The sequence below is a fragment of the Pseudopipra pipra genome, chromosome 14 (assembly GCF_036250125.1).
Source record: "Pseudopipra pipra isolate bDixPip1 chromosome 14, bDixPip1.hap1, whole genome shotgun sequence".
In the NCBI taxonomy this organism is placed as follows: Eukaryota; Metazoa; Chordata; class Aves; order Passeriformes; family Pipridae; genus Pseudopipra; species Pseudopipra pipra.
The window spans coordinates 20461527-20605705 of NC_087562.1; the positions used below are offsets into that span (position 1 = coordinate 20461527).

General features: G+C 40.5%; 1 protein-coding gene across 2 annotated transcripts; it reads left to right on the forward strand.

Moving 5' to 3' along the window:
* Window positions 1-26142: 26142 nt before the first annotated feature.
* Window positions 26143-108321, forward strand: CDH11 (cadherin 11). Of its 2 annotated transcripts, none has more exons than XM_064671357.1 (13): window positions 26143-26354; window positions 67160-67288; window positions 88013-88406; window positions 90300-90594; window positions 91383-91502; window positions 91837-92004; window positions 95037-95224; window positions 96601-96854; window positions 98020-98156; window positions 98352-98473; window positions 99390-99507; window positions 105440-105691; window positions 107014-108321. In XM_064671357.1, the coding sequence occupies exons 3-13, from the start codon at window positions 88179-88181 to the stop codon at window positions 107508-107510; spliced, it is 2379 nt and encodes a 792-aa protein (XP_064527427.1). In that variant the 5' UTR covers window positions 26143-26354; window positions 67160-67288; window positions 88013-88178; the 3' UTR covers window positions 107511-108321. The 2 variants fall into 2 exon arrangements, with proteins under 2 accessions (XP_064527427.1, XP_064527428.1); XM_064671358.1 differs by lacking the exon at window positions 26143-26354 and adding an exon at window positions 37888-38194.
* Window positions 108322-144179: the final 35858 nt, after the last annotated feature.

Genomic DNA, 144179 nt, shown 5'->3' on the forward strand with positions numbered 1-144179 from the left:
GGACTGTGTCTGAAAAGCACCTTCCTGAGCTGCAGACTGGGAAAAGGTTTTTTCATCTTGAAGTAGTTCTCTGTTCCTGCCTGCTCCTGTCAGTCCCCATTATCAGTGCCAGGTGTTCCTCGGTCCCGGTCGCTCTGGGATCTGACTGACACGGGCCCCCTGTGAAAGGGTTTAGATAACACAGCTCTGTGGTCTAACTGACAGACTGCAGTGTCTTCAGATGGGAATTCACTTGGGAGAATGAGTACATCCCACAGCATTTAACTACTAATACATAAACTCAATTGTAAATATTTATACTCTACAGTACAGCACAGAGCTTTGGCACATTGTCCATAAAATCTTGATATTTTGAGACTAGTAGAATTTAATTTTCATATATTTCATGCAACTATATTTTTAATCAGTTTTCCACAGAACTATGTGCTGAACTGCAGCAGAAGTAAAGTAAATATTAATGGAAATACATTTGAAATAGTATTTTAATAATTAAGATATGCTGGCTAACACCAGAATATTATATATATAGAAATATTCACGGCTAAATTTTGAAGTAATACTGCAAGATGAGTTTCCAGAGCCTCAATTAGCAGATGACCAAAGGAGGACTGATAGGTTTGGGGCAGTATATGTTTTCCTATAGGTATGAAGGATGATTGGTAGAAGCATTTTGCAGAATGTTGCTTGGGTATCACTAAAATGTTACTTTCTGCAACAGTAAAGAATCAACATTAGAATTCTGTTGCTCTTTTGCACTTAGCTTGAATTACAGGGAGAAGTATTTCAGTTTACCTCTAATTAAATAGCTGAAAATCATTTTAGTGGAAATCAGAACTATTCAGAAAACAGAGGTTGCTTTAAGAGGAATATGGTATTGGCAGGGGTAAATTAAAGATCTCTTAACACATTCTAGTGAAATTGCTTAAAAACCATCTAAATATGTGTGTTTTAACAAGAGGATCTGGCTCACAGCCCTCAATTGTACTCAAAGCTATTGTTCCCAGAGATGTTGAACTCTGGATTGATGTATCTGTATGGAATATAAATTAAGAACTAGATACAATTTATTTAGTTAAAATCTAGGAATTAAGGGAAGGGAAAACAAGTTAGAAATTACCTGGGTTTGCTGTTATTAGGAAAGAAAAAGTTTTGGAGCCGGGGGGAGGTTTTTGTTGTTTACACTGAATCCATTTCACATGTTCAGGTGTTCTGCAGGTAAAAACACTACGAGTCTCTGAGAGAGTTTCCATTTATCTCATCTCATGAGCTTTAAATCTGAAAAGGTGACAAAAATGGCTGTTTCAAAGAGTTCTTTCACAGTGTCACGCCAGACCTAAAACCTAGAGCATCTATAACACATGCACCATGCTTCAAGCAAGTAGGAACCGTGTCCTGTTCCTAAAAAAAGTTCAATATTTTTCATCTGGAGTTGGTTTTCTGCTGTCAGTTAAAAAAAAAAAAAAAAAGACCATGGATGCAGTTGTGTATTTATGAGCAAGTTTTATCTCTAAACAGATTTGTAACTAAAAACAGAAATATCTTTTTATGGGAGACAGCTGGTTGGGAGATTAAAGAAACACAGCAAGGGAGGGGAGTTCAAATTAACAAACATTCCTAGACAAGGAATGCCTGTAAGCATTAGCAAGCTTTTAGCTTGCGACCTAAAAACATATCTAATCTCATCCATGGTCTGCACTGATGGGTTTCACTTGGTTATTTGCTGACAAAGAAATCTTTGTAAAGCCCAGCATGGAACCGTAACTCTGGGATGTCTCTAAGTATCAGACAGACCTTATAAATCTGGGTTGGCCTAAAAATTTCCAATTATGCCATGGGTGTCAAGCAGTTAAATCTAAGAAGCCTTGTGCTGGTAGAGCTTTTTGGGACACACTGTTCTGGGCCTTCAGCAGCTTCCTGGGAAGCTTCAGGATCTTGGATGGTCTTGTGGAGAGTTTTCACCACAGTAGATGTTTTGTTCTAGAGAAAGTAAAATTTGCTCCCTGAAGAGCAAAATATCTGATGATGGACAGGAAGGAACCAGCTTGTCCACAGCCTGTGGAAAGTCATAGTGTTACATCAGTCATCTAAACCCCTTTTTGTCCCAAGAAACTGTGCAGGAAAATGCGTGTGATGTTCTGCCAGTACCAAGATGGGAACCCTCAGAGTGGAGCGTCTCAGCACATTCTAATGAAATACAGGAAGGGAGCTCTCAAAAATTGAGGCAATTGTTCTGTGCAGTGAGGATTTGAACAACCAGACCTTGAGTTATTTGACAAATCTTGTTGAACTTTTCTCATAAAGTGTACAGTTATATGTCAGTTAAAAATAGTTGGACTATGCCTGTGCATATTGTATTCTGGCTTTGCTTCTTTAAATATTATTATTGGGAATGCTGCCAATTTCTAACAGAACTATTGTTTGTTTTTGAATGAGTATAGTTACATTTGGAATTGTGTTCATCTCTCAGACTGTGTTCATTTTTATATGATTTTTCAAGTTTGTCTTATAAGGGCACATCTTCTGCTGGAGGAAGCCAGCTCAGATTTACTGTCTTTCAATTGCCCCAGAACAGAATCTTATCTACACTAGAAAATTCCCAGAAATATTTAGGCCAAGGAGAGAAAAATAAAAATAGCAGCATTCTTAATATCAGTTGCTTTGAAACCATTTTTTTCTTCTTTTTAAGCTTTACCCAATGCATGATTGTGTTTTTGTGCTATGTCTTATTCATATCCCCTAAAAAATTGAAGGGTGGAAAATCCTGTCCTCAGTGGAATTACTTAAATCCAAGTTTCCCAGTATCCATATTTTCACCACTTCTGCTTTACTTGTTTAATAATCCCAGGTTTGCTCTGGAAGAAGAAAGGGAATAAGGGAGATTAAAATTATTTGTTCTGATAATTAATATACGCATGAAAGGAGAAGAATGGTGAGGATGTGACTTTCTTTATGTCACGGGGGAGAACTTGGAGAAAGATTTGGAGGAAGTTTGTTTGGTAGAAAGCAAGTGCTTGCACATCTTTGTGCTTGACCCCACCTGCCCCAAGGAGCTCCTGAACGCTGATATTTGGCCATAAAATATGGCTTAAAGGACAGGATGTAAGTGGATATGAACTTGAGATATTTTGGTTCCCTGATTTTTTGTCTCTATTTCACTTCCGTGACATTGTTTGTCCTGTTCCACTCAGATTCCAGGTACTACTGGAAGATAATTTATCCCGCCTGTGTCTGACATGGAGATTTCTTGGAAAACTTGCAAAATCAAACCTTCCTGAAAAATATCAGAGCTAATTTGGATGTTGTACCCACCACAAACAGGTTCTGGGAAGTTTCTGATTACTGACTTTTAGATAGAAAAACAAAGTACCTCATTGGTGAAAAGCATGCAAATTAAATTTTTAAAGGGAAGAATTATAAAATCTTTCAACTGTGTTTTATAGCATCAGAGGTTCAATGAAGATTTTTTTGTGTGTGCGTTTGGCTTTTGATTTTTTGCATTCTTTCTTAAGCAAGATATTAAAAATTATTTAGCTGCTTAGATATATATTAAGGATATTTTTTTCCTGAAGGGAACTTAAACATTCTAGGGGTTAAATATGGAATTTTAGATCTGTTCTATTTGCTTTTTAAAGTGGATTGAGTACAGGTGCCTGTAGCAATTTATGCTTTCACCTTCGGAGTTGCAGTTATGTACATACATTACAAAATCAGAATCCTGCCTCTGAAAAATCTGTTTCTTTCATTGCTCTGAGAGAGCATCACCAGTTCAGATCTTTCTCACACATGTTCTTGATTATGTTCTACCAAGGAAATATTTTTCAAATTCATGAGTTAAAAAAAAAGGGAAACTGTATCTGATTCCTCAACCCAAGAAAGTAACATGAGATTGGCTTTATTTTGACTGGAATTCTTTCTCCATTATGTGCAATTCTAATCTAGATCACATTTTTATTGCCCTCAAATTGACATTCTTTCAGCTTGTGCTTGGATGGGGAGCTACAAAAAGGCTGAAATACATTGTGGAAGCACAAGTTATTGACTATAAAAATAGTATTGGTGATTATCTATTCAGTGCATTTGTGCCTGGAATATTGCCCTTCTCCTGCTCCTTTCTGTCAGTTTTGCAGTCATAAAAATTGGGGTGGAAGGGATACATACATATACACCATACATTGGTGTATATTCACTAGATACTTCAAAATGAGATTTATTGTTTGCTAGTGGTTTGTTGGTTTGTTTTTTGGTTTTGGTTTGGTGGGTGGGGTTTTTTCAAAATTAATTAATTAAATAAATTTTCCTCTTCCATTTCCAGTTATGCCACACTAACTAATCTTGTCAAGTCACATCTTAGAGATTTCTGTAGACAGCACTTAAACCCTAGTTTTATTCATTCTGAGAACTTATCTTGAATGTATCCTGTTAAATTCTTTTGTTCAGAAATAAATAGGATTTGTATGTAAAAAAGTCAAAATGGGGTATCTTCCATAAAAAGATATAAACTGGACTTTTCATTTGAGCAGTGTTCCCTTTTTCAGTGTGAATAACCCTTGAGTCCTGTAGAACATTCACACCTGTTGTTGGTGAGGAATGCTAATATTAAAAATTTCAGCCATAAAACCATAAGGGAACCTGTATACATAATAATTTTTTTAAAAAGTGAATAGACCTTTTGCTGCCCTGTTTCGTCTCAATTAAAAAAAAAAAGAAAACAATGTGGAGAAAAATAACAAAAATAACAACAGCAAGTAAAGGAGCACATGAAGGAAATTCCTTTATAAAGATGTGCCAGTGTATAGAGCTTAGAGAGCATGTAATCAAAAATGGTTTTAATTTCAGGATCGAATGGAACTATTAGATTATCTGGTTTGACCTTTCTGTGCAATAAATCTTGCCCTTTTACTTCCCTGTTCTGGGCCCCTCGATGCAAACGAGGCAACAGCATTTGAACAAGGGCAGCACCTGGATGGGAAAAGATGGAGGAGCCATTCCCTAATTATTGCTGAGTTCAATTGTCCATCACAGCTCTATGCCCAGTTTGGATCTGTCTGATCTCAACATGGTTTATGCCAGGCATGTTTCGGATTCCCCCCGGTAAGTTTTATGTCTGTTAAAGTCACTGTAATTCATCAGAGAATTTAATACTCTTCTCCTGTAAAAAGTAGCTTTGGGTCTGGCGCATCCCCCATTTGTCCCTGGAAGTTCCCATTGTCACTGTGACATTACTGATACGAAGTAACAGTTTGTTGGTGCAGTTCAAGCTACAAATCAAGTCCTTAAATTCTGGTCTTGCTTCTGTGTTTCTCTATCTTCGAAGTGGTGAAAATAAAGTTTCCTAAGTCACCTCCTTGTACTGTCCCCTCTTCTGGAGCACACACCATTTTCAGCATGCACAGTTAGCTGAAATTAATTTCCTAATAGCATTTCTGTGAGAAAAATTTATGTATTTCCTTAAAATGAAGAGCCAGCAGAAAGATTCTTATTTAATTTCACAGTTTCATTTATATGCAGCTTGTTTTAAATGCTAACGTTAATATCTTTAATGCTTTACAGCATTTTTGCAAGTACTTTCTTAGCAGCCATAATACTTATTAATTCTTTTAAGATGATGTTTATACTCTGCAGAACTGTCCCTGGTAATAGGTAATACAATAGGATATCCAGAGGTACAACAAAACTGAAAATAGGTGTGTTACTTTTTAATTTTAGCTTGTACTTGTTCCCCTCGTTGTCAGAGCTGCATCAGCACCAGAACCTTCCTGTCACCTAATCTGTGAGAAGTCCAGGGAATTTTAAGCAATTCTTATTTATATGTTGAAGGATACAATGGACTGAAGAGCTGCTGTCATGAAATCGGGTCCAATGTTCTGCACAATCCAAAATAAGTCATTGGCAAGAAGATGGGATTAAGCTGAGGGTCTTAGTGCCTGGCAATGAAGCCTTTTTCAAATTTTGGAAAATAATAAGTACAGTTGCAGTAACAATTGAAAGCACTGCAAGCAGCAGAAAATACATTCTTATCATACTGGAGACATTAAATAGAGTGATATTAAAAAGAAGAAAACCTCCTGGCATCAATGCAAAAAGCAAGATTATAGACCACACTATAAAATTATTACTGCGGCTCAATGGTTACTTTAATGGTTGGCTGAAGGTCAAATAAGAGTAGTAGTACAGTAGAAAGAAAGAAGAAAAAGAAGTAGAGGGAGAGACAAAAAGATAGAGTGGAATTATTGATGGCATGGATCAATTATTTTTTTCCCAGGAGACTTTATGTGGTGTCCTGTCATTGTCCATAATTATCTCCTGCTACTGCAAGAGCTTTTTCTCTCTTCTCACAGCCAGGCAGTTCTGCATCTACAATGTAGAATCCAATTTATTTCTATGTTGTATTCTTCGTTCAAACCATAAAGAAATGTTTTTCAAACAGAGGAAGTGTGATATTTTTTGATAGCATTTCCCTCGCTGTTTCCCCCAGTGAGTTTTCCCAGGTGGAAGCACTGCTAGTCCAGCAGTGTGCAAGGTGTGTAACCTATAGGTGGGTTTGGGTTGGGTTAGTCAATACTTATGTATTGTAGTGAGCAAATCAATACCAACAGGTCAGAGATGGAGTTCAGACTATCAGGAGATTTCCTAAACCAAACATTTCTTCACTGGATGTTTTAGTATGTTCTAGCGGATATTTTTGTCCATATAAATCCCTTAGTACTGTCAAAGTTTGAGTTCTTTGGCTTCTTCTAGGGAATCTGTAAGTGCTAAGATTTTTATGACTATCAACCCTCAAGATGATATAGAAGGTTTTACACATGACTTGTGGGGCATGTGGGGCTGTTTATTCTCATACTAACAAATGAGTGATTTTATACAAGAGAATTCAGAGGAAGAAATTGGCCATGGCACAATTTTTCTAGTTCCACAAGCTGAGTAAAACTCAGGCCCTGGCATGGCCTGTGCCAAAAGGATTGAGGGAAAATGCAGTTCAGTAACCCTGGGTAAGTGACTAAAGCTGAAATAAATATTTCAAGTGACATGGATTGAGATTTTGAGGTGAAGACAAGTTCCTTCAGTATCCCTGAACAGGAAGATTTCATGTAAATCATGAAATCATGTAGGTCATGAAAGCAAGACAGAGCCAGGTTTCCCCCCCCCATTTTTTTGCAACAGAGAGCACAGTGAAAGTTGGAAAATGAAGGTTGGAAACAGGAGGAGTAATGGCTCTGTAAGAATTTATCCCAAAATCCTGTGAAAAACTGACCAAGAAAATATGATAGAGGGTGATGCTGTTTATTTCTGCATTCCATACCACATTATTTTTATTCTCTTCATAGAGGAAAAAAACCACAGACATGCTTCTGTGATTTACTACCTTGACCTATTGGAATGTTCTCCTTTAAACATTACCTTAATGGATATGTTGCCATGGTCAAAGTGGTAGAACACAGAGACAGGTCTCCTGGCAGAAGACATGGAGTGTGTGAACATCCTGAAGAGTGTTGTGGGCTGAAGGCCCTCCCCCATGTAGAGTCTGAGTGTCTATCAAAAACTTCCCCAAGGAGCCACCAAGAAAGAGCTCTAGCCAGTGTTTTCTGAGACTAAGAAGTAATTTCAGCCACTCAGTTATGGCTTGAGGGGTGCAGAAAGAGCTCTAAGGCTTCCCTATGCTCCATATTTCCATGGTTGGAACCCATACAGCTGACAGTATATTCTCCTGCAACCTCCTGCTGAGTAAGAATGATATACAAAAATCAAGAAGAAAGTGCATTCTTATGTGTTCACTTAACAGCAAATACAAAAAGTAGATAAAATCAAACTTTTCTGTTTTAAAGTGAGAGTTTAAGCTGAATCATGACAGGCATTATAATAGAACAGGCCCAAGGACTCCTAAAATAATATTTTGTGTACCTCCAAAAGGTTGTGCTAATGATATAAATAGTCACATTAACCTACTCACTAAGTCATGATTAAAGACTGAACAAAGTTCTTGTGGTTTGCTTTTACAAATCCAATGAGTTTTAGTGCGATTTACTTTGAATATGCTGGGGTGATTATTTTCCTACTTGAAATGTGGGGAGCTTTTTTTGCCTTTGTATTTGAAGAGTTCTCTACCTGAAATATTATTCTTCCATACTAGCAGGAAGACTGTGGCTGGTTACAGTGCCTTGGAAAATTGCCTACTTTTAAAATGAATGGCAATTAGCACCTTTTTATTTTAGGATTTTTGTAATATCTCTCTTCTTTCACCTTTGTGCATTGCCTTGTAGCTATTATCCTCTACTGTTTTCTACTCTATTTGATGTCTTACCTAGTTTTTTCTCTGTCTTGTGATTCAAAACATCAAGTGTTTATGATTTCTGTAGGTCACTTCAATGTTATATTAACACTGGATTCTTTCAGGCAGTCTGTGCTTTGAACAGAAGCTGCAGTTTCCTTTTATACCTTTCCCTTCACTTTATATTGTTTTCTTGGGCTTCCTGAACAGAGTTTCAGATGTGTCTAAGTTTTATTGGAGGATCAGCACTTAACATTTTATAATCATGTTGTGAACTGGAGAGGGACAAGGATCAACATGTAAAGAAACAGAATATTACTCTTTGCCAGTGGCAAAAAATGTAAATTAGTTGAGTGGTGACTTGAAGAATAGCAGCACGAGAAGAGAAATTGTGTTCTGAATCAGAGGAATGATCCAAATAAGTAGTCAGGGAGAGTAAATCGTGTCCTCTGTGGCCTTTCCACAGAGACCTGTTGGTCTGTAAGCCAGGAGCCAGAGGACTCACTGGATCCCTCCCAAAGGGATGGGAACTACAAGCAGTTGTCAAGTTGGCACCTCAGTCAGAGCTTCCCAAAAGTGGTATTTTGGTCTCCTCTGGCTCCTGAGCTGTTGAGTATGTCCCAGTGTTGTGCACTGCTCTTGTGGATGGGCAGTAGATTTTGTGTGGCTGAAGGGTGGGGGGATTTGTCTGTTCCCTTATTTGTCCTGATTTGAGGAAGGCAGAGCATAAATTGATTTGACAAGTTTTTAAATTTGTGAGTTGTCTTTGGAAATCACATTTTAGAAAGCATTCATCTGATGCTTTTCTGTACTTTAGGAAGCAAACAGGTGGAGGCCAGGCTGTGGCAGACAGGCAGATGCACGTCTGTGGGGTGGAGATGTGATACTGGACGACCCCGGGAACAAATCCTTGATTTCCTCAGTCTTCAGGATTTAGCACTGTGATCACCACTTAGCAGACAGGATTAGCACTATGCTAATCATTCCACTGAACCAGGAGCATCTCTGTCCAGTTTGCTCTGGTGGCTGGGCAGGGTCAGGATGAACAGCAGTGTCATCTGCTGTCACCCTTTGTGCAGGGCTTATGTGTCCTTTAATTACCCCAAAGCGTTTTGTACTAACAGCTCAAAACTCTGATAATTATTTTCCAAGCCAACACGAAAAAGCAAAAGTAAAAGAAACTGCTCCTAAACTAATCTATTATTCTATTAAAAGCAGCAAACATGTTAGTTCCCAGTGTACTTTAATCGAAGCCTTCTCTGTATATCTGACATGATGCTTCCACAAGGAATTACTGCCACCTTGAACATTATCAAGGCAAAATGAACCTATCATTCCTTAGAGGAATTTACATAAAAATAAAGCTATTCCACCCCCATATTGTAAGTAGTACAGTAATCTACTCTTTATACTCCCTTGGCTTTTCTAAAGTGTTGCACAATGCAATACACTTGATTTAAATAAACTGTTTCTTGATAAAAACAAGGAGTCTGGTAGAGCCGTTCTGTAATGGTATGACGTTAGAAATAATGGGCAGGATGTTCTGTACATGAAAACTGGCAGAGCTCCATTGACTTCAAAAGAGTTTTGTGAATTAATACCAGAATTTAAGAGCTGCAGGTGTAAGTTGGGACGGGCTCAGTATGTGACTGGTCAGCACTGTTGAAATTCAGACTAGTTTAGGTTTAACTGGAGAAAGACAGCAAGAGCTTGATCCTCCCCAAGCAGGAACAGATTTCTTCAGGTGCAATTAATAAAAGTTACTTTTTCCCAGGAGAAGATGTTCAAAATCTTTAATAGACATACTTCTCTCTGCTCCAGAACTGTAACAAAAAAATGCAAAACAATTCAAAAGAGAAACTAAACAGAAAGAGGTAGTTAATTATGATTTATAAATGTATTCACTTGCTGAATATTCTAATGAACCAAAGCAGGAATTTACTTTCAGTGCTATTCAGCTGAGGTGTGTTGGCAAAAACAGCACCTATGGAAAGCAAGTAACCCCTGTCAGATCATGGTTTAAGATCAATAAAAAATGTAACCTTTTAAACAGTAATGCCATTTGTTTACTGATGGATAGATGAGTAAAAGTGACAGATCAGCAGCATGGTATAGCTGAACTTTGTACAGAATCATTGATACTTAGTAGGAAACAAAAGGCACAAGTTTTGTGGCCCAAGGAGTTTGTCAGAGCTCTGAGGTTGCTGGGGGCACTTTCAAGGCCTCCCACAAAATTCCTCTGCATATGTAGATGCTGATTGTAGCAATTCTGCTGCTGTATCACGGTGGATGAGTTGGTGTTGACATTTGGAATCAGAATGACACAGTCCTGTTGTTTTAATGACAAAGTGCTCAAACTCTGTGTTGCTGCCTAGAATGGCAAAAAGCTTCTCAATTTTCAGCTGATACTGTTGAAATTTTGGAGGTATTCAGTGTATCTGGGAAGTTGAACTTCTTGCCATATTTGGGGGGATGTCAACATACAGAGGAAAAGACTAATTTCTAAAAACTCTATTTTCCCCTTTATTATGTACATCCACATATATTTTTGCTTTGGCACTCCCTGTGTAAAATTCTTTAGAGGAGCAGTTGCAGGAGCTCAAAAGAGACAATCTACCCTGAGTCCTGGCAAAGAGAAGCTCTGGAGCTGCAGCTGCTACTCGTAGAGGGGATGCTGAACTGACAGCCACGGGCTCCGTGTGGCTGCTCCATCCTCAGCTGCAGTTCAGCTGCAGTTCTCTGTATGGCAATGACATCTTGGGGCTGGAAGGGCAAGAAAATAGTTATAAATCCTGATAGTCTCACTCCCTGGATCCAGGTTTGGCTCTGATAGTAACAGAAGCTTCACGTGTGAATAAGTGAGCTATTAAAATCACAAATGAATTCCTGAGCAGAAGTGCCCTTTCCTAAGGCACTGTGTTTGATGACAATGATAACACCACCTTGTGTAGTGATGGTAATACTTTGCATGTCTTTGCCATCTTTCATCTCAGGATTTCAAAGCTCTTTGCAAATGTAATGAGTCATTCCTCAGACACCCTGGTGAAGGGGATGAGTGACAGGTCTCATTATAATTGCCTTGTTATGGAGGCAGATTTTTAACATTTATGTTTATGGGAGTTATGGTATTTTGTTGTTGAGGAGGTAGTGCATAGATTTTTGATGTATTGGAAAGTCTCCTTGACGTGGTTCATCTTTCTGTGGATTAACATGGTTGGGAATCTGATTAGATTTGCAAGATTTCTTTCCACTTGCCATTGCTAATATTTCAAAATATTTCAGAAAATGCTTGGGAAACACATCTTTCTTCAGACAAAAGGTCTTCATCTTTGGCAAAAAGTCACGTGTGATTCTTAAAATCACAGAATGGTTTGGGTTGGAAGGGACCTTAAAGCTCAACTTCTAACCCCCTGCCATGGGCAGGGACACCTTCCACTAGCCCAGGTTGCTCCAAGCCCCGTCCAACCTGGCCTTGGACACTTCCAGGGATGGGGCAGCCACAGCTTCTCTGGGCAACCTGGGCCAGGGCCTCCCCACCCTCACAGGGAAGGATTTTTTCTGCATATCTCATCTAAATTTTCCCTCTTTCAGTTTCTCTTCCATGCCCTGGGATGAAGTCTCTTCCCAGATCTCAGCCACCATCAGCCAGCACTGCTCATCAGTGTATTCAATGGCTTTCCTGGGTTTTTCCCAGGGAAATTTTGTCAGGGCAAAGGCCTATTTTTGACATATGGATCAAATATTTGCTTTTTTTTTCTGAATACACCTCATCAGTACTACAAACCTCATCAATATTACAAAATGCTTTTGGTTTCCTTGCAAGAACTATATTATATAGCTGTGAACAACATTTAATACATAAATTTTCCTCCTATTTGTATACATTTCTATAATTTTCTTGTTATATAGCAGTTAATAATAATGGATTATCTAATCCTCTCTCTGCCAATTGGGTACACAGGTTCAAAGCCTTTGACTGCAACACAATATTTTGACCATCAATGGGGCTTTGCTGTTAGTTTCATCCAGAAAGTGCCTAATGGTGTGATAACCTTGTTATCTTGAACATGGCACTGCTTTTAATAGAACTTCACTGTCTTCATCAATCACGAGATGTCATGAAACTGCACCATGAGGAGGTTGACATTTGTGCTCCAACTAGATTATATCATTATAAATGTTTGTTTTTACACATTTTTACTGCTGCCTTTTCACATTTCATTGCCTTTTACTTATCTAATATGTATGGAGATTGGTAAAAATAGGCCATTCTTTTTTTTTTTTCCTGAGAATGTGCAAATTATAAAAACATATTTATACTGGATGCATCACTATGAGAACCATCAGATCCCAGGGAACAAGGTCATTGCAGTACTTTATTATCAACCCAGTGAACTTCATACTTTGAAAGTTCAGCAGAATGTTTCTGTGCATGTCCTTATCATATTACTTGATACAAACTCTCATAGGTGTTCTCATAAACCTTATTTAAACTGAGAATTGATTGTTTCCTATTTGTTAGCTGAATGAAACATCTTAAACACCTTTTCTGCTTGAAATGAAATTCCCAGAATATATCTACAATGGAATAAATGCTGTATTCTGCTCAAGAGTTTAGATTTGAAAAAATTAGTTTTACTTACATTGCATTTTGGTTTACATTTATAATTAATATTTTCACATGTTTTGTTTAAAATACATGAAAACAATGTATTGTTTCTACAACATTTCTACAATGTTTCCCATCTCTATTCCTCTCAGTCAAATCTGCACTCTGAATTTAATGTCAATTTACCAATAGTTTGCTGTTAAAACTTCAGTTTAATATTTTGACTAGTAACAAATAAAACTTCAAGTAAATCTATTATGGAGATGAACATTATAAACAGTAGCTGATAAAAAGACATGCAAATTCAGGCCCAAATTACACAAGGCACTGAATATTTTGTGCTGAAAAGAAATATTCTTGTTGTTAATTGGAGTTTTAATTGGAAAAGCTGAAGTGCCAAATGCTTTGAAAGGTGAGGAATCGAGTGCCATGAGGGATCTCTGATTTAGGACAGGGAAGTGAAATGCTTGGAGGCCAAGGATGGAACTACAAGTAATGCAGAAATTATCTTATTTAATGAACTAGTCAGGAGTGTCATGTGGGACATGCTTCAGTACCTGGTATACACTTGACGGGATTTCTATTATTATTATTAAAAAATACCAGTTTGTATTTCCTATGGCAGATTTGTTTCTAGAGAATGAAGTTGTATTGATATTTGAATATTTTCTTAGGTCTTCTATAGAAAGCTCTGCAGCCTTTATGTCTGATTTCAGGATATAATTGCTCTGGGCAATAAAATTCAACTGTTTTACTTGTATGTGCATTTTGGTTCCATTTCATTTCAAAAAAGTGCTACATAATTGTATAAAATGTGAACTAGATCATTGTTCCATCATAACACCCAGACAATAAAAAAATCACTTTGAATTAGAGAAGTGATTTCCTTCAGGATTTTCCTCAGCCAGATTTAAGGGCATTTGAAGCCTTCTTCAAATTAGCCTATTATATAATGTTTCATGTTTAATGTATGAAGTCTGGATGTAGTTTAGATTATTTAAAATTATTCTCTTGATATCTTTAAAATCTGCATACTTTAGTTACTACAGCACATCCCTGAAGAGGCTGATTTACACTGCTTGATTTTCAGGGTTAAAGGTACAAAAAAATTTGTATGTCTGCTTTGTGTGTGTTTTATTCAATTCTTTGGTGTACAGAAGAATTTTAGTTGTGCTCAAAAAGCAGCTGTAGATCTGCCCAGCTTCAGGGCTAGTCAGTTTGGACCTCTGTGAATAAGCAAATTAAAAGGACACAATACTCAAAATTACACAAGTGGGTTGTAGCAATAATCTCTTCTCAATATCTCCTACCCATAGATCAGCACCAAACCAGAATTCACTATTTGTTTATCAGTTCTTTGGAATCCTCATTTATTCAGGAAAATTTATCAACTGAGCCTACGACTTTCAGAGCATCAGAAGATGGATATTGTGTCCTCTTATGCCAGATGAGAAATAATTTGAATGAAATGAAAGTCATCCCGTGTTTCAAGAATTACAGGTCAGATTGCTGCACTCACCTCGCTGATGCTCTGAGAGCATCCTGCAAACAGCAGCTGCAGAGATCCAAGAGCACAGGCCTCTTGATAAAGCCAAGTTTTTCCATTAAATTCAGTAGAAATACTGTTTAATGAATGAAGCAAAGCTAGCTGAGGCATTCACATTGGAATCAATACTCAGATGTGGAAACGCTGAATATTAGTCTTGTGTCTGGGAAAAAGCAAAATAAATCAGACCAAGATATTAAAAAGACTTCTGAGTTGATCTGAGCGTGAGCCTACCATGAACTGCAGTTTGGTAGCCAAATGTGGATCTTGATATCAAAATACACATATCTGTACTTTAAGCCCAGACTGAAAGTTTTACTGAATGAGTGACTGGAGTATCAGAAACCCACCCAATATCTGAAATGAGTCCAGTAATGCCCTTGTGCTCCCAGAAATGCTCTCAGAGCTCCTGCCAGTTGCTCACTGCCTTGCCTGTTCTGTGACACTCTTCCATGATGTTCCCTTTCACTGCCAACTTCCAGGTCCTTAAAACAGGTTCTTTTGGCAGCTGCAAATGCTCTTATCAGACCCTGCATTTGAAATTTATCCAACTCGCAGACAGTTGTAAAATCTTTCAAATTGAAAATCCTTGGATCTCCTGGGAAATTGCTGTTTAAGATCATGTTTAATCTCCTTTTAATATCCTCTCAGCAGTTTGATCCTGATCCTACAGTGATGTAAATTCAAAGTAACTCTCCTGAACTTAATGTAAAATCTAAGTAAGCCAATGGTGTTATTTTGGATTTATGGCATGAGAACAGAATCTGGCATGGCATCCTCATGTGTTAGCTCATTGAAATAGCAAGTGTGACAGTTTCTGAATCATGGACTCTTTCTGCTTCTTCCTTACTAGCCAAAAGGTTTGTTTGCTTTATTTGAGCTTGATCTGAAGACTCACGACATTAATGATTAATTAATTATGTTCTGTAACTTCCTTTCCTCCTTTATCTGCCTCTTCATTTTGCAATTCTCCTATAGAGCCTTTGTCAGTTAACTTTTCAACAGAACAGGTACTGACATGGTACAGGAACAGTATTAATTTAATTGCCTGAATCCCTACAATGAATGAAAAAACCCTCTCATTTCTCTGTGTGATCAGGAGCTTCAAATATTTGGGCATATTTTTTTAATCTTGGTTTTGTTGGACTCTCGTGATCATCACTACTATTAATTTTAATATTACAATTAAAAGTCTAAAAGGTCCTCGTATCCAGTCTTTAAATGTATAGGCATATGTAACTCTTGAGGACACAAGGGGATTATTTAAAAATATTGTTATTAAATTCTCTGTTTCTGATATTCTTGAAACAAAGTCTTCAAATACCATAATCTACCACAAGCAAACTAAAATTTCAAAATAATGCCAAGCTGCATTATCAATCCAAACCAAGAAAACATCTAGACCTATAATACTTTATTATATAGGGCACCATAAAAAAAGATGGAATCACAGAATGATTTGGGTTGTAAGGGACTGGAAGGGACCTTAAAGATCATCCTGTTCAAACACTCTGCCATGGGCAGGGACACATCCCACTAGCCCAGGTTGCTCCAAGCCCTGTCCAACCTGGCCTTGGACACTTCCAGGGATCCAGGGGCAGCCACAGCTTCTCTGGGCAACCTGGGCCAGGGCCCTCCCACACACTCACAGGGAACAATTCCTTCCCCATATCCCATCTAACCCTGCCCTCTGTCCATGGGAAGCCATTCCCCCTGTCCTGTCACTCCAGCCCTTGTCAATAGTCTCTCTCCATCTTTCCTGTAGCCCCTTCAGGCCCTGCAAGACCACAGTCAGGTCACCCCAAAGCTTCTCTTCTCCAGGCTGCACAATCCCAACCCTCCCAGCCTTTCCTCCCAGCAGAGCTGCTCCATCCCTCTGCTCGTCTTGGTGCCTCCTCTGGATTTTGCTCCAGCAGCTCCATGTCCTTGCTGTGCTGTTCCCCAGGGCTGGAGCAGCTCTGCAGGGGGGTCTCACCTGAGGGGCAGAGGGGCAGAATCCCCCCTCCTACTGCCCACAGTGGGGGATCTGCCCAGGGCACATTGCCAGATCCATGACTGTATTTGCAGAGATCTAGGTGAGACTCCATTGAAATAACTGACTTTTACAATCTGAGGAAATGATGAGCTGGCTCACTGTAACATGGTGTGGGTGTGCTCTTGGAATTGAGATCAGTACTTTGGTCCATTCAGGTCAAGTCTCGGTGCCTGGTGTGGAAAACAGAGCAGCAAGAGGTGGAAAGGAGTATCCACTTTACTCTGAAATCCTGCAGAAGGCAACCCCTTTCCAAGAAGATGCTTAGAAAAGCTAAGGAGAGTCAGAGTAATAAATACATCCCTTAAAGCAGAAAGCAACTACAGAGAACCTCTCAGAGGTTACTACACAGGAGAGCATTGCAGGTACTGCTTTACATGGAAATGAGTTCATCTAGATGCTAAACAGTTTAGTGAGGGCTCCTTGCACATTCCTACACTACAGCAGTGGAAAATGGAGAAAGATGAGGCTTTCTCTGAGTAGGTCTTATGGAAATGAAAGCATTTTCCATGGATTAAGGGCTCTGCAGATCCAGAACATATGTAATTTTCTTCAATGCTCCCAGGAAAGAGCCATTCAGCTGTGTTAAATTGTATGAAATGCCTCTGTGAAGCACTGCTTTGTGTTGTATAACCTGAGCAGAGGCTGAGGAGGCCTAGTCCACGTGGAAACCCACATTCCATTATTTTTTAAATATGTACGTTTTCTTCGTTTGTTGATTGAATTAAGGGGAATAGTGCAATTGGATTTACAGATGGAATGTTTTCCTCTCAGTTGTATCTGACAGTGTGGCAGCACAATTTGAGCATGTTTTTCATGACATTTTAGAACCCACAATATTTCGCTCGGAAAAAACCTGACGTGGTTTGATGCATTAAGCATCTGTGGTAATCTACCCCTTGATTTTGAGAAATCGAGGGCAAACAGTAACACATCTCTGTGGAATCGACATAAGATTTGTGGGGGGGTTTTGTCTCAAAAACTAAAAGACATCACCAAATATAAGAACAAATAACCAAAAGTATCAAATGACCAAGGAACAGAAATGAATTTTGAAAAGCTGTATTTCTCACCAGTGTCATATAATACAGTGGGGACAGAAATTGTTTTTTTTTAAAAAAGGAAATGTAAAAAATTAAACAGGCATCCAAAATATAAGTCAAAATAAGAATTGTTTACATTAGTTTCCATGATTGTTGCTGTGACATTATGCTTGTAACAGTGGTGGTGTTTTTAGCTTGTTAGATTATTTAACTAGAAGCAAATTAAAGATAAATATACACCTGATCTTCCTGAGGTAAAGCCTATCATTTTCGGGCATCACTTCTCTGAGTGGGATTTATAACCCTCGACCTGCTTGTATGTCAATACGAAAAATTCTCATATACATAGAAAAATATCATCAGACTCTTTAAATAATTATCTTGACTAAACCAAAATGATACCGTATTATACATAGGATTTAAAAAAAACTGTACATAGTGATCACTGACATTTTAAACCCTGTGACAGATTTATAGTAAAGAGGTGCCATTTCAATTTTTTCAACAAGTCTAATAACTGAGATTGTTTTCGTGCTTTGTGATTGATTATTGTGTGAATCATCTAATGTTTTTTGTTGTGACTCATCTGACAAACTCTAAAGTCTATTATATTTTTATCTTCTGATAAAAGCAAAGGAATTATAATCTTGTGGACTTTAAATAGTGAACATATTTCTTTTCATAACTTTTTTTACTTCAGCTCATTAGAGTCACTTAGTGTTTTTTTCAGTAGCAGATAGATGTGAATGCAGCAACATAATATCACTTGATTCAGTGTTATGTAATTTATGCCTAAAGATGTATAATTTGATCATTATTTTGCTAGTCTATCTACAACAGCTCAATTTATAACTGTTTAGCAAACTTGTGGAATCATGATAGTGGTTGATGTCCTGGATGTGTGTGACACGGCTCTTCACATCCTGATGTAAAACTGCCTTTGATTAGGGCCTTGTATGGATAGATAAGTAGCTACCAACTCCTAGTACCTGGAATGGCACAGGGACATACACTAAAATCACAAATAACAATCTGAAATACTTGAGGCACATGCTGGGCAAGATTGACTATCTCAAGCTGTGGGCATTAAATGAAGAAAGATCTTTGTGCTAGATAAGCATGACTGCCTGGTGTTCATCAGCACAGGAGGGTTAGCAGCTGAGATTACAGGAACATCATTCTCCTTTAAATCTTCTTGGGCACAGTCAGGGCTATTCACAGACTGATGGGAGATGTACCCAATATACACGTCAAGAATATTCCTGCAGAAGTACAGTTTAACAAATCAAATGTTATTTCTTTAAACAAAACATGGGAAAATGGAATAAAAAATGAAAAATTGTTAAGATGATGCAGTATATCTTAGATTTGGAAGTATAAACATTAATTGTACAGCACATCCTGCACAAAATAACTGACATTCAGAAATGGAATTAAAGACATAATTATTACCAGCTCTTTAGCTCTGCTATATCTTACTGTCAAATAATGTGTACAAGCTGTGCATGATCTTTAGTAAGATGCTGTGATTCTTTTTGATCTTGTTTTCTAATCAAATAAATTAATAAGCTATCAGTTGAATACATTAGAGGAATATATTTGGAAGTGCCATCCTGCTTGGTAGCCTATGCAAACAGTGCTCTACACAGTTAGACCACAGAATCACAGAATATCCTCAGCTGGAAGGGACCCACAACGTTCATCGAGTCCAACCCCTGGCCCTGCACAGGTCCATCCCCAGGAGTCACCCCCTGTGCCCAGAGCATCATCCAAACCCTCCTGGAGCTCTGGCAGCCTTGGGGCTGTGCCCACTGCCCTGGGGAGCCTGGGCAGTGCCCAACCAGCCTCTGGGGGAAGAACCTTTGGCTGAGATCCAACCTGAGCCTGCCCTGACACAGCTCCAGCCATTCCCTGGCTGCTGTCCCTGGTCCCCCCAGAGCAGAGCTCAGTCCCTGCCCCTCCTCTGCCCCTGCCCAGGAATTGGAACTGCACTGAGGTCTCCCCTCAGTCTCCTCTGCTCCAGCTGAACACACCAAGTGCCCTCAGTGTCCTCACACACCTTCAAATCAAGGCCCTTCCCCATCTCCGTGTCCCTCCTTTGGACACTCTCCAATGGTTCCATCCCTTCCCTCCATTGTGTCCCCCCAAACTGCCCCAATGTCGAGGTGAGGCCGCCCCAGGGCAGAGCAGGGTGGGTCAATCCCCTCCCTGGCCACAGACCCGGACCCCCGGGGCCCTCTCCATGGTGCTGCTCTCCAGCCCCTCGCTCCCACTGTGCCCATTGCTGCATGTCCATACACATATATACAAACATGCATTTCCTTCTTTTGATGCACAGCGGCACAAATAAATGAGCCTCATGTTCCAAACTAAATAATACCTTGTCTAGATGAGAAATTTAATTTTCTGATCTGCATTTCTAAAAAACCATTAGTAAAAGACATTGATACATTATAAAGTTTATGAGGTCTCTCTAACTCACCCATTTAGGCCTTTTTTTTTCCCTGAATCCTTCATGCTGTAATTTTGGGATACTAGGTTCAAGCTATAAATAGAGAAGTCTATAGCTGTGAATCTACATTGGTCAGCAGACCCTACATATACAGTATTTTTCAATCAATGTCCTTATGAATAATGTTCTCTGTGACAATCTACTTCAGTGTTCTAAAAACCTCTCAGCTGGGGCTTGATCCTTGATTGGGCCAAGTGTGTAACTCGAGGCAACCAAAAGTCTGTCTCAGTGCTTCTGGAGAGTTTCCAGGCTTGAGAGAACCCTTCAGGACATAAAATCTGCCTAGTCCAGTCCTGCCTGGTCTTCAGTGCATCACAGTTGAGCTGTTGAAATGGGATGATGACCAGAATGCTGCTGCATTACAACAGTTTTTAAAACTGAATAAAATAGACCCAAAATATTCTGAGAACTGTAGAAGGGTAAGATGGTCTCAAAGCTCAGTGACAGAAATGCCTAAATGTCCATACTCAATACATGCCAAACCTCCTCAGATTTTATAACACAAGGTGATGAGGGAAGCTCCCTCATCAAAGTCTGAATGAAACTAACTTTAAAAGATCTCTGAAAACTGGAGAAAAATAAGCTTCTCTTCTACTGTAGCCTAAATGAAACCGTACTACATTCAGGTGTGTTTTATGAGTAGGAAGGTGTTTGTTCTGTGGCCTGAGTCTGGATGCCTGGGTTTGACTGAAGATGAGGATTTTCATCTTCATCATGAAATCGAGGTAAAATATGAAATGTCCTCGTGGCCAGGGTCCCTCAGCAGGTGAATGAGAAGAGCTTTGTTACATTCTGGGATAGGAATGAGACCTTTTTTTTGTAGTGAACAGGAAAAAGACATAACCAAGCCAAAAATATGTGTTCCTCCTTGATACATCAGGCATATCAGCCCTGAACTTGAAGGTACCATCCTGGGGACCACCTGGAAGAGGTGATTCAAACTGATGATTTATCGGTGTAGTTACTCTCCTTACAAAAACTCCATATGCATATCTGAAACTTAAAACCCAACCTCCAAGAATAGCCACCCCAAACCCCTGTTTATGATTGTAGTACTTCCACAGTTCAGTTTGGTTTTTACTGTAAATCCTCTTCCCACTTCAAAATTTCCTTTTCTCTCCAGGTTTCAATGTGTAACTCCAGGAAAATTTTTGCATTGATACCTTTGTGGAGATAGCTTCTGTATCAATTGTTTTTTGTATATTTTTTTTACCTTTGTGGTTTTGCCTTTGTCTTAACCTTTCTCAAGTAAACACAGGTTGTTATGTTCTTGTATTTCTACAAGGAAGACATTTGTTATTTGAAAAAATGGTTTAGATACCAGCTGCTTTGAGCTGTTCATTCTTTATTGTGCAAAAGCCTTACTTCCTTGCCACAAGATAAACATTTTTGTTAGTTATACTCTTCTGACACACTTGTTTCCTCACTGAGCTGGCATTGTGGCTTTAATTAGTTTTCTTACTTTTTTTTTAAGTCATTAAGAAAAACTTTTTTACTCTCCTTCAATCCTGCTCACCCTTCATATTTTTACACAGGAATCAAATTTTGCTTTGATTCATCAGCAAAATGACACTGGAATTGAAGGGTGTTTTGGACAAAAAACTTTGTTCTGACTATGTGGAATATCCTTTTACCACAAATCTCTGCTTCTCTTTCACTCTTTGTTTCTTCCTGAACTCCTAGCTCCTGCAGACAGCAATATGCTATTCATGTGCCTTTTAAATCTCTAATGTTTTCCAGGTGAGAAGAAAAGTGCAGGAAATTGCAGGTCTGCAGTATCTGAGAGGGAAGGTGTCTGTTGGAAGCCACGTGTGAAAAGGGCTGGTGGGGCCTGCAGAAAACACGGTCAAAAGATGGAAAGGAATTTCTTCTTTCATACTTATTGTGCAGATGTTCCCAAGCTACTGAGTAAATGGGATATTGATAAATTCTTTTGAATTCCTAAAGATTTTTTGGAGTTCAGTTTCTGAAGTTCTCAGGTCAAGGTTTTTCATGCACCTTGCAACAAAAGCCCCACTTCAACTTGTAATATACTTTCTTATCCTTATTTCATGAACTCAGCTGCAATGTTTCCTAGAACAATGATTCAATTAAGTGCATGTACCCCTTCAGATGCTTAGAAAACAAATCAGCCATCTGATTTTCAAATGACAAATGGGTTAACTTACTCAGCAATGAGCAGAATTTTTAAAACCTTCAGATTCTGTTAAGCCCACAGTAGAAAACAAACTTTTTTTTAGGTTCCACAGATTTGTTGTCACAGATGTTCTTAGCCTAAATATATGGGTATGCAAAAACAAATACAAAATATGTATAAACTTCCTTTATTTATGTCTGACACTGATTTCATTCTGAGTCCAGGTTTCAAGCAGCTGTAAATGCTAAATCCAGAGCTCAATGTCCTCCCCTGCTGCTCTTCATGGCAACAGAATAATGAGGGCCTGGTTTTTTGGTGTGCATCTAACACTGTGTGGAGAGATCTGGCAACTGTATTTAGAAAGATTTCCCACTGGTGAATCTGACACTGTTCCCATTGAATTTACATCAGCTTCAACCATTCATAAAGTTATCACCAGCTCAAGGCTTCAGAGGGGAAGAGTCACCAACCAGTAGACAAAGGCAGAAATTTGCAGTAGCTTTTCCTCTTTTCCTTGTCTTTATGTGTGGTGGGAATAGCCAGGTGTGATGTGGGCAAGCTGTGCAAATGTCCCTCTGTTGTGCTGTGAACCCCCTGAGCACTGGCTGAGTCAGTGGAGCAGCTCTGCAGCCACCCCAGGGGACCCTCCTCCCTGCTTACATCTCTTCTACGTGACCCACTGCCATTTCCTGTGCCAAGACTGTGCAAAAGCTCTCCTGAAATAGTGGAGGATGGTTTGGAACTGCTGGAATGTGAACTGTAATGGCTAAAGGGAATGTAGCAAATGTCGCCATTTATCAGCATCACACCCTGGGGTTGGTTTGATCACTTCTTTTTCCTATGCCTAACATAAAAAAATAGGTCTTGTCTCATCTCATCCAACTTGCAGATGGTTGTAGTAGATTTCTGCTGTGAGCAAGTTGTCTTTGGGATATAGAGAGGCATTTCTAGCTAGTGACCTGTCCCATTTAGAGTGACGTTTTTATTGACATTAAATAAAGTTTTACCAGAGACAGCCTGTTAGATAATCAATTTTAAAATGGCTTAAGGTAGGTGAAATTAATTCTATGGTGGTTATTAAGATAATCAGACTTGAGACTTAGCCAGAGGTGCAAACACACAGATTCCAGCAGTTTTGCTTCAATTTTGTTTTTAGATAAGGACCATCTATCTGTAGATTCTATGGGAAGATGAACAAATGAGAGAAAAAGAATAATAGAATCTGATTAGTTTACACAGAGATTTCAATGCAGAAGGAAGGGAGGAAACAAGACACTCACCAGATCAGATGTTACTGCACCCATTTGTTAATGTGCGTCCTTGAATGGAATTAATGAAACCTTTCATTATAGATCAATATGCTCTTTGACTAGAGAATATTATGGGTACCTATTGTATATGCTTAATTAGATTGAAATTGCTTTCACATTTCCTTTATATTCAAAAAAATCTGACCTCAGCAGTTTAAAAAAGGGAATTACAAAAGTCATGATCTCCACTGTGCTGCTAAAGTCAGCAAGAGAAGGAAAAAAAGGAACAAATCCTCAGCCACTGCCCAGCTCTGGGTCTCAGCTCGGTGGCAGTTTTGGCAGAGCTGCACTAGTAGTCACTGCAGTGTATCCAGGACAAAGACAAATGGTAAATCTTTTACTATTGTCACAGGAGATTGGCAAGTGTACATTAAGGGCAATAGGTCTGGGTCTATGTGAACTATTTTGAGGCATATTTGCCTTTCTTATTTTCTGCCAAAACCTGATTGCTTGACGAAAGTGTTCCAAATTAACATGCATCACTCTCCTTCCTCATCCTTGTTTCCCCAAAAATCATTTTCAAGTGATCCTTTGCATGTTTGATTTTTTGACAGCCTTTATCATTCCTTGAATTCCCTATCAAAAACCACACCTTAGCACCACAGCCCTATTCTTATGAAAATACAGCCCCTAGTACTTCAATACCAATCAGTCGTCTTGTTGCCTCATGCTTGCAGCTCAGTCCCCAGTGTGTTTCTGGGTTTGTTCCCCTGTCTGTCCCACAGCTGCTGCCCTTGTTTGTCACCAGCACCATGTTCAGTCCCCTGGGTGCCCAAGTGTGGCCCTGGGTGCTGTGTTTGTGCTCAGGCAGCCTCAAACCCTCCCTCCTGGCACACACAGGGCTGGCCCTGCTGTGCTTCTGAACTGAAATGGGAACTCTCAACAGCTCTCTGAAGCCATTTTTATCCTCAGTTCTCCAAGCCCCAGCTCTGCAGCCAGGAGGCTCCTGCTCTTTCCCTGGGGCTGACATAGGGCAGGATCAGGATTGTTTAGCCTGGAGAAAAGGAGGCTCAGGGGCAGCAAATCGTTCTTTACAGTTACCTGGAAGGAAGTCGTAGCCAGGACAGGGTCAGTGTCTTCTCCCAAGTAACAAGTGACAGGACAAAGGAAAATGGCCTCAGGTTGCACCAGGGGAGGTTTACACTGGACATGTGGGAAAATTTCTTCACTTAAAGGGTTGTCAAGGGCTTGTCCAGGGAAGTGGTGACTCAATCACTCAAAGACATGTGGATGTGGCACTTGGAGACATGGGCTAGTGGTGGATTTGGCAGTGCCGGAGAAATGGTACTCGATGATCTTAGAGGACTTTTTCAACCTAAACAATTCCATGGCTTGCTGCTCCATTGTGTTATGCTCAGTGTCCCTCAGCCTCCTTAGGATGCATTGTTTATCATCTTTCTTCCTTTCAAAGTCTTTGTTTGTACAGTGACAGCTTTTGTGCCAATTTTTTCCTTTGCCTGGAGTTATTGGCAGAGCTAATTAAGCACAGAATATAAAAGCCTCATTCTCTGGGGTTGAGTGGTGTGGTCAGAGCAGTGTGAGTGCAGCCTGGGGGGCTGGGTTTGCCAGGGGATGGGCAGATTAACTTCACAAAGTGGTACCAGGGTACCAACAGCGAATACAATCCTTATTCTGGAGGGGCCACGTGTTCTATCCTTCCTTGCCCTGCTCTGTGCTGCTCCACAGCCGCACAGATGGCACTGGGTGCGTTCACAGCCCTCCGGGAGCACACAGGTCCTGGGCACTGTGGGGGAAGCTGATGGGTGAGAGGGGATTTGCAGGCTCACCTGTGTCTGTGCGGGATGGCAGGAGGGACTGCGTGCTGCCTCTGGGTTTGAATGGGTGCATCAGCTCAGGGTGCTTCCCCCGGGGCTCACAGCCCCTGGGTCAGGAAAGTGCTCCCCTCCGTCTCCAGCGGGAGGGCAGAGGCCTGACCTCACCTCTAGCTGTGAGCTGTAACAGACCGAGATTCATCCACAGTCAGAAATGCTCGGGGAACTTTGTCTTTTGGGGTTTTTTTCCCTTTTATTTTCCCACTTCTTTTTTTTATTCCTGGACAAATGTCTGTTCCTGACAGGAAACACGACTGGATTCCGTATAAAATGCTGTCTGTCCAGCCCAGACTACTCTCTGGGTGCCATGAGGCGGGGGTAGCCCCCGTGCAGGTATTTCCACGGGGCTCTGCCGGGGGCTCAGCCCACCTGCGGCGTCCCCGCCGCCCTGGGGTGGTCCTGGGCATCTGCAGAGAGGCGACGGGGCAGGGACAGGGCAGGGACAGTGCATCCCTCCTGGAACCCGCCGGCACAGGATGGGGGTCCCCGGCCCCCCGCAGCCGTGCCCGTGGGTGTCTGGGTGACTGAGAGAGGGCAGAACCGACCCCTGGGGAGGGGACACCCTGCCCCTGACTGGGCATAGGGAGAGGGTGCCCTGGGCTCCTTCCACCCCTTACTTTGCCCCTTCAACCCCAACTTGTCCCTGCGGGCACCAGAGGAGCCCCAGAAGCGGGGCCCGGGGGGCAGGGGCTGCCCGGGAGGGCAGGGCCGGGGGGCTGCGCTCCCCGTGGGCTGGGGGGAAGGGAGACGAAAATCGAGACGAAGCAACAGCCTCTAGCTTTTCCCTTCCTCTAATCTCGCTTCACTCCCCTTGCTCCCTCTCCCTCCCTCTCCCCTTTCCCCTCCCTCCCTCTTTCTAATTCCTGCCACTAGCTCGGAGCCTCATTCAGCCGCCGCTGCCGCTGGAGCGTAATAGGCTGAAGATGCCGCCGTGCCCGCTCCGCGGCGAGTTGTGAATGGGACCCGCTCCTCTCCCTGCTCCGAGGGGCCAAGGGACGCCGCCAGCCCCGCTGGACCCGCAGGCGAGCGGGGGGAGCCCGGGGGGAGCCGCGACCGGACCGCTCTGGGTGAGTGGGGAGCGCTGCGGGCGCGGGCAGAGGAGCCGGGAAGGGAAGGGAAGGAGCGGGGGATGAGCGGCTCCGGCGGCTCGGCAAGGGAGGATGCGACGGGGGGATGCGGGCGGGGACACCCGAAACTTGCCAGCTGCGGAGCCAGGCAGGTGTGTGGGGAGCGGGATGCGGGGAGCGGGATGCGGGGAGCGGGATGCGGGGCCGCGCGGTGCGGGCTCTGCGGCGGCGGCCGCGGGTCCCCGAGGGCGCGATCATCTCTCCAAAGGGAGAAAGGAAACGCTGTGGCAGACGGCGGTTTTTATTTTTTTTCCCCTCAGTTCTTGCCCGGGGGCGGGGAGGGGGAGGGCGAGCGTTTGGCCGATTTGAAATGTTCCTCCCGAGAAGCAGATGCCGAAAGCCCCGAACTGAAAATCTTTTACTTGCTCTGTAGCTCCCAGGCACGAAATGGATATGCAGAAATTAGGAGTGCATGAGATGAAGGATACTCTATCCAGAATGAAAAAGGGGAAGGTTTTGATTTACATCCTTCCTTTCCTTCTTCTTTTTATTTTTTTTTTAATGTATTTTTGCTGGCTTTCAAATGCATTACTATTCTTAAGGTACCAAAATGGTATCTGTCTCTAACACGGGCTAGTCCAACAAGCATTATGTTCCTGGGTGATGCATGCATAAGCACATACTCAAGACAGGTAAAATAGATCAGGCTGTGGGTCCCCATAAATACCATTAACTTTTATTCTAAAAGTGCTTCCTGTGAAGCCCTGTGGGAGCACATATAGCAGTCTGACATCATGGTACAAATGCCTTTACCTCCTGTAGAAGCCCCCTTTATTGTCTACTCTTTTAAATATTCATTTGGTGAGGAGAGAACCAGTATATGCTGGGAGACCTTCTTTGTACCATTGCTACAAAGGACAGAGTGGCTGTGTAACACAGTATTTACCTACCAAGATATCTGTGACAAAGAAACCTCTTTAGCAAATGAGGTCACTAATTCAGAAATTGGCCCTTTATAAGGAGAATGTTCATTTCTTTTTCATGTTCCAGTTACTAGGAACTCTTCGGGAAAGACTTTCTTCCTGTTGATTTGTGATACAATAAGATTTTCACAGACTCCATGCTCTCTATTAAGGAATTAAATGTTTTTAATTATTTAATAATGGAACTGTTGAATGGAAGCTCTATCAAGGAAGCATGAACCCAGGCACTACTGAATATCTATCCCTTTTCCCCCTCCCTTGCTTTTCCATCTGCTTCAATGTTTCCAAAGTCTGGGTGATTCTCCAGGTAAATACTTTGTTCTCTTTTTCTGCATTGGTTAAAGGATACCCATAAATAAATAGGCTTTCAGTGCAGAAGTTCTGCAATAATTAATCTGACATGTGCCTCAGCCAGGTCTGTCTGCTGAGATTTGGAGCACAAATCGATGCCTGTGCTCAGTCCTTTGGATGATTTTATAAGGAGACATATTACAAGTCTGTGGAAGTGGAATTGCAGATGTTTGCTCATGAGCAGTAGTTTCATGGCAGAGCAGCTCAGTTCGTGTCTGAGAGATGGGCAGCAAGAACGGGGGGAAATTGGGAGCAGAAGGTCTGGTTTGAGCTTCATACCTTAACACACAAGTCATTCTTTCAGCACATTTCTCAGTCTACTATGCTCTAGAAACAGAAGTTTCTCTCTGTACTTCAAAGGCAGTTCTCCTTCCTCTTGGAGGAGAACAAAATAAAGTTATAGAACTAAGAACGAGAGCTTCAATAAAATAATTAGCAATTCTTTTGGAAAATTTTACCTAAGGAATGTCTTTCTTCTGCTGTTCTTGGGCCCTGGAATAGAATATTTAATTTTTCAATTTTTTTTTCCACCTCAGCCCTGCACTAGAGCATCAGAAAATGAGCATGAACAGAGAATGCTATTTATAGGCTTCTCTACATCAGCTTTAACTTTGCTACAATTGTAAGTGTTGCCTGTCCAAAAAAATCAGTAGGAACTAGATTACTTCATTACCAGAAACACTCCTGCAATAGGACATGTCAGGAGATAAGTCACTGTGATTTAGCAGTAGCAGTTTCAGAAGAAAATATGTATGGAAATGGTTGATTGAGAGATAGAACAGCTAAATTAATTTTTCTTTTGCATAACAATATGGGAAAACTACAAAGATTGGAATGATTTCAGTGATTCGTCAGATAAAATTCTTCAAAGTATACAATGTGATTTCAGCTTCAATTAATAAGCTATTCTGACAACATCTGACATACTTAATTTAGTGTAAGAAACATATGTGAAATTCAGAGTTACAGTAGACTAACATTTTTGTTTTCTGTAAATGCTATAACCCAACAAAGCATAACTTGACAAACGAATGTTTTATTGCTGGAATTCCACAATAGAAGCTATTTCTAGCTCAGACATCATAGAAATTTAAAAGTAATTTCAAACTTAAAACCAGCGTCTCTTCTTTTTGGTGAACTCCTTAAACCAATCCTGAATTCATTTTGTGAGCTGGATGTTTAGTCAAATATCTTCAGTGTGTGAGGAACAGAGGTCTCATCTGGAATCAATTAATGTGGAACAGTTTAGCAACATTCTTCCTAGACTTCTTTTTTTGTGTGTGTCTGAGTTTTCCTAGCAGCATTTTAAGCTAAAAATCTGTGTATAATTTCCTATGCCATACCCATTTGTATTTTTTAATGGCACTTCAGTTTTCATTGTTTCTTTGTTGGGGCCAACCTAAAGCTTAGGGAAAGAAATTACAAGATGGCCATTGATTTAAATGGAGATTGGATCGGGTGCTTTGTCTGTGTGAATTAGGAGGACTTTACACTTCACTGTGGTCATTTTATGCCATATATATTTTTTGTCATTTATATTTTTGTCATATATATCAGTTAAGGAACGTTGTAGTCATATGCTTCGGTAAATACTAGACATAAACTCTTACAGTATTTTGGGAGAAAATGCAGCAGAGCCGTGTTTGAGTTTTGACGCTGAGGGCTCTTAGACTGGGAAATTATCGATCCCTCGGAGTGCACGTGCCGAACAATCAAACCCCTTCATTTGCGGGAGGAGGGACTCTGGGCCATTTCGTTCCTGCGGGAGGGGAGCGGATCTGCCCTTGGGGCTCTGCGGGGCGGGGACGTTGCGGGACAGGGGCGGTGCGGGGCCGAGGGGATGTGGAGCCGGAGCGATGCGGGCCCGGGGGCGGTGCGGGACAGGGGCGGTGCGGGGCCGAGGGGATGTGGAGCCGGAGCGATGCGGGCCCGGGGGCGGTGCGGGGCCTGGAGACATGCGGAGCTGTGGCGGTGCGGGCCCGGGGCTGTGCGGAGCGCTGCTGGCGGTGCGGGGCCGCGGGGCCGTGCGGGGCTGCGGGGCAGCGGGCGGGCACTAGAGGGCAGCGCTGCTCCGCGCCGCCGGCCCGGGAACGCCGGGTTGTTCCCGGCGTAGCATCCCGGGGGATGCGGGACCAGCCCCGCCGCGTTCCGGGCCGATGCTCCGGCACTCGGCCGGGATTAGCAGCTCTCGAGCCGCTGGATCGCGTTACCGCCTTGCGAAGTTTTGAGATCCTTGTCTGGAGACAAGCTGACTCCACAGCCGGAGCGTGGGTGTAAAATAGCAGCTCTTTAAGGGGTTGGCTCTCCCTTTCTTCCCTTTTCAAAGGCAATGTCGTGTTTCCTGCGATGCCAAGGGTTTAAAGCCGAAAAAAAATGATACGGTGAAACAAAATATATCTCTTTCAAAGAGGTTATCATGTTTGAGAGATCTTATAAAGACATCCTTGATAGGAAAAGAAAAATTATAAATTAGGTCATATTGGTCTAATTTTATCTGTACACAACCAGGTCAGTGGAGCTTAGAGCTGAAGAACTGAGAAAAGGAGACTGGGCCAAATCATTTCTGCATATCCTACAGCACCTTGGGATATAAAACGTGTTGTTACAACTCACTATTGCAAATCATAGAATCACAGAATTGTTTGGGTTGGAAGGTTCCAACTTCTGTCTGGTCTTCTTTCGCTAGACCAGGTTGCTCCAAACCCCGTCCAACCTGGCCTGGATCCTGATGAACAAGGACATACATGATAATAAAGGTTTTGAGAGGTTGCAGGCATGGAAGCAGGTTCATTCCACTTGCACTCTTCTGATGTTCTTCCCTTGACATCACTTGGAGTGTTGCTAAAGGCAGAATTTTGGGCTACATAGCTCTTTGATTTGACTCACAGACCAACCAAACTCCTGTGTATAAGAACTCTATGCCATGACTAACGAGTGCAGAACTTTATAAATTGCATTATTATGAGCAGAGATGCAGCCAGATAAACCAATGCAACTAATCAAAATCCTTGCCTACAGCTTTGATGCCCAAACCAGGCAAGACAGTGCCACAACAGCTGTACAGCTGTCTGATATAAGATATTAATTAAGAATTAGAGTAACAACACCTGGTGAGAGTTAGTAGCTACTGCACAGGGAAAGTGGCTCGGCACTGTGTTGCAAAGAGACCCAATAACTGTCCATCCTCTGCTGCAAGGCAGGGAATGTGCCTTCAGCCATCCCATGTGCTCAAGGTGGGTGTAGAGTTAGAGTTGCCAGCGCTGTTCAGAGCCCTCCAGAGAACATCCCTCATGGCTGGGACATCAGCAGTGCCTTGCAAGCCACCAGGAATCCAGAGACAAATCTGTGGAGCAGCCAGTGCTGCTGCTGAGCAGTGCCCTGGGGATGGTGATGTCATGGCTCATTTTGCCTGACAAAGGCTCAAGGTCTCCTTCCATAACTGCTGGGGTGCTGTGGTGGCTCTCATGGATCCTAGTCCCACTGAATCTGCTGGCTCCGTGAGCCATAATTTAGCTCCTCAATTTTAAAGTGCTGCCTTAAGCAAATTCTAAGTGGGTCTTGTGTGGCTTTTTTTTCTTCCAAAATCTGGCAGTGAGTAAGAGCCCTCTCCCTTCTGAATCAGCAAGAGTTCATCAGAATTCTTAATTGTAATGCAACGGCAGGCAGAGTTGGAGTAGTAGAAATCAATGTAAATGGATTAAAAGAAAAAGACCAAGTAACTGAATGTAAAAGAGGAACCAGGATTTTCTGAAGTGATTGGTGAACTGTGCAGCAATAGGTTTCCAAATATAATTCATTATTATAATGGCTATTTAATACTTCATCAACAGGTAGACTGTAGCCACATTACAGATACACTGACATCAAATGCAGTTGTGGGTCCTGGAGTTTTCTAAAGCAGACAAAACTGAACAGAGCTTTGGTGCATGACTGCCAGCTGTAGGAAATGCCCATCTAGGCAGTAATTACAATTAAGGTCTCATTTGATGATGTTGATACAGTCTGACACTGCTCCAGTAAGCCCCCACAGGTGAAAACCAGAGTGATGAGCAGAAGGAATTATATTCCATAACCCTTTAAGAATTATATTCAATAACCCTTTAAAACACAATACACACAATCTCTGAGTTTGTGAGCTACACATTTAGCTTCTTACCTTTGCATGGTGCACTAGACATTACATTTCTGGTGTGCTCTCTTGCACCCACCATCTCTTTTCACGTGAGCTCCTAATCGCACACAGTCTGTGCCAGCTTGGGAAGCTAAAAAATGCCTTAACTTGATGCCAATCCCACAAGAGCTGCTTCTTCTGCCCCACATTTTAGCGCTCTTCATTTTATACAGTGCAATCATGAGACAGTCCAAGTGAAAGAGTTAAAGTTAAACTGCTGCCATATAAACTCTGGTTCAACATAATTTTTATCCCAGTGAGGCTGCTGATATATATTTTTAAATAAAATAAAACTTCAGAAACATATTAATTGGTCTCAGTGGTTAAGTTAAATAGTTAAATACATTCATACATATCATTCTGCCAAGGATAAGTCATTAGTTCAGTATAAAGCAGAAATGATGGCTCTATTTGAGTCAGGAGACTAAACCCTATTTCCATTAATGCTAACTGTTTTATTAATACATGCATGTGTCGGCATTAAGTCATAAATTTAAATGGTCTGTCCCTTCTTGATTTAAAGTAATTATCTCAAAGATCTTGGTTGCTGAGTGAATGACTGTGTTACTGCTTTCATCTTTTATCAACTAAGTTTTTATTATTTGTTTTTTGTATGTAGACATTTTAAGGCAAACAAAAGAAATAGAGTTTGTGCAGAGTTGACTGGTATTTGAACCAAAAATAAATGTGTTTTCAAAAATACCTGTAACTATACCAGCCTCTAGATGAGGATTCTCAGACATTTTTAGAAATAACATTACGTACCTGCCTACAACTTATGTGGACTTTGTGAACATTTATGTATATTTTCATTCATATTATGGGAAAATTTTAATTGAAATTGCAACCTTTAAACTGTTGGGAAAAAAAAGGCATTCAAAAATTTATCCCCAATTTTTGGGAATAATTTACTTTTTTCTGAGAGATATCCTGAGGTAAATACAGGATTTGAATAGCATTTACAAAACAAAAGACTGGTCTCATTGGAACTAGAAAACACATCTAAAGTTTTAGGATCCAATTTTAGGATCCAACATTGTCCTTTTCAGAGCAGGGCCCCCAACAGTCCATCCTCCCTGCAGCAGACTTGGCCACACACTGATGTTGGGATTTCTGAGCATCACTCACTTCGTGTTGATCTTCAGGACGTGCTGATCATCAGCACAAGGTTCTAGTGCCTTTCTTCCTCTCAGGGTGCTTTGTGTCCAGGGCAGAGATGACTGTGAGCTCTTCCCAGGCCTGAGCAATATTAAAGCAGTTCAGTGCTGCCAGGTTAATCCGGTCTGTACAGAGCAGAGAACAACTCCCCCATTCCACTTTGCATGAACCACAGAGATCACCAGGCTGGTGGGACTGAGATCACTCCAACATTTATCCCGTGCACACACTACAAAGCTATTTTTCATTTTAACATCCCCTTCCTGTGCTCTTTCAGTATATTTTTCTTGCAATTGAAATTCCAGTGAAGATCTTCAATATTTCACATTAGTGAAAGCCACTGTTCATTCACAGTTTCAAATCCAATTTCTCCAGACATAGGGGGCTCCAAAATTTTGAAAAGTAATTAAATAATAATTTTATTTGGGGCTTTGATTCAAACAGAAAATTTTGTCCAGTGCTGATTTTTGCCTTTTTATTTGTTACTGTTCCAATTATAGATGGTATAGCTGGGAGAATATGGCTGATTAGTATGCATTTCAATTCTTTTAGCACGGTGGCAATTTCCATAGCATTTCTTTTTTCTACAGCGAGAAGAAAACATAGCAGGCAGCAGCATTTGAATGCAAACAATTTACCATCTACATGCAAAAGGGCTGATTAGGTACCAACATATGTGACTGTGGGTCAGACAAAGAGGTCACAATAGTTCTTTCTGTCCTTAAAATTGTGAATTTTGCAATATTATATTTATAGGAAAAAAATCTGTTCATAGATTAATTATGCTCATGTTTCAAGTACCAAGTTTAAAAATCCTCTGAGATCTCCAGTAAATGGTTTTCTGTGGTGCTTATACCCCTGTAAGTGAAACTAGTTTGAGATGATCCCTTCCTCAGTGATTCCCAATCCTGCCCTGCAGTTCACAGCCCACTGCCCCGCACAAACAAAGCTGATTTGAAAACTTCGGAGTTAACTGGGGAATCTGCAGGATCCGGGTTAGAATAACCCAGGGACAATAGTTAAGGCTGCTGTCTCTGTGCCCTTGGAGCCTTTCCTGTGCCCTAGACTTGGTCCTTGGCCTTTCAGGTTCCTGCATCGTCATCTGGAGTTCACACTTGCCTGTGTGTGATGATCTTTCCTGCCCCTCAGTTCGATGGATCCTCCTCTCCCTCTATAGCACAAAATCTGATATTTAGTGCCTTCTCCTTTGACCTGATTTAAACAAGGGTTTCCCATTCCCAGCCTGCAGTATAATCATACCCCTCACTACAAGCTTGTCCAGTGACCTTCTACACACATTAATTAGTTTTCTGGATTAGCAAGAGCCTTATTTTTCTGTGTATTTGTCTTGGTACATGTCAAGGTGCTGGGAGCAGTTAAATATGTTAAAATTAATTCTCAGTAGGTTCAATGACTTCAATAATTCTTCATAACAAAGAAAACTCCACATTTATATAAGGCAGCAGTGGTGTGATCTGAGAAATACTTGAGCACTCTCATGACAGGAGAAATGGAAACCAGCCTTACAGCCTCACTAGACTATTTACACACAATATGCCGATGTCATATGGAACTAGGACATGATGAACTCCGTAAAAAAAGGTAGCACAAGGATTCACCCTGGGCCGCAGTGATGTGCTGTCGTTCTAGAGCATCACAGATTAGTAAGTGGTTGCTGGTTTGAGCTTTAAAGGAGCAGTCAGAAGACACGAGGAAAATCAAAATTCAAAAGTCAAATTGTTAATTCATTTTGCATGACAGGGACTTGACATTGAATTCCATCTTATTGTGCCCTTCAGTGTGTATTTGTACTTTGGGAAGGCCAGGGCAATGTCCACTTTATTTAATATAAGCTCAGAACTTTATTATTGTCCTTAGCAGTCTTTTTTAATGAGTTCTATGAGCAGGCGAGTTTAAACAGCTTCTCTGATGTTTGCTCTTTACTGGGTAAAATTCAGACTAGTGAACCTGATATAAAACAGAGAAACTGTATTGGAGTCCAGGGGGTTGTTCACTGACATTGGGATTTTTGGTCAGCATCCTTGATGTGGGCATTCCAAGCAGTGTTGGTGGTTCCACCAATGCACGTGTGCAGCTGGAGTTTAGCTGGAGCTGTGTATTCCAGGGCTCAGCCAGGTTTTGGTCCTACTAGAGTCAGGAATGCTCTCAATGCACCATCATATGTACAAAATTGCACTAATATTTGTTTAATTATCCGGTCAAATTGAACAAGAAATGAGCTGGGCTGAAATAATGAAGTCTAGAGAGAAAGTGCCAGCTCTGATCTTACCAGCATTTGACAGTTGCTCATTGTTGTGACCTTGGCTTTTTTCTGATGAGCTGGAGGTCAGGAAGTGAGCTCCTGTAATTGCTGCCTTCATGAGGTTCTGAGGGCCATCCTCTGCTGCAGACTCAGATCGGATTGTCCACATGTGTCAGATTACTGACAGACTGGGTGCAATTCTGTATTTTGGTCATGTAGCTGTAAAATCCTGCTCCTTCCTTTATGATATTTCCCTTCAAAAACAAAGGACCAACAAGTTAGCTCTTGAAAGTCATACACAATGTGAGAGCTACCAAACATGGCACTTTCAACTTCTATTTACTTTTAATTTGTAAAAAAGTTACAGAAGGTCATTGATACTTTATTAAGAAAATAATGTAAATTAAATTAATAATGTGTACAAAAGACTTTTCCATTGGTATTAAATCATTTTGCCCACTGGAGGAGAGAAGTTTGTTTTGCCTAGAGGTGTATCCCATCTAGAAATTACATCCATTTTTACTAGAAATGAAATCATTCAAAATGACTGCAGAAAAGCTTGTGTTTTAAGTGTTCTGTGTGCTTTAAAGTAGACTATGTTTAACCCATAAATGCCTTGGGCAGTTTATTGCTTTGAGTTAATGAATGCTAATTGCTTCTTGAATTTGAGATCAGCAGTTCATCCTTTAACACGTTTCAGGAATGTTACAAGGCGTGTTTACTCAAATGTGAAGGCTTCTTGTTTCACGTGTTAGTTGTATGTGCAGCTCCTGTGACTTAATGGAAAAAGCACATTAACTTCATTTCTCATTTTTACTGATTCGTTATACACATTTGCCCCTTGGGCTTCATAAAAGGCACCAAGTTTTATTTTCCAATGGATCAGAAACAAACCAACTTTTTAATAACATATCAAGCATTTTAAATGTAAATACGTGAATTTCTCTGTGCATCCTCATGCCCCAAAATAATTTCTCTGTTATCTAGGGGAATCCAAGCATATTCATTATGCTTTTTCAAGCCTGTATCCTTGTGAATTGAGACATCAGTGCATGACAGGAATCCTTTGCACAGCTGTGCCTTGAAGGACAGATGCCTTTCTGCCGTGAATGATGCCAGAAAAAGTCCTGTTGCAAAACTGCTTTTCCCACTTCTCAGTAGTCTAGTGAGGTCATTTCCATAATCCATGGAACTGCTAAAATTAGGGGTACCTATATGCCTGTGTTGTTGGGGCTGTGTAGGGAACTGAGTAAGATATTGCTATATATTAATTATGTGTTCTAATTATGTCCTTTTAGTAACCTCCTCGTGTCCCAAAAGAATCCTAGAATGAATGAAGAGGAGCATAATTCCTCATTTATGGAGAGGAATTCTTTCAGTAATGATATCCAGAATGGCAAATCAGCTGAGAGTAGAGTGTTTCCTAGTTTGTGTACCATCCTGCAGGCTTTGGCTGGTCAGGCAAGAATGACTTCACCAGGTGCTTGCATTTGATGGGAGAGGGAAGGCTTTTGTTCTTCCTATTTTAAGAGTGTTCTTTCAGATGACTAGAGGAGAATGTGCCCACTCACATCTCTTTGGGGGGAAATAGTTGGAAAGCATAGACGTGATGGAAATTCTTGTATTGTGAGGACAAACCCCTTTGCTTCTCAGAAGTATTTTAACACATCTCAGTGTCATGTCATCTAAAGAGCGGCTTCCAAAGAATGGTTTTAAAACAAGTTAAGTTGACTGGAAAATAATTTCAGTTTGTTTGGGAGGGAGAGTTTCAGCCTTTCAATAAACATCCCATCAAGTCTGTGGTATAGGGATCCTATTGGATCTACTATGCCTACTGTGCTCCTATTGGAGCAGCATTCCCAAAGGTTTGCTGTGGTGCTCCCTTTGGAATGCCAGAACTGCTCCCTTTGGAATGCCAGAACATGGCAGGAAGTCTGCTACTAGTGACAAAAGGGTTAAAACCCATATGGGCTAGTTATCTGTCTGGAGCTTCAAACAGCCACATTCTACATCAAAAAGGGACTGCAGCGACTCCTTGATCAAAGCTCAGGTAATTTAATTATTTGCCTTCGTGAATCAAGGGGTCCTTGAACAAACTCGGGATGCCTGGATATTAGAATATGGGAAATTCATTGTTTCACTCCTACTATTCCAACATCAAAGAGAGCCTTTTCCTATAAACAAAGCAGTCTGAAGCCAAAGAATTCAAGCAAAAGGTGGTGTGGAGAGATTCAGTTTTCTAGGAGTTTTGCGAGCTGGAAATTAAGCTGACTCCTGTGGGGTGAGATATTTACCACTGTGATTCTTTATGTCTGTTTTATGTACGAAAACATCTGTACCAAATCCTGCAAACTGAAATGCTTAACTCCTGCTCTTTTGCGTTCTCTTAGTTAACATTGGTTTTCCTGTTTCTCGGTTTTAGGTGATGTTTTCTATTTTGGTTTGCAAATCTCTGTTTGCCAAGCCCTAAGTGGCTCTTTGACCACGTCATGCTTTGAGATTCTAATTAGCGTAGTACAATTAGTCTGTGCCCCCTTTGCGGGGGAGGGAGCCCAGCGCTCATTCCTCCAGCAGCCCCTGCCAAGAGCCGGGATAAATTCGGGCAGCCCGTGGTCACTCCCACTCTGTGCCATCGGCAGCAGCCCCGTTAGTTCAGAATTAATGACCCAAAAATGGATTGGCATTTTTAAAACCACAGCAGAGGAGAGTGCACTGATGCCAGAATGGATCCTCAGCCTGCAAAAGTACATGTTCCTTTATTTCTAGGAAAGATGAATTCCTTTGCATCTTTCCCTTTTATTTTTATTCTAGCATTTTCTTTTTTCGGGCTGTCAAATTTTCTCTCACAGCTGGGGCCTGACCCTTCTTCTTTCCTTGTTCATGGATCAAACGTAGTATACTAAAATTTCTTGTGGTAAGTGCCAGTCTCGATGTGTGTGTTGTACGTTTATCTGCGACGTCATTTCTGCATGAAAGCTCTCATTGCCTGCGCTGTCCCGATTTTGTGTGTTGTGTTCACAACCCGCACCAGTCCTGGGTGTGCAGCTGCTACTGAAGGCAGTGAGATGTCTCTGTGCTGAGTGCTTCCTCATTTCTTAGCAGGAACTAAAATAAATTAGCGGGAGACAAGTCAGGAGAGACAGGAAACAAATGCAGTCACTACATGTGACGACAAATGTTTCCGAGAATGATATAAAAATTATGTAAATAAAAAGAAAATAAAGTAGGTTGGCTCATCCCACCTGCTCAGATTTGCCTGGGAAATAAGTGTCACAAATTTCTGATGCTGCAGATCCTTTTGCAAATGAAAATTTTTCTTTAAAAATGGGATGGAAATTCTTACAGAATAAATGGGCTGCAAAATGCAAAATTGGGACAAAAAATTATTTTATATAACAGTAAATAGTTAAGAGTGTGGTATTTTGCAACTCACTGGTGAGTGTATTGTGTTTCAAATGGTGGTAGGATGCTTGGAGAAACATGTTCCTCTGCTTTGTATAAAGAAGGTATACTGTTCATATATTAATTGACTGTAGAATTCTATCAGCTCTGTGCACTGAAGTTGCTTACAGTAAGGTTACAGAATTAAATCAACTAGACTCAATTTTAAAGACATTCCATATTCCTGCCATGAAAGCCAGGTAACTGTTACTGGAAGAACACATTGTTCATGTGAAACTTTTGAAACCGCTGGGTCTGATTTTTCAGTTTCTTTAATTTGGACATGAAACTTTTAAGCTTGAGAGACCTTGTTTTTAATATCAATGAACTAAACAGGGTCAGTTTATTACCACGGGACAAACTCATTCTGGGTTTTCCAACAAGTCAGGCAGCACAAAGGGGATTATTTAACTCAAAGGGAAGTTTCTGGGTATTTACAGCAGCATTCAAGGCAGACAGGTAGTATTGTCAAAAAGTTTTCTAGATGTGTGTGTGTATATATATATATATATAAAAATATATATATACATAACAACACACAGGTTGTCTGTGTGTGTATATATAGAGAGATTAGATATGTGGAAGAAATTCCTCCCTGTGAGGGTGGGGAGGCCCTGGCCCAGGTTGCCCAGAGAAGCTGTGGCTGCCCCTGGATCCCTGGAAGTGTCCAAGGCCAGGTTGGATGGGGCTTGGAGCAACCTGGGCCAGTGGAAGGTGTCCCTGCCCATGGCAGGGGGTGGCACTGGGTGAGCTTTTAATTCCCTTCCTACCCAACCCATTCTGTCATTCTACGATTCTATATGAGCTATGATTCCATATGAATCCTTCCTTCCTGAAGGTGTATCCCAGTTTTCCTGTGAGTTCTCTGATGTGAGCAGGAGTTTCTGGAAGCCTTACCTGGAGCCATCCCGGCTCTGTGGCTGTGCTGGTTCCATGGGCAGGGGGTGATGCAGTGACAGTGCCCGGGCCATTACCAGAGGAGGAGGCATTGATTAGCAATAACACACTTCATTAACACTGCACTTTTTCAATCATTGTAATTGTGGCTCTTCCCCTAAAACATCAAGTGGAACAGGTTTTGTTTCAACCAAATCAATCTAATGTGTTAAAATTTACATAATTTCCTCTAATTTCGTTTATAGAGCAGCAGGAATTTTAATTTGCATTGTCTGTATAGTCTATAATCAAAGTGTTAAGAGCACAAGGTTTATTCATTATGTATGGCATGTGGTGACAAATTTACATAATGGGCTGCATCTTGCTGAAATATTCCTTCTTTCCACACACCCACCTTTGCAATTTTGGCTATAACTGATTTTCTATAAACCTGTTAATTCAATTACACAAGCCTTTGGGTTCCACAGAACACTTACTAGGAGAACTATCCTTATAAAAATTAAAAAGTGGATAAAATGTCATATGGAAAGAGGAGAAGGGCTGAGGGAAAGCATTGATAACTGGACTGTGTTTCCTGATTTCAGGAGAGAACTGATGTAAACCCACTGAGGTGTGTGCTGTTGCTGTATAGTGAGAGATTGGATGAAAAGGTGCCTTATGTTTGTTTAGTGGCAATTAATATATAGAGTCTATTCTATTAAAAATTTCACAATTAAGTTAGGGACTGAAAAGCCATTAAGCAGTTGAGATGCTGTAAATGTAAACCTCCATCATTCACTGTTGTCTGTCAAGGCCAGCCTTTCTTTATGAAAATAAAGTACTTAGCATGATTCTTTTTTTATAGAAGATTATTATATTTTAGTAAATGGAGAAAAAAATTAGAATTTTGATAACATTCATAGGAGATAAAATTTTATCTAAGTGAGGAATGTAAAGCATCCATTGGTTTAGATACATAAGTCATATGGAGCATCCCAGAACATCAGATTTATCATTTAGATCTTTGATTGCTGAATTTCAGATATAGCACATAACAGACAGTTTCCCTCTCCCTTTTGCTGCCTAGGTAAGGATATTCAGACTAAAATGTAGGAATGTACATTTATTTTTGTTATATCAAGCTATCTTGTAATCCAACTGTATAAACAACAGTATTCCATGTACTGGCATGTACAGAAATTCAGGTAGTGCAAGATTTACTTACCTTTGATCAGAGAAAAGCTCGTGACAGAAATACAGAATATATTTAGCTGTTGACAGCAACTCTCTTTGTAAGAGATTATGTGGACAGATGTTTCAGTCCTCTACAGAAACATTCATACAAATAAATTTATTAAAACATACTTAAATCTCTAATCTGATGTTAAGAGTTTAAAACTGTCAAAGTGTATTGTATTTAAATTGTCTTTTAGCCCATGCCAAGAGAAGGGGGTGTGGGTGTATTACAGGCATGATGACTTCCGTTTTCAAGTTATATAAGTACAAGAGCAAACACAAATCTGACATTTGTGAACATTTCAATCTCTGTATAGAACTGAAATGAAACCTGTTTATACAGTAACTGTTGACATCCACCGTGTGCCAAAAGGCTTGTAAACAGTGTTATGTCCATGTAGATACAACAACTGCATCTCAAAAATGAGAGTGAACACTATGATTGAGTTCACACTGCCAAAGTTTTAAGATTAATACCTAGGGAAAAGGATGCTCAGTTGGTTTAGAAGTGCAAAAGACAAATGTAAAGCCACTTAACCTTTGAGAGAGAGAAAATCCCAGGAAAGGGGAGACTCATTTGAGCCCACCACTAAAAGGGCCTATTAAAGTGCTAATGAGGCGCTCACACCGACCACTTTTGTCCCCAGCTTTTCAGAGCAGTTGCTGTATGAGCTGCACAGTCCTTGGAAATGCCACCTCGTTCTGCTCTCCAGCTCCCCTGGCAAGAACTCTCCTGCCTGCCTTCCCTCTTTTTTCTTCCTTACCTATTTTCCTATCGTTTCTCCACATCCACTAAATCTTGTTTGAAAATCTGCAAGGAACTACCAAGGTTTACAGAGAGAAGTGACATGTAGCAAGGGCAGGTCACGTAATCACGGCTGGCTGTTTGCCCAGCCATGTTCTCAGAGATAAACAATCCATGTTCTTCTAGTGGTGCCATTCCAGTTGTAGGAGCTGTGGAGTAGGAGGTGAGAGAATGGGCTCCAGTTTTTAATTACTTCCCTTCTATACAGAACTGTATGAACCCCGAACTGACCTTGTGAGCTTTGCAGGATATTCTTGGTACATTGAAATCTCACTTGAACCACACCTGGGTTTGGATTCTGATCAAGCATCAGCACATCTTGCTGTTGATTAAACATCAGCTGAACAAATGCCAGTGGGAAATGTCCCCACAGCTCTTTGTAGAGCTCCTCCTGGCCATCTGCAGGGAGCCAACCTGGCTGTGAAAAAAACCCGGAAGAAACAGGGAAAGGTGAAAATATATGAAGCTATATCAGGTTCAGTGCCAGTTTGTACCCTCTGAGGTTGTACCCTCTCTGGGGAATTATACCTGGAGGTTGGGTGAACCACAAAAAGCTCTGCATTTTCTTCTAACACGGGTGAATTAAACCAGTGAGTTAAGTTTGGGAAATCTCTCTTTCTGCAGCAGCACCTCCAAGTGGCTTTGTCCTGCTGCTCTGAGCTTTTGAGGGTAGTAAAACCTGCTGGAGTCTAAAGAGTCCACTCAATCTGCTATTGCCATGAGAATAAAATCCAATAGGCAGGGCAATATATCTTAACCAGAGTCGCTGAGCAGTGCACTGACTGCTGCAGGTGCCATCGCTCATATCCCACTTCGTGCAATCTGAGATACACATTTCTTGTCACTGGATTCAGCAGCTGTCATGTAGATCAGGCTTCAGCCCAAATCTGTGTTTGTGGCACTCTCCGTGAATAAGAAGAATGTGGCTTTCAGCTCAATGTGAGAGATGAAAGAGAAATCAGATAAAGTTAGAATGTTTTACAAGTTTAGAAAGTTGTCTCTTGAAATGGCTACAGAAACTTGGGCAGCCAGGAAAAATGAAATGTACGTTAATCAGTTGAAATAGCAGATATTTATGGTAAATGCTATTATGTACAATTAAACAAGAACATTTTTATTCTTGTGAAAGGTTAGAGCTAATCGAATTAGAGAACTGCCTAAGATTACAGTAATTAAAAGACCAACCGCACCTCCTTTCCAACCTCCAGAGGGGTAGTTTGGCATCCAGTCAGGAGAACAAGGCAATGGTTCGTCTTTGTCTCAGATGTCGTGACTTGGGCTGGCTTGGGTCACTCATTGGGATTGTTTTTCGATTTTACTTCTGCAATATGAAATGTGATTTTTTTCCTAGTATCATCTGGGGCTTTTCTATTGCAAACCTGTTCCTCTTCCAGGACCTGGCTGGATTTCTCAAGCTCTCTTCTTACTGCATCTTATACCTTTAGGTTTTTTGTCTTGTATTGCGTGTCTGAAGTCTCCTATAGCATGCACTCAACCCTAGATGCTGCATCCATGTGATGGTGCTTTAGTGGCTGCACCTTTCTAATATGCCTCTACTTTTCCTGCCCGAGGTCCTGGAATTGGACCATAAAAGTTGGTGCTCCTCATTTATTTAGAAGTACAACACCATGTGCATAGAGGCAATTTCTTTGATAATTTACATGACAACACAGAAGTGAGAGCAGAGATCCCTTGTTTGAAACGCTAATATTTACAAGGTGCTTTAAAAGTGCTAAAAATGTTGACAGCTTTCAAAGGAAATAGATCTGCTGCAAATAGACAAAATAGTCCACTAATTTAGTGGTTCTTTCCTTCCTTAATCCTGTTTCAGTTCAAGGACTATACAAAAATTCTGTAGATTTAGACCTATTAAAACCTATTTAATAGTTCTTTTGGAAACTTCATTTTAAATCAGGGAAAGATCAGCAATATGACATTGCTGGCTCGAGAGGAAAAATGAAATGTCATGTAACTGAAAGAAGTGCTACAACTCTTTGTGAGGTAATGGCTGTAGGTTTTTTCCCCGCATGATTAGATTTTATAAATCCCCTGCCGTGTTCAGGTATGTTCTCATCTGCCCATCCTCACTCGGGATGACGAGCAGCAGTTAATGACAGCGCTGGGATTTTTGGCACCTTTTTTCCACTGCACTGACTCGGTGCTCACAGGATAATTATCTCCCAGCTCTGCTCTGTGGCTCTGAGTACAGGATGTGCATCACTGCTCCTTCGAGAAATTTCCCAGGAATCCATCAGTGAAACTAGGATTTCTAAGTTGTTTTGGGAAAAGTAACCTTGAGTCCAAATCTGATTCCTGCAGGGGAATCACCAACACCAGGTTCTTCTTTCTCTTTTCTGGTTCGCTTGCAGTGAATTCTGGGCAGGTTAGAGCCTTGTGATAGGGGATGATCAGCAACGTCGTATATTCTTGGACAGGAAAGGAATCAGGGTACACATCAGTGTGGAGGGCATCAAAGCTTTTGGGGTTTGGTTAATGTGCTTCAATGCAACGGGAAAAATCATGGAGGTGCTGGATTTATAATCCTTGTTCCATGTTAAGTTTTATGCTGCAGGAAGCTGTTTGTGGGCTCCATCAGGAGAGCTGAAATAAAAGATAGAATAAGCAGTGCCAGAGATGGAAAGAACACAGATCTTTACTCCATATGCACTCTGTGGAATAAAATTTCTTCTTATTCCTCTTATGTTAAAGAAGAAAAATATAAAATTAATTCTTATTCAGGAATTGTCACCCTAATATTGCTTAGCCTTTCATCTTTTTAGTGCCTGGATCCCTCTTTTAACCTATGCCTCTGTTGCCTATTTTTAAATATACTAATATCACAGATCACTTTTCTACATTCTTGATCTCCTTCAACTCCATGAGATTTTACTGCTGAGCTTTAATGGGTCAGGTGTAAGAATGCCACAGAAATGCCACAGAATGCCACAGAAAGTGGATTCCCAAACTCGGCTCAAGTTTTCCAGACACTTACTACAGGAATCTACAGGATCCCCCTTTTTCTCTCCTTTTGTTTTTAGTTTTGGGTTTGTTTTCCTTTTTCCTTTTTTTTTTCTTTTTTTTTTAAACTGTAATTATAATTATTTCAAGCATAATTACATACTTGAAAATTTTGAGAGTACTAAATGTTGTATAAAACACTAGACCAGGCAGCTAATATGCATCTTCTCATCCTCAGAAGCAAATAGTGTTGGAAGGCTTCTGAAGAGGCCGTAGATTGCTGCAAGGCAGCTGAGTGAAGAGGATTGGATTACTTCTGCCACAATATTCACGTGGCGCTGAGCCTAAATGGCTGTCAGAAGAGTTTGTCCTGTTGAATGATCAAGATAAAGCTGCTGCAGCCCTTCCAGCTCTTCAGCTGCACCAGCTTTAATTACCTAAACCTGGACTAACCCCTCTGACTCGGTCTGGCTCTCGTGAACTGCAGTCCTGAAATACCGCACCCCGAAGAACATCCTGGGGTGAATAGTTACTTCCAAAGGCAGTTGGAAGAAACGCTGTTGGAATAGGGATTTTTGAGCAAGGGAATACCAACACATCTCTTAAAAGATTCTGATAATAAGAAAGTAAAGAGTGGAATTTGTTACAATTACCTTCTTCAGATTTATTTGCCATCTTTTGGCTCAGAGAAGACAAACTCTATTTTCAGTGGGTTTTCTCTATAAAATATCTCTCATGATCTTTCAAATTAAATATTATGTGTTTGTTGTATTCCCACAGGGCCTGAGAAAACCAAGGGGTGTATATTGGATTAATGGGCCTCTATTGAAATCCATACTTTTATCTTTACTATTGGAAAATAAATTTTGTGAAAATTTCCTAAAGTGTATCAGATCACAAGATATCCAGTGTATTTAATGTGCTCTTTTCCAACCAGTTCAGTATGACTATTTCAGTTCCAATTATTTGTTTCCTTAGGTTTAAAATTGAGGAAATGTAAGTATTTTATTTCAGCAGTAAACTGTTCCTCGAGGAGATGTGAGAGCACATCAGAATTAGACAAAATTCAGATAAAACTAGCTGTAATAATATCCCAAGGAACTGTTAAGGTTTTCAAAAGAAAGAATATTAAATTAATACAGGGTAGTAATTTCTTTCAAGTATTTTCTCCAGATACTATTGTTTAGAATTTCAATTTTTTTTTCTTATTCTTGAACTGTTACTATTTTCTCCAGCTTCTTTTAGAATAATGTTGCCAAGTATCTATTTCACTCCTAAATCAAACTGTTGCAATTCTTTATGTAGAAAAGAAAGATCATTTTCTACCTTGAAGTCATGGTTTGTCAGCTGCTAAAATAGGCAAAAATCATAAAGCGACAGACTTGCTGTAATTTTAGATACTTATTTCCTGGAAGAAAAAAATCTTGAATTTTTAATTCAGAAGAAAATTAATCCCATCCCTTAGTATTCTTAGGAAATGACTCATGGAACAGTTTTCACTCACTAGCAAATCTTTCTGTGGGTGAGATGTAAGACTGAACTGAGGAGGAACCACTCACGCCCACATCGTGGCACTTGGACTCAACTGACTCTGCTTTCCAGATTTATTTCTTTGTCTGCCTCTTCTTTCCCTACGGGACAGAATATAGGGATGTACTGGAAGTCATATGGGAACATGGGAATGTAGGTACAGTTGGTGGGAGGCTTTCACTTTGTGTAGCATCAGTAGTAGCTGTTTCTGTTCAGCACGATGGGAACAGGGAAGATCGACTAGATGAGACTCGTAGAGCTACGGGATATAGAGGGAGCCTCTCCAGGGAAGGGGGCTGAAATTACTCCTTTTTTTGTATTACTTTATTCACATTTGTGATCAGTTTTAAGGCAGGATAGTAGCAGAATACAAAATTTGCTTCAAAGTAGATATTACCTCTTGAAGGAATGTGTTCTCTCCAAACCTTCTGCTCCAAGTTTGAAGGGTTTCTTCTGTGGTTCAAAATTTAAAAAGAAAAAAAAAAGTCTCGTGAAGGAGATGGTTTTGGTCTTGTTCTGCAGTAGGAAGTGTTGCTAATATAGTTATGCCAGGATATCTGTATCAGCAAGGATCCTTATTTTAAGCACAGTATGTGTTGGCAAAGGAATGCTTTTATCAGTTCGTGGATAAAACCCATATAGCAGAAATGACTTGTTTTTTGCCAGCTGAAAAACTTGTCATGTTTTTGTCTTACTCTGTTTTCAGTGAGGAGGGGCTGAAACATCTCTGATGTGGGCTGGACCCATATTTTCAGGGAGCCAGAGAAAGCGAGAGATTGCTAATTTAGACAACTCTGAAGTTTCTGTTATTCTTTTAAAAATAATTTCTAGAGTCACAATTTTAAAGGAACACTGATACCACCAATAGAAAATGTGTCAGTGAAAAGGGATTTAAGGTCTTGCAAAAATTGACAGAAATGATTGATAGAGTTTGTGGGCTAATGTCACATTTTCTAATCCAGAGAGATCTTAGTAAAAAAAGTGAGTTCTCCTGCCATTGCGGATTTTTTTAATGGCTTGTTTTATGGCCTTAACCAGGTCGTTCATCTCTTTACACCTTCCCAGATGACTGTGCCCATCTCTTATAATATGTTTGGACATGGTTTTAGAAATCAGAAACCTGTAGGAAAATAGGTCCTACTGTCAAACCAGGAATAGTTCCCAATGTAAGTGATCTAAAATGGATGAGGACTTTTCTTATATAAAAACCTTGTGCAGGAAACTAAACACCCATGGATGTAACAGGCACCAACAGTGACCTTTAGTTCAGAACCTGCAGGAGTTACAGTTTTCTATGTGCATCAACATTAAATTAGCAAAATGAAGCACTTCTTATCTTGGAATGTCACTGGCAGATCAGTGGTGGATCAGTGTGTCATCCATAGGCAGCATGATAAAATCCTTAGTGCAAAGCACCATTTCCATTGGTCTCTGTATAAACTTGTAAATGCAAATGTATTTACTCCATCCTGGAGTGTTTTCCGTGTCTGAAGGTAGAACTGTTTAAGGAGAGATAGGACAAAAAATAAATAAAAAAAGTTCTCAAATGCCTGTCACAGATCAGTCCTTGGATATGCCAAGAGCAGTCACAGGGGATAAAACCACAGCTCTTTTGCTTCTTGCCCACTCAGAAATGTTAGTGCAGCACAAGGGGCTCTCCAGCTTTTTCCAACTGTGTAAGAAGCACTTCATTATTGCTGATAATTGAGAAACTGCCAGTGCCAAGTTCTTGTTCTGTCCGAATCAGCTGCCTGGGGTGTCCTCAGGGCAGGGCTGGGATGGGTGTCATGGGCTGAGATGGGCTGAGCCGCTGAGCAGAGCTGGGACACTGAGGGGCATGTTCAAGGAGAGAGAAGATGCACACATGGCAGGAGAATTCCTTTCCATAGAAGTCTTTCTGGGGCTATTTCCTCCTCAGCATTATTTGTTTCTGTGCAATGCTTCTGTGAGTCTATTCTGCGGGGATTTAGTACAAATACAGACTGAGAATGAGCTGACACGGGATCTTTATGTTGTTGGTAGGTTGAAAAAAGTGCTTAATAAACATATACTTTTTTGGTAGTATTGTCCTGTACCATGATTCTCTGTTCTGTTTGTTTGTCTTTTTTTCTTTCTCTAAAAATTAGATCTATTGAAAATGGCATGCAGTTTTGGTTTCTTCTTTGTGAGAAAGAAGAGAGAGAGAACTATCAAATGAGAGAGTTTCTGACAATGTTTTATGCTCCATAGTTATTTACTCCTCTGTATTTCATAGACTGCTTTGCATTTTATTAGTGTTTTCATTATTTCTACATACAAAAATCATCTGAATTAGGAAAAAATATGTTCTTTACTTTAGAGATTCAGGAATAAGAAGGGGAGTTAGGCCAAAAAAGGAAAAGAGTTACCAATGCAAATGCCAGAAAGATACTTAAGGTTGTTAAAATGACAAATTAAAAGAACATGTAAATTTTAAGGCGTGTAAAACTTGCTCTGCTTGGGGTGAAAGGCAGGTGACACATTGCTAGGATCTCTACAGTCCAGCAGCTGTGACAATGATATTTTGGCTGTCCAGAAAAAGCTGTGCTATTCCTAAAGACACTGTCAGCTTCATCCTGCCTTCCTCCCAGCTGCAGCTGGTGAATCCTTAGCTCTTGTTAAACAGACAGGACTTACAAGATGTTTTATCTCCAGCTAAAAACTACCTGAGAAAAATCTGACCTGAAACTGGTACTGAAAACATGTGAGTATATAATGCAAGAGAGTGAAAAGGTTAATATGGGTTTATTGAATTGGAGTTCTTCCTTCCCAAGAACAGGAAGAATTTACTCTTGAACTATAGCAGTTTATTTAGGGTGATACCAAAGGGTGATGAAAGAGGATGAAGTGTCTGCTAAATACAGCAGAGATGCTCCAAATGTTCTTTGCCTCTGCTCAGATCTTACCAGGGTTATGGAGTAATAATACACCAGGATGGCTTATCTCTTAAAAACTCTACTATTCAGCTGAACCCGTGCTTGGCTTATCTATTTTTTTTCTAATGTGTGGGATTACAAACTGAATATAAATCAGATGTCACCTGATTCACTCATGATGTTTGTTGTCAGTGCAGCAAAGTCATTTATATCATTGGTAATAAAAATAGTAGTTGCTTGAGCTGATGTATTTTATTAGGCTTCCTATCAATGGAAATTATCCTGACCAAATCTGTATTTCAGCCCAAGTGGTGGGAATTACAAAACCTCACTGTGATGTTTTTGATTGAGGGAGCCATCAAGTTTGGTAATTGTAGCTAATTATTGCTGAAAATTGGACTGCAGTTTGTTTGGATTTGACAGCAGAAGTGTCGGGCATTCACTGGACGTAGCTTATGAGAAATTCTAACTGTGATTATGAGGGCTTATCTGAACAGGTGCTTGCCATAAAGTCATGGTCTTGTATTCTCCTTTCCTCAGAATTTATGTTAAAATTAAACAAATAGATGTAACATTTGACCTCACATGCAGTGGAACTGTATGTTTTGGGGTTTTTTTTGATTATGGTATTTCTCAGTAGCTGCATATCTGCACAGTGTCTGGCTCTGAGCATGTACCAGCCAAGGAATGAAAGGTTGAAACAAGTGAGAACATATTGTGCCACCAAGAGTCTGACTTAAAAAAACTCTTGGGATGCTTATTACAAATAGTTGAAATGAAACCAGTCAGCTAAGGAGGCTTTACAAAGTCTCACACCAGCCAGGTCTGTGTAATCTCCTGAGGTTTAAGAGGGCCAAGTGATTGTGCTGCCCCTGGGCCAGGGCAGCCCCCAGGATCAATTCAGGCTGGGGATGAGCAGATGGAGCAGCCCTGGGAGAAGGACCTGGGGGGCTGGTGGGGGACAGGCTGGACATGAACCAGCCCAGAACCCCCCGTGCCCTGGGCTGATCCCCCAGTGTGGGCAGCAGGGCAGGGGGGGATTCTGCCCCTCTGCCCCTCAGGTGAGACCCCCCTGCAGAGCTGCTCCAGCCCTGGGGAACAGCACAGCGAGGACATGGAGCTGCTGGAGCAAAATCCAGAGGAGGCACCAAGATGAGCAGAGGGATGGAGCAGCTCTGCTGGGAGGAAAGGCTGGGAGAGTTGGGATTGTTCAGCCTGGAGAGGAGAAGCTTTGGGGTGACCTGACTGTGGCCTTGCAGGGCCTGAAGGGGCTACAGGGAAGATGGAGAGAGACTATTGACAAGGGCTGGGGTGACAGGACAGGGGGAATGGCTTCCCACGGACAGAGGGCAGGGTTAGATGGGATGTGGGGAAGGAATTCTTGGCTGTGAGGGTGTTGCCCTGGCCCAGGTTTCCCAGAGAAGCTGTGGCTGCCCCTGGATCCCTGGAAGTGTCCAAGGCCAGGTTGGACGGGGCTTGGAGAAACCTGGGATGGTGGAAGGTGATCTTTAAGGTCCTTTCCAACCCAAACCATTTTATGATTCTATGAAAATGTGTTGATTTGTTGCAATGAAGAATTTACAGTCAATATTTTCTGCCTCTGTGTTTGTGCAGAAGACAGTATACATTTTATGACTTTCAGAAACAGCTACAATGTTTTAAAAGTGAAAAAAATCATTACTAAATATTGATTTCATCAAAAGAATGGCTAATATGTTAAGGCACAAGCAAGTAGCTGCCAATGGAATTTATTCAACAGTCTTGCATTGACTTCAGCTGGAGACACATCAGGTCTGTATTAAACCGCATCAACTTAATTTCCAGTAATTTATTTTAGAATTGTATCTTTTAATAACACACTATGGATATGTTTAATATAAAAGTAATTTTGTATATATATATATACTTGATTTTTAAGGTATTTTTTAATAGAATTAGTTAACTTTTTTACAAGGATTCATTCAGTGAGAGTCATCCTGATTTTGCATTTGCAGTATGTTCATGTGACAGTTAAACACTAATATATTAATTGAAAATTAGTTAATTTCGCCAAAATACTCATCAAACACCTGTGTATGTCATCAGCTTTCCTCACCTCAGTAGCTTGCACAAGGTCACTAACTTGCATTGTTAGTGCAATTGTGTTTTTTCTGAGTTTTTCTGGGAGCCATTCAATGTATTTTGAGTTGTGTTGATGTGATGCACAAGTAATGTGATAACCTTCCGTTTCCTAAATGGATGTGCAATTCTTTGAGGAGCTTTCTGACAGGAATATTAGCAATGATGAGTTGAAAGTCTGCTGTGAATAGTTACACAAAATATGCCGTTTCAGCAAATGCAAAGGATAATCTGAATTCAAGGAAATATTTGCAGATATAGCATCTGAAAAGTGCATGAATGTGATAGAAATGTTTTAATATGAAATGAATATTTAAAGATACATTGGCAATATTTGCATAGGTTTTATAATTGCTCACGGGTGTATCAGGCTATCTTCAATATCTTGTCATGTGAAAGAGGAATGAATTAGTTAGGAGGAAGTAGATAAATGTAGAAACAAACTCCTGTTCTTTCAGAGGATTGGAGTTAAGTTTCCCTCATGCAACCAATTGTTGGAGTTGCATCCCACAGTCCAAGGCACAGCTGCTCATCTCTTGTCAGACAGGCAGCAGTGAAATCCTCTATTCTGCAGCACAATCACAGGGTCATTAGGGGTGGAAAAGATCTCTGAGACAATCCATTCCAACCCTCCCCCCAGCACCACCACCATGTTCCCCAGTTTCCCACCTGGCACACTGCTCTGAGCTGAGACCTTTCAGAAAACCCTCAGACCCCACAGGGAATTGTAGGATTCCCTCACAAATAGAGCCTCGCTGTTCCATACTCCTACTGTTATCTTTTCAGTTGTTTATACTCTCCAGATCCAGAACTGAATTCATCATTTCTTTGTTCTACTTGAGAAATTGATTTGTAGACTCAAGAGTTGAACGGGCTTTTTTTATTCACACTGGGGTACTTGAAATATTTGCACTGTTTGCCCTACTCAAAGATAAAAATGGACTTGTGTGTCTTGCCCTCTATCAAGAATATGAATTTCATTATAAAATTTCTTTACAATTCCCAGCTTTAATCCCTGTCCACCCTTGCCATTGAAGGCACCAGAAAGTTTGCAGCTGAGTCTTCCTGGCGCTCTTTGAATACACAGAACTTATTTTTAACCTTTTAGTTATTGTTACAAGCTGATGGCTTCAGCTCTCTAATTGCATTTCCTTACTGACATCTGGATGAGTCACACAGTCCCTTTTATTCATTGTTTTGTTATTTTTCCTGCACTGCTGATATATCTTTTGATCCACCCGGCTCACATATTTTTAAGCTTGGAATTCAGCTTCAAAGTTGGGCACTACTGCATTAGACTGTTTGTTTTCAGCTTCTAATTTTTATTTGCTGCATCATATGAGCATCTGACCAATATCTTTGCAGCTATTTCCATCAAGGACACAAAATTCTTTATACTGTGCAATGTGTCTTCTATAGTCAGGACCTTTCATCATTGTCTAATTCAGCTTTTAAGCACAAATCTTCCTGTTCCTAAGTGCTAAGATTTATTATGTGGAAGCTGAAAGTCAGTGTGTTTTTTGACTAGGTTTTCTCTGAAGTCACTGGTACTTTCTCATAGAGATCTGTGTTTGCCTGGTTGTGATCATTGCTGAGAACTGGATTCTGAAATTCAGATTTTACCTTCCCTGAATGCCTCGTGCATTTTATTATCAAAGAGTTTAGAATAAAAGGTAATTTTGGATAAAGGTTAAACATAAGTGGGTAACTTTCAGGAAATGTCAACTTAATTTCAGCAAAATTATAGAAACTTTTTTTGCAAAGCTTTGTAGGATGGAACGTGCTCTGTTTCTTAAGGGCTACACAGTTTGCAACATTTTGGCCAGTGACCTCTAACCAAATTTGGATGTCATTTTGGTTGAGAGTATGAAAGTTGGATAAAAGTAACTTGACCTTGAAGTTTTATTCGCATCTTTTATGTGTCCACAAAATTTGTAATGACAAAAGTTTGTCCTCTGATTCTTTTCAAATTTCAGAATATTCAATGCTTTTCCAGTCTATAATTGGGTTAAAATAAGACATATAAACAACTTTTATTCATCTGGTTGAGGGCACAGGCAATGACCTAACCTTGTCTGCTACCAGCTGATGAACCCCTAAGGAGGTGCATGTTGAAGTGTGCTGCCTCTTTTAAACTTCTTCATCCAGATGTTGTGTTTATTTGTGCAATACACTTGTTAAATTTAGATGTCTTTGGTTTTCCTCAGAATTTCTATAAAATTTCTCTATCCATCTCAATCATTCATACATGAATTTCATACAAATATTTTCAGTAAAATACGCTTGGGTTCCTTCTGAGGCTTCCCAATGTTGTTCAAAAGCAGAGGGATAGCTTGTCTGACCACTCCTAGTTCATACTGGTTCATGTGTTAGATTAGATATTAGTTAACAGAATGTTGTAGGAATGGTGTAATTTCTGGATTAGGTCTTCCTTTTAAAAACATGCTTGTTCTATATTTTGGGGGAAAAATATTTTTAACGAAGAATGGCTCTTGTATCTTTGTTTTTTGTGCAAGATCTTCCATTTCAGCTGCTTAAATTACTCATTTTAAATACTCTGCTATACAACTAATAGACAAGATTGTGATGTGTTTAATAGCATGGAAGGGGAAAGAGGGGCAGAAGCTCCTATGTTTGTGGGCTGTAATCACAGAATCCCAAAATGGTTTGGGTTGGAAGGGACCTTAAAGCCCATCCAGTGCCACCCCCTGCCATGGGCAGGGACACCTCCCACCAGCCCAGGTTGCTCCAAGCCCCATCCAACCTGGTCTTGGACACTTCCAGGGATCCAGGGGCAGCCACAGCTTCTCTGGGCAACCTGTACCAGGGCCTCCCTCACAGGGAAAGATTTCTTCCTTATACCCCACCTAAACCTGCTCTCCTTCAGTTGACACTGGAGGAAACAGGCAGTGAAGAAAAAGGGGCTGCACAGGCCTTACCTCCATCCCTGCTGCAGCTCAGTCCAGCTGGATCAGGGGTGTTCCCAGAGAGGTTTCGGGGAAGTTGAACATTGTACTGCCCTTTGTTCATGGCTTGAGACAAACCTCAGCTCAGCTCTCAGTGTGCAATGTATTTTTTTCTAACAGTGAGACATAAAGAGTGCCAGTAAGTATTGTGCCTTTGTTGGGAGCTGACTAGAACAGTGTTAGCTGAATAACAAGGCAAAGCCTTGGAAATCCCATTTTTCTGCTTTGCAAATGCACATGTACTGCTATTGAAACATGTGAGAACCCAATTAATCTCGTGGTTCAAAATGCCAAAGGTTCTGTGTCCTTTAGCAAGTTTGAGAAATAATCTTCATTTCATTACTCAAATGATCTCTTCTTTGTTGTCCCCTTTTCACATCTAAACACGCATCAAATCTGTTGGATCTGCAACCCCAGATCAGGGTATTATTTGTGTGGAGGACGGTAGAAAACATTGTGAAGTATTTCCCACAACCAGCTCAGTGGATAAGCTTCTGTTGCTTTAAAAATATAATGTGAAAACTATAATGAGAAAAGTTTGGACTTGGGCCAAAAAATTTAAAACCTTTATGATGGATTAAACTGTTTTGCAACTAAATACCACTTTTCTCTGAAACAACCCATTCCCTCATGCAACTAAATACTGCCATATGCTTAAATTCTTGCAGGCCTCCTAAGGCTGACCCAGAAGAAATGTCAACAAATGTTTGTGAGTCCTTGTGGCCTTGTAACATTTTCTTTAAAAAGTGAAGAATGGAACAGCAGGAGCTGTAACACTCCCACAGAACAGACATATGAAGGCATATGGCTAACATGGGAGCCTGCTGGCTCTTCAAAGCTTCCTGGTTTCATTCTTAAGGCTCCTTTTCCTTTTTTTTTTTCCCTCAAGACAGCTAAAGTTGTATTTCTGTTTCACAAGTTGCTCTGTTCTACTCAGAGCTGAGTTAGGAAGCCTGGGGTCCCACAGGGCCCCTGCTGGGCCATGGGAGAGGTGGCAGAGGGTTCTTAAAGGTGGCAGGGGGGAAATCCGGGTACAGTGGGATGAGGTGGCCCCTGGGACTGCTCCTGAGTCGGGATGTCCCTCCAGCATCTTTAGACTGTCACTCACCCGAGCTGGGCACGTCCCTGAGGGGTGTGCAGGCAGCCTTTCACCCCGGACACACAGGAGCCTGGAGAGCAGCCTCCTCCCTGCCTGCATAGTTCCTAGGAAAGTTTTCTGTATAGCATAACTCTAATGCTGACTCTATTTTTTAAAATTGCAATAAATTATATTTGCTGAAATGAACCAAGCAGTTGCACTTAAGTTTCATTGCAGATGTGGATTTACTACATTTAACTATGAGGTTTGAGTTTGCTGGTATGGGGGAAGGTCTTCAAATGCACAGGATGACAAGTTTTTTCAAAGTCAATGTGATTTAATCACAAAAACTTCAGAATTCTGATAGAATTTATGCTCCCAAATACCTTTGATGTTTTGGATTATTTTTCATCCTCCCTGTAAGTGTCCTTTCCTTCCATTATTATTTTTAATTGACTCAGTTACTCAGTGCTTACGATTGAAAGACATCCTACAGTGCCTGGTTTGCCCTGGTGCTGCGCAGATGTCTGGGCTTCCCTGCTCCCATCTACATTTATTCCTTTGATGCAGCTCCAGATCTTGCTCTGAAACTTGTGACTTTTGCTCATTTTTGTTTCAGTCCGTTGTACAGTGCTTTAAAGCACGAAATCTTGCCTTCTTGAATTACAACCATGTGTATTTCTCAATACCACAAGATATTTCTCCACAAAATATTCGGAAGATAATTTATGTAACTGCTCATAAAATTATACTATCTTGATGTGGGGGATTGTTGAGGTTTATTTTCTCATATGTGGCTGGGGAAGTTCCTGTGCCCTGAAAAATAAAAACATAAAACCAGGACTTGAATAAAATACAAAATATAAAAGGAAGAATCCAACATTTAGTGTGGTTTCTGTGGTTTATTCCTCATGCTCTTTCTCTGGGCACTGTAGTTACAGTAAAAGGAAAACAATAATGTAAAAACAATGAACATTTTGCATGAGATTGACAGAATGAATAATTAGATTTCTTTTTTTAAAAGGGAGTGGGAAAGCTTGTTATTGCCATTTGAAATGTCTCAAATGAATTTTCTGAAGTGTTCAGCCATAATTTAGCATGCAGAATGCTGTCTGTTAGAAAGGGCTTCATTATAATTACCATTGTTGTGAATACTGACTGGAGAATCAGCAAGGTGTTGAAGCCAAGTTGTCCACACTCTCAGGTAAACTCCTTTGGTGGCTTGTTTCCATAGAACTCAGGCTGACACTTTCTGAAAACAAAATAACAGGTTTGTTTAGGTATGTCGAGTTGTCAAGTGCTCACAAGTCTCATGAACTTGAAGATGAATCCAAAGACATGCATATCTATTTTTGTTGTACAAATAGAGAGCTCAGCAACTGCACATTAAATGTGTAACAGCCTTATTGTGGCTCATTTCCATGGCATACATATGGAAAAAGGCTGTTTCCCTGAAGTAATAACTCTATGGCTACATCAGTCCAGTTTTAGGGCGTCCAAAGGAGGGACACGGAGATGGGGAAGGGCCTTGATTTGAAATTGTGTGAGGACACTGAGGGCACTTGGTGTGTTCAGCTGGAGCAGAGGAGACTGAGGGGAGACCTCAGTGCAGTTCCAATTCCTGGGCAGGGGCAGAGGAGGGGCAGGGACTGAGCTCTGCTCTGGGGGGACCAGGGACAGCAGCCAGGGAATGGCTGGAGCTGTGTCAGGGCAGGCTCAGGTTGGATCTCAGCCAAAGGTTCTTCCCCCAGAGGCTGGTTGGGCACTGCCCAGGCTCCCCAGGGCAGTGGGCACAGCCCCAAGGCTGCCAGAGCTCCAGGAGGGTTTGGCTGATCCTCTGGGGCACAGGGGGTGACTCCTGGGGCTGGGCCTGTGCAGGGCCAGGGGTTGGACTGGATGGTTCTTGTGGGTCCCTTCCAGCTCAGGAGATTCTGTGATTCTGGGATTGTGAGAGTAAATTACTTACCTTCCCAGTGCCATTTTCAGATGCAGGCGTTAATTATTCTCTCCAGCTCAGTGGTGGAGCTGAGGGGCAGAGGTCACGTCCACAAAGCCTATTGTTGGCAGATGGAATCTCAGCCCACCAGAGCTACACAAACATGTTTATCATTGTGCCAAATCTGAATTAGCAGCTCTGATCACAAGCTCCTATGCCTCTGCTCACAGGAGGACGTGGTGGGTTGGGCACAGTGTGCTCTTCTAACCACATTTATTCAGCTTCAACTCAACTTGGAAAAAGCTCACATCTGCCAGAAATACACTGTGTAGATATTCCCAGCAAATCTGCCCGAGGCCACCCAGGAGGCTTAAGTTATGACCTAGAATATTCTTCCATCCCTGTCCAATTCACTTGAAAAGGAAAAATGTTACTGCTGTATGAAAATTATCCCCCTTATATTTTTTAGATAAGCTATTGGCAAACAGACTTTTCCATGCTTCTGTGGAGAGCCACAGTTCTGCACAATCATGGCTCCTTTCATGATTATAAAGTTATCTTTGATTTTTACTAGGCATTAGAATCATGGCATCATAGAAGCATTAATGTTGGAAAAGCCCTCCCAGCCCATGGATCCCCCCTGTGCCCGATGCCCCCCTTGTCCCCCAGCCCAGAGCACTCGGTGCCACGGCCAGGCCTTCCTGGGACACCTCCAGGGCTGGGGACTCCAAACCTCCCTGGGCAGCCCTTGCCAAGGCCTCACCACCCTTTCCAGGAGGAAATTCCTCCTCCTGTCCAACCTGACCCTCCCCTGGCACAGCTGGAGGCCGTTCCCTCTCCTTCTGTCCCTTGTTCCCTGGGAGCAGAGTCCGACCCCCCCCGGCTCCCCCCTCCTGTCAGGGGGTTGCAGAGCCAGAAGGTCCCCCCTGAGCCTCCTTTTCTCCAGGCTGAGTCGTCCCGTCCCCCCCCCCCCCCCTCCCATTTAGGTTATTGCCATATGCAATCTCCCTTTTTGACTGGATATATAAACACTGGGCATTCCTGGCTGAGTCACAAAAGAAAAACACTGAAACTTAGAGAGTAGCTGCATTTTTGAAATATTTTAAATAGTGGAGAGAGGTTCTCAGCTTTCAGCCAATGTGGGCTTGTTTGTTTATTTGGGGTGGGTTTTTTTTTACTTTCATATCATCCTCATATTTTTGTAGATATAGCCTTTTTGTTGGTTGAATATGAGTTTGCTAGATGATTGCTAGTGGTATTCTGGAGCTCTCTGTTATTTAAAGCCACTGTATAGCACCTAGGACTGTCTCCATCAGGCAAAACCCATCGATATAGTAATCTTTTCCTAATTATGCAGTTTTTCCAGAAGATGCAGAGCATTTGCTCTGTTATTATTTGGTTATGTGTATTTCTACTTCACAATCGTTGTTTTGAAGAAACCTCATAATGCACTCGCTCATAGCTCATAATAATTACACTACAGAAAATTAAAGCCTTGGTGGTATTTGGGAGGCATAATGAAGAGCATAAACATGTTAAATATTAATATCATTGACTATTCTGGTTAATTTGGACTGTGAAGTTCAGTGTTACAAGCACTTCATTACCTGATGCAGCTGAAATATGTATCTGTGTTTATGTTTCAGTTCTCAAGAACAAATTGTGAGGCTTGTTACCAAAAACAAATAACTCCATAAAAAAATAGAAATAAATTGTAATTTCTGGAGTGGAATACCCTGAAATGTAGGTAGTAGAAAATCATATCATTCTTGCTAAAAATATTGCTGAAATTCTGGAAATCTGTATGGGTTGTGAGTAGAAAATGCACACCAGGTATCGTCAGATGCTCCTGGTCTTTCCAAGTTCTTTGCTTACTCCATGATATTTAGATGTATCTCTAATTACCATTTCTTAAAAATTACATACTCTTGAGGATTGTATCCAAACACCAGTTGGTCAGTGTTGTTCAGTCCTGAAAACTGAAATGTACCACTTAAAAGGCTTTTTTTTTTGAATCATCAACGTTTAGCTTGTCTCTCTGCATTTTTAAGCTTTCTTTGGTCAACACCTAGAGACTGTTTCGTGGACAAATTAATGTGTTTGGCATTGCCTTGTCCTTTATTGAGAAGCCAAGTGTAATGTCATTTGAGGAAACACAAAAGAAAATGACAACTAGGAAAGACTGAAACAGGATGCCTTTTGGTTGACCTAAAATGAATTTACTATCCATTTTCCCTTCCTTCCACCCTCCCTAGAGCTAGACAAGCCATGACTTCTGCGAGTCTGGGAGGAGAATGGAGTAGGAATAGGCAAAGAGATGTATTTGGTCCAGAAATAAAACTGAATTAAAACTTTTTTTAAAAGCTTTACAAATGTTTGAAGAGTCATTGCTGCATTTGCAATAGGCTCCCCAGAATGAATCATGTATCTTCCTGGGATCACAGGGATATTCAGAGAGTTGAATGAGGCACACGGAAATTCAGAAACGTCAGATCTCTGTGGTGACTTTGAACAACTCTTCTTTTCTTTATTTATTAATAAAAGGAAGGAGGTAGGGAAAAAATGTCCCTGAGACCAAAGAGTTCTGTCTCTCTTGAGTCTCTTGGACAGATTCTGAACTATTCTTCTTTATGGTATCTCTGATGTCTCAGAATTGTTCTTTCTTGGGTGTCTCCAGTGGACTTGGAACCAGCAGGATGATTTTTTAGAACATTTATATAAAGATTTTTCGAAAGGTTAGTTGAATTTATTTTCTGTGCTGAGTGTCCCCTACAGCTTGACTAATGGGGGCATTCAGCTTATACTTGAGTGGCTCTCAATTTTTACATTTCTTTTTAGGTCACTAGAAGAGATTGATAAAAGAGAGCAGAAGAAAACCAGAGGAAAGAAATAGAGAACAACCTACTGAAATTGGTAGCAGAGAAAGATAATATAAATAGAGCCCCAAATGCTAGTGAAGACAGTCTGCTCTGGAGGAAGGATCTGGCCACTCGTGTTTACAGAATCACAGGATATGCTGAGTTGGAAGAGACCCACAGGGATCGTTGAGTTTAGTGGAAGAAAAGCACCAAAGAATAGTAAAATGGCAAGGGGAGGAAACAAACTAGAAGAAAAAAAGCAACTGTAAGGAAAATTTGCCATAAAAATCTTTCTCTGGTGACAAGCTCCAATCCACAGTGTCTGACATCTGCTGCTGGTGGAAGCTGAGTTCCAGTACGACTTAGAAGGCTTTGGAGCAACTCTGTTTTCCTCTTGCAAAGGGACTAACTGATCTGGGTTGCTTTGCATGCATAACATTTTTCCAGGAGAGGACTTATATGTACCTTTTACTGGTGGTGGTTCAAGAACACATTTGAGATTATCTGCTAGACAACAAATATGAAAAGTCAGGTTTTGGAGTACAAATGAAGTACTTTTCCCACATGTAAGGAATTCAAATTACATATAGCGTGGTACACAGAAATATTTGTTTATGCATGACAAAATGGTATATATATCAATTTTTGTGCATATATATCTATATAGGCATATATGTACAAAAAATATGTAGCTACTTGCTGTGGGTCCTCTTCTTCTAAATTTAGTATTTAGAAGAAACTCAGAGAAGTTGGAAACATTGAAACAGAGGGCTTGATTTATGATATTTAAAATGACAGAACATACCTGCCTCCAGGCCTCCCAATCCACTTGTATTCTTAGTACCTGGATAGGATGGGACTGGAGCAGCATGAAGCTAATTAATACAGACTTTATCCTCAAGGGCCTGGTGTTTGCCTCCAGGCCCTTGTGACCCAAAAGCAAGAAAAGGTTGATAAAGTCATATTGTACTGGGGGAGCACAGGATCTGGGTGCTCATGTGACTTGCAGGGGCTAATTTGTTCCTTGTGAGCCCACACAAACCTTTTCTGTACTGATGTTTAATTTGGCCTCAGATGGATGAGATTTGGGCTCTAGTGTGCAGTCTGTTAACATTCTGCAAAGCATTTAGATGTATTTTTATTTCTCATGAGAGCTCACAGCTACTCTGTTTTTAGTTTCATTTCTGCCATGATTTGTGGCCTTCAGCTCTCAATGTTCAGGATGCTCGATGACTTTTCCACGCACCGTGTTTGGCACCGGCCAGTGCCTCCTCTCCCTGCTTGTGGCTCTGCAACCTGCTCAGTGTTAGTCAGCACTCAACAGCGTGGAGAAGGGATGGGAATATCAAGGGGGAATGTTTGGGAAGAGTATAATGTAAAATCAGAATAGTTCATAAGAAAGAGAAGCAGGCTGTTCAAAACCTATTTGAACAGAACCTCGTTTGTGTGAAACCTTCTCTGCAGCTCTTGTGTTTTGTCCTTTTCTTGTGTGTCCTGCCTTCCACAAGTCGTCATTCTGAGTGGCAAGGTCCTTTCCTTCTGGAGGAAGGGACAAGATAGTACAATTCTTTGATTCAAAACCTGTTTTCAAGCCTCATTTTATGTCAGGTTTCTTATGTAAATTGTGTTGAAAACTTCGCTTCTCCAGGACTGAACTCAGAGCTGTGGGATACAGACATTAACACCTTCCTGCCTCAGAACCAGGAGGGGATAAAAATCATGTCAAGCATTCAAGTACTGAGGTGGTGAAAAGCAGAAAGAGGAACTCTTGCCTTGTCCCCGCATGAGGGACACCTTTGGCAGCTGCAGGTGCTGGGGGTGCTCCAGAGAGAACACAGCACAGCGCAAACACCCCCCAGGCTCTGAAGGGTGGTCAGTCAGAGTTATTTACCCCAGCCTGCTAGAAGACCCTGTAATTGCATGGGTATTTATAAGGCAGATTATACAAGATTACCTTTTTTTTCTTTCTGATGCAATTCTTGCTCTTTGTTTTGTTCTCTTCCTTTGCACCATCTTTCAGCATTACATGGTCATCCTCAAAGTGTCCGTAGAGATCCTGGTCATGCTCTAATTTCAGCTATGGACATTAATGAAGTGACAGCCTTAATAACCTAAGTTAACATTGAATTTGGTGCTGCTTTCAGTGGTGGAGTTGGACCAGGCGACCTCCAGAGGTCCCTTCCCGCCTAAATTATTCTAGGCTGCTGTGTTGGTTGCTGCATGTGGGATTCACATTCCTTGGTTTAGCTGACTCTATAAGTAGAAAAAGATTCTCCCGGAAGGTGATTCCCAGCATAAGCTTATTTAGATGCCAAGATAATAACTTGCAGGAGCAAATTATATACACCAAGGACACCGTTCTCCTGGTCAAGGCCCCCAGATCCATGTTCTCTAGCAGGACTAAATGCCTATTGTGCACTAAGAGACTTAAACTTCAGTGCAGACCCATTTTTTTATACCTGAACAGAGACTACCCACTATATAAAAATAGGGTGTGCTTGTGTGCCATGTAGTAGGAACTAGAATAAAACTGAGAGCTGGCAGGAAACAGATTTTGTTGAAGCTGTGTTCCTGAATTGCAAATTGCCAAAATGATCAGAATAACTTCATGTAAATTATATTTATACAGATGATACAGCTTCAGGAGAGAGGGGAGTTTGGGCACTGCACAGCACAGAATAGCAAACATCAAAAATGACATATGGGAAGTCAAGTTTAAACTTCATGTTAAATCAGAACTTGTGCATACATCTTTAGAACAGATAATTATTCACTGAGGAGAGAAGGTGACAGAAAAAATGGGGAAGCTCTGCACCCAAACAGTAGAGATCCTCAGCTGGCACATGGGAGCTCTGAATTCGGGTCTCTTTCCTCTGATTTTTACACTGATTAGTACATTTTTCATGTGTGGAATGTTTTACAGTGGGTCTTTGCTTACTTTTAGAAATGGCTCCAAGGTTAAGTGATGTGTGGCAGGGTCAGACTGCAAATTCATGGTAGAACCATGGAAAGCTCACATATTCCTAAATCTTGGGTTCGCCTTGTGAGCTTAAACCTGCATTATTTGTATTTTTAATTGTGTTAGGTGCTTTCTTTTTGCATTTTACCAGTATTGTTGTTGTTTATTGTGTACATTCTGAATATTTTAGTATCTGTTTAATATGCAGGTTATAAATACCTGTATTTTTGTAGTCTGGGGAAAAAAACCTCATTCAGCCACTCAGTCCATTTACCTGGGCTGTGTAAAAATGTTGTTTCCATATTGGATTTGAATAAGTTTGAATCTCTTCAGGTTTTAATTCAGCTGTACAAATGACTCTGGGACTTCGAATATGGTCAAGTACCCTTTGCTTGAGCAATAATTTAGATTGATGACGTTTTCCTTCAGTAATACTTGGGCATGGTGTCAGTTGTCTTTCCAAAAGCACTTCTCTAGCAAACTATAATTAAATAACTTTGTGTGGAAACTTGAGGCAATGAAATTCTGACTATGTTAGAAATGCTTTTGGAAGTGTCATATATACAAGATATTTTAGGGTCATTTCTGTGATAGCTACCAGAATTTTCATTGGGCTTGAACAAAGTTGCAATAATCTGGCACTTTTTCTTTGCAACAACTGATCCCTGATGCTTTTGTATCTCTCAGTAACTGGGACCTCAACGTACATAGTTATAAATCCACAGTTTAAATCCTTTGATGACTATGAGTAATTTGTCTCTATTTCATTAAACTCTCACATATGTTCCCAAGTTTATTTCTGTAATTGCTCTTCTGGAAACATTTAATTTTAGGAGCACATTGGATACAATTTTGCTCCAATCTGAGATCTTTGCAGATTTCTAATATTTTTCCTCTCTTTTAGTGATAATGTACCTGGGTCTTTTTTATAGAGACAAATGTGTCAGCAGCATAATTCCCTGCAATCAGGAAAAGGGAAAATGAAAATAAATAGAGGTTCAGGGTTGTTTTGGGTTTCCTTGATATAAATCTCATATTTTGCATGCTCTGTGATTGTATTAGTTTATTCACTTTGCCAAACAGCCCACAAAGCTGTGAATATTTATTTAGTGCTGTTCCTAATAGTTTTTCTAATAGGGAATTATTTTGCTACAAAGAAAGACATTTGTAAATGAAGCAGATAAGCCCTTTGGCAGACAAGGAGTGTTTTGTTCAACACAAGAATTCTATTGTCCACTGCTTTAGTTGTCAAGTGCCTGGGGAGCCCAGGATTTATGATGATGTTACAATGGCCCTTTCAGAGGGGACTCTAAGAAGCTGTGAGATTCCGTTCCTCTGCTTTTCAGACTTTCAAATCTTTTTATCATGTGAGAACAATGCAGGATTCAGCTGCTGCTTGGGCCCAGCACTGCCCATTTCACATCAGGCATTGTGCAGTAATTACCATAGTGACAATGCCTGGGGGGCCTTTTCCCCTCCAACCAGCAACATTTCCAAATTGTTGGAGTTGTCACTTTGCATAAACCAGCTCTGCAGCCACGGCTTCTTTTACCCCCCCAAAAATCTTGTTGGGCTTGGTTTGATTTAAAGTGCCACTGTGGCAAATCTATTTGGGGTATTGGAACAGTTTAATTGAGGGGTTTTTGAGTTTTCTTGTAATTATAGTTGGGCTTTGAAACAGCCTTCTGTAAATACAGAACTTGGGGCTTTTTTGGCTTTTCTCCCTTTTGTAAAGGTTATAGAGTAATTAGAACTACATTATTGAAGGCATATTCAGCTGTGGCAGAAAATAAGAAAATAAAACCATATTATACAGTAAATAATAGGCATCCGATAAATAAAATAACGATAGTAAATAAATAGGTATCTGATACATAAATATCAATTAATCAGCTAAACTGTTTTGCCTGCTATAGTAATCATTCAGCCGTCTTAAACCACGTTTTTCATGAAAATTGATATCTGGAGGAGTTTCTCCTTGCTTGATGTTAATATGAAGATTTACCTACTTCAAATAATGGTTAGTGCTACAAAAAATATTGATTTGTAAGCCCTGATATCTGTTGAAATGCAGTGTAACTGAAGAATGGAGCCTGTACTTGAGAGTAAAATTATTATTTGTTATTTGAAGCTTGGAACAAGATGATCTTTAAGGCCCCTTCCAACCCAACCCATTGTGTGATTTACGTGGTCACTTCACTGGTGGTCAGGTGTTTGCACAGGGAAAAGCTTCACAGTGTAGCAGGCCAGGTTGAGGACTGGCAGGATTTTTATCAACCATTTGCTGCTTTTAAGAGCAAAACCAGAGCTCATAAAATTAGACCACAGGGATATGTAAGAGATATTTTAGAAATACTTATCCAAGCAACTTCAAATGCCTTGAGCATAAAGGAATCTTGAGCTGCAAAGTCATCCATAAAGATGTTGTTGTCTGTAAAGACACTGAACAAATTATCAAAATGAGAGAGTTTATTCAGTTTTAGTCTTTCTTTTCATTAATTCATCTGAATTGTGAATTAGTTACAAAGGGTCCTTTTTGGAAAAAAACAAACAAACTTGCTTGCAAAATGAGCATAGTTTAAAATGCCATAGGTACTTCATAGCAAATTGCATAAATGTGTTGCATGTGTGGAGTATTTTTATAAACCAAGGGATTTTATATTAGTGACTCAGTCATCACACAAATGATTATTTCATAGAGCAAAATTCACTTTCTAGGAATGTGATTTTTTATAGAACATGAGCCCAAATTTTTAAAACAGTAAGTCAGCATATCTGCAGCCACGAGTGGCCAGAGAAGCCACATGATTTTATTTCTTTCCTTGGTGGAATAAGTGTGAAATATGGTTTTGCAATATTGAATATTACCTATTCAACCAATGCCTGCCTATTTTGTTTCTCTACACTTTTGCTGGGAACTTTGAAATTTGGCCTGTGCTGCTGAACTGGTTTTTTGCAATTAAAACTTGATTGCTTTAACGGGGGTGAAAAGTGGGTATAAAACGGAGGATTGCTATAGACCAGACAACAGTTAAACACTGAAGAAAATTACTGACTTCGGTGTATCGACTCAAGTTGCAGAGACTATTTTTCAATAATTTGTCCTAGAAATTTTCAGTTATTAAATCTGAAAGTACTGGGGAATCCACCCTGGTTTCCTTGGTGAGAATGAATCTTAGTCCTAGAATTCATTTAGTGCTGTTTAAGAATCTATCAAGGTCTCAAATGGGCATCATAAATACAGTGTCTACACCAGAACTTAACAATAGATCACACTGAGTATTTCCATGGCATTCAGTCACATTAAATATATTTTATTTATATTTTACTTGTAGAGGAACATGTTCTCAGAAACACACGGGGTGATGAAAGACTGCTCTGTGAACTGAGCATTCTTAACTTACTCATTTAAATTCGAGAAAAGACTTGCCTTACCTCCTAAGAAATGACTCAGCAGGTTTCCTTTTGTTTCTGCACACTTTTTACAGCATGGCTGAAATTCTTGACCCTTTTGGGGAAGAATTTTAACCACCAAAACAAGTATAGATGAACTTCTTACAGGCAGAACCATCTCTTGCTTGTTTCCTTGCTTAAAATGCTTTAGCCTAGATATTTTTTTTTCCTACTGTAGTACAGTTCTACTTCCTACAATAATTGACTCCCTTCTCCATCATAATGGTAAAAACACTAATTTTCTAATATGCCTTCAGAGCACTTAGAAATGTTCAAAGCACATTTTGTTGGTTGATGGCATCTGCAGCTGTTACTTTTCTTCACTACAGTGTGTCTTGTGTTGGATAATGTTCCCAGAACAGACTTTTTCCCTAGAACTCAGTTTTTTAGGATTTTTTTCAGGAGATAAAAAATATGTGAAAGACTTTTGATATGACCTCAAGCATTTTAGTTATGGGAACATTCTGGCAATAGTTTGTTAAATGTCCAAGGCCAGGTTGGACAGGGCTTGGAGCAACCTGTAGTAGAAGGTGTTCCTGACCATGGCAGGGCAGGATTTGCTTTAAGGTCCCTTTCAACCCAAACCATTCTGTGACTCTAAGGTGAAGACTATTTACTAATTTTCTCCTTGAAATTACAAGAAGCATTTAGTTGCTTGTCTTTAGGCTCTTTTTAGGCTGCTATGATAGTTTATAGGGTAGACTTTAGTTTCCTTTTATTATGGTACCACCACTGCATTGGATTTCTAATGGACTTTCTCCTTGTCTGCAGCCAGCGTTGAAGTAGTGGGTCCGTGGCAGCAGAGACCTGACACCTGCAGTGGCTCCCAGTCTCACTGGGTGGATTTCAGATGTGTGGAATATGCTACGTCAACTGGCAACAAGTTTCCAGTGGGTGAAGGTAAGTCCTGCGTCCACCTTTTAAGCCCTCCATCTTTGAGGGAGGTCAGATATCCGTGGCTGTCTCATTCCTGTGCTGGCTGCAGTATTTGTACAGGGGAGGGAACGCTGAACCTCGCTCAGGGTGTGCTGCCAGGTAGGTTTCTCGTGCCTCAGAGGGTTTCTCCAGTGCTCTCTGTGTCACTCAGGAGAGCTGATGCTGCAGGACACTGACCACGCTGTGCATGGAAAGCACAGTTTGAGAAAGTGCGTTTTTGGGATCATGTTGGTTCAATTTCTTGTTTAAAGCACTGAAGAACAGAAATGTCAGAATTTTTCTAATATTTAGGTTTACAGCTAGAATTTATCAGTCAAAAAGATTCATACTTTTCTTATTCTAGCGAGATTAATTCCATATTTGGGTTATTTCTCTGACATTTTGTGCAATACCACTGAGCTGAATCTAACTGCTCAGGAAAAGAATGTAGTGGGTGAAAGCTTCAGAGAAGGTGGAAAGTGTGGAAATAGAGCAGTACAAGAAACTCTAGACTTAACAATAGTTGTATCTCCTGCTCTGATACCTTTAATTTTTCAAATCCTCTGTGACTTTCAGTCGTGCTATTAGTGTGATTCCACAGAGGTGAGAATTGCCCACTTACAGAAATGCCCATGGTATTCTTTTTTTAAATTAACACAGAAACAGATTAACTGAAATAGATAGTAAATATAGAAACAGTACCATTTTTATGGAATCAAAGGCATGATCCCATCTGAATTGTCGAGGATAAGAAGTGCAAAGCCAGGTTGTTAAAAGTCTCTCTGTAGCTGACTCAGGTTTTGCATTCAATGCACTCAAGTCCTGCTTGACAGACACTGTATTTCTGTGGACATGCCCTTGAATGACAATAATCTTGTTTCCAGCAGCCGAGCAGGCCCGTGCACTTAAACACCCTGTGAGCGGCTCTGTAGGTTTGTGTTTGCGGCACCTCTGACTCGTTAATGGGCAGCAATGAGGCTGAACGTGACAGTGACACCAACAGCAGCCAGGTTCATGCAGCCCCTGGGCTCCTGAGGAAGAGCTCAGCTTGGAAGATTCTGAGCCTGTCTGAACACAAAGGCCACGTTTTGCAAGCAGTGCTCAGCTCTTGTTCGGATACAGCTTTTCAGCAGAAGAATTCTAAAGAGAGTGTGGTTTGAAGGCTTCCTGACTAAGTTTCAAATTCATTTATGGGTATCAGGAAGACAGCAAAAATACCTGAAATGAGTTCTGCATTCAGGTTCTCTGGTCTCTGCTCCATGCACAGTTACATGCATTTTCTCACCACTGTTTCAGTTTGCCTCTTTTGGCGTTTTCTTATGTCTCAGTTCATGGTTTAGTTCAGGCCTCTTTCTGCTCTACTTCGGAGCTACACTTCCAACTAAACTAAATTTTTACAAATTAAAGGACTGTGATGGATAAGCTTAAAGGAAAACATGAAGGTCCATCCCTGTCACTAGTGTATGAGATAAGTGAATTCAACAATCTGGGTCCCTACTCCAGTTTTTTTCATGCCTTATCTGCAAACCTGTTGTGTCTTTTCTCATAGACTTTTTTACACATCAGGGTTAAAGTAAATAATTTCTGAAAGAAAGCTTCCTGCAGAGTAACTGTGGGATGTTCCCTCTGCTTGGGGTGTGAAGTGTCTCCCTGCAAAAGAGGAGGAACGAGAGCTGCTTTTGTTGATTATCATGTAAACCTGTGCATCCATATGCTTCCTAAATTCTCCTCCCTTCTTTTGAAGGATCTTTCTTAAATTACTCCCAGCTGTGCCTGTTCAGGAATGCAAATTTCCTGTTACAGTAGCTGGATAATCAAACAGTTGAGAAGGTAAAATATTCATGTTTAGCTATTGTTCTGGGACAAGGAGCAGCAGGACAGACAGCAAGGCCCTGCTGAGCTCTCTGGGAGCTGGAACACAGGCCAGTAGCCTCAGGAAGTGGGAATATCCTGACTAGAGGTTTCCTTCCTGTATAGCTTGGATTTTTTATACAGAAGTTCAAGAGAGACTGGTAGTAGGCAACACCAGATACATTTCCCTTCAGTTATGTTACTCTGAAAGCATTCTTTATGAATGAAGGGTCTGCAGGACCCAAAACAGAACAGTCTTATAGAAACATGAAATGGTTTGGGTTGGAAGGGATCCTAAAGCTCAACTCATTCCACCCCTGCCATGGGCAGGGACACCCTTTCACTAGCCCAGGTGACTCCAAACCCCCTCCAACCTGGCCTTGGACACTTCCAGGGATGGGGCAGCCACAGCTTCTCTGGGCAATCTGTGCCAGGGCCTCCCCACCCTCACAGGGAGGAATTCCTTCCATATATCTCCCTTGAATTTCTCTCTGTCAGTGTGAAGCTGTTCCCCTTTGTCCTGTCACTGCAATTCCTGAACAGTCCCTCTCCAGCTTCTCTGTAGCCCCTTCAGGTACTGGAAGGCTGTGATGAGTTCACCATATAGGAAGAAAAACTGAAGTTCACTTACCGGCCATAAAAATCAGTGTTGTCTGAAAGAAGGTTGATTTCCGCCCGCAGAACTACAGCACAGAGCAGACACCTCATGTACCTGCAGGATCAGCTTATTACATGTTTTTTAGGATGGATATTAGTAATCTCAATGAAATAGGCTCATATATGAGGGCAAAAGCTTTGATTTTAGTAAGATGACACTCCAAAGTAAATCGAATCCTGAAGTGGTTCTTAAAGAAGGGTCTGAGAGTGAACTGTTAAGAGTAAGACAGTCTCATTTCACACAGTCTGTGTAACAAGATGCAGTCTGAATTTATTACTTTTGCTCTTTGGTGATCTTCAAGACTTGCTTGAGCTAAAACACCTTTGGACATATTGTTAGAATAATTATAAAACAGATATCCTGGTCAAATAGATACCAAAGAAGAATGATTATTTTGTTAGAAATTACAAAGACTTCAAAGACATCAAGTGGGAAATATGTTCACAGTCCTGTCTCTTCTGGTCTCAATACCTCCTAACATGGTCATTTTAGATTTTCCTATCTGCTTTTAATAGAAAATTATTTCCATGAAGTACTATTGCCTTGAAAGAGTCTTGACTTCGTTGAAATGTGTAATTTGTTTTTGGAAGTAATTAACTTGTACCTGAACTGAAATTCAGGTCTTGGTGGCAAAAGGTTTGTCCAGCTCAAATGCTGAAACCACTGAGTCATCAAACTCTCATCTCTGCATTTTCCCAGCTCTCTGGGAAATCCCAGCCCTGTTTGGGCTGGGTGTGCTCTGCTCTGGAGCATTAAAAGGTTGATACATTGACTAAAAAACTCGCCAGAACTCCAATCACTTGTGAGTCAAAATAACCTCAAATACTTGTGAGATCTGTGTTGTGATAAAATTAATTTCTAACAAAATGCCCATAATTACTTTAAAGGTGAGAAATGTGAACCAAAAGCTAAATCAAAGTCTTCCAGAAACAATTTTGATCAGAAATTATTAAGAAAACTTGCCAACCTAAACTATAAATCCTCTGTATAGTTGCTCACTTTGGGCTTCAATAATGATGATGATGATAGTAATAGAAAATTTAACACATTCACCATAGGGTCTCCAAGAAAAAAATACACACATCCAGGGCTAGAAAAAATAAACACAAGAGAAATTAAATAGTGCGTCTTGCACATTTATATTACATACAAAAATTGATTGCTGTGTACTCAGTCATTCAAGTTTCATATGCAACAAAAACTGTCTTGAATTCTACTCAATTGTTAGTTTGCTGTTTCAAAAATGAACATATTCTGTATGCTATTAAATAAATCAAAATTTAGTGTATTTAATTCTTTTGAGGTATTTAACCAAGCCAATTCGTGCACTCTTAGTCACAGCTGAAGAAAAACTTCTTGTAAATTGCTTCAGTATCTTTCAGGAATACTTGGAGATATAACCATGCTACATATGCAATTTATAGACTCTACTCGTCTGTATAAACAGTAATAAAGTCACACAAGTTGTGATTGCTAAAATCTAATATAATGCAATGGTTTTCCCCCCTCTATTCCTGACAACCTGCATTTGCAAACGCTCAGTTACTGTATTTTAAAATGGCTTTTCAATTACATTCTACCGCTCTAGGGGAAAGCCTTTTGACAAAGGCATGACATAAACCATTTCTATTGCAGCTCCATCACAGTTCCCATAGCTAAACTAGACTGGACAGTTCATTAAAAAGAAAAATTAATAGTCCAAGGTTGTAGGGAAACAATAACAGATTATGACTGGCCTGTGGCAGCCCACTGAATTCATGTAGTGGAATAAAAATGTTTCCCTTGTCTCATAAATGAAGGTTTGTTTCAAGGTTTTGGGTGAAGTCACTACCTCTGTCCCTTTACAGGAGAAAAGCTGTGCAGTTTCTTGTCTATAAAAGCAATACTTGTAATTCCTGCAGAAGATTAATATGTACTCTTTGGGATATAAAGCCCATGTTGGATAATCATTGACTAAACAATAGAATAGAATAGAATTAGAATTAGAATTAGAATTAGAATAGAATAGAATAGAATAGAATAGAATAGAATAGAATAGAATAGAATAGAATAGAATAGAATAGAATAGAATAGAATAGGATGACTAAACAGCTACATCAAAGCAAAAACTAACCTTCTCAGGGCAGGGCAGAGGCATGGAGGGGCAAAGTGAGGATGGAGTTAGGACTAAATCCTATCTTATCTAAGGTAGGAACTGTTCTAGACCAGGCTAAGTTTGCTATACTGAGTGTGCCAAAGCCAAAGTATTTGTGATTCAATGGCAGTTCTTTTAGGTCTGCTTCTGCTACCTGTGTAACACCATATGTGATTTATCTCTTGCTTAAGGCTGTTCTTAAAGGTGTAACCAAGTCCTAATGGCCTCTTTCTAGATGTTGCTGCATATTTTTCTGAATTTCCTCAGGGTTTCATGGTTCAAATTTCCTGTATAATTCTGGTATGTGTGGCAAGCACACAGACTTACACTTTACTGTCGAAATCTGAGTTTTATTATATCAATGCTATAAATTCCTGTCTCAGAAGATATTTCAAAGCATATGGGCTCTGGGACGCATTAACTGTTTCTTTTGGCCAGTAGCCACAACCTTCTAATGAATTCAATGGGATAACAGGAGAGGCCAGAAAAGGGGAAGTCTGAGCCAATATAACTTTTGGAATCAAATGCAGGACTGACCCTTCAGGGTATTTTCTGGTTCTGTTTATGAACACAATCTTCTTTCAGAAACAGCAGCCTAAAGTACTGAAAATTCCTGGTTCTGGTGTCTGATCCCCTGTACTTTTACAGGTTTATACCTACTTTTACAAAAGAACTTGGACATCTGGCCTCCAACTCTCCCTTTTCTCCCTCCAAAATAGGAAAGCAGATTATGTAATCTCTAGTCTAGCCACTCAGAGAGGCCTCCTGGCTCTCTTGGCTTGGTTTCATGCTCTAAGCTATATTTTGTGAACCGAGGCTGCACTGAAAGAAAAATAACCAACCAACCAAAAGACTCTCCTTGACCTCCCAAGCTGTTTTCATGCTCACACTGCAGGCGACGTGTGAGCTGCAGCGTGTTGGAGGGAGGGTATTTCTCTGCATTTTTCCAGGGAATGTGCTCACACAAACATTGAGCCCTCACTAATGAGCTGTTCACTCCAAGGCTGGGGACTGACTGCAGACTTCACTGCCGTGTTGTGTTTACGGGTCCAAAGGTACCACTTGTGCCCTCTCTCCCTCTCTGCCGGGTCTCAGGCCCAGGAGAGAACAGTCCCAGCGCAGGGAACAGCCTTTCAGTGAGTCACAATGACTCACTCCAGGGACAGCTCAACAAAGACCATGTTGTGCTGCCTCACAGGAAATCCAGTGACCCACTGGTTGCTGCTGCTCTGCTGCTCACAGGATCAACAGAATAACACAATGGTTGTGTATTCAAGAAATGGAATGGCTGCTTCTCTCCTTGTAGGTCTGTAGAGATTTGATTTGCTTTATATTTAACAAATAAAAAGATCAATTAACTGTTTAAGTGGGAAAACTTCCCAGCAAAGAATAGAATGGCAATGGCTTTTTTGCTAATTGTCAAAACTACTCTCCTAAGCAGAAGCTGGTGCTCTGTTGGCCCAGTCATTATCCAGGTTCCTTCTGCTCCCCACGTGCCGTTCTCTCCTTTCAGCAAGATCTGTGTCCTTTAACCAGAGCTCACACATGGCTGGCATATTATCTTTAGTGCAGCTGAACTTCTTTGCCTGTGTTACATTGAGCTTTCAGACCAGATTTCTTGAATCCTCCATCAGTTTATTATGCTACAGCTTGTCAAGATCATTTAGACCGAAGGAACAGAAGTTAAAAGCTAAGAATGTACTTTTAACCTAAAGTTTTAACAGTTAATCAAAGAATTGTTAGTTCAACTATGTTGAGCTTTTATACAAGTTATGTACAGTTAACAGTGATGCCCACAACCTTCCCTTTCTCTGGTGTTATACTCCCCATCAGCTGCCTCTCAGGCATATGTCTTGAGGTGGGGATGGGGATGGAAGGTCCTTGTGTTCCAGAACAATACAGGGATGGATCCTTCTTCCTCCACCCAGAGTGATTTTTGTTTCCTAACATGTTCCATACCCTTGCTTGCTCTGTAGCTCCACATTACCTCCTGGTTTGCTGTGAAAGGTGTATTTTCTGTACATTGAATAATGCCCTTTGTTCCCTGTGTTATCCAAGACTGGCTCTGTGCAGCTCCCAAGGCTGTATCTGTTCCGTGGCCAGCAGCTGACCCCTGGTGAGCAGTTTACAGCCTGGAGACCTCCACTGTCATCTTGTACCTGGACTTTCAAATCTCCTCATATTATCCCATGCCTGTCTCTGCTGCATTTTATTTGGGGGTCATGGATAGTTTGTTCTACAAGGAAAAGTGGGTTGTTATTTTTATCTGTTCGTTTCCAACATGTGCACAAACCAACTGTGTGACAGCACACACTCATCTTGAGCTAAACCAAAAGCCTCCTGGTCCTTAGAGAACCTGTTACAGCCAAATAAGTTAACCAAAACCAGGTTTTGGCCAGGCAGGCCAAAACAAGTCCTGATGATGTCTAAAGGTCCAAATGGGTCCTGCTGCCTGTGCTGACAGCCTCATACATGGCCCCTGGCAAGTCACAGCCAATGGGAACACCTGGGCTTACAAGACTCTGAAATATTAACAAGTTCATGTTAACACATGGAAAATTATTTTTTACACTATTTATTTAAACCCCATTATGAAATAGGCATTTAGTAAACATTCATTTTAGTAATCTTATTCTTATATAGTCATTTCTGTCACGTATTATAGTTGGGTTCAGTTAAAGCTGTGTTTCCAAACACAGTATATGTGGCTGTGTGTGTCCTTCATAATGGTTCTTCCTGCTTATAATATATATTTACCATTCCTTGGGTCTGATTCTAAGCTCACTTACTGAAGCTTGAGCCAGAAGGGGTTCACAAAATTTGCACAAAGAGCTTTAGAAAATAAAGATCATGTTAAGTTTTTTATAGCAATGTTTACCCTGTCAACCATTACATTGGAACAAGAAATATGTCTGTCTGTTCAGAAAGATGTTCCCTGTTCTTGGATGAATCCCCAGATCCAGTTTCTCCAGCTGGTGCCCGTCTGGTGCTTTATTCTCTCTGACCACTGGATTTCCAGGAAGCTGTTTTTTACTGTCCTCCTGCAAGTTTTGCAGTTGAAACCCCTGTCTTTCAGTCTTCAAAGTGGTGAGAAAAGAGAGGGTTAGCTATGTCACTACCCTTGGATGTGACATTGTGAAGGTTCCGTAAAGAAATTCAGATACTAATCCGTATGGGTTACCCTTATGCAGCCTTTTCTTATTTACTAAAGAGATTTAGAGGAAAAGGAGGATGGGAGTGTTCAGCATCATACACAAAGATACACACCTGCTGAATGAAAATGCTTTTAAATGAACAACTCCAGATTCCTTGTGATGTGAACAAAACCAGCAAATGTCAGTACTTGAATCCTGGGAAGTCTGAGATAGCAGGCTGCACCAAAGAACAGGGCACAGGGTCTGCTCAGCCTGTTCTGAAGGTTAAACCATTGGGTGCTGCAGGTTGCTTCTCAGGTATATGTCAAATTTCCACAAATAATAGGGGAATCCTTAGCAAGGTTAAAACAAAATCTGGGAAAAAACCTGAACAAAACTCATAGGACACTCAACACACTGCAACTAACAATTTTATCCTGGCTTGGAAACCAGAGGGAAAGTACAGATGAAACATAAAGTTACAGATTTGGAAATGACTTGGAACTGTGAAAGCCTTGTTTCCCTCTGTCAGGTGTGATAAAATGCACAACCAGAGATGGGAGGCATTTGATTTGATGCATTGCCATGCACAGACCCTTCTCAGTTCCAGTAACCCAGTCTCCACCGCCTCATGCTCTTGCAAACATGATGTATTTATGGAGAGCTCCATTTTGTACAATACACTTGATCATTAGTCTTGGGCTTTCAGTCACCTTCATCTTGTCCACCAGCTACTTGCTTCTAACACTGTAATTTGGGCTTCTAGCTCACACCGGCTCTCTTGGGCTTAATACATGGTCTTTAAAAGCTTTTTATTGACACAGCCTCCATTTTCCTTCTCTATGCACTCTCAAGACTGTCAGCAGTCATTTCAGTTTGTTTCTTATTTCAGCTGTGAAGTTGACATTTCCTTTTAAAAAGCTAAAAAGGTCCAAAGTTTCTAAGTGTTCCATCCTTCTTCCAATAAATGTAACAAGTACCAATGTATTTAGAAAGATTATGTTTGGTGACAGACTCTCTCATCTCTCTTTAACCTAGTAGTTCCTTTTCCAGAAAAAAACATAATTACTCCAAGAGCAATTTATTTAATTACTGTTATGGGAGACTTCAAAGGAAATTGGTTGGATTGAAATAGTGATATCACCCTGGCAACATTTTGAAAAGAACATTTTGGTAGAAAAATATGCTGAATGCAAGGGCATATTTAATGTGGGGAAAAAATGCCTAATCCTGTTCTTTTGAATGGAACTTTCAGTCTTATATAGGTATATGTGTGTGTGTGTGTATGTACATATATGGGGGGTTATTATGGGGGTTTGGATCTATTTTTCTGCTATGAATATAAATTCTTTCCCCTCTACTTGTCTCATTTTAAGGTCATTCAGTCAAAAAAATGTAACTGTTCTCAGTGCAGCTATTCTACCAAATGTTGGGTTGTTTTCCTCTTTCTTTTTCACAAACTCATTTTCAAGTAACACTTCCCTGGTCTTCGTTAGGGAGAAAACTGTTATTGGTTTGGAAGTTAAAGCTGTACCTGACTGGACATTCATACTCAAGTACTTTTATAACTGCACTGTTGGCTAAAAAAGGCATTGGGGATCCGAAATGCAGAGCTCTGGTTGGTGATCTATGGTTGGTTAACTCTGATTGGATGCAGATGTATCTCACAAGACCTGATTATTGCACTCTTAAGGTCAAGACTTGCCCTTGGCATCAAAGAAATGGTGGCAAAAGGTATTTATATCCTCCAGACACATAATGCTCTTCCAAAATACAGCTGATTGTAGTTGATTCATAGCTTCAGCTACAAATAATACTAATCTAATTTTAAAATGCCCATTTTTGGCCAATTTTCCATGACCAACTCACTGTGGAACATCAGTTTCTGAAATTTTTATGTAAGAACTGGTTCGAGGTATTTCAATTTTGCCTCTTCTGGATGATAGCCTGATAGCAAACAACCTTCCAACTGTAGCAAGGCACTGCCTTAAAACTGTTGTTGTTAGTGACTCTGTCAGAAGAATAGAAATGAAATGTTTTGTTGCAATCTCCTGTGATTACAGGTCAGAAATAGTGCCAAGCTATAGTCTCTGGGATGTGTTAGTGTTCATGTGATCAGCTAGAAATATGTGATGAACAGCTTTAACTCAAAGCAAGTTCTAACCATGAAAGATATCCTGAATAATTTGCCCTTTTTAAAAATGCATCATTTAAATGAAAAACAAATTTTAATTGCAAGCTGACACGAGCCTGTCTTTGTGCTATTTATATGCTTAGCATCTAATTGTATCACTTTAACACCTCTTGCTGCATTTTTAGTTTTGTAACATAATGTTGGGAATTATGTCTTAGTCCTTATAGCTTTCAAACACTGAAAATACAGATAATTCCTCTGATTTGTGCTCAGAGCAGGTCAGAAGGCCAAAGGGAAAGTTGTGGGAATGGAGGTGGTGTTTTCTTTGCATTTGTGTATTTGTTTTTTAGGTTAAATGGAAATATTCTATGGTGACTAATTACAACAAGATATCTCAGAAGATAATTATGCAATTATTGTTTGAATGATAATCTTATGATTTAATGGTTTGCAAATAATATAAATCCGCACATTTGGTCTTTTCAGGTGGAGCCTCCCCTCAGGTATTTAAACAGTGATGGTCTCTGTTATTGGTGCTATTGAGGCTGTTTCAGGAATGTGTTAGAATATTCCTGGTGTTGTTATCTCATGCTATCAAGCCAAAATAGGTCTCTTTACAGTCTCTGCCTCGGCAAAAATTAATTACTGATTCACTTTTTCATTCAGAATTCTCAAAGTGGCTTTATGGAAGAAATTTGCACTAAAGTAGAATAGTTTAGCAAACTATCAAAAAGAGAACCTTCATGTGCACGACTGAAAGATCTGAGCTCTTCCTTCTGCAGCTCCAAGAAAGCTGAGAAAAGAAGAAGGCTCTTTGATGAGTAATTTAGCTCTCACCTTTCTCTCTTTAGCAAATGTATTTGTAAAAGGGACTCACAGTAATTCACTAACTTGTCAGGTTTTATAAAGATAAATGTTCCAGAGAATGTAATTTGAGACTCTGAACAGGGAGTCAAAATGGTTGGTAGACTTAGGGTGCTGCTGGGGTGGTTTCCATGTCCTTCCACAGGGGAAGCCTTTTATCAGGAACTCCTAATTGAGGGATACCAAATCGAAGGGCAGCAGGGGATGGAGGAGTCTTGGAGAATTTTATCCAAAGTAGAAAGTTTCATAGAGGAACACGCTGGTCATAGAAAGCCCTCACAGGATGCTTTAACAGTCTGGCATTTCAGCAGCACTGCTGAAGCTGCCTCGAGAAAGGAGGTTGTGAGTGCAGTACCACAGACTGACTTTGGATTTCTGATTGTGTGGAGTCTGTCAGCCCTTCAGCAAGAGATTAGAGATCACCGCAGAAGTGGATTGCTTGGTGCAGTTCTTTCTGGCTTGATTTGGTAGCTGAATGGACCTGCCTGCAGTCATTAGTTTTTGATGGGTTTTCACTCTTTAATCTTGACTTTCTGCCTCATTTCTGGCATAAACCAAAAGGCCCGTCAGTCACAGCACAAGTGTTATTTAGACATTCATACTTATACGTTCTTAGGGAAAAAATATTCAGGGTTGGCTTAGCATGTAAGTACACCATTAGTAGCTGGAATTTAGTTATCATTTATTTCCTCCTCAGGGGGTCATTTATAGCCACTTCCATTGAACTGAACTGAAACAAGGATGGACTAGGATGGAGCTGTATTGGCCTTGGACTACACAGGAAATTAGGAGAATTCCAGTTTGTCTGAGATGCACAAGAACACAATTACTATTTAAAATAAACTCTACCAAGAGCTTAGTCATTACTTGAAATGACTCTATCAATCACCATGTTGCTTAATAAGACTACCTTTCTTACGCTGGTTGTTTTGCTGTAGAGTTTATGCTTAAAACCAGTCAGCCTCTGTCACATTTATCTTAAGTGGATCTCCCTAGGGCAGCAAATAAATGTAAAACTCTATTTACAGCCATTTTTCACTTCCCAAGCCATTTAATATCACTCTTTCAGGCTTATTTCTGTGTCATTCACTTCATAATATACTAAGTTGTCTTCCTGCTCCCTCCTGCTTTGCATGAGGTACACCAGTGGTAACCTCACTCTCCTCGAATGGGTACAAAGTAAATCAAAGCTTGGTGGAAGTGCTTTCCTTCCATGATGAATTCAGAGTTGGATACTCAGACACTTCACATCATACCATTCAGGAGGTTATTTTTCTTCCTCTTCCCCGCACTATGACTTCTGTTTTCAAAGAGCCATCATTTTCTGTGTTTGTCTATGGTTTCGTAATACTGAGTCCCAAAGCTGCTCCAGGAAAACATGGCTACATTTCAAAAACTGTTCTTTGAAGCAGCTGGGGATTATTGGCTTTAAACATCTCAGTAATCCAATATAGTGCTATAAAACATAATTTAAAATTGCAGAGGATTAAGATTTCCTTTCATAGGATTCTACAGACTCAGAATAGGATTCTACAAAACTTACTTAGCATTTTTAAAGGAACTTCTTTTGTAAAGATGGAAATCAGCAGTTCTGTAAAGATTTTATTTCTGTATTTAGTACATACAAATCTTGCCATGACCTAGAATCCCTCTGTAGTAGGATACCTCTGGAGTCTTGGCTTTTTGCACACCATATATAAAGTTCTATATAAAGTTATATATGTAGTTAACTCTGCAGAACTGCAACTTCAGGTTCTAATCCCTTCCATTGCATCATGCTCCTGTGCAGAACAGCAGAACATGAACTGGAGGAGTGTGAGGTTCTTCTTCTTCAGAGGAATAACTAAGAGAATTTTTTTCCCAAGTATCTTTAAATATGAAAAATATCTTTTCCCAGTCTAAATACTTTTGTCTCATAAGACTAATTATATTTTGTGAATGACACAGAAGACTTCATATCAATTTGCATTCAGATGAGGGTTATTTGCTGTTGGCTCCAGTGAGACCTGGAATATGTTTCAGCAAGAAGAGGGATTCAGTGGTACAGAAGGGCCCACAGGGAGTTAGTTGCTGGTGGTCTGTTCTAGAATCACACATTGGAAAAAAATGAGATTTACCAGTTATATATACAGCAGGAAAATCTTTTCCTGTGTCAGAAATTGTCATTTAAGCAAAACATTTTGCATGAGACTAATGCAAATTGGCCTTTAATCATAAAACAACAGAATGATTTGGGTGGGAAGGGACCTTAAAGCCCATCCAGTGCCACCCTGGCCATGGGCAGGGACACCTTCCACTAGACCAGCTTGCTCCAAACCCTATCCAACCTGGCCTTGGACACTTCGAGGGATGGGGCAGCCACAGCTTCTCTGGGCAACCTTCCCCATATCCAATCTAAAGCTGCTCTGTCAGTTGTCCCGTCACTCTGTGCTCCTGCTGCTTGATTCCCAGCAGATCCATGACCAGTCTCTGGGGTTAGTCCTAAAGTCAGTGTGCTGGGTGTGGAGTCCTGCAGCTTTTAATTTCCTATTTTGTATGTGATGAGTAAGGGCCATGTCCTGGCACTTGGAGAGGGAACTCTGCTGGTGTATGAACAAAACTCTGTGTCCTGGGGGAAAGGGTTCATGTGAGGAAGCAAAAATCCATCTCCTAACAGGCTGATTTCCTGACTGGAAACACGTTTAAAGCCCTTTCCTTCTGGGGTCACTGAAAGTTAAAAAGCTGATATTGTCTCACCCTCCAGTTCAGCTCATTCCATTTAATGTAGACCTTGTGAATGATGACACACCAGTGTCGCACCTTTGTTAATTCTGCATATCATAGGGGTAGCTCTATCCAGGACAAATCAGTCTTAGTCTATTTCCAGTGGAAAAACAAGATAATCCTAATTCAAGTCTTTAGAGTACCTAGAATCTCAAAGTTTGGCATTCTCCAGGACTTTGTTACATGTGTCATGCAAACTACATATGTAGGACTTGATATGTCGCATAACATTATTTCATGTAAATAAAAGGAGAGGTCTTATTTCCATGTGAAGTCTAAGCTAAAAACTATTCAAAGATTGGTCTGATAATGCAGAACATTTTAAAATCAAAAAGTAACCAGGAGAATTAAACTAAAGGTGCAAGGTACTGATCCCTGGTGTTTTATTTTGTTTCACAAACCAAAGGGAACAGGCTATTTGTTTACTTTTTTATGCATAATTTTCTTGAAGTGAGTCAAGGAAAAGAACAATGTTTTCTAATACAGAGAAAAATCAAATCAAACCCAACTGTTGGGTTACCAAGATGTGTGAAACTGGGTGGTTAGGGCTGAATAGCTTTCTGCACCAAGAACTAATATCCTTCAAAAATATTTTCGTATTAATTTCTTGACAATAGGTAGGCATCAGGTGTTTGAATGCAGCAATGTACAAGAGTATGAAGATACATGCCAGGCTGAACTGCTCACACATTCATCAGTGCACACAAGTGATGGAATAGTTGTGCACAAAGCTCTTCCACATAATTCTGTTTGAGTAAAAACTCCCAAAGCAGGTAAATTCATGATATACCCTAAAGATTTACCAGTAAGGGCTCAGTGGGACTCGTCTGATTATTTGATCTGGTAATATGATTCCTACCTTCTTTCCATGGGAACTGCTCATTTTCATGACCCCGATTGCCCAAAACTCAGACACTCTCAACTCCAGAACTAATATGATCCAATATTTATTATGTCATTAAAAAACTATTCATTTCTTTGTCTGATGATAAAATTACTGTAAAATTAATCATTCATCTTCTCAGTTAATTCTAATTGCAGCGAAAATCGCATTTGGACTGGGAGTTTGCTATATTTACTTGATACTTGTGCAACACATTTCAAAACATAATCATCCATTATTATATCGCTACACTGTGGTCTTGGCTGCTTTCTGCCAAGTGTATTCCTGAGAACAATTGCTATTTTAATGTATCATCCAGAAGTTACAGCCTAGACAAATCAGAAAAATTGTTTAGTCTATTATAACTTGGCATATGGTCATTTAATAGCATGCAGGAAATCATCAGGAACGTGTGGGATTATTTTTGCTGTAAGTATAATGAAAGGCATTTAAAATTGGCTAGACTTCACTTCCGCCACTGGTCTTGTCATTAAAATAATCTTTGCTGGCTCTTTAGTTTTTGCTGTTAGTCATCTCTGAGCAGTCATTCACATTAGTGTGAAGCTGTGTAGAGCAGACTGACTTTTTAGAGTATGTTTTCTGTGTGGACTTGGATATATTATTTTTCAGGTTTATGATAGATGTGTTCTTAATTGAATTCTTACATGAACAGTGTATTTCCAGTAGGAATATCAGTGGATATTATTCTCTGAGAGTAGAAGAACAGACTTTTCTTATGTTAAAATTGAAACTTATGAGCTCTGCATTTCCAAGACTAAGTAATAACTACAAGTACACAGCACAGACATACTGTTTGTGTATCTAGAAATGCCCAGACAGCATGTTCTCTCAAGGATTTAGGGACATATTTTATTTCCATGCAAACATTTCTGTATGCATCCCATGGTGTATGTTGTTTTTCAGAGTGTGGACTAGATTTTTTTGGACATTTCTCAGTCCTGGATAGCTCAACTGATCAACTTACATGGGCAGCATTTGGGAATTTCACTGCTCTCCTGTGCCCCGCTGAAGTAACTGGATCTTGTTAACTCTTGTTCTCCCTTTATCCTCGATAAAGCTATTATTCAATACCAAAACTGCCAACACTTGTTTGTATGCAATTAAAATATGTTAACGGAATTCTTCCTTTTGAGAACAGTCTATCTTAGTGCAAGGATAGTTTGTAGCTTCTCATGAGGGGCAGAGGAGGGGCAGGGACTGAGCTCTGCTCTGGGGGGACCAGGGACAGCAGCCAGGGAATGGCTGGAGCTGTGTCAGGGCAGGCTCAGGTTGGATCTCAGCCAAAGGTTCTTCCCCCAGAGGCTGGTTGGGCACTGCCCAGGCTCCCCAGGGCAGTGGGCACAGCCCCAAGGCTGCCAGAGCTCCAGGAGGGTTTGGACAATGCCCTCAGGAACACAGTGGGATTGTTGGGGTGCCTGTGCAGGGCCAGGAGTTCGACTCCATGGTCCTAATGAGTCCCATCCAACTCAGCTTATTCTATGATTCCGTGAAACCTGGCATCCACTATGCTTAAGGAAGTGGGAAGCAGCTTTTTTACAGATTTCTTAGGAAAACTTGGATTTTCAAAATTACGTGTTGTGCAATTCCAAATGGATGTCTGCTGTGGATTAACCCCAGCCAGCAACTCAGCACCACACAGGCACTTGCTCACTCCCCTGCTCCTCCCCTGGGATGGGGGAGAGTCTTGGAAGAGTAAAAGTGAGAAAACTCATCACTTGAGATAAAGATGCTTTATAGGGACAGAAAAGGAAGAAAAGAATGATAATAAGGATGAAAGAATTAGAACGTACAAAACAGTCGGTGCACAATGCAATTTTTCACCAGTCACAGACTTATGCCCAGCCAGTTCCTGAGCAGTGGTTCCCAGTTTATGTGCTGAGCCTGATGTTGTAATGATTTGGAAGGTCCTTTTGGCCAGTTTGGGTCAGTTGTCCAACTGTGTCCACTCCCAGCTTTTTGTGCTTCCCCTCCAGCCTCCTGGAGGGAGGACATGAGAAGCTGAAAGGTCCTTGACTCAGTATAAACATTAGTCAGGAACAACTAAAACATCAGTGTGTTATCAACATTATTCTCTTACTAAATCCAAAACACAGCACTGGACCAGCTACCAGGAAGAAAATTAACTCTATCCCAGCCCAAACCAGCACAATGTTGTAGCTGGGTCAACTGCCCATTGAGATTTGTTTGCTGTTGTTGAGGAATATAATCTATGAGCAGAAATAACAGTAATTTTCAGGACATGTAAATGCTGTGATTTTTTAAATAAAATATTACAAACATTCACAGCAAATAAGTCTGACAGGTCACTATCTGTGCAGTGCCTGATTACAAATGCTGCACACAGAATTTTGGGACATTCACTCAAGCAGCAGCCCAGACAGCTGCAGCAATTGCCATCCTCACATCTCTATTCCATGCTTGCAGGATTATGAGGTATTTTTCCACAAGAGAAAACGACCCGCTTTATAAATTTTAGCTCTAACCTGAGAGCATCTTGTGCACCTTGACTTTTAGAATAAAATGCAATTTATAAAAGGACAAACTGCAACTGTTTTGAATTTGAGTAATTTCGTAGACTTCAGTGGAACCTGTGGATTTATTCTCTCAGCTTTTCTGCTGTGGGAGTCAGAGGGCTCTCAGAGGGCTCCCTGCTGGGGCAACACAGCGTGAGTGAGCAGAGCAGGACCTTCAGGAGGGGCATGAGGAGGCCAGGGAGACCTTATTGCCTGCAGCTCCAGCTTGAATTGCAGCCTGACGTCCTGTAGGTCACTTACTAAAGAACTAGCTCGGCATTGCTACTAAAATAGAGTCCTTTGACTTTATAACTCAAAACAGAAGCACTTACTATAAACAGTCTTAGGGATTTTTTTTTAGCCCAAGTTGGACGTGCCCTGGAGGTGTGTGCTGGAAGCCAGAACCCCCCGTGCCCTGGGCTGATCCCCCAGTGTGGGCAGCAGGGCAGGGGGGGATTCTGCCCCTCTGCCCCTCAGGTGAGACCCCCCTGCAGAGCTGCTCCAGCCCTGGGGAACAGCACAGCAAGGACATGGAGCTGCTGGAGCAAAATCCAGAGGAGGCACCAAGATGAGCAGAGGGATGGAGCAGCTCTGCTGGGAGGAAAGGTTGGGAGAGTTGGGATTGTTCAGCCTGGAGAAGAGAAGCTTTGGGGTGACCTGATTGTTGCCTTGCAGGGCCTGAAGGGGCCTGCAAGAAACATGGAGAGAGACTATTGACAAGGGCTGGAGTGACAGGATAGGGGGAATGGTTTCCCACGGACAGAGGGCAGGGTTAGATCGGATGTGAGGAAGGAATTCTTGGCTGTGAGGGTGTTGAGGCCCTGGCCCAGGTTTCCCAGAGAAGCTGTGGCTGCCCCTGGATCCCTGGAAGTGTCCAAGGCCAGTTTGGAGGGGCTTGGAGCAACCTGGGCTAGTGGAAGGTGTCCCTGGTCACTTCCAACCCAAACCAGTCTGTGATTCTGTGAAGTAGTGGATGAGAGATAATAGTTTTCTTTAGCTTGAAGATATGTTTCTATACATGTACATGCAGAGGATAAAACAAAAGATAGCAAATAATTTTTGCTTTAATCCTTATTAATATATTAGGCATGGATCTGGGATTACCAGTTTGTTTCCAGCACTTCGCACTTGAATAGCTGATATTAAACACATATGTATCAGCTTGGCTTTTCCATTATTGGTAAGCAGCTTTACAAAGTGTTTACTGGTTTACATAAAAGTATTGAGAACTTTTGGAGTAGTGGGGGTATTTGTTTACTTATTTGCACAGTTGAGATCATTATGGGATGTTAATGGTGAATGATTGTCAGTGAGTTTAATTTTCAAATGCATCCAAAGTCTATTAACATAAGCAGTTTACCTACAGGGGTTTTTCACATCAGGTTTAAAAATGCACAGCTGTCCAGGAATATGTTCCTATTCCAGTTCTGTCTGGAGCATGTAGGCTCCTTTTAGCATTCCAGGAGCCCAAGCCCCTCTATCTGCTGCACGAGTGATCCCTGTAGTACAGATCCCTGTAGCAGTGTCCCTGCCCAGGGTAATCACCTGGACTGGGCCTTGCACTAAGGACTGTTTCACTAGAAGGACACTCCAGAGCAAACTTTGTCTGAAATAGCAACATCACTGATTAGCTGGATGCAATTATGAAGCAGACTGACCTGGCCTTAAGGTGCAGGATTTGGTTACATAAATAAATTTCTGTAGATGAAGAGGCCAAAGGAGGTTACCTCAGGTGCTGGAGATTACATTTCCACAAGGATGTAAAACAAGAGGTATTTATGCACAGGACAGAGTAACTCAGTCTACACCTGTGGGATGAGCAGAGAATTTGATGGGTTGTGTTTATAAAGATGTACTATGTTTAATAAAGTTCAATGCTGGGGAAGCTTGGTAAGTAAATGCTGCATACCTAGGGCTTCAATTTCATTTTTTCTGTGCAAATCTGGGTGGAAAAAGGAGTGTCCTTTCCTCTCAGAATTAACCATTATCATTGAAAGCCACTATAATCTAGTGTTGAAAGACTTTTCATCTTTAAGCCACCTCCGAAATAGGTGAAATCTCAGTTTCTCAGGCCCTTTAAGTCTTAAATTGTTTTTACCTCTCAACAAAATGGAGATACAAAATAAAACTCACAGACCTAATGCTCCAAACTGCACACACATATATCATGTGAAAATAAAAACATTTTCCTGGGCAAAATAATAGAGATTGTTTTCTTTTTCATGTCTTCCATGCTGGTATGAGTAATCTGTAATGCGTCATCATATAACAATAGTAAAAAATTAAATGGATACAACGAATACGCTTAGTAAATATGCTTATGAAAGCCTGAGTGTGTTCACACAGCTCTGGGTGAATTTCATGGAATTCATTATGCTGGAGCCATTGTGGACTTGTAATTGAGGTTATTTCCGTTTTCAATTACATAAAATTAAGAACTTATCTTTTTTGAGCAAATAAATCCAGATATTTAATCTCTTACTTCTGCCCCCCTTTTTGCCAATGTATTTTTATGTACCTGTGCAAAGGGATGTGGACAGGAGGGCACGACTGCTCAGGAGGTGAGATAGACGTCCCCACATGAGTGGGTTTGGTACCAGTGAGATGTTTTTCTGTTGCTGGAGTTATAGATTGGAGTGTAGGTTCAAGCTTTTCTCTCTATTCACATTTTGCCTGCTGCAAATACCAAGTGTAAGATCTTATTTCTCATTAAAAAATTGTTCTTTTTTAAAGCTGATGGTAGCACGTTTATACATACGCCTGTATGAATATAACATCAAATGTTTTGTTAGTATTTTGCAGAAGAGCAAAGTGAATTACACTGAAAACTGAAAGAAACATCATAGGGAGCTTGTAAAATTGGTTGTTCTATAAAGATTCAAGAAGAATATATTGGAAACCCCAGGGATTAGTCAAAGTGGCCTTTGTGATGGATTGGGAGCTGCTGAAGGTTTAGACCTTAGTTCAGGTTTCACTCTATTATGCAATTTCTCCTTCAAATATTAATTCTGACCTAGTGTTTTAAGAAGTATTAGAAAGGAAGACATCAATATAGTACTAGAAATAAATAGCTAAATCAATTGTTACATTATCAAAAATATCTGATCAAGTTTTTATTGGTTTGTGGCACTTACTTTCACCAGCCCAAAGCCAGCAGACTGATTTGGGCAATCAATGCTGCTTCTCTGCTTTGATGACTTAAACCTCAGAGGTGTTTCAAGGGTCTAAATCCAAACTGTAGGTCCTTGGAGCTCTGTCAGCCACTGCTCCTGCCTAGAAAAACATGGGTGTTGCGTTCAGCGTGGAAATGTGTTGATCATGTAGAAATAGTGCATCCTTGATAAGTCTTGGTCTCTCCCTTAAATGCAGACCTGTGGCTTAGCAGCTTATATCTAAGGCTTATATCTAAGCTCCAAAGAGCAATTAGACATAAATTAGGTATTTCTATAGTTACCTTGCATCTTGGGCTAAATCCATTTGAAAGGATCATGAGAGAATATAATTCCCTATCTTTCAACTTCCAGGCAGTGACTGTCCAAACCAGTCAGGAGATTCTACAAGGTGGCAGTTCCATGTAACAAAGCACCAAATATGCTCATTAGTCTGTATTTCATAATTGTTGGTTTATTTTAGTCTTCTTATCTTGACATTTATCGAGGAAGTCCTAATTTTATTTCACTTAATAAAAAAATTACTGCATCTTCAAAGACTTCTATAAAGAAGTGACAATCTTCTCCATTTTGCTTTCTTTCAGGAATTAAGTTGGGAAGCTGCAGAGCATTAAAGTGATGTGTTTAATGTGTGGTGGCATCCTATGTGCACAACAGTCTGTGTGAAACTTCAGCAGCATCAAACTTTTTGAGTTCCAAGGTGGAAGGAGTAGATTCTTGGATACTTCTGTGCCTACAAAATAACCAAAAATGAAGGAGAACAGTTGTTTACAGGCTGCTCTGCTTTGCCTGGGCATGTTGTGCTACAGCCACGCCCTGAGCACGGGGCCACTGAACCAGTCCCGGCCATCGCTCCACGGGCACCACGAGAAAGGCAAGGAGGGACAAGTCCTGCACCGTTCCAAGAGAGGCTGGGTGTGGAATCAGTTCTTTGTTATAGAAGAGTACACAGGACCAGATCCTGTGCTAGTGGGAAGGGTAAGAAAGAATTTCCTTCTCTGTCATCAATTAATATTATTCATTTATATTTTTATTTTGTGTGTTGCTGAGTTTTTTCTTGCCGTTGTTTCTTCTTGCTCTTACCTTTGTGTTGTTTTAGCTGCTTCTTCAACAGCTACTTATTCACCTAGAATCACTTTCTTGGAGCTCAGTGTAGATGTTAAGCAAAATACCATCTAAGGCAATACAAATATTTCCACTGAACTCAGCAGCCCTTGCATGAAGGTGTGAAAGCTGTTACTTGGCAAACCAGCAAGAACCACAGAAGCACTTGAGCAACAATATGTCCCAAGAATATCTGTTATCATTCTTGGGACTTTAAAAGTAGTAATTAAAAATGTAATGTCCAACCCAGCAGCTCAGTAAAAATGTCCTGCCCAATAGGTATCTTCTCACCATTTCGTTTTCAATTTATCAGTAAAATCAAACATATGGAGGGGTGTGTATAGAGCGAGAGATATCTGTGTGCACATGTGTATGTGCACACAGCCCGGACTAGTTTTTTATTCTGCTACTGTCTAACACTAGCAGAATATAAATAGATAAATAAACAAGCATATTTGGCAGTTTTTAAACAGTCAGCAGAACTCTGTTGACTTAAGACCAGCACAAAGAGAGTGGGGAAACAGGACCAATGTCAGCAAATACCATTCTGACAGCCCGGTTTAAAAGGTGGTTAGTGTTAGTAATTTGTGGATGTCAATATAAAATCAATAAATCTGTAATTTGGCTCAATGTTTCCCTCATCCATCAAAGTGAAGTGTGCACTGGTTGCAGAAGTAAGAGTGTTTAGTAAGCATTTGTTTCTTCTTTTGTATTAAAGAGGGTGTAATTAGTTGGCAATCACTCCAGTTGGGCAATCACAGAATCAGAGAATCATTAATGTCAGAAAAGCCCTCCCAGCCCATGGATCCCCCCTGTGCCCCATCCCCACCTTGTCCCCCAGCCCAGAGCACTCGGTGCCACGGCCAGGCCTTCCTGGGACACCTCCAGGGCTGGGGACTCCAAACCTCCCTGGGCAGCCCTTGCCAAGGCCTGACCACCCTTTCCAGCAAGAAATTCCTCCTGATGTCCAACCTGACCCTCCCCTGGCACAGCTGGAGGCTGTTCCCTCTCCTTCTGTCCCTTGTTCCCTGGGAGCAGAGCCCGACCCCCCCCCCGGCTCCCCCCTCCTGTCAGGGGGTTGCAGAGCCAGAAGGTCCCCCCTGAGCCTCCTTTTCTCCAGGCTGAGCCCCCCCAGCTCCCTCAGCTGCTCCTGCTGCTCCAGCCCCTTCCCAGCTCCGTTCCCTTCCCTGCACACGCTCCAGCCCCTCAATGCCTTTCTTGCTGTGAGGGCTCAGAACTGGGCACAGAACTTGAGGGGCCTCAGCAGTGCCCAGTACAGGGGACAATCACTTCCTTGGTCACACTATTCTTGATACAAGCCAGGATCCCTTTGCCCACCTGGGCACACTGCTGAGCTCACTGGTTGCATCCCATTTATCACTTAACAGCTTTTTAAATGCAACCCAGTAGAATATGATTTGTATGAAGTGCACAAAAATGCTTTTAAAAATGACCCTTCCAACTGGGTTTGAATAAAGAACCTGCCATAATTATCTTCTCGTGTATTCTCTTCTTTAAATCTTAAATCTGAAGGCTTGGGTCTCAGCAACAGCCTGTGTGTGGCAGGATGCAGGTCTGGGCTGGCAGCTGCCCTGAGTGCAGGGTAGATGAGGTCACACTATGTGCCCGAGTGTGGATTATTGCCTGGTGTAAGACAAGGTTTTTAAAAACTCTGAAATTATAGTATTTTCCTGAACTTTTTTGTTTCGTAAGCTCATCCATGAAATGTGGTACCTTGTTAAGGTATGTCTGTTTCTCATTTTGTAGCTTCACTCAGATATTGATTCTGGAGATGGAAACATTAAATACATTCTCTCAGGTGAAGGAGCAGGAATCATTTTTGTTATTGATGACAAATCAGGGAACATCCATGCAACAAAGACACTGGACCGGGAGGAGAGAGCTCAGTACACCCTCACGGCACAGGCTGTGGACAGGAACACCAACAGACCTTTGGAACCACCCTCGGAATTCATTGTCAAAGTGCAAGATATAAATGACAACCCGCCTGAGTTTCTTCATGAAAACTACCATGCCAATGTGCCAGAGAGATCAAATGTAGGTGAGTACTCAGAAATGCACTGCAGCTCCTGGCCTTAGAGAAGGTGTTGCTTTGTCAGTATGTCTTGACTTTATTTAATTCTTATTGTCAAGAATTTTGGGAAGTAAAATTTACTTCATACTCAGCCAGTGACTCAGTCAATGTCTCTGATTTGCTGACCAAATCAAAGCCTGCACAGCTCCCAACTGTCAGACTTGAAGTGTCTCTGGATGGTTCCTAGAACAGGACTATCTCCTCCTAGGAAGGAGCATGAGAGCCCCCTGGAATTTATGGGGTGTGAATCCTCTGGGGTAAACATCAAGATCATTCCTCTAGCAGAGCTGTGTAATAAAGCTAACGAGTTACTGCCACACTCTCTATTCCATTTTCATCTCCTCTTTGAGCTTGTGTTTGTCTCAGAGATTTCTACAGGAATGATTTCTCTGAAAACTTACTGAGAAAAAATGAAAAAAGAAAACTCTATTGTTTGGCTCTCTAATGACAAAAGCAATATAAGGCTTAAAACTACTGACGAAAAAACCGTAATGGTACAGAGCGACTGCTGGCTTTTATATCTTCACTGTTTAGAACATTAATCCACATCACAGCTGGTGACAAATCTTTTTGTATTTTATTAGTCTATTTTGTCATATAGAAACTGTCAAGAAATTTTCTTTTTCATTTCCCAAATGTGGAAATAAAAAAGTTCAGCTATAGTTATGCTGAATGACTGAAAGCATCTCTGCACGGTTCTTACAGACAGGTTTGCTTCTGACTGGATTCCTCTTGTGTTTGCTTTCCCTTTTTAGGTACATCAGTTATTCAGGTAACAGCTTCAGACGCTGATGATCCTACCTATGGGAACAGTGCCAAACTGGTTTACAGCATTCTGGAAGGTCAGCCGTACTTCTCGGTGGAAGCTCAAACAGGTATTATTGAGTAGTTTATTGGACCTCATAACCAGAATGCCTCAAAATGAACTAAATGTATTGACTGAGGCAGTACAGCTGGGTATATCTACTATTTCTTTGGGGTATGATATGGTGTGACAGAAATGCCTGTTTCTGTGCTGAACTGTTATTCTCCAGGGTTGTCTTGTGTCAAATATTTGGGCTACTTTCCTTACACAGCAAAACGCACAGTGTAGGGAAAACAAAATCTGCACCATCACTGCAAATATTACTGTGTTTTATGCAGCATCCAGTTTTTCATAATGCGAACCTGTGAAACTTTGTATGTGCCACACTTTCTCTGTATTTCCAGGAATTATCCGAACTGCCCTTCCCAATATGGACAGAGAAGCCAAGGAAGAATATCACGTTGTAATACAGGCGAAAGACATGGGAGGACACATGGGAGGCCTCTCAGGGACAACCAAAGTGACAATTACACTTACAGATGTCAATGACAACCCACCAAAGTTCCCACAAAGTAAGAACAAGATCCTTGCTCCCATTTTCTATAGTACCTACGTTTGTGTAGTATCAGACATATGCAAAGCTTGAAAAAGCAGTAACTGCTGGGTTATTGCAGCACATATGAATAAAGAAGCATTAGTTACACATTTTTTGCTAGTAATATGGAGCTTTAGTGTCTGCATTATTTGCTTTGTGTTGCAAAGTGAGACATTTTTAAGCTCAGGATTAGATTACAAAGATTCCTAACCCTACACTTCATTTTTTGAACTACTGGACCATGTCATATAACTGTTATATTAGCAGGGAGGCATAATGTGGACTTCTCTGTTAATGAAGGAAGAAGCTCCATTTCTTGAGGTCTCTCTTGTGCATTAAACCAAATCAGTCCAAAATACTGGAACATGTACCTGCCCCTCAGCAGTGCTGGGATAAGCTGGTTTGCTTCCTTTCCCGTTTTCATATTTACAGCATGGATGTAAAAGACACTTTAAAAAAGCAAGTGTTGTTTACTTCTCTGTTCAGACCACAGGAACTTCAGGGAATCATTGCAGAGAAATAGGAGGAAGTTAAAACAAAAGCCCCTGCAGGTGTTGTGCAGGAACAGATCCTCCTGTCTTGGGGTGCAGGACGCAGCAGTCACCCCGTGTGTCTGCACAAAGCTCTCCTCTGAGACTTGCAGTGTCTGAAAGGAGTCTGCAGTGGCCCCACGCTGTGCCTTTCACCACTCCAAGTTCTCAGCTCTTTGCCAGCAGAGTTTGGAGGGTCATTTTCAGCGAACGAATTCGCTTTGGGTTTGATGAAGACGGGCAAAGGAAAGCAGATCCACTTTAGCTTCTTACCCCTGTATTTCACAGGCCTGGAGGCTCTTGCCTTTCTTGCCCCTTGATGACAAGTTGCACAATCTGTTAACAGCTCCTGATTGGGCCCTTTCAGGTCTTTGACAAGCCTGGAGGTGAATGAGTGGCATTTTTTGATTTCACATAGCTTTGCATTTTAAGTATGGATGTATCATCCTTTACTTCTATAAACACTCTTGGTGAATAGTGAATGTCCTCAAGGATAAAAGACTGGCTATTCCTGAAGACTTCTATTTACCATGGCGAAGCAAACTAAATTTGCCACTATTACATTTTTAAATTGTTGAAGTTTATTTCTGGTGGTCAAATTAAGTAATTTTTTTATACCTGTGCTATTTACTTTTCACACATAAAATTAACCAGGACTGACATTAACAGATTCAGTCTTCACAGCTGGGAGGAAGCACATTAATGGGCTCACACATCTGTTCTCCATTTCATCTCTGCATGGCTGTAGGGTTTTTTTGGAGTGCAGTGTAAGCACCATCCCAGCCCATACTGATTCTCCTCTGAGCAACAGTTATGACCCTATGTTCTGGACATGATCATCTCTGCAACTTCTCTTCCTCCAATGTTTCAGCTTCCTGGACCTTCATACAAGAGCTGAAGTGACATAGTTGGTTCCTGAATGAAAAATCTGTGCCAGAATTATTTACCATTCTCAAAGAAATTTATTGAATCCTGAAAACGTCAGGTTTCATATACCTTAGAGATGTGCCTTTTCACGCCAGATCATGATCTGGGACCCCAATGTATGGCCTTTTGTTAACTCCATCAAATTACGGATGTTTTTCTACAAATTCAAGCCACTTTACTGAATCTTTTGGAAGAACATTTAAAATTATCAGAAGTGCCTAATAACAGTTATTCTACTTAATCATTCTTCCCCAAATTAAAGCCTGAATTGGGAATGTTTTTTAAGACAAAACCAGGATTTTACCTGTCTGTACAAACAAACAATTGATTTTTTTTATTCTTATTTCCCTTTTTTGGTTTTGGTTTTTTTTTTTTGGTGCTCATTGCTCAAACCATTAATGAGTTACGTGCTTAAATGTTGGGTTCTTTGTGACTGGAGTTAATGACCTATTTCAATGACATGTGCCAATTGTTTTTATGGGTAATGAGCCAAGTCCCTGCCTGGTATAAGTCTCCTGATGTTCCAAGGGTGCTCACGTAGCAAAAAAAGAGCAATTATGTTGGGGAATAAATTAGATTATTTTATTTTCTCATGCTTTTTTCTTTTTTTTTCCCCTCCCCAAGTTATTAATGCTGATGAGGTGGCTGAAAATGCTGACGTAGATTTGTACACTTAGGATCAGGTTATGTTATCTGAGCTCTGGAGGGGGTTTCCAGGTCCTGGAAATGCTGCTTAAAGGGCAACTGTTGGAGAGAGATTTATCCAGGAACATTGTTGCTCTCCTCTGGTGTCCCTGAATACCCAGGGAAACCTCTGTAAGGCAATACATCTGTGGGATGTTTGGGAGTGGTTTTCCTACTGGAGATATGGGAAAGCCATTTTTGGTTTGGTTTGGAACCCCGTACAAATTGGTACATATTGTCTGTGGTACTGAATTTTAATAATCACTGTTACTGTGCATTCACACTCCAAAGTAAAGACATAGAAAGCAGCAGATTTATTCTCTAGCCAGCACAGCAGAGAGATCTTATCCGACTCATTGAATATAATTTATGGCTCCTGGATGAATGGGCAGAAATGCTTCTGGACTCAACAGAGCTGAAGGTCAGACCATGAGCATATGAAAGAGAGTTCTCCTTCCATTTCTCTAATAACATTTCTGATATAAATGATAACCTAGATGTCACAATTTCTGCATTCTGAATGTCCTTTTAACCCCCCCTGAACAGAGAGGGACAGAGATGGAGTGTAAAACATCAGGGAGGAGGTCATGTTATATAGATTAGCCACGTGCTTTAAGATTTCACAGATGACTTGCTTCTCAGAGCTCTTTTTAGCATAACATAACAAACATAACATAACAAACATAAAAACCATAACATAACATAAACATAACATAACACATAACATAAAACAAACGCTCCTTCAGGGGGGTTGAAAATGTAAAAAAATTACTGTGTTTATTTGGAACTTGCAAGTTCAATGAGTTCAGTACAGCTGGAGAGCAGAGTGCACACACACTTCAGGAAATGTCTGTTTTCCCTCCCCCAGGTGTGTACCAGATGTCAGTGTCAGAAGCAGCTATCCCAGGAGAGGAAGTAGGAAGAGTGAAGGCCAAAGATCCTGACATTGGGGAAAATGGCTTGGTAGCCTACAGCATCATCGATGGAGATGGCATGGACATGTTTGAAATTACAACAGACTATGAGACTCAGGAAGGGGTAGTAAAGCTTAAGAAGGTGGGTAGTACCCACTAATGTGCAGTGTTCTTTGTTGCTGACAGAATATTTGGTAATAATGGATTACCACCTAAGCTAAAATATTAGTAAATGCAAATTCACTTAATTTCTAAAGGTGTGATTAACTTTTAATATTCCATTTCCCCATTAGCTGAATTGGAATGGAAGAAAATAACCAAGAAGAGTTACATAAATACTGTACAGTGGATTAATTGCACAAACTAAATGAATTCATAATAAAAAGTCACGGTAAAATATGATGCCATCAGCTTCATTGTTAATGAAGTTTTGCCCAGTGCTGATAAGTAGCAGACATTCACTGTTGCTTTATGTTCAGTCTGAACAGCCTCATGTCCAATAGTTTGGATTCTTCAGCTATGCATTGTCCACAACAGTGTTCTGAAGGAGTCACAGGCTATGCAAAAAGCAGCAGAGGGGATTTCATGTACAACCCATCAGTGTGAGCCTTGAAAGCGTTATTAAATTAATTTAGAATTCCAAATTATAAATCATAATTTATTCATTATTTAGGCATTATTATTTTGCCCTTTGTATCTCCAAAGCTGTTTATCTCTCTTGGAGATAGTCAGAACTTAGAGAAGGCCTGGGCAACTTAATTTCATAGTTAGCCCTGCCCTGTCCACGGGGGCAGTCCCTCAGAAAGACACCCAGAGGTCTCCTTTACTCAAAACTGTGCCCTGGTTCAATTCCTGTATCTGTTCTAGAGGTGGAAGCGGATTTTTTTGTGTGTTTTAAAATGCAAAACACACAAGCTGTGCATAGTGGGGCATCACTCAGTCTATGGTGTTAGCAGACTTTGGGAATTGTGGTTGGCACCTACAGGATGAATTCAAGGCCACCAGCACTGCAACTCTTATGCCAACGAAAGTGCAGATGTGCTGTGACTTTGCTCAGGCTCCCAAAAGGACTTATCTCCATATTTTCCCCACTACTTAAAGAATTTAACTTCTCTGTGTCCTATCTCATGGGACGCCCAGTAGCAATTCAAACCACGCCCATGTAGAATCCCGCCAGCTGGGGATTCTGGCCTCTTGTGGGAGCCCCTTCCCTGTCCCTTGCCCTTTTGTGCCACCTGAAAGGCTTCACAAATAACAGGTTAATTTTCCCAGTACAGATGATTTCCTCAGTGATACAGCAAGCAAAGAGCAAGGCAAGGACTCTGCTGTGATACTTTGAGTGCCTTCCTATGCTGCTCCATACATAGAATGTAGCTCCTTCCATTTGAGTCTTTCTGTCCAAGCTTGTTGACAGATGCCCACATTTGTTTTATGTCACTGAATACAAGGGCACTGCTTGCTGCTTTTACAGTCTGGATTTCCTAATTATGGAATGCATTGTCTTCTTTTTTCTCGCAGACCTTAGATTATGAAACCAAAAAGACCTACAGCCTGAAGGTGGAGGCAGCCAATGTCCACATTGACCCCAAGTTCATCAGCAATGGGCCGTTCAAGGACACGGTGACAGTGAAAATAGCAGTGGAAGATGCTGACGAGCCCCCCGTGTTTCTGAAGCCAGGTTACATTTTTGAAGTACAAGAAAATGCAGCATCTGGTACTGTGGTGGGAAAAGTACATGCCAAAGACCCTGATGCTGCCAACAGTGCTGTAAGGTACACTGCATTCTTGCTGTTTGCTGCCAAGCATTAGCTTTTCGAATTGTTATGCAGGTTATTAAGGTAGTGTGAGAGAGCTACATACACCCAGAATATTAATAACTTTAACTCTCCAGCACTGGATTTGTGCCTTGTTGCAGTTTCTCAAAGCCTATATCGTACCACAGCTGTGTCTAATTGAATTATACTTTAGGGCATCTTTGTTAACTCAATTCTAAATTATAATTTCCACAAATACCCTGTGCTGTTATTGCAATGTGTTTTTTTCCTGAAAACATAGAAATCTGAGCAGTAGATTAGAGATTGTGTTGTGTTGCTAATTGCTAAAGACAAGCACATACAGACGCCTACTTTCTGCAGTTATGTTGGATTGTCTTGGAATCATGGAATGGTTTGGGTTGGAAGGGACCTTAAAGCTCATCTCGTTCCACCCCCTGCCATGGGCAGGGACACCTTCCACTAGCCCAGGTTGCTCCGAGCCCCCTCCAACCTGACCTTGGACACTTCCAGGGATGGGGCAGCCAGAGCTTCTCTGGGCAACCTGGGCCAGGGCCTCCCCACCCTCACAGGGAAGAATTCTTATAACAGTTTTTATTAGTTTATTTTCATTTGTCATGTTCTCAGTGTAAATTAAATTATAAAGCTCTCTTCAGTGGGGATACTTAACATTTCAAAGAATTGCAATGTGAAGATATGAAAGTCAGAGCTGTCTGAAGCTGTACGAATGTGCAGATAGGGGACAATATTAATAAATTGGTATGATCAATTAATATTCTGAGTAAAGAAAAGATCAGAAGACTTAAAAGATGGCCAGGAGTAATATGAAACAGAAGAAAACACAAATATCTCAGTAGATATTTTTTTCATGTTTTATAAGAGAAAAAAATAAAGAATATTTTAGGGCTTTAATACAGAGACTTCAAATCCAGCAATTTTCACTTATTACAAACATTCCGGTGTATTATTTTTCTAAATGTAGAAACCAACCAGGTGATGCTCCTTTTTAAAGAACATGTATCATCCCTTTGACAATGATATTGAGGGCAACAAAAAGTGTACTACTTACAGTTATTCAGAAATAATAATTGTATAGAAGAAATCTTGATGTGCAAAACTGGTAAGTCCTTCTTTTCTCTAATTACGGATTTTCAATCTTCTTTAGATATTCAATTGATCGTCACACTGATCTTGAAAGATATTTTGTTATCAATGCAGAAGATGGCAATATCAAGACAATAAAAGCTTTGGATAGGGAAGAAATTGCTTGGCATAATATCTCTGTGTTTGCAGTTGAAGTCCGTAAGTATCGTACTGAGGTAGTTTATGATCAATGCTATAAATTCTGTACCCTTCCAGGTGTCTCGGTTTGATAAGCTGCAGTAAATCCCAATAGAAATACCTCCATCTATTGCATTTTTCCCTGGATGCAGGTGGGATTTTGTTTGTTTTGAGGGGTTTTCCTGCTTCTCATTTTGGTTTTGCTTTCTGCCATAGACAAACAACACCAGGAAGCCAAGGTCCCCGTGTCCATTAAGGTGGTTGATGTCAATGACAATGCCCCCAAGTTCGCAGCAGCCTATGAGGCCTTCGTGTGTGAGAATGCCCGGAGCAATCAGGTATGGGCTGCTCTCCTCCTTCCCTCTGCTCTCCTCCTTCTCTGCCCCCCTCCTTCCCTCTGCCCACCTCCATCCCTATCCACCTCCATCCCTACCCACCTCCTTCCCTCTGCTCTCCTCCTTCCCTCTGCCCACCCTTTCCCCACCCACCACTTTTCTCTGCCCACTGCCCTCCCTGCCCACACGGTTCTTTCTGCAGTGTGTCAGCCCAGTTTTGTCCTGTCAGCTCCAACAAGTGGCAGTAAATGAACACTTGTTTTGAAATTTTGGCCAAAATGCCTGGAGCACACAGAAAGGCACTGCCCTGTGTTTTTGTTTGTGAGCTGCTCTCAATAGTCACACACTGCTTTGTGCATTAGGTATGATTGGTGTTGGCTGTGAGCATCCACCAGCAGCAGCAAAGCTGGTTTGTTGCAGCTTTCCCAGTTGTGAGCCTGGTTTGGATGTTACAGAAATATTCAGAGAATCCCAGTGCAGTGCTTGTGGAGCTCAGCTGACAGATTTATTCCTGGCAATCTGTGAGGAAGAGGGGTTAGTATCATACAGGAACACGGCTCTACACATGGGCTGTGCCCCTGCAGTTCGTGTGGCAGTTTGAAAAGAACTCTCAGCTGCTGAGTTTTCTGCAGGATTTTATTTAGTCAGTTGTGCTATCATTAGCACATATTTGTATATAAGAATGCAGAAGGTGTATATTTCTACAGCCGTAGTTCTGTGTTGGTTAAATTTAATAGCAAATAAAGATTGCCTGTTGTAGTTTGGCGTCTGCTCTGTGTTTGTAATCACATACATTTGTATCTGAGGGGGGTCTGCTATTTCAAAGTTCCTTATATTCAAGAGCTGTCTTGGAATGCTGTTGGTATGTGATGTACCCAGAGAAGAAGCTGTTTGTTTACAGAGTGCTTTTCTTTTACAGCAATTTATTACAATTAGTGCTGATGACAAGGATGACTCGGCCAATGGACCAAGATTTATCTTCAGTTTACCACCTGAAATTATTCATAATCCAAATTTTACCCTCAGAGACAACAGAGGTTTGTGTGAAGATTCCCTCTATACTAGAGTCTAAAGAAATGACAAAGCAAAACCAATGGCCAACCTACTGTCATGCAACAGCGTTGTCATTAACTATCAGTGTCTGCTTCCCAGAGATTTAGGGGAGGAAGGCAAAAAACCACAGCTGAAATGCAAGGATGTTCTTGGAACAGCATAATGCCTGTTAACTCATTTTTCTTTTCTTGAATGCATATTTTAAATTGCATAATAATACCCTACATGAAAAATCCACTTCCATTGTATCTACCGGGAAGAGGGTAAAAACCACTGCCAAACATTCTCTAAATGTAATTGGCAGATCTCCTTCATTTAGAGAAACCTGACTTGCTAAGCTGAAATTAGCTGAGACAGTAGAAATTGTTAGCTCTGTATTTGTTCACCTTATTCTGCTTGCCAGTTTTTATAAATTATGGATCCAAAGGGACATGGACTAGATTCCCAATGGAATCAAATCACTGCCTTGTGCAGGAAATCCAGGTGGGGATTTCTGTTGTGGAAGACACCTGGATTGGGTGTATCTCAGGTATGGGTGTCCTGACCCCCTGATCAATTCGCTGTTCATGAAGTAGAGCAGAGCCTTGCACTCAGATTGACTGCAAGATGGAAGAAATCTGTAGGCAAAGACCTCAGGCATAGGTGAGTGTCAAAACTTAACTGATCATCTGACATAAAGCATCACTGACCCTGCCTTGCCAAGGCTGAGGGAGTCAGAGGAGGTGGGAAACAGAAAAAAACCACAGGTTCAGCCATTATACATATTAATTCCATTTATTTAATTATAATCAATATGATATTCTCATTCAATGTTCATTTTTAATTTCTCTGCACAGGGCAAAAATTGTTTCAGCTTCTAAGGAATTGGTTTTGATTAGCAAGCTTTAATGTCTTAAGGAAACTTAAGTGTTTTCTGAAAAGAAAAACTCTGTTGAGCTGGTTTAAATAACAAATCCAAGAGTGCCAGAAGTACAAAAGGCAGCACAATCCACATACATGATTTCAGTACAAACTCTTGTGTTGTGGCACAGTTTATATCTCTATCCACATCTGAAGGGAGGGTAATTATCATCAGAGTTCCCAAACAAAATTTCTGTTATTCCTGACTGATCAAAGCAATCCTGTTGCCTGGTGCTTGACACTCGTACATACATAAGCAATTCATAAAGGAGCCAGGGCAGGGATATTTATTCTCTTTAAAGTAGTAAAACACAAGTTCTGAAAAATTCATGAATGTATTTTTAGGGAGAAGTAAATAAGAATGTGTTCTTTGCTTGAGACCCTGAGGCCAAGTTTCGCTTTAAAATATATTTTATGGTCACCACATCAAACTGAAAAAAGATTAGATTTTATAAGTGTAGATCAGAGTAGAGATGCTCTGATACAGCTGCAGGCAAGTGGTATTATGGTTCCTGACTCTAGCCAATTACATTAATCCTTCATTTCCATATGTGGCAAATTCATTACTGACAAAATTAACCCAGATATAAATGTTTTGTAGTTGAAATTATCATTTCAGTTTAATGTAGTGTCTGTACCTGACAAACCAGGACAGTACTTAAGGATTGAATCTTCCTATATAATTTTGGTTTTGGGAAACTAATAGTACAACGAAATTCATCCATTCCAATCCTTTCTTTCCTTTATTTTGTACAATCCTCAGTGCAATGATGTTGGTAACTTTACTACTTCTGTGTAGTTTCTTGTAAGTAAGTCATGGTAAAGAGCAAAGTAAAAAAGTTAAAATTTTATGTGCTTCCACATAAAAAAAACTTCTCAGGGAGATTGTGTTACCATTTGCAAGTCAAATAATTCACATGATCATTCAAAGTTGGTTTTTTTCAGCTGTAAATCTGAGTATTCTATATACCATGCCACTGCTTTCAGAGGGAATTGGTAGTTTCAAAGAAAAATGGCTTTATTAACTGTGGAGAACAGTTAATGAAAACTCCAGTGTTTGGGCCTATTACTGAACTTTATAGTGAATACAGTCCTATAATTATCATTTAATAGAGTTTCTTTTTACCAGCTCCTGAAAGTAATCACACATTGCAGTAATCCGAAAAACATAATCACGTTCTATATCCTATTAACAGCCTACTGTGCTCCCAAGTCCTCAGCTGAGACTGTCTGCCATAGAAAACACGAGATAATGGCTCAGCACACGCTGGGATAAAACACTGAATTACTTTTGCACTGTTTCCTCATCATATGCCCCACAAATAAACAGCGCCGTGTTCGCTCCGTTCAGTTTTGTTCCCATTGAAGTCAGAGCTTCAAAAGAGCAGTGGAGGCTCGTGACACTTCCCAGCACAGACACAGGTTTTTAGGAAATTCATTTCCTGCTTTTAATCCTACTGGGCCCTAAACTGAGCTGCCCTTTGGTTGGGCTCACTCACCTCCTGTGGCAGCTGGCACTGCTGGAAGGTTGTGACCACCTCAAGACAGGGCTTTACAGAGCCTGGAATTAAATTTGTAAGCCCACTAAAATCAGGGACTTAAAATCCACTTTTTAAATATGAATGTACTCTCTGGATTGCAATTTCTTTTAATCAAGACATTTTGAAACACATGAACAATATATTTACAGGATTTTGCCATGGATTATCCACAGGAATTGCTGCTGCCTGGGAATGGTTTTAAGCAGCTAGACCTCTGAAATTGTTTATTTTATTGCTGAATCAGCATTCACACTCTGATACAGGTAAATAATGTTCACACTGCAGCCACCTCCATTCATCTAGAATCCTCCTTACACAACATAGATGTTAACAAACCCCCCAGAGCTGAGCTACATTTGCCTGTATGTAGAGGAACAATTGGAAAGCCATCAATAAGGTCATCAGAGAAAAAGACAAAACCAAAAGTCAGGGAGATAAGTGTAAAGATCAGCGTGGAGTAATTCAATTATAACTTCCAATTGTGAAGATTTTATGGGCAGTACACGTAATCTGCACTTACAGCACCTTTGGATACTGGATATCCCAGGCAATAACAGCTGCGAAAATGAGAGCTTGTGTATATCTGGGAATGGTGATGAGGTGGCTGTTTTTTTCCCTCTGCCTTGTGCTGACCCCCACCGTGTTCATTAGGACTGTGAGTCAAGTCACTCCCATACCTGCTAAGTAATAGTTTTAAGATGGTATTGACATTTAACTTCTATTGGCTTAAAAAATGCCATTTTATCTGGATTATAGTTAAACTCCTGGGACTTGAAAATAATCAAAAAGCAAGGATGAGAATATTAGCTAAGATTATATGTTATCTTTTATCTAGGTAAAAGAGGGGTTTTTTCCTCTTATGGGTATTATGTTTCTTCTAAATGTGAGAAGTGAACATAAACAGTAAAAAAAAAAGTTTAAAAAATGACTTTTTAGGCTTCATGTACAGTAGTCCTTTTTAAACTTTAGCCAGGAGTGTTGATTGCATTTTTCTTTTTAAAAATTTATGTTAAACTAGAAATCACATTAAATAGATAAAGCACCTGTTAGATCAAATTCAGCTTTTGCGTGATGTAATCAGTCTAATCTTTATGCAACGTGATGTATCCAGTCTGTATAATAACTGAATAATTTGCCATCTTTTTCTTATTTCTAACTGAGAATATTATTTAAGCTGCCAAAATGCAGGAAAAAATTAAATACATAATAAAAAATGCGTAACCAACAGACTAGATATGCTAACATATGGTACTGCCTGTGTTTCCTTCCACTTTGCCTTTGCAGCATCGAGGCAGCTGTAGTTCAGCCCACTATTAATGTTCACATTCTTTGCCACAAGAATAATCTGTCCTATTGTGATTTTTAATTTAATAGAACAGATCTTGGTTCTCATACTGAGGAAATGAATTATTAATCGCATTTTAGAGGACTCTGCAGAATAGTTTTATTCTGTAGCAATATATATTAGTTGAAATTAGTTGATAGATTAATAGATATTAGATGTTATATTTCTATTTATACATAATTCTTACAAGACCATAAATTTAGAGTCCTAAAATAAGGCTCCTGATATAACTAAGGTGCTTTAAAAAGTTTTGCTACAAAGTTTACATGTTGCATGTAAACATTTAGGAGATTAGAAGGCCTCTGGAGGAAACAAAGGGCACCTCCAAAAGCCACAAGTGACAATCAATCAGATCTTTATCAGCTTCTCTGTCCTTAGCAAGTGTGACCGTCAGGTAAAGGAGAAGTTCACAAGCTGTTTTCTACTCAGTATTATTTTTGTGAGTCTTCAACACCAAAACCACCACAATTGTGTCATGCTCAGGTGCCCACCCGGGGCATCAGGAGTGGTAGGTCTGGCAACAGGGGGGTAGATATGGGGGATGAATTAATTTGGTATGAAGCAAGCAGATCCTACTTAAAAATACTCATCCTTTCTGGTGTGATCTGCAGAAGTTACTAGTGGGAGAGTCAGATAAGCAGTGCAAACATCCCTCTCCCAAAAATTGACCTGTGTCCACCAAATTTGGGGACATTTTCAGACCTTGCCCTACATCAGGGGCACTGCCTGGTAAGGTTGGTTAATGTAAGACAAGAATACTTCTCTTTGGGTATAATTTATTCACAAGCTTCCATGGAAATAGCAGTGATCAGATCATTAGGAGAGGTTTTATGATTTGCATTATTAAATTCTGGAATTTATGCTGACTCTTCAGCAGGAAAACGATTAATCTTCTGCAGTACCCTGAGGCAGCAGTAAAGTGGGTACCATCAGAGGTGAATAGCCCTCCCGTAATAGATAAAAGGACTGGCTTTTTTTTTTTCTTTTCTTCATATAGTAAAAAATAAAGAGCATGGCAAACCCGAAAAGCTTGTGTGAAGTAAATCCTCAACTTAACTAGTTTTTGAAGGTCTGAAAACCGTGGATATGGTTGTTTTATTTACTTCAGGATGTTTACAATTGTTATAAACTTTGGTTCAGTCTGAGTTGAGAAACAAGGAGCACAATAAAGAAGCCCTCTTTGTGTTTCCCAGGCTCTATCCAGCGTGGCTGGGAGTGGGAAGCACTGGCTGCCTCAGCCCAGGCTGTCATCTCACACGCTTCCCTCTCAAAGGCTTTTACCTTTGACTCCTGCTGAGATGGTAGCTTGGTTTCTGTCCACTGCACCAGGAGACTCATGACAGGACATCTCTCAGCAAGAGCAGGAATGGCATTAGAGAAATACTGCCAGGAGTTGGACTCAGTGATGCTGGTGGGTCCCTTCCAACTCAGGATATTCTGCAATTCTGTGATTTAACTCTTCCTCATCTCCACATAATTCGAAATGTGCCCAGACATACAGTATGTATGATCTGACTTCTGGCTTGGGGAGTTTGGGTGAAAAACAGGTTCTGATAAAATACTGCTTATGAAAGAGGTCAACACTGAGGTTCAAATCTCCCAATACAAAGCAAATGCTGGCTTTTGCTTTTGCTTTTGTGGGAGTCTCAACACAGCCCATTTGGGTACAGATTTCTGTCGACCATGCCTGTAGGTGTGCCTCCAAGAACAATACATCAGGGACATTTGATTTTTCCACTCCAGTGAAAGCTTTAATTCTGGAAAGAGATTAAAACAGACTCAAACAGCAACAGGAAGGCCCAGTCATTCTTATAGTTGAAGAAATATAGAGTTTATCAGAGAGTTAGTGGGGTGCTCTCATGAGGTACTAACAGAGATTATCTGTGTTCCTTCTGTTGCCCTCATAATTGTACAAAAATTAAAACTGCGTGGTACTGTATGAATTAAATATAATAGTGTAATTACTCTTGGATCACTAGAAAGATGACACTTTGTATTGGTTTATTGTAGAAATAATACTAAAGCACTTGAAAATTGAGAGCCATTGTAGCAAGATATATTTTTTATTAATATTGACTAAGAGGATGACTTTGTGGAAAAAGTAATGATGACTCTCTCTTCTTTAAACAGATAACACAGCAAGCGTTCTCGTCAGGCGTGAAGGATTCAGTCGCCAAAAGCAGGATTTATACCTTCTCCCCATAGTGATCAGTGACGGGGGGCTGCCCCCCCTGAGCAGCACCAACACGCTGACCATCCGGGTGTGTGGCTGTGACAGCAGCGGCTCCCTCCTGTCCTGCAATGCCGAGGCCTTCGTGCTCAACGCGGGGCTCAGCACCGGCGCCCTCATCGCCATCCTGGCCTGCATCGTCATCTTATTAGGTAAAACCAGGGCTGGCCTCAGTGCTCTGCCCTGCTGTTTGTGTTAAAAAGTTAACCTTGCCTTCAGTGCCAGGGTGGTTAAATGGATCTTAATTTCTTAGCTGTTATTTTTACAGGGGGTACCAACCTGCCTGCCTTTGAGGAGGTTTAGGGGCGAGCTAATCACAGCATTCCAGAGCCTGAAGGGAGCCTGCAAGAAAGATGGAGAGAGACTATTGACAAGGGCCTGGAGTGACAGGACAAGAGAGAATGACTTCAAACTGAGAGAGAGCAAGTTTAGATTCGATACTGGGAAGGAATTCTTGGCTATGAGGGTGGGGAGGCCCTGGCCCAGGTTGCCCAGAGAAGCTGTGGCTGCCCTATCCCTGGAAGTGTCCAAGGCCAGGTTGGACGGGGCTTGGAGCAACCTGGGCTAGTGGAAGGTGTCCCTGCCCATGGCAGGGGGTGGAACAAGATGAGCTTTCAAGTTTCTTCCAACAACCCAGTCTATGATTCTTTAATAACTGCAATAGCAAACACCAGTGAATTTATCTTGGTGTGCTTGGAGAATGTCCTTTTGTGGCCTAACATCAGTTAATCAGGGACACTGTTTAAAGGAGGTCATGACATAGAGTTTTAAGTTTTGTGATCTTCCCTGGATGACAAGTTCCTTATTGAGGTCAGTCAGGATTAATGGCTCCTGCCAGCTATTCCCCTCACACCCTCTTGTGTTGAAGATAGATGAGTGGCTCAGAAGACTGGATTTTAAAAAAGTGCTGTGAAGTGTTTCCTGATGATTTGAAAATATTTATATAATTTTTTTTAATTTGCCCATAGTAATTGATAGTCTTTCTTTTCTTACATATTTTAAAGTTATTTTATAGAAATTTGAAGTGAGAACAACAAAGTGTGTTTGGAGGTATTACTTAAGAAAATTCCATTTTAATGGAAATGACTTGTGGAGTTGAGATTGGGCATATAGGAGAAAGTAAAGATTCATGCTTGCTTTCTCGCAGATATTCGTGTGATGGGGCTACTCAAAGGCAGTGCCACAGTGTTCCTGCAGCACTAGGGGCCCACAAATGCTTTCCTTGAATTAGTCTTGCAGTAATGAGCAATTAGTAAGAGCGGTGGCACACGGCCCAAACAGGAAGCCTCAGATCAGTATGTTCAGTTCTGTGTACGAACATCTCTGCTGTTACCTAGCAAGGTGTGCTAAAAATGCAGATGTAGGCAACCATCCATGATGAACAAAAGCCGAGGATTCAGTGAGGGCAACAATCTATTGATAAAGGAGCTGCCGTTTGAGAGTCCTGGCTAACTTCCTGCTTTTTTTTCTCTAGTCATTGTAGTGTTGTTTGTAACACTGAAAAGGCAGAAAAAAGAACCTCTGATCGTTTTTGAAGAAGAAGACGTGCGGGAGAACATTATCACCTACGATGATGAGGGTGGAGGTGAGGAGGACACGGAAGCCTTTGACATTGCCACGCTGCAGAACCCCGATGGCATCAATGGGTTCATCCCTCGCAAGGACATCAAACCCGAGTACCAGTACATGCCCAGGCCGGGCCTCCGGCCGGCTCCCAACAGCGTGGACGTTGATGATTTCATCAACACGAGGATACAGGAGGCTGACAACGACCCCACTGCTCCTCCCTATGACTCCATCCAGATCTATGGCTACGAGGGCAGAGGCTCAGTGGCTGGGTCACTCAGCTCCTTAGAGTCAGCGACCACAGATTCTGATTTGGACTACGACTATCTACAAAACTGGGGACCTCGATTTAAGAAACTTGCAGACTTATATGGCTCCAAAGACACTTTCGATGATGATTCTTAACAATAAAGTTTAAGATTTGGCCTTAAGAACTGTGTCCGATGTTCTGAAGAATCCAGAAGAAATGTTAGCAGGTATTTTTTTAAAAATCAAGAAAATCTCATTTAAACATTTAAGTTTGACAGAGAGGATTCCTTTGATAGAAAAGGACATAAAAGTGGTAAATACTGTGAAGTACCTTTTCCTACAAAAGGCAAATCTAGAAGTTGGCTGCCAGCTTCACTGAAGGAAAAAACCCACTTTAGAAATACAAAATATTTAAATGAAGGAAAATGCTAAAAGTGAACTACAAACAAGGGAAATCTTTTATGTATTATGAACACCTAAATCTTTTACATCAAAGAAGCTTCCACGATTAGAAAAGATAACAGTTCTGAGCTGTAATTTCGCCTTAAACTACGGACACTCTATATGGTAGTGCATTTTTAAACTTGAAATATATAATATTCAGCCAGCTTAAACCCATATGATGTATGTACAGTACAATGTACAATTATTATGTCTCTTGAACATCAAACTTGTTACTGCTGATTCTTGTAAATCTTTTTGCTTATACTTTCATCTTGAACTAATACGTGCCAGATATAAAAACTCTGTCTTGTTGCAGTGGGAGGAGCCCTATTTCTATGTCATTTTTAATGTATCTATTTGTACAATTTTAAAATTCTTATTTTAGTATACATACAAATATCAGTATTCTGACATGTAAGAAATGTTACGGCATCACACTTATATTTTATGAACATTGTACTGTTGCTTTAATATGTGCTTCAATATAAGAAGCAGACTTTGAAATAAACTGATTCTTTTTTAATTCTTGTTCTGGTTATTAAGCATATAAGGAAAAACATAGTGTTTCTAATGTCCCATTTATAGTTCTGACTAATTTACTACAATTGTGACCTTTTAATAGCCTTATTTATTATGTGTTTGTAGTTGGTTTGTTGCCTTGTTAAGTGCTTATTTAAAAATCAAGTACATTTTACAAATGTTTTTTAGATTAAAAAAATGTAATGTCTGGTGAACATTTTGTACCCTCTCTATCTCCAGCTTGTGGCTGCTCCCAGAACACAGTAAGAATAGTCATAGAAGACTACTGTGTTTTCTGGATTAAATTAAGTGTAATACTTTTCAATATTCCCCATGTAATACGCCTTTATCTTATATCTTAGGAATTCCAGAGGTCTCAGAAGTGACTTTGTAGGTGGACAGGAGTGCTCTGTACTTACAGTGTACTCCAAGTCTGTGATCTCCCCTATCTGTGCTAAGCTTCTGCAGGTTCTAGAGACTTAAACCTGACCCACTTTAGCTGTAAGTTCCCTAAAGACTGTTCTACCTGACAATTACCTTACCCAAGTAGTAATTAAGACTCCAGCGCTTACTTTTTTTTCTTTTGTTTGTTTTTTTTATCAGTAGCATCTGCAGATAGGAACACATTTACCTTGTGACCACAGAAGTGCAGAAACACAGAGAGCTTTGGGAATTGGGCTTTGTAATGGATGTTTTTAATCGAAAAAGTGATCTATAACTTTTTTTTTTATTAGTTCAGAAGGAGCAAGGGATTGGAATATGTTCTGTGCATCAACCTTTTCTGCATCTGTGTACTGCTGTGCTTTTGCTGAATTTAATACAGTTGGATGTTTAGGGTCAGAGATCAGCAGCTGCAATATGGGAAGAGGCAATAAATAGAACTGATATACATTTTCCTACTCTTCATATTACACACCCTGTCCTTCATTTGCAGTCAGGTACCAAACTGCTTGGTCTGAGAGGAAATCTGATTTGTTGGTGTATCACTTTTCTGAGGACTCCCATTTATGTAGTTAGATTAAAATTTAACTCCTTAAAATTATGACTGGTGTTTCAGCTCTATATCCATAACATATTCTCTTGACCCATTATATCCCCATGTTTTATAAGGCAGGGTTTGCTAAAGCAGCAGATTTGCTCTACAATGTTTATTGTAATATTTCACTTTTTTATAGCTGTATGCATTCTATATAATTCTATAGTTTATTATTAACTTGGTTCAAATTTCTTTGGCTGTTGTTTTTTCTCTGTTTATAATCCAAAGAATATTTTGCTAGATTTGCACATTTCTCCATTATAAATTTAAATAAACATTAAAAAAAGAAATTAGTATCAATTTACAAATTAATAAATTGAAATAAACTAAAAAATAAGTAATTTGTAGGACTCCATCCTCATTGATGCTATCTGGGTTTATTTCACTTTTGATCAAGTTTTAGAATTAATAACTGCATTTTTTACATTTTTATGTTTAATTTTTAAGAAGGACATTGTCAACTACATTTTTTTAAATAGTTTTAAATGCTTTGAGTTTTAGTCTCTACTGTTTGTAGCACTCTCATAGATGCTTGGAAATAAATTTTCTCTCCCTGCTGGTTTTGTCCTTTTTCATTTGATTATTTTTCCCCCTTCCCAGCGAACATGCAATTACATAGTGTTTTATTAAATTAGGCTTGCTAATCTCAGCCAACACCACCTCTGAAATGCTGGGAATTACCCTCATTGCGTATCATCTGCAGCACCTCAAACCCACGGCGTGTTTTGGCACAGGAACAGGACGTTTATTTGTGTTAAACTTCACCCCAGCAGTCGGGGAGTCTCGGGTTTATAATCTGAGAGCATAAACCCAGCCCAGCCCAGCAGTCCCGGGTTGGTCCCGACACACGAGTTTGTCGCAGCGTTCCCAGGATCTGAGCCACCTGGGAAGGACTTTGATCACACGAGTTGCTTTAGCGCAGTCTCTCTGTCTTCCCGACTGAGCTCAGGGAAGGACTGAGCCTCGCACCCATGGAAGGAACTAGAAGACTAATTACAACTTGAAGAAAACCCTAATTAAAGGAGGATCACCACGGCTGAGCCAGGTAAGGCAAGGGACAGCAGCAAGTGCAGGTAGTGTTTTGACCATTTTTCCCTCTTAGAAGTGCTGCCTGAGGCATCATTTAGGGGGACACAGCAAAATCCCTCCAAATACGGTCAATGGAATGTTAACAGGAGTGATTTTTTTGTGAGCTGAGTGCATGTGTGAGCAAAAATCCTCAGCTCCCTGCCTGTCTGGGTATCACCGGGACTGGCACCCGAGGGGTTGAGGAGCTGCTGCCTCTCGAGTACCCGCAGTGTGTTGAGCACCAGCCCTCATTTGAGCACCAGCCCTTACTGGCAAGAATTGATTAGGAATGCAAATGCAGGGCCGGTTGCTAAGGGAACTCTCCAACTTACACTGATAGGGAAGGGGAGGGTTTGTTTGGGAATTCTTACATTGGCCTCTGTCCTGTTCTTGCCATGATGTCAAGCAGTCCTAGACACCATGTCAACGGGTACAAGCCTGCAAGCTCACCACCAACATTGATGTGATCTTGTGTGAGCTCCTGCCACAGAGGCTGCTACACCAGAGCTGAGGAAAGCTTCTAAAGAGCTTGCATGTTTTCTTGGCTCCATATTGTTGACTGACTGACAAGACAAAATGCTAAATTTTACCATGTTGCATCTGATAAACTCACAGAGAAAGTGAAGGATAGGAATTTAAATAAGGCTCACAAAGAGGCAGCCTTAGCTTTCTGGAACCCAAACTCCTGCAATTCTTTTATGTCTTCCCCATCCAGCAGCATTCTCAGAATGACATGTTTTTATTGAAAGGATCAGTAAACAGAAATCTATGTAGGCCCTGTGTAGGTTTCCCCTTTGGCCACTGATCTAAATGCTGAGCTACTGTAAAGTTGAACAATTGGCACCAGAGTCACACTCTATATTTAAAAATAAAATTAAAGCAAAAAGAGAGAGAAGGAAAAGGAATGGCTTGGGAAAGGGAATGAGCGAACTTGTCAAAGTGAATTAGCTGCAGGTCTCTGGACTTCTGCTATTGTTTTCATTCATTTGGGCTGAGACTGGGGTTCAACCAGTTTGACCCAGTTCCACGCCCAGCATGTTCGTGCACAGTTTCCATTATTTAATATCACTGACCTCTGCATTTGATAATTTCAAATTTGCATCTTTCCATCTAACTAAGCTGGGCTCACTACAATTACCCAAGTCACACAAACAATTTTAGCCAACTCCAATTTATGGATTCATAGTCATTTGAAAAGTTGTTTCTGCACAAAGTCCTGGGCCTTGCCTGCTCACCAACTTGAGCTCTGTGGTTTTTCACTCCCTCCCTTAATTAGCTGCAAACCCCACTTCCAAAATTAGGTCCCCAGAATCAGCACAGCAGAGGAGGGGCAGAAGCTGCGCCGTCACTCCAGGCAGAGCTTTGCCGTGTATGACACAGTGACTCCATGTGTGTGTACCCCCAGTGGACTTTGCTGAGGTCCCAGACCTCCAACTCCTGGAGGTGGAGGGTTTTACATAACAGGGGCAACTGCTTCTCCACGTGGGGGTTTCTGCAGAGTACATGGAGTGTTTCGTGTTTCGCCGTGGAAAGAAAACACAGAACACGAAGGGGGAGAGATTTGCATGGACTGTGTGTGGCACTCAGACTTCTTTCCGGGTCAGAGAAAGGTCCTTCTCAAGAGTCTTTCAGACTTTCGGGTGAAGCCAATTTGTGTTCTATAAATAATTAAATATTAACCCAGGCAGTGAATTGAACCTGAGATTTTCAAGGTCCTTGTGAGTTCTCTAACTGCCAAACTCAAAACCTGATAGATTTGTTTCTTTTCTTTTTCATGCTTGTTTAGTCCGTTTGCAGTAGCTCATAACTGCATCAAGAACACCAAGAGCTGAAACACCATCCATGGCTGGGGTGGGAATCTGCTTTGGAGGGACAAATTTATAAGCGGTAATGGGGATAATTGTCTACTACCCCATCCTGCTAGGAGGTGAGAAGGAACAGACACATCTATTGTCCACATTTCTTTTTCCTTTTATGTTTGTAAAATCAGGACTAATACCTAATTACTCAGCTATCTAAGTCTAGGAGAAGATTTTGAGTCCTCTTGTCTGGAGCTGTTTGTCAGACTCTTGATTACAGGGATGCTTTTTTAAAATAAATCAAAACTAAAGCTTAAAAGTTTGAATTTCAGCAGCTTTAAAAACTAGAAAGAGAAAAAAAAACCCTACTCTGTAGTTTTTTTAAAGCTATCCCTTAGCTAACTCAAAGACATGTCTTGCATTTTTGGTGGTTAGTGAAAGAGGCTTAGACTCTGTGACTGCTTTGGACTGAGGTTACTGATTGCTTTCCCTTTTTTTTTTTTTATTTCAAACAGGCGAAAAACATGTTTATTTTAATTGAACAAATCCATATGCTGCTCCTCAGGCCTTTTGCAAGTGGAGGTTTTGTTTTGCTGTTGTTGTCTTCTTTTCCAACCTAAATCATTCCATGAGTCTGTGACTCACTGCGTTGACTGCCAAGGCAAATTTCCTCCAACTCCATCCCCAGCAGGGCTTGCAGACACCCCACTCCTGTCCCTTGTTAACTACAAGCGCTTCTGTATTGTTCTTTCTGATACGTGGAGGCTGAAGGGGGTTGGGGGTGGATTTTTTGGTTGTTCTTTGTGATATTTGGAGGGTTTAAGGGGACACGAGGCAGAATTTTCTGTTGATGTTTGGAAGCTACAATGTTTTCGCTTCCACAACTACAAAACTGGCTTTCCCTGCCCACGTGCTGTGCTCAGTGCCCTCTCCCTGGGTGGTGAGGAGCAATTTTTCAGGGAGTGATAAACTTTCTCATGCTTGGCAGGGCATCTCTAGAAAACCCCATTGTTCTCCTGCTGCCAACACGGCCCTTCCTCCCAGGAGCCTTTTCTCCCTGCTGCAGCCCCAGCTCATATTTTCCTTCTTCTTATTAGAGCACTGAAGAAAGTCATCATTAATCAAATGCAAGCACATTTAGCAAAGTTCAATGTGTATGAAAAATTTATGTCAACCTTTAGGCTCTATGACAGTCCCAAGGCTTCACTTAATAAGTTCTATAGTGACTTACTGTTAATGGCCAATTCACATTATCTCTTTGAGGTCTATTGGGCCTTTCAGTAACATTTTCTATTATTGATTATGGAGCTGCTGCACATTACCGAGACATTGAAGCAAGACTGTTGTTTACATTCTTTGCTTTCTAAAATGGAAAGTTGGATGTGGTAAACTATAAAAACTCACAGAACAAGATTTTCTCTCATGTTCTGTGGCTCCAGCATAGTACAATAGTGAATGAAAGAGCATGTTTGTGGGGGCTGACAGAAGCTCTTGGAAATTAGTAGAAATTTGACATACCTTGTCCATTGATTTAGCAGAAATCTACACTTCAAAAGCTGTCATCACCCAGCCATCTATCACCCTCCTAACAGCCTCAGAGAAGGTCAGACAGAATGGCTGACTGCCCTGAGTTCTGCAGGTTTGTTCTCTAATGAATCGTATTTAATCTCAGACATTTAATTTCTTTCAGAATTTTATCTCGGGAAAAAAGATTCGGGAAGGTTTCTGACAACACCATGAACTGCCCATTTCTGCAGCTTCACGCAAAGCTCCAGCAAATGCTTTTCACTAAACACAATCTCTCAAGATTGTTCAGTTCTCATAATTGTGTTGTTTTCTAAAGCCTAGTTCCTGTGTACACTATTCAGCACAATGTTTACTACTGTGAATAAATGGCAGCACTCATAATAGTGAGTCTAATGAGGTAACACTGCTGGAATCCAAGTGCTCCCACACTCCTGGAAGCTGCTACGTTGCACTGTGTTTAAACATCATTCAATGAAGGAACAGGAGCACTCTGTGCGCCTACACACCCTGCCACTGCACTGCAGACTGCTCTGGAGTGCATGGTGTCAGGTATGATTCCTCTCATGGAGAAAAGTTCCCCCAATAACACCTCAGTGCCTCACTTAGAATTGCTAAAAAGACGTATTTTCTTGTCATGGCCACTCAAAAAGAACAGACTGTTCCATTCAAGTAAGTAACAATGTGCAACTGTAGTAAGGATGAAACAAAATAGAAAAATAAATAAAGACATAGGAGTTGCTTTGCTATATTTTTAAAAAGAAAGACGAAAACAGCATAAATTCATTGTATTAAGAGACACTGAATCACCAGCAACATCAGCCACTACATCATAGAATCATAGGATGACTTGGGTTGGAAGGGACATTTAAAGATCATGCAGTTCCACGCTCTGCCGTGAGCAGGGACACCTTCCACTAGACCAGATTGCTCAGAGCTCCATCCAACCTACCCTGAACACTTCCAGCATGTAGATCAAAAAAGAGAATTTGTTTTTCTGTCTTGCTACCCCCTTCTCCCTGTGCCATCCCGCCTGCAAGACTGAAGTTGCTCCAAATGCAGAGCAGCAAGTTCAGCAGAAACCCTACAGAACACACAGCCAGGGCAGCACTGAGAACGTGCACACGGGCTTTGTACTGTACCTGGGAGTGCATTATAAAGCCTCCTAATACTGGCATGGCTTTTGCATCACCACCTTCACCTTCCTGACCCTGCACCAGCATCTTGGCGGTGGGAGAAGTGGACGAGCACATTCAGAGATCTGTTGGCTGCTTTTCAAATGAGATCATGGGATACACGAGCTATTTATCGCCAAACTCTTTAAAGAATTAAAAGCTGTACATAACCCTGAGTATTCCGAGGAGACTATTGCTGGTAAAGTGCTCTCAGCCATAGTAGATAATCAGAAACTTTAGGAAAAAAGTTTTACTATTAACTCTGCTTCAAAATAAAAAGGGCATCTGTACTTCACTGCAACAAAAAACTAGTGCAAAGTGTCTGCATGACAATAACGGAGACCACAGTTTTAATGAGAGTTGGGGAAAAAGAAAGACTAGAATTTCTGACTGTTTATTTGCCCTTGGTGGATTATGAGATGAAATGAAAGTCCCTGCTTTTTTTAGCACGGAGGTCAATATGGGGTCATGCTAATAAAAGAGCACTAGACTCCCTCTTTACCTAAAAAGTTGAGAACCCAAACTAACCCTTCCAGTGCAGTGCAGGAAGCCATATGCCAGTGATGCATTGCAGACACAGCCCCTTCCCATCACACGTACCAGAGGTGAGCCAAGGTTCAGGAACACGCAGATGCTCTGTTTGTTTGGAGCTGTGGAGGTCACTGTAATAACCCGGTTTGACGAGCCCAGGCTGGGACCTTTCCTGTAAGCCACAGACTTTATCTTCTTTGCTCTCAGTTTGTTTTGGCTGCAAAATTTATGAGATATTCCTGGGACCCACAAACTGGAATAGTCACTGGTGGCTGAGGGATTGAGGGTTCCCTGCCTGGTGGACGGGACCCCGAGGCTGCACTGGGAGCAGCGTCGGTGCCAACTGCAGAGCTGCGCCTGCCAGGAGAACAATGTGCGGTGACCACACCACCAAAACCCACCACCCCTCTGGCCAGAAAACATTTTTCATTTTGGGGAGTTGGGAAATGGTGGGACAGAAGCATTTCTAGGAAGGGTGCCTCTGTATAAAGGCCAGGCAGTAGGGGAAGAGGAGGAGCTCACCTTCAACCATCCTGGTCTCCCTGAGCTGACTATTATTTGTCTTGAAAACTGTTTCAGGGAAGAGTAGGAGGAGAAAAGATTCAGGCAAATTGCTTTTTGTCTGATTGGTACAATGTCCTTTAGGGAGAGAAATAGAAGCCTACAAGACAAAAAAGATAATGTGTGTGTGAGAGGGTGTAAGAGGGACTCAGCCCTCAGTGCTCACCTCAGCCACCACCCTGATTGCATTGCCATGGTGGAGACCAACACCAAATAACATCCAGGACAGGCAGGTCAATATGGGGAGAAGGCTTTTTCCATGGTAGAAGAAAGGGCTGCTCTGTGTCCTGGCAGGTGGGAACAGCTCCATTCAGAGGCCCTGCAGGTCTGCGGAGGGTGAAACATTTGAAAGCATCTAGACCCCCACTGACTTCAAATATAATCTTGCAGCTCTAAAACCCCTTTCTCCCATGAGCCCATTCATCTTTAAGAAGAGTGACAGATTCCTAGAAAACTTCATCTGTTCTTTGACGGGTTCTTTTCCAACCCTGTTGTGCTCCGGGGCTCCCCTGCAGGTTCAGTACCTGAGTCTGTCACGTCAGAGCATTGCCATAAAACATGATATATCCTCCAAATCATGGAAGCTTCCCTGCTCACAGTGGAATGGCCGGGAAGCAGAGTGTTCACTAGGTAAAAGACTCTTGCTCTTAATGGGCCAAATTCAGAGTTATTTGTCTGGCAAAGAGTTTCCCCTCTCTCAGAAATTCAGGTTGAATTCCCCTTACCATTTAAACTCAGAAGACTGAAATGTTTGTAGGCTTCATTAGCCCTGATTTCTGACACGAGAGCTCCTCCTCTCCTTGAGGTTCTCCAAGCAGAATTCAGTGTGCTCTTTTTACTCTACTCATGCTACCCCCAGCAAAGGTTACAGGCTTGATTTGTCTCTGGGGTTTTTGTTGTTGTTCTCCCTGAAAGATGATATTTTCTTTCTTGATCTTTTTTTAGATTCCATTTAAAACATGTTCTGTTTGTCACCCTGAGTACTCCATTAATATCCTTGCCACAAGCATCCACAACTCAGTGTATTACTCTCCATTAGGAAAATTTATGGTATGGGTTTAATTTGTTTCAGTTAAAGATCAGTGTTGTCACAGAGGAGCATAATATCACTCTCACCAGTTTAATGAATAAATAAGGTAAATACTAAATCATTGCTCACTTCTGCAGGTCCTTCTGGTTCACTTGAGAAGCTGTAAGGAGTATGGAGATTGCCCATGAAGGCAAAGTTCCTAAAGTTTAGGGCACGTATTCCCCAGAAATATGGTCAGATGAATCACTGGAGTTACTCTAGGAGAAAGGTGGCCATATGCAAATTTAATGCAGAATGGTCTCACTCTGCCAAGGAAAAGAGAAAGAAAACCACGGAGGGTTTTAGGGGCTGCCAGTGCATATTATTCAACTTTCATTAACTCTGCTAAGAACAAGCCAGAGAATTGAATTTGGAGTCTTGCTGCAAAGCTAAACTGCAGTCCATCTGTTTTCCATCCCCAACAATGGATAGGCCAAAATTTATGCAAAAAAATATTTTACTATAGTATTTGAAGGTTGAGGTAGCAGTTACCTCAAAATTTGGTGCCCCTTCCCTCTTTCAGAGACATATTTTGGAGGAGCTTTTTGTATTCAGGCTTCTCATGGCTGTGTTTGAACACCACTTGAAATGATTCAAGAGTTTTTCTTGACAAACAGTTGCTGTGATCCAGGGCCCATATGGCTTGTTTTGGAGTGTGTAAAGGTCATTGCTTCTGTTAATACAACTAGTACAAATACTTCCCTGCCATCTGACGATGTTCCTCCTTATTCAGATTGGCAGCCATTTCCCCCCCACAATCTGGAATTTCCTTTCAACGTGGGCTGTTGAAGTGGAGATGTAACAGTTTTAAAATCAAAGGTTGAATGCTTCTGTTGAGTTATACTTGGAACCGACCATGTTCTGTACAGTGAGAACATCCCATATGGAAAGGACATATGTGTTGGATACAATAATGCATAAATAGTGGATACAATTTTATATAACCCTTATATTCTTATAGCTGTTACACATAATCCTCTAATGAGACAGGTGAAATAGATGACTTCAGATGACTGATATTTAAGTCCATGTGTTGAAAGCTTACACAATAAAGAGGGAGTTTTAAAGACAGATTTAGTTGTACATAATTTTTCAAACATTTGCATTGACATAAGACTCTTGAAAACCCTGTTGAACTGTCTTTAAACAATAAAACTGGAGACAGCACTGGAACTTCACGTTGAAGATCCACCCTGGACGGACACTCACATAAACATTCATAAATTGTCCAAGATAAACAATTTAGACTAATTTTTTTCCTGGTTTAGTTAGAAAAAAAAATGTATCAAGTTTTTGGAGGAATGAAGTAAGTGAGAAGTTTCAGTGAAATTGTTCGAGCTAAGATTAAAAGAATCCTGACAATTGCTTTTGTTGTGAAATTTCAGCATTGCCAAAATGTGGAGCTGTGGGAACTGGCAGGAGGAAAAGTAACCATGTCATCAGTGACCTCTCCCTAAGAAAACCCATGCAAATGCAGAAGATGTCGAAGACTTGAGGAGGAGGAGGGGAATAAATCTCAGTTTGCAGATGGGCAGTGAAGACCTGTTATTACTCGGCAGCTAAATTCTCTACAGAGTCTGGGCAGAAAACCTTCCCATCCTGTCCTTGTCCTCCCCCATCAGCAACCCCCCCCCCTCCCCCCCCCCCCCGAGGAGCTTGAACACTGAGCTGCCTGGAGAGATGGTTAAAACAGGATGTGGGAGGGGTCCACGTAATGACATTTTTGTTGATTTTAAAGGAGATTAAATAATTTTTTCTATTCTTAACAAGCTTTAGTCATTTTATGAACCTGCATTACTCAGCTTCAGTTCAGTCAGGGAACAGCAACGATGCACTTCATGCTCGCAAATGACTTAGTTGGGATATTTTTTCCTCATAACCACTGTATTACTTTACAGAATTTTCCAGAAATTAGGAAAATACTTGTTTTCCCTCTGTTGACTGAAACACTGGAACTAGTTTTGCTGGAATAATTTTTCAAACCTTCTTCTTCTGACTTTTCATCTGTTTTTTCTTTTTCTGTCAGTAAATATGAAGCATTGGCATTGCTTTGTGAGAACCTTTGGGGAGGAGGTCTGGGGAAATATTTTATTCTCTTAACATATGTTCCCTGGAAATTAATCACTTATCAAATGAAGAACCTAATGGTTTGTGGTCATGCAGTTATTAAGGCACATTAAGTACTGAAATGGAGCTGCCTTTTTCCAGCAGTACTCTGATAGCCAACAAGCCTTTGAAAAGAAATCCACATGCTTATTCTATGCTTTTTCATATATCTGATTAAAAATTAGCTAAGTGTTTTAACTGAGCTGTGTGCCAATGGTATATAAAAGAAGCATTCAAAAGACTTCAAAGCTCTGCTGGTGTCTCATGCAGGCTTCAAAAGAACCCTAAATCTTGTGTCCTTTTTTACCAAAGCATTCTCCTTGTAAAAGTATCTGTGCTCCATGAACCTTTTTGAAGGTTTTCATTTTCTTGTGAAACTAAGCAATTTTTTGTTTGCTTATTTGTTTGGTTTCTATGTAAATAATTGAAAATACAGTGAAATAAACTGTGTGGAAAAAAATCCTGCAGTGAATTTCAATGGGCAGAGCCAGGATGTTAAAAAGTAGATTAACCAAGAATGGGAATATTTTTATCAGCACGACTGCAAACTGAACTCTACTCAGGAATGTGGGTGCTGCTTCTCACTCAACAAGTGATTCCTTTCTTCCCAACAATTTTCTCCCAATTCCATTTCCTAACAAAGTTCCCAACAATTTTGCAGCTTTACAGCCCTAAGAAATCAAAAACCTGACTTCTCCAAGTTGACTTACCTTGAAAGCTTTCATTTATTTTTACAACAACTGTTTTATAACCATTATTGGCATGGTCAGGCCTTTACACTAATTTAGTGGGGATTTTCACATCCTCCAAAAATTCAAGAGCAAATTTCCATACGTTCCCTCTCCAAACCATTAGGAATGTTATGGGGGGAGCCACAGAGAGCCTTCTTTCACCCTCCTCCACACTGTCAGTGTACAATCTCTGGTGCTCATCCAGCTTTCTTCTGCATCACTGAACTGGCAGAAATATTTATTTATTTATAAATTGAGTTCAATTCTGGCTGCTCTAATGAGCTGAAATGATAAAGCAGTAGGAAAACGAGCTAAATAACGAAATTTCCTGGCAGCCACCCAAAGTGGATGCATGTTTTACTCACTGTGAAAACGACCCTTCATTCTCACCACATCTCCTGATCCCTGCAGGGAGCTTCCACCACTCACTGATGCTAAACAGCCCTGCAGCCCTTTGAGCAGGGCATGGCTGGATCTCCAAGTCATCCTGGGCATTACCTCTCATGTCTTTCCCTTTAAAAATCTTCAGAGATACTGTGAAGCTTGTCCCACAAGTCATTTCCAAATAAAAATGTGCTCCTACTTTTTTTTTTTTTAAGTACATTGACTCACACTGACACGTGCAGGTACCTTCAGAGTTCCCACAGATTACTGGTCCGTCCGTCCTTCCTTCCTCCCTCCCTCCCTCCCTTCCTTTCTTCCTTCCTTCCTTTCCTTCCTTCCTTTCCTTCCTTCCTTCCTTCCTCCCTCCCTCCCTCCCTCCCTTCCTTCCTTCCTTCCTTCCTTTACGACTGTAAAGGTTCAAAAGATCTTAAAAAAAAAAAAAGAAGAAAAAAGACTTTACATTTATTATTTTTTAAATCTCAAGATTTTCAGCTCATCAGTTTAGTAGGTCTGTCTGACTCACTTGTTTCATCTCTTGGGGGTTAGCAGTTTGGGAAGCAGATTTCATTACAATAAAAGAACAGGTGCCATTCATATTCTTAACATTTTTTTTTATATCACTGCATAACATACATCTGTCTTACTGCTACAACACAAAACAGAAACCCTGAGCACTATTTACAGATTATTCCACACCATTTTTATTAAGAGCAGGACTGTTCCCCTGTTCTGGTCCAACTCTAATTAACAGAGAGATAGCATCACTGTAACGTTGTGCAATTCCTATTTTAAATAATGTTTGGTGTGTAATGCTTCCCTTTTCTTCCCTATTACTGTGTGTTTTGGCACAAAGATATCTGCATTTCTATATCTTCTACCAATTTTACAAAGGTTTTATAAGGCTTAATGAATGGAAAATGCTTTGAAAAGCTGTAGATATAAGGCAATTTTGAAGGCGGTCATTAGTCGTAAATACCCTCATCAAAATTTCTCTTGCTAATCCTTTTTGCTCTGGCTGTGCAGGCTGTGCTGACAGACCGTTCCTCCAAGGTTATTCTAATGCCAGTTTCCGGGCAGCTGTAAGAGTCACTTATATCCACAACCTTGCTGGCACCAATGTCACCCTCTTCCCAACTCTGATCAGTTTAAAACGTGCCACCTTCCCCCACAGATCAAAAGCAAAAAGAAATCCATAGACTTTCTAAAAGTCTCACCATTAAAACTAATATTGTGAAACTGGAAATCAACTGCTTCAATTAATGGGAATATATGGTTTCATTTTGTAGGCACAACCTTTACATTTGAAAGCTGGCTGACAGATGGGTTCCCACTGGTGCTATAATTACACTATACCTAAAAGTCATCGTTAGTTTAAAATGTGGAGGAAGGTTTTTCCGTGGTTTTTTTTTTTGTTTTGTTTTGTTACTTTTTTTTTTTTTTTTTTTTTAATAATGAACAGTCTTGTGTTGGTTACGAGTCTTTTCTTTTAGTACCAGTTTCAATACAACTCATTCATTTAGTTCACAGTTCCTCCAGTGGCAGCTACATCCCCCCTTGGCGCCAGCGTGGAAATTCCAGGCTGACAGCCGTACCTGGGAATTGCAGGCTTCAATGCTCCTCTTTAAAATGTTCTGTTAATTGTCAGACAATGGTGTATTGTTGTTCAGAGGGTCCGGGATAATGTCCTTTCCAGCGCTGCAACTAAAACTCTGGCCCCCAGTAGTCCTCTTCTGCAAGAAGGCAGCAGGAACAGGAATGTTTAACTCAGGTGGGAGGCTAATTGAGACTTGCAAAAATGTGCAGTGAGACAGTGATGGTAACCCGAGGAGGGTAACCATCAGAGAAGAGAGAGAAAAGTACCCTCCGAGTGCCTGACTGCAGTTAGTTACCAAAATGTGCAATACAAAGGTCATTTTTCATTGTCATTCCAGTGATAGATGCTCGAACAGAACTGTGGCACCACGAGTGTCTGGCTGTGTTTGATCCAGAGGCTGCCGTTGCTACCTCCAGATTAAGTTTTTCCTTACTTTTCTTTAATTGAAAAAAATGTTAATTTGTCGGAACATTGTTTTTCAAGTTTGGTGTATGGACAGGAACGGAACGTATTTGAAACTTACTGGAGGATGAAAGCATTTACTTTGATCTACAATGAACACTTCATTTTGGATTTCAGCATTTCAAGAACACTTTTGTATAGTTCAGAGGGAAAGTTTATCTGAATTTGAAATAAACTTCCAAATGAAAACTTATGCAAATGGCAACAGGGAGATGTGTTTAAAATCTGTCAAAACTAAATGTTTTGATTTTTGTAAGGGATTGTGTTTGTCTTTTTTGGGGGCATGAATATTTCAATGAAAACAATATGTGATTTGAAAATGCCCATCAATGTCGTGTCTGCATCTGTCACACAGTTCTAGTAAACTGTGTTTTGGTTGTGTATCTTGATAGCTGTGGGCCTTGTAGATCCTTAAACCAATTGGTTTCCTCAGATAGCCACTTTAACTCTGAATTAAAAACCCCACACCCAGACACATTTCCAAAGAGGCAGCAGAGAGGCAACAACATTGCTTAAATCAGAGAAATGGAATTGGGTGCATTTATTTGCCCTCACCTGTGAAAGACCAGGAGATCTTCTTAAAAACGTCTGAGCCTGAGGTCAGTGGGGATGGAAAAGCACTTTTTGAGCTATAGGCGATATTCTGAATCAATTGTTTTGTCTCCTATTATGTATTAGATGATTTGTGCCAGTCATTTTAATGTCTTCTCTCTCTTCCTCAGGCAAATAAATACATTTGGTCAACAAAGCATGTGAGGGAGTGTGTCCCCGTGGAACAGGTGAGGCCCTCTGCTGTGATCCTGCTTGGGAAGGCCAAGGCTTGGCTATACCTGAAATTCTGAATCAAAAATTTTTGAGTTTGGAAAGCTGCACAAGGGCCATGACAGGACTCTTGCTCACACTGTCTTTCAAGGTGTGTATGATGCTCTTCTTAAGAGGGCTTGAAGTAGCTCAGTCTCTGGTTCTTTTCTATCCTCTTTGCTGTTAATCATTTCTTGAATCCACTCGACTATTATTCATCGTTTTATATGTGTCTCAGAGAAGATTGAAGCAGCCAGGCTGGAGGAAGGGAATGTTCCTGCAGTGAGGAAGGACATGCAGTACAGTGCTGTGCTGGAGGAGGATGTCACAGCCAGACACAGGCACCAGCACAGGCTCAGCTCGCCCTGCAAGGACCTGTAGGAAGGGAAACGTTTCTGACTCATTCTGTGTGAAATATTTCTGTGTTCAGTCTGCACCTCCAGTTACCTCAGTCTGTGAGCCTGCCCTGAGCTGTGGGAGCCTCAGGAATCCTCCTCCTCTATTTCCTAGAGATTCCTTTTCAATTAAGCAACTCTGCCGGTTGCTTTGGTGCACAGATCTCTAACCCCTTGCAAGCTTCACCCAGCTCCCTCCCTGCTCCTGGGAGTGTTTCCCCAGCCCACACACACTTCCCTCCTGTTCTCCCAGGCTGCTCAGCCTTTCAGCACACTAACCTACATCTGCTCCCAGCCCCACCACACTCCCCTGCTCACAGTCTGCCTCAGCTGGGAGCTGGGAATGCTCTCACTCCAGGAGAGCAGGATAGATATCCATTTGACCAAATTTCACCTGGTATGTTCAAGAAAAATCCCTGAGGCTAGTCATTAGGAATTGTTAATTATGGCAGTCAGCCTACCCAGTTTGACCTAATTATAACTAATTAGCTTATCCCTTTATTTCCAAACCTCTTCCCTAGTGAGACGGTACTTTTAAAATTTTTAAACTGGTAAAACTCCCCTCACAGATTTGCTTTTCAGTTGTAGCAACCTTGACATTAAAGGCCTACGTTTGTGAGAAAGGCATGGCCAACATCTCACAGACCTGGGGAAGAAGGTGCCCTTCCTTCCTTAAGGAATTACAAACCTTAATTCTTAAGCTCCTTCATTAATATAGGGCATCTAGTTGAATTTTTTTTAAATAGCTATAGGCACCAAAATGCCACTAGATGCCCATTTGTCTAATAAAGATATTTTTTAAATGTCTTTCTTTTTTTAATCTCATGCTTTTGGATTAAAAAAGCATGCTTTTTTAATCTCATGCTTTTTTAATCTCCTGCTTTTGTCCTATGCATCCAATAGCTCTGGATGCATCTCAGAGCTATTGCAGCAAACAGAGTGAGCATGGCACAAATTGTTGTTGCTGGCAGTCATGCCCAGTAGTAAATAAGACCATCGTTCACAGCATCCTTTGGCCTTAATTTAACACCAATGTGTTAAAAATAATTTTCTTTCAATGCAATGTTTTTAATTTTGCTGCTTCAAGCAGCACAGACTTGTCTCTTTGTCTCTTGTCTTTAATTAGACATTAACTAATCCTCACCTGTTATGGAAAGACCAATTCCATATGAAACCAGGTTATTTTCTAAGTTTTCCTGCTCTCCTATGCATTTTGGAAGGGAGTGCTGCACTGTGGATCTCTTAGGAGTAATGCAGCTGATGTAAGTGAATGGTATATCCTTGTAGTCTCAAAACATCTCTCCAAATGACTCTTCCAATAAAAGCTCCTTGAGAAGCTTTCTAAATCCTCCTTTCGGGCCCAAGGAAACACTTTTTCTTGAGTTCTTGAAGGTGATTTTCACTTATTTCCAGTCCTCCATGCCAAGCAGGCTATACCTGACATTTCACCTTTTTCCTGCAGCTCTCTCTCTCTCCAAGGCCACCACTTAATACAGATTCCTGTGTAACAGAGCACCTGTGGGATTAGGAGCTTCCAACCACTGTTTCTAGGCTTTGCCCTCCCACATTTGGGAGGTGCTGTAGGTGTTCCCCCTTTTCAGACTCCACGCCAAGCACAGGTTTATATTGTCATGCACTGATGGACCTTTCCCCCTTACCCTTCCCACTGAAAAGGATGCAGTTAAACCTAGTCAGTGATGTTAGCCTGGGATCATTTTGAAATAATTCCCATTCCAAGGATTTGTGCTCCTGGCTCATTTGTGCTAATGCGAAGTACTCCCAGAGGTGCCAAAATTTCCTACTTTGAATACTAAGTCAAAGCTCATTAAAGCCAATTTATTTTTTCCCTCCAATGATTCCCAGTTTCTCTGAATCAAACCCTGTTTATGGAATTCTCCCAAGGCTGTCTCGTGCCTTTCTTTGAAGCGACATTTGCAAAGTTTAAAGCCCCTTTATTTCCATGCACGACATTTACCAATAGTTAGATTTGTAAATAACAAAGCTCTGCTTGGTCAGGAAGGCAACCTGTGAGGTGACATTTTACTCAAGAAAATATTCCAAGGACTTCAAGTAGAAACAGGCTGTGAAAAGCCCACTTGCTCTGTCCCATGAATGCCAGCACAATTTTCCAATTTTGTGAAACGTGATTCTGGACTCTTCCAAAGGCACAGCACTGAGATAAATAGATACTGATCACTGGAAATTCCTGTATTCCTTACTGTTTTACATGAAAGAAATGTTCATGGGTCATGGAAACTGCCTTGTTACAAGAGATGCTTTGTGCCAATTATCACAAATAGCACTCATTTGCAGACCAAACTACTCTAACTATTCTATCGGGATTTTCCTTATGCCACTATAATGTGAGCATTATTTTAACTAAATAGGGACTGGACTGTTAATGTATTGGTGATACTACTGTAATAGAGAAGTGCATTTGGTTCAGGATGGAAAATTACAGAACCATAGAATGATTTGAGTTGGAAGAACTTTAAAGCTCATCCCATTCAACTCCCTGCCATGGGCAGGGACACCTTCCACCAGCCCAGGTTGTTCCAAGCCCCGTCCAATCTGGCCTTGGACACTTCCAGGGATGGGGCAGGCACAGCTTCTCTGGGCAACCTGTGCCAGGGCCTCCCCACCCTCACAGGGAATAATTTCTGCTGCATATCTCACCTAAATTTCCCCTCTGCCAGTGTGAAGCCATTCCCTGTGTCCTGTCACTCCAGTTCCTGATGAACAGTCCCTCTCCAGCTTCCCTGCAGGCCCCTGCAGACCCTGGAAGATGCCGTGAGGTCTCCACACAACCTTCTCCTCTCCAGGCTGAACAACCCCAGCTCTCCCAGCCTGTCTCCATAGGGAAGGTGCTCCAGTCTCTTTATCAACTTTGTGGCCTCCTCTGGACTTGTTCCAACAGTTCCGTGTCCTTCTTATGTTGGGGCACCAGAACTGAGCCTGGTGCTCCAGGTGGGGTGTCACGAGAGAAGAGCAGAGGGGGAGAACCTCCTCCCTCAACCTGTTGGCAGAGGTTTGATATACTTCAGTGGCATAAAAGAATGAATAAAAAAAACCTTCAGGGCAAAAGCCCTCTGTTATCGATGATAAATAAAACCTATACTAAAAAAAAACAAAACCACAACCAACACACAACCAAACCTGACACACTTAAAGCTTCATTTCTCTGTGGATTCTTATTCTTGCTTTTATTCTGACCCTTTAACATCATCTGTCTTGTCTCTTGTTTCTGCCTGAGTACTACAAAATGCTCCTTCCCTCTGTTCCTCCCCTTTGCAGCCCATTATCCTGCCCCAGAGAAAGCTGCTGCCTATCTCTGGTTCCTGCGGGAATTCCTCCCTGCCCGAATAAAGCACTGCTCTTGGGCAGACTGCCCCTGGCTCCTATCTCGAATCCAGGCAGAGGTGTCAGAGTGTCCCAGGGAGCCTCTGCCATCAGCTCCTTAGAAGGTCTCCGTGAAACTGGAGTGCTTTTGGAGGGCTGGACAAACTGCACAAGAAGCTTTTACCACCAAGACCTTCCATAGATCATCTGATCTGACTGATGATAATACTGAGAATTAAATATTTACAGGTTAGAAGCATGGGAAAGTTTTGAAATATATATTTTAAATCTATACAAGAGGAGCAATGTCAAAGCATGTAAGAAGCTTTAGGCAGTGTGTTGGCAAAGGGGCTCTGTCCTGCTGTAACTGCTGTGTTCGTTCTTTTTTCATTTCTTCCCTATTCCTTCATTATTTTATATAAAGCACACGGTCGTGAAGTTAAAAGTGTGAAAGACAAAAATCACAAAAAGACAGAAGCTGTCTCAGGTTTTTTGCCTCTTTAACCACTAGAAACAAAGAAACAGCCTGTCGTGTTTCACATTGCAGAAGTACCACTTAAGGCAGATCCTATATATATTTCTATTTATATTCACAACAATGAATAATTTACTAAGACCATATTATCCAGGGCTATGATCTCATGCTCTCCTCCTCTTCCCACAATAAATGTATGCACCCACCATGTCTGAGAGCTTGTGGCTGGAAGATCCATAGATACAAAGGAAGAAGAAATGGAGAAACCCCTCTTAGCCAATCAATCCTGCTCCTTTCCATCAAAAGGCACCCTCTACTCACAGAAATGTCAAACACACTGGAGGAAGATTCAGCCTCATACCTTTTTAAAAAATCCCATGACTTCCTCACAGCATTGAGGATGTTAATACACTTAAAGGATTTTTAGCCAAGCAGGCCGATTTCAGTGTAATGAACTGCATTTTGGTACAGACACTGCCTTCCATCCTAAACAGGCCAAACACTGCTATTATCATTCATTCTATTTACCTTAATGACAGCAGAGAAGTACTTGTGCAAGGTCAAAGTGTGTTTCATTCCCCTGGACGATTAGTGACATTTCTATAATCTAAAATGCGAAGTCCTACATATCCTAGATATGAAACCTGACAGAATAATCTTTTATTCCCGTTCAAAGCAACAATTTGCATGAGTGAGCATTCTCAGGATTAGTTGCATAGTTCAAAAATGTCCAGGGCTTGTTTAGGATTAACAAACTGAAGAAACAAGATATTTTTAAATTAAACTGCTGGGGTTTAAGGAATGTTTCCTTAATGGGTCATCACAACCTTTTTTCCTGACTGAATGGATTTTTCTAAACCACATTGTACTGAGAAAGTCTTTTCATGTCAGCTAAAAATACAAAGTATTTGGCTACATGATCTACATAAATCAAACAAAAAACCACTATTGAATATAAGAATTTTCTTCTGCGCAGCCCAGCATAAAGTCTGTGCCCTACATAAGTGTTCCTGGCAGCTGTTCAGAAAGGCTGATTTCACCTACAATTATGAATTTAGACCTGAAATATCATGTATGAATTAATTGTTTCCATAGGTACCATTAATTTTCTTATCCACACCTTTCTTAATCTGAGATTAAACTTCAAAAAGTGAACCCAGGAAAAAAACATGAGCACCTGAACTGAGGTCTGCTGGCATCTGGGATCTCTGGGATTTCTGAAAACATGATGTACAACTTAGCCATAAACTAAGGCCCCCTCAGCTGGGAGCATTGTTGCTTTGAACACAGCATAGTCCCTTCTATTTTGGTTCAAATTGCATTTCCCTCCACAATGTTTGATCTTCTTCTAAAAGGACTTTGAACAGGCTTTCTGCATAACCCACAAATAATTTTTCAGTTCTAAGTGAGTTCTCCAGCTCCAATGGCCCTGCTGCGTCTAATTCCCAGTCCACGTGGAGCTCTCCTTCTGCAGCATTCCAGACATTGCTTTGGTAGAAGGCTTCCAGCACCCACTTATCTGCAGAGAAGGATCTGCCCATCTGGCATCAACTACAGCTCTTTGTGAGATCCCTGTCTTTTAAGGAATGGTAAACAGTAGGGTCAGCTTAATGGGACAAGTAAAGCAGAGCATTCTCTCTGTTCTTCCTGACTTTGGTGAGCTCATTTTTTAATATCAGCATTCCACCAGGGAAGTCTGGTTTTGATACAGGCAGATAGACAGCGTGATAAACTTAACAATGTTACAAAGAGGAGACCAGGCCCAGATTTATCTTCACATGAACATAGTTAGGTTCCATGTTCAATCTTTCAGTATTTAAAACTGGGATTTGAGTTAAGCATCATGTGTAACTGTTTTATGGGCCTGGGTCTGAAACTAGAGAATTCTGACCCACTATCTCCCTGGAAGCCAAATTTCAGGAGCTGGACAACCTCTCGTAGGTTGAGGGATCAGTCAGATCAGTAAAGGAGCTGATTTTCAGAGTGGGTAAAAGCAGAGCAAAATGGAGACAAGAGGGAATGCAGGACTTTGATTGACTTAGGAATACTGAGGTCCAAAGATCACGTATCAGGTGACAAGGTCAGGCCAAAACATTTGGGCTCATCCATCCTGCTATTCCAGCTCTGCAAATAAGTTCTATTAAAATATTCATTTATAGATCAATAATGCTTGTGCCCATCGAGTCATGTGAAGGCCTACTGATCTCAGCATTTAGCTAAAGCAGATAGATATATATATAGGTGGTTTTCTTTTATTTTTGCTATTTCCTACTACAAACAATCAATTTTTCAAAACCAAGATCAAACCAAAAGTTTTAGTTCAAGACTTTTTGATTTGGGATGATCAGGCATCAATACTGAAATCTACGTCTTACAAATAAAAGAATGCGCTGCCAACTAAGGGAATTCTTGAATCAGAAATAGTAACAAATATGCTTATCTAGTGCAATTAAAGGTTTGAATAGGATATCTGATGTCATATTACTCTAGAAAAAAATCCATCTAAAATTTTCCCTGCAGGTTAAAATATTCTTATACAATATTATTATTATAAAAATATTTTTATATTTATTACAATAGTCATAAATTCAGACGTGTGCCTTAAGTATGTCTAATAGAAAATTCTGGGGTTCTACACGGTTAGATTTCCTATAAAACCCAATTAGAGCTTAGATTAACAGTATTTCAATAACCTCTGAAGCTGATTGTCAAGTCCTGTTTCAAACCAGCCAGTGTCAGGATTTTAGTCAGAAACATCAGCCTTGTCACTGGTGAGCAACTTGGATCAAGTCAAGTAGGCTTAAACCAGTGGGAATTAAGATGATCTGGATTTAGGTCCACATCAAGCTCTATATGAAGCTTTTAGTTCAGAGTTGTGGTATTCACTCTGCATCCTAAATCAGAAAGTGGATTCTTCAGTCCAGAGAGGCAAGTGATGTGCTCCTGTGATGGAGTTCAGAGCAAGGCTGGGCTTAGATCACTGAATGATCCCAGTTTTAAGCCTTTCAACCTCCAGAAGATGACAGGGGGGATGAAATCCAACCTTAACTCTGCTATCAGCTTTGCCTTCTAATCAAACTATAGATGACTTGGGGTTAACACTCAGACCTGTTTCTAAATGGATTTTCCTCAGTTCATGTTTGTATAACGGCTCTGCAACCTTTGCTACCTGAACTCTAGGGAGTTATACTTGAATAGAGAGTAATGCAATCAAGACTGGAATGAGTTGTCTTCAACCCTCTATCATGTTGCAACTACAACCAGACTCTGTGTGCACACAAAACTTACTGAATTCTGCAAACTTTGGAAGAGAATCCTATGATTTTGGCCAACACGGTCAGAAAATATCATGGCTTCATAGTTGTTGCTATTATATAAAGCCAAATGATTAGTAATTATTTTTAGGTACAGAGAACCTGAGGATATTTTCTTGAAAAAGAACATTGTGCACTTTCCCTCATAAGTAAGTCTGTCTCTTCTACTGACTGAAAAATCCAAGAGGAAAAGTCCTGTAGCACTGTGATGTTTGCTATGAATTAATGTCAACTTTCTTGAAATCTGTTTTAAAAATCACAGTTTGCATATACTGTAGCATTATTTGAATTTCTGTTGATTGGAGAGAAGTGCCTCCAAAATCCTCAATAGATGTTCAAAGCTGATAAACACGTTCCACAAACTACATTTCCTCAGCAATACCCTTTCTTTTAATTGCACTATTTCTTTTTATTGCGCTGATATTTTCCATTGGTTTCTAAATGGAGCAGATGTTTTTTCCATCAGTTTGGGATTTTTCCTACCAAAATATTAACTTCTTTTTCAGTCTTATATATAATGGTTATGGCTGGTAAAACTTAATGAAACAACTATTCCTTCCTCACTGCTCTGATGTTCTTCCAGCCGGATGCTTTCTTTCATTCCCAGACAAATCTGTCACTGTAGAATTGCAAAGGGATTTGATAATTAAAGTAAAAACTGGTTTTCTTTCCCAAAATGTATGATTTCTGTGGTTTAGGCCTTAAGAGATATAAATCAACATAACTGATTTCAAGAGAGAGATGTTAACACTTGCTAAGGCTTTACCTTCTTTAGGTTTTGGTTTTTTCTTTTTAAAAATCCTTTTGTTGTAAGCAGCAGGAGCTGAATATTCATGATACTGACATTTAAAATTGGTTAAAGGCATTTTATATTGTTTTTTCAGGGACAAATATTGGAGATTCATCCCAAAAATACTTCTTTTTACCTCTCTGAAATCCAATCCCAACCCAAATCTCAGATTTCTATTTTTTATCACTGTTCCTCACTTATTTACAGGAACTGTACTAGACATATCCTTCCATCAGCTATTGACAGACAAAAAGAAATGAAATGCTGATAAATTGCTCCATGTTAAACTATTCTTTTGCTTGAGTCAGACGGAGTCAAGCCTTAAATTTGCTACAGAAAATTAGAAACTGTAGTGTACTTAAGAACATTCAGAGTCATTTAGAACTGAGCATGTATTCTCTTTTCAAAGGATTTCTTTCAAAACGACTATTCGGAATCTGCTACCAGTTGCTTTGAGGACCTATTTTTCCTTTACCATTGACAAGTAATTTTAAAATAAAATATTAAAAATACACCATTGAAAAAATATGTAGCTACATAATAAAAGAAAGACTTTAGAATAGAGCAAGACTAAATCCAGATGGAATTATCAGTCTTCTTTATGAAATATAATGACACAATTTTGCAAATATTCTCAACATTCCCGCTAATCACTGTGTTATTGATAGCTTATATTTGGATTAAAGACACTTATAACTTCAGAGGCTTGAAACACTTTATTTTCTTTCTTGAGTCTTTACCATTCCTCTATATTATGTTAATCAGAACTGCTTTTACACATAATAATTTTCAATTATGCTTCAATTTTCTAAATGCATAAATAGTTATGGTCTAATATAAAACTCCAAAAGTGTGTGAAAATGCTGGATCAGAAAATTGCATCATAATTAATTGTTTTATAAAATACCTTCTCTTTCATTATAGATATAATGTATTTAAATACTTGAGGTGAACAGTAGGTCAGGTCATGAAAAACTGCCAAAAACAGCCTTTTTAAAAGTCAATGGATTCTGATAAGTGATGAGAACACCAGAGTATTCCAAGATGCTGCTCACAGTTGTTAAACCCAGGAGATAAAACTCCTGTGTTTTATCTAATGTTGCCAATGATTCATTAGCCACATGAAAAAAATAAGATACACGGCAGAGATGGGAAGAGGAAGAAAGTTTACTTTAGATTTTTAGTGTTCTAAATGTTATTGACAGGGACAAAGATGAACATTTTTCTACAAACATGAACGCAATTTCACCCAAGTACATAAAGTCTTTTCTAGTGAATATTTTGTGGCCTACTTTTCCTGTAATCTCATGGTACTGACTTTTGATTTGCACGTGCTAAACTTCAGCCTTTCACAGCTCTTCAGAGTTCACTATTTAATACATGCAGACAAAGGTTAATGAGAGTGTAATTTTAAATATTTGTGTACAATAAACACACACAGACATATGGTCGTTTTGAGTGCAAGGCTTGTCATAAAGGTTCTACTTAATAGGGCAACAGTTGTGAATATGAACTTTATAGAGCTGTTCATTAAAATATCTTGTTTCTGTCTATTCAGAAGATTCTAATAATTGAACTAGAACAGAGGAGTGTCCTGAGCTCACGTCAATAAATCCTAATGGAGACTGAGGCCTGGAGAGCACCCTGAGCTTCAAATTGAGAGGGAAGAAAACAAAGGAGGAACTTGGCAAGGAAAGCAGAAAAGAGGTGTTTAACAGCCAATCTGGATGGATCAACAGCCAAGATAATCTTCTTAGTATTCAAATGTGATAAAGCAGCCAGATGTTTGGGCAGAAAGAGGAGCCTAAGGTTCTGTATGCAGAGATTTACAGGTTTTTTCCTCCCAGGGCTGTAAGAATGTGACAATGCATACAGTTAATATGCTCTTGCATTCTCGACAGTAAAGCCTCAGCCTGAACTGTGGTATTTCAGTAGGGGATGGAGTTTAAACCCTACCAAAAACCCACATCCACGTAAAGGTTTGTGTTGCCAAAATCGACCTGTATGAGCAGTAATTTCTAAGCTCATCAGGGATATTCAGTCCCAACAAAGCTCAGTAGAGGAATAACAAGTGATTGATTTGATTTCCTAAGAAGATAAAATGAGTCGTTCTTTAAATTTTGAAGATAATAATTAGACAAACATATCTGAACCCAGTAATGTAAGATGATGAAATCCTTCTCTTGGTAAAAGAGCTTGCGTATTTTCCCTTGAGCCCTTCTCCTTAAACTCTCCACTTGAGACACCCAGAGCCAAAGGATTCATTGGACTCCACGTCTTGTGTTCTGCACATAAACTTCTGTTTCAAAGCCATCTCCAGTACTCTTTAGGCTGTCTGTGCTCTAATACTTTCCACACCTTTCTTTTCAGATGAGTGTCTCAAAGTGAAGAAAGCCTTGGAATGATGTGAGAGCTGTATTTGTGCAAGAGCTAACAGTATGAGAAGAGTCCTGAACAGAAAGTATTTTCATTTTAATTCCAAATTTCTCCTTGGCTCCTCGATATAGAAATATATTGTTTATCGTAGTTAGACTATTGATACATTAATCTTTCTTTCCTCTTGCCAATATTGGGTTACTGTATTGATTTAAATGAATACTACATCTCATTGATTAGTCTGTGTTCTGAGATAAATCAATAAACTTCTCATTTGCAAAACTTAATAAGATGGTGGAAAGAATTAACGTTAGCTGAGCTCTTTTGAATAATAAGTTATGCGTTGCCATAAAAATCTCCATCTTTGAGCAAACAATCTGGATTCCATGGTGGGCAAGGCTTCCTACCAGCTATAATTATATGTAGGCCAACCAGTTTTATGTATATAGGACAACCAAAAGGAAGGTGGGTTGCAGACACTTAATTTGAAGAGTATTATTTTTAGTACCACTAAGGACTAGTGGCATGAAAACAATTAGGATCTTTTGTCAAGTTAATTAAATTTTAGTAAGTGTAGTAGTCTCGGTGGGTTTAGTACACCAGAGGAAATGCTAATTAAAACTTAAATTCTTCCTGGTATAATAAGGAGCTCTAACTCTAGTAGCAAATGAATGTTTTGCATACTGATAGATATTCAAACACTGATTTTTAAGTAGATGAGGGTGAACCCTTAAATGATTCAGATCTGCTGAAGGCTCACTTGAGAGCACTGATAACTGTGTTACATCTTGGAGAAATCCACCTAAGGAACATTAAACATCTGGAAAACTTCCCTCATTCTCAAAAAAAACGGTGTCAACTTTCCAGAGTCCAAACAAACATAAAGCAATTCAAATGCAAGGGAAATGTAAATGTTTAAAAATATGGGGCAAAAGAAAGAAAATCCTTCTACCAACCATGCTTCCCTGCATGTTTTTTCTGGTGCCTTGCTAAGCAGGAGAGATTTATTGAGGTGTGTTGGTCTGTGACAGGTACAAGGAGACTGACTGTGCATTTTTTTGTTCATGTAACTTGATTTGCAATAGTCAGCCAACCATTTGGTATCTTCTTACACCACCTTCTTGAAAGTAGACTCCTCTGATAGCCTAAGGGTTAAGCAGACACACAAGAAAGATGGAGAGGGGATTTTTTACAAGAGCACGTTGTGACAGGACAGAGGGGAATGGGTTCCCACTGACAGAGAGGAGGGTTAGATGGGATATTGGGAAGAAATTGTTCCCTGAGAGGGAGGGGAGGCCCTGGCCCAGGTTGCCCAGAGAAGCTGTGGCTGCCCCATCCCTGGAAGTGTCCAAGGCCAGGTTGGACGGGGTTTGGAGCAACCTGGGCTAGTGGAAGGTGTCCCTGCCCATGGCAGGGGGTGGAATGGGATGACCTTAAAGGTCTCTTCCAACCCATGCCAATCTATGATTCCAATTATATAATAATTCTAATTCTACAATAATTCCAATTCTAATTATACAATAGTAAGGCTTTTGTCTTAGTTTTATGCTTCTGTTTTACATGTTGATGTACTGAGCAAATTCAGACATGAAAAAGACTTTCCTTCAAAGTGACAGTCCCCCACCTGGACTGGAAACCCTTTGGCTTGAAATTTTATCTCCATTCAGAAAGGCAAGCAAACAGCATTATGGTCTTTTCCTGTCCCATGGAGAATGATATCTGAGAGTTGTTTACACCCTTACCAAGGTTAGGCTGTATATCAGTGTGTGCATCCTTACCCTGGGACAGAAAGTGTGGCTGAAAGGTCCTCCCTTCTGAAGGGAGTGTGCTCATCTCTGCCAGAATAAGTTCAGGGTCACATTACAAATCTGCTATGTTGTACTCTAAAGACTTGGAATATTGATGAAAATCTGTTTGACTGCTTAAATTCATCTGATAGTCTGAGCTTGAAGTCATTTGGGCAATTAATGTTCATCTTTGCAACCACTCCAAGAAAGGGTCAAACCTGGGAGTGATCTGTAAATTACCGGGGGTCTGCCTGGCACGGACACAGAGCTGCTCCCTGGGAAAAGCAGCTGTGAGGAGGAGAGTGCACCCAGTTCTGCCCTCAGCACCACGCTGCCTCCTTCACATCTTGCTTCTTTTATCCTTATGCCCCTGAGATACTGGAATAAAGGGTAGCTGCTTTTCAGTAAGGAACAACTGCTCATCCCATCGTGGTTTACTTGGGAGCCTTGTGAGGTAAAAGCCGAATAGTCATTTTGGGAAAAAAGAATTTAAAAAAGAATAAAAAGAAAAAAGAAAAAAAAGAAAAGAAAAGAAGAAAAAAAGAAAAAAGGAAAAAGAAAAAAGAAAAACGAAAAAAGAAAAAAAGAAAAAAAAGAAAAAAGAAAAAAGAAAAAAGAAAAAAGAAAAAAGAAAAAAGAAAAAAGAAAAAAGAAAAAAAAAAAGAAAAAGAGAGAGCTTGCAGTGTGTGTTGTTTGTGTGTTTGATGATAAACCAGAGTGTTTTCTATAGGCTGGAAATGCACAGAGCACAATTGGAGGGTAAGAAACCGAAAGAAGCTGAGATTGCTTTTGTAGCTGCTGCTCAGGAGTCTAAGCTCCCTCTGCTCAGTCATTACCGGCTCAAGTGCATAAGTCAGATGGTGGCCTTTGTCTACTTTACCCTTCCTTACCTAATTAATATACAACCATAGAATCCCAGAATGTTTTGGGTTGGAAGGGACATTAAAGCTCATCCAGTGCCACCCCCTGCCATGGGCAGGGACACCTTCCACTAGCCCAGGTTGCTCCAAGCCCCGTCCAACCTGGCCTTGGACACTTGCAGGGATCCAGGGGCAGCCACAGCTTCTCTGGGCAACCTCTGCCAGGGCCTCCCCACCCTCCCAGGGCAGTCGGTGATGCTGCATTGAAGATGTGAGTAAGGAGGAGATACAGAAACTGTACTACACCCCCATGTCCTCACTAGCAAGGAGGGTGGCGTCTGCTGAGATTGGAATGATTTCTCTCTCCTGTAATAATGTAAGGGGTGAGAAAAAAGAGTTGAAATCAATTCTTATTGACTTGAAAGCAGAAATAGGTTTACTGGGGATAGTAGTAGGCACTGCAGAAATTCAAATAGAGTTGTGGCAGTTTCCAGCTGTGCAGTCCCTTTGGATCAGTTGTCAATACACATCTGGGAGCCAGAATTTCATTCACATACTCTTTATTCCTTGAAAATAATACCTGAAGACACGCCTCCTGAAATTCCCCCCCCCATTCCTTTCACGGCCATCCAGACTGCACAGCTGATTGAGCACCATGTGCTCTGCCCGTGTCTTTGACAGACATTTATTTACCCTTGGCTCATAATTCCTATGTACAGAACAGCTATGACACAACCCTTGAAGTTTCCTTAATAAAGTGATTTTGGTGGCATTCACTCAAAAGAGATGCAGAATTCAAAAACAGCCTGCAGAGAACTTTTTCTGGAAGCAGTCTCCAGTGTCAGACAGATTAAACAGTATGGGGAGAGCTCTGGCTGCTACAGATTCACTTTTGTCTGTTTCCAGGTGCTTCCAGCCAGCAGGAAAACAACAATGGAGCCCACTGCAGCCGTGGAAAAACAACGAACATTCTAGTCTCCCTATCAGTGTGTTGTTCAGCATAGGTTAACACTGATATATCCACAAAATCCTTGGACCTTGAAAGTTTGAGGCAACTTTACTTCAGAAATGGATATATCTTTTAAATCCGTTTGGCAGCCTGGCAGTGGATTAGCAAATATATAAGGAAAATGCGCAACAGCTTATATATCCATCTTCTATTCTGACAAGTCAAGCTTAAATTATTGATAACAGACTTGTAAACATACTCCTATGTCATGCAAACCTGACTTACTTTTTGAGATTTTCTGATGGGTCTGTAATTGAAGCTTTTTTTCTCAGAACCTGAAGGAAGGTAATGTATATTTTTGCAATATCAAAGTGTAAATCAGTTCAGCTCATCTGTGATGAACTATCACTAAGGAAAGAAAAGTTTTTATAAAACTGGAATTCTGTTCCTGACACTCAATGCACAGACTTTGCTGCTTCACAGCCGACACTCCTGCCCATAGTCTAAGCCAATAAATTAACTCAATAAAAGGAATACACTTTCTGTAGAACGTCATTTTAAACAGAAAAACCAACAGCAAACCTAAAGCTTAAAATTAAACAGATGCAAATCACAGTGCAAATAATTAGTTTAAAAACACCACCTTGTACCTTTCAGAAAGCCATCCACCACACAAATCCATCCCAGGACAGAAACATTATTCAACCACATTGAGAGAGAGCGCCCCTGGTTTTTTGCTGCGTGACAAACTATGGCAGGACACCACCTCAATGCCCAACACAAGGTGACTAATTGCAGCTGAAGGAAGGCAGATGTAGATTTAGATATTAGCGAGAAATTCCTCCCTGTGAGGGTGGGGAGGCCCTGGCCCAGGTTGCCCAGAGAAGCTCTGGCTGCCCCATCTCTGTAAGGCCAGGTTGGACAGGGCTTGGAGCAACCTGGGCTAGTGGGAGGTGTCCCTGCCCATGGCAGGGGGTGGAATGGGATGATCTTAAAGGTCCCTTCCAACCCAAACTATTCTGGGATTCTGTGATCTCTGACAAGAAACAGCCAACATCAAACTTAATGTTCATTTGTGAGTGATTTAGTTTTGGTTTTGCTTCAAAATGGTTATTTATCAATAGAGAAGGTGCTGTTGGTGTGGTTAATGTTGAACAAAAATGCAAGTGCTGGGTCAGTTTGGCACATCGGGCACACTCCATGTGCTGTGATAATTGTGATGATTTAGTAACCTTGAATACAGCCCAAACAAATTTACTGAGACTGCAAAAATGTGCTGTGGAAGAACAGATATCTTTTTCGTCCTGTGCCCCCAGCCTGTACTTAACCCCTAAGAAAACACAGAAGATTAAGAGAGGTCCCTGAAGCACACACAGCAAGTGCCTTCCAACAACCTTGAATTTTCAGGCAAGTAATACAACAATATGGCACTGGCCATGCAAACAAGACTGATACCAACAGGTTTTTGGTCCTCCCCTCTCTGTACGTGTTTCACCTATAACTGCTATTTTCTGAGAGGTAGAGTCTTGTTTATTTCTTAGAATTGTCATTCCAGAATACAAATCTGAAAAGGTTGTTTATATGCTGAATGACAATTTCTTCCTTTCTCTGTTGCTGCCAAGGTATCAGCAGTACAATACTTTATACCATATGTATATATATATACTTAAATATACTTATATATATTTTATACTGTCTTTACATAATGTTAAGTATCCTTTTTCAGACTCCAAGTTTGATTTTATGCCCTTCAGATCTCTCCTCCTTCATTCCAAATTTTTCAGCTCAAAACATTACTTTAAACATTGGTGATGGTTGCTCTGTTTTGCTGTGGAGCAAAGAGAGTAACTCTGATGACTCAATCTTTTCTTATATTCCAGAGTATCTACAGCTTTATTGTAACGAATGGTATAAACCTTGAAACTTCAACAACAAGCTAGAAATTCCCAGTCTGCTCTCCTGTCTTCTGGATAATTCAATAAGTATGAAACCTATTTGAGTGGCATTAGATCCCTTCAAACTACAGTTTCTGGAGTTTCTGAAGATGTGTGTTGTTATTGGAATATTTTTTTGCTTTCTCTTTGCTGGGATTTATATATTTGAAAACAAAATCAAAATAGCTGTATTAATGGACAAATTGGAAGGGACAGGAACTGGTAAGATAAGGAGTTTCTCTACTGTCTTTAGGCACCAGATGCTTACTTAGAATGGAGTTCCAATGCCTAGGGACATAACCATGTGATTTTACTCCTTTAAGATCGGATACATCCTGCTGTCTTACCACTTGATTGTGAACAAGATTTTCATTCCTCCTGACAAGTACAAAAAATACTTGTGTGTGTGTGCAGCTGCAGTTACGTAATTTCCAACCTGCAGACTCCATATTTCCCTACTATGTTTTACAATAGCTGTGTCACACATTCAAATTCACAAAGGTCACACTAATGCCTCATTAATGCCTCATTAACGCCTGTTAGTGCAGCAACCAGCCAGGCAGAGGAGAAATCCAGAAATGGGTGTTTAGCTATAACTGCACTAACAATTTCCTTAGTTCTTTTTTTCTTTGAATCTCCCTTCCTAGATACGAATCGAGAGCTCATTTTCTTATAAAAGTGATTCATACCAGCAGCAAGACGAGAAGAACTGTGCTGATGACTGATCATCTTAATATATTGAGTGTTTGCAAGGATCCTGAGCTGTCTAATGTACTTAGTTATAATCAGATGATAACTGCTGTGCTTAAGGAGTTTAATTTACCTTGGACTACATTTCATGTGTCATTCCAGCTCCCTGATATCACTGCTTTTAGGAAAAGAAATTTCAATAATAAATCAGCAGGAGCACATCTATAAATTCAGCAGAAGAGACAGATTAGAGAACCTTGGTACCAGTTCAATTTTTCAGTCGTATTTAACTACATGTTTCTACCAGGACAGGGAAGGGATATAGAAAATGGTTTCATTAAGAGTCTGTGTTTATGTATTTAAATAGTGCAGTTTTTCAGAAGGCACAGTCCAATAGTGGCAGCCAGCCAGTGATCGTTTGTTAAAACTATTCAAGGGTTTGAGAGCAACAATCATTTATCTGAAGGAAGATTGCAAACTGCATTTTTATACTTCTCCAGGCTCCTAATGGCGTGGAAATAGAGAGTTTCACTTTTGCTCCATCCAAGGTATATAATAGCATTAATGATCACCTTCATTGCTTTGTTACATCTGCTTCTACCGGTGTTCAACTAATACCTCCTGACCAAGAACCAGCAATTCCAGGCAAAAGTAGATTTACTAAGTGCTTTCATTATCAGACAGGTATATTTTGGCTATATTCATAAAATATTCAAAATGAAACCACAATATCTGCTAAAGTCTTAGGAAGATAGTTTATGAAAATATTTGAATGATAACACCAAGAAAATACTCATGACTGAGAGGTTGTTTGCAGGGAGTGATGCTGCCAGATGTAAGTGAACTGTGTATTGAAGGAAAGTGATTCCCCTGCTAATAAAACCAGTTATGTTGTGAAGTCCCAGAGCAGAGAAGAAATCACCAAACCTGAAGTCTCTTAAAGGAATATGCTTGGAAAACAAAAATTAAAAAGAAAAAAAAAAAAGCTTTGCTTTGGGTAAAATTTTATATTCTTGAAGTCTAAAACACACATCATCTTTTTTATACACACACAGATAACACTTATATATTGATCAGCTCGTGGTGCAAGTAACTTCCTGTAAATCAGGCAGCCAAGCACTCGTTATTAGGTAACTTGTGCATTTTAAAAAAACTAACTCAATCCATAATTTTAGTAATCTGAATAAAAAAAACTTGCAGGTTATTTCCATCAGAAGGGGAAGATGAAGTTGTGATCTCTGGATGCAAACAGCTCTTGATCTACAGTAGCACTGTGAGCAATGCAGAGAGGTGGCACTTGGGGCCAGAAATGGAAAGCTCTGCTACTTCCAAGGTTGGATTTTTTATATGCCACTAACACATTTCTGCAGGAGCCAAATTCAGCTTTATCCCACATCACAAATCCTGCTGTCATAATTCCTACATCTGCCATATCTCCTCTATTTTTGTTGAGACTTAACTGAGTGCGTTGAAAGGTCAAGGAATTTTCACCTCTAAGTGAGATATGGATTCTTGTGTGGTAAAAGGGAAAAAGAGCCTAACCAGGAAAAAACCTTGCTAAGTAAGCTAAAATAAAACCCTCATTCTCTTCTGAATTAGATTAATTGATGAGATTATATTTGCAAAGGTAAGTACTGGGGCTAGGACCTGTTCTTTAATCTTCCAGAAGAATGTGATGAGTGGGTGTTAATTACCATGCTACAAGCTTCCTTCTCCTTGTAAGAGCTTGATAAGTAGAATGTTAACATTTGTTTCCCACTTACACTTTATTGTCTGCCCAGTTTCTCTGTTCTTCATTTTTTGTGATAATTTTTGAACTGCCATATTTTAGAAAAGAGAAATCTGAATGCGTTTCTCTTGTTGCCGGACAGCAGCTGAGATCAAGGCCAATATTTATTTCAGCATTATTTTATCTTATGAAATTAAATGGAACTGTATTGATAAATCTTTTTTTGATGTAACTACTTCAATTTTCAGAATTAAAATGCCTTCTTTAGTTCATATATAGTCGATTTTTGTCACAAAAAAAAAAAATTGGGCTGAATAAGAGAGCATACAGATAATATAGTTTTCAGCTCAACAAAGGACAAACCTCAGCTTCACAGTTTGGACCCATTGCCAAACATCAGTGAAGAAATAGAAAAAAACTGTTTTCCCCAGACAGTGGTACTTCACCAACATAAGAGTAAACACACACGCACATGCAGCATTAGTTACCATTTTACATTTTTCAAATGTGGATAAAGTATTTAACTACAAAGTTTATTACAGATTTTTATCATCTCTTAACCGACTTTATTTCCAAACATTTACACTTAGTGAAATGCAGGGATAAAGTAATAAAATAGAATCAAATGCAAAATAGATTTAAGGTCCAGTTGGATTTCTGATGTATAAAATTATTCCACATTACAATCTCTTTTATTTTTATATTGACTAAAAAGAACAAAAAAAGCCAGGATTCATAGAGAGAATTACTTTTACTCAAGGAGAGAATGATTCCTAGAGTTGGATGCAGAAACTATTATGGACAATATAATTGGCATCCCATGCTAGAGGGGTTGGAGCCTGACGAACTTAAATGTCTCTTCCAACACAAGCCATTCTGTGATTTTATGACATAAGGATTTCAATAGCAGAGTCTTAAAGGTAAATAGACACCTAATGATATGTGTTTGAATTTTTTGAATCATTGACTCTCTGATTTAAACCAAAATGGAGTGTTTAAATAAAAATGAGGCGTTTAAATCAAAATGAGGCATTTAGATGAGCATCAGGTGTACAGGATTTGATTTGTGAAACAATTTGTGCATCACCAAAGCAGAGTAGGATCCAGTCCCACTCAGGTGCAGCTGACAGTAAGGAGAGACTCCCAACCAGGGATATCCTGCTCCCCCTGCCCTTGCCTCCATCCTGCAGTCAAGAGTCCTTTCCTACATCCATCCCAGGGGGAGTAAAATCTGCTCCTGCTCTGTGGTGGGTACCTTGCAGTGGCTCCCATTTTCAGGAAGACCTAGGAGAGGCTACTCTTAAAAGGGCTGGAGTGGAGTCAAAATGAATAATAGCTTGTGCAGCCTCCAAGCACTGCTGGAGCCACTGAGTATTAACAAACAGAATTAACATTTACAGGTTAAAGATCTGTTTGGTTGGTGGTTATTTTTCAGCATTAAACATAATTTACAGCTGGCTGATTTATGGGCATGGAGTCATTTAAGATATTAAACAGTACCAAGTAGCTGTTTCATAGCTGCTGAGCTGCTTCGAGTCTTCCACCCAGCTCCTGTGTCATCCCTCTTAAACAAAGGGACCATTAATAAACTGCTCTGTGCAGAACAAGAAAGGACTGAGCACTGCAGCCTCATTTCAGAGGTAATAGACTTCCTAATGAGCAAATGCCACTGCAATAGTTTTAGGCTATTATTTTTAGTAATGTATGTGCCTTGCTATGGCTCTGCATGTGGTAAGCCCAGCTCAAGGAAAACATTCCATGGTTATTCACATCACAGTCCGTTTTGTGATATTTTTCTGTAAAGAGATCCAGACAAAAGCTTCCACAGGACCATGTGCTGAGGTCAGAGCCAGTTATTATTTAAGAAAATATTGTTGAAATCAATGAGAACTGGTGTAGGAGTGGGAGGAGGGACCGTAGCAGTAGTCTCTCAGGGTTTCATTCCATATCTGTCTTTAAAAGAAAGATACAACTCACACTCTCTCTTAGCTCTTTGTGTGTTGCTTGAGTGGAATGATTTGGAGGGGGCAGGGAGAGAGAGAGATGCTTATATCAGGTTTGCTCATAAACCTAAAATTTTGGCAGATGGTATAGAGAACTTTGAAATTACCAAATATTTCAGGGGAATGTGGGGTAAGTACTGAGTGAACTTTAAAACACCTCCTGAGATCTGCAGGAGGATTTATGGTAGCTATTTGAAACCAAACTAAATATAGAGATTTCACATCGTTCCAATCCCAAGTTAGACTATGCTGGCAGTTCAGGCTGGGTTCTCCTTTGAGCTTTCAGTTTTGTTTGAATCTGAAACTCAAAGCAAAACTCGGGAGATGCAAACATATCCAGACAGTTTCCCCCTGAAGTGCTAACTGACTGGTGAACCAAA

Bases quoted from the DNA above. Each gene is read 5' to 3' on its own strand.
- CDH11 (XM_064671357.1), top strand. From the start codon at position 88,179: ATGAAGGAGAACAGTTGTTTACAGGCTGCTCTGCTTTGCCTGGGCATG. The intron at 91,503-91,836 runs GTATTATTGAGT...CTGTATTTCCAG, and splicing joins CTCGGTGGAAGCTCAAACAG to GAATTATCCGAACTGCCCTT. The intron at 98,474-99,389 runs GTATGGGCTGCT...TTTCTTTTACAG, and splicing joins AGAATGCCCGGAGCAATCAG to CAATTTATTACAATTAGTGC.